The following is a 144,179-nucleotide window of genomic DNA, read 5'->3' as shown; positions in this document are numbered from 1 at the left end:
CAAAGGCTTAGCACCTCTGAAACACAGATTATTATTCAAATTTATTTATACTTATGAGTTATTTCTGTTAGGGACAATAACCAAGAATCTCTGCAAAGTATGAAAAAGGGAAATATTTCTCCTAAGTTGACATCTACTAGCAGGGAAACTGTACAAATCTAGTAAGAGACTGACAAAATTCATAAAGTAAAATCTGAAAACTGCACAATTCAGATTGACAAATGTATGTACATCAGTATAGGGAGAATAGAGGAAAACTATTGACCCCATGCTAGAGTGAGTCCCCCATTATGTCCCCCAGTACACACACAGAGCACACTGACCTATGCTAACAGGGTACCTCAAACTGCCTCATGATCTTAGCAAACCTCACAGATCAATTCTTGTTCATCAAGCATTATTTCTTCAGTAACCTATGGTTTCTTGAGCGACTCTGTCCTTGTCCTGCTCAGGGACTCTACAACCTCAGCTTCTTAACATTTTGAACCACCATTACATCACTGGGAAGAATTCAGTTTCATAAGCAGTGAAATGAGCTGAAGGTGTTCAAAAACATCTTGCAATTCCTTGCCCATCATTTTTCTCACTTTACTCCCAAGAAGATAGTTTATGATTCCTGAATTAGTAGGATCTCTTCTATATTATTTCAGATACTAAAAATTGGGCCAGTTTCTTCTGATGAGAAAAAGAGTTGAATAGGACTTCAAGAAAAATGGAAATAAGCAACCTTTGAGCTCTATTGAAATCCCACTCTGAGTTGCATGAACATTGCACGTGAAGTACAATGCTATCATTCTCAGAGCTATTTTTTTATTCTCACAATTTGCTGTCATTCTCAGAGCTATTTTTTTCAATCATCAATAGCTGAAAATAGTTACAATCAACCTTCTAGTGAAACAGAAATATATAAAACGGTTTATAATGATAGTGAAGACACTTCCCAGATGCTAGGAAAATGTTCAATTTAATAGGTGCTTGGTGTTATTTATTTTTGATTTTAAAAAATACCTCAAACCAAGCCAAAAGTAAGTTTCGCTTAATACATTCTGTGAACTAACTAACAAACAAGAAAGGATGAACCGCAACAATTTTTCTTCATTCAGTGAAATGAGTTTGACATGGTCTCTCTGCTATTTGTAGATAACTGCCAACAAAAAGTATTGTTTGAAAGTAAATTTGTGCTCACAATAAGAGCAATCCCACACAAAGCAGGCACCAAAACTAAAATACAGATGAGAGTTCACTGAAGTGAAGCCACCAGCAATTAAATGTCCAGAACACAAAACAAAAAACAGTTTAAAATCAGTAAGCTGCCCAGCTTAATGAATAAATCCCTTCCAAGAAGAGTTATCATAGAAAAATGTGAATGACTAAAAAGCAGTGAGGCATTCACCATTATTCTGATTGTAACAGTAAATTTCACAAATTTATGAACAGTCTCATGCAATTAAGTTTTCTAAAACAGCAAGATGATATTCATGAGGTAGTAGTTCTATATGTCATAGTTGAGCTATAAATATTAATATTTCTATAATAATTCTAATTCAAAATATGCAAATAGCTCTGTCTGTGAGAGCAGAAACTAAAACTGAAGTCTTTCACTCTGTATACTATACACTATACTTGGTCCAATACAAAAAGGCAAGGAGCAGGGAGAGAGGGAGAGGGAGAGATGGTCGTTAATGTACTGTGTACGAAGTTCAATTGCGTAGGTTTGCTTCAGATGGGTGAAAAACATGCATACTTGACCAGGTTCTACAGGAGATGCTGCCTAGGGAGAAAGGTGGTGGACACTGGAGGAGTTTTACTTTGAATACTGGATAAGTACTCAGGCATTGATCACCTCTGCACTAACAAGAGAAAAAACCTTTTTGGCACATCTCTAGGAACTAAAAACTTCACTGCCAAGAAACAAAAGGTATGTGTGGAATTCTGAATCAAACTTTTGGTTTTGATGCCTAGTTCTACTTATACGCCTTCACAGGTACTGAAGATCTTTCTGAGAAGGCCAACCAACAGAGGCCTTGAATCCAGGTGTGCCAAACAATTGTCAACCACTGGCTCAACTTTCCTGAATTTAGGAGGGCCAAAAATCCTATTTTAGCCATGACCCTATTTTAGTCCTAGATTAAGTAGTAGCAGAGAAATGGGGCACCTTCTGGAATTCTGAGTTTTATGCACACATTTAAGGAAGGAGCTTATTCAAGCCAGTGTGAAAAGCTCAGATTCAAATCCCATTTCTTTTCAGTAATTTCTTTTTGAAAGAACATAAAATGCTTCAACCTTAGTTTCTCCATTTTCAGAAGGAAGTTAGAAATCTCATTACAAACATAAGAATTACCATTATTTATAAAATAGTTGAAGGTCAAAGGAATCATTAAAAATGTTTTAGGGCTTTTTTAAAGTATCTTTGGAAAATGAAAATAGCTGTATTAAGTTTTGTAGTAAGTTTCCACGTAAGAGATATAAGCTCCTTATGAATACATAATTTACTTTTTGAACAGCAAGATTATATGTTTATTAACATACTTCTCTAACTATTCAATAATTTCCACAGAGATATGCTGGAAAATACCCCATGGGAATTTTTATTCTCTAAGATAGTATTATTTACCCTTGAGCAGTCAAGGGTCAGTGTAGCACATGTGAAAAGTTATTTTTCCTAAAGGAGTTTTCAAAGAAATAGATGGCTCTAATTGAGCAAAAAAAAAGCACAAGTATCACATCCTCTTCTGTCACCTCTGGAAGACCTGTACTGTCAATAAAACAAAGAATGAATTAATTAGATTTTTTGCTGGTGATTGGAAAATGTACCCATCTTTTGACTACACAAAAATTGTGCTGTCAAACAAGTGCTATGAACCTCCAGTTGTCTTCTTTACTCACTTATAGAGTGATTGAGATTGTACACTGGCATACTTGAGAATCACTTATCACAAATACAACATGTTACTGAGAACCAACTGTGCTTGTGACTCTGCCAGAATAATTTGCTTCTTGAAGTGCTCAGATGTCAGGTTGAGGTAATGAAACACTCAATGCTTGAGATAACTTTAGTCCAACAGAGAAAGTAGCAATGTCTTTTTATTTTTTTTAAACCATATAAAGTTTTTATTGGCAGATAAATTATTAATTTTCAAACCAAACTTTATGATGTAAAGGATGAGGGATATCCAGAATTCAGTTATTCTAAGGTCTTACAGAAAATGTCCACATAAACAGATGCCTATGCACTTTTAAATAATTCATCCTACACATCAACAGATTTGGTCTATCTGAAGCTTTTTATCAGAACTATATGCAGAATTTCACGCTCTCCTATATTAAAAGTGTAGTATCCACAATAAGGTCACCAGACATTCAGTTTTCTAGAATTTACAGATGAGTAATAGTCTGTGCTCTCACTTACCTGAAGGGTTGGGTTTTTGCAAAGACTATATCAAAATCAATGGCAGCAAGAATATCTCCTCAAGAGAGATTGCTTCTCCCCTCTTCTCTCTTTTCTCACATGAATATCACAAAATTACATAAAATCAATATAGTGAGATGCAGGATACCTATATTTACTTTGACATGCAGTCGCTGGTTTGTGCCCTAACTCTACAAATCACGAATATTGTGCCACTGCCCAAAAGATGGATGACAAAATGTCCTAATTTTATGACAATTTGGCAATGGGTGGCACAGTTAATTTAATTATAAAAACTCAATTGTAGAATACATCTATGAAAAAACTATATTTTGCATAATAATTACATTGCATCAAAAAAAAAAAAAGAGAAAAAAAGAGAAAAAAGAAAAAATAAATCCTTGCTTTTATTATTTAAAACTACATCTCTCAGTGGCCAAATCATTCAAGTTTGTATACCATGTGTCCCACCATGTCACTATTTACCTCTAAGAGAAACTGATGAAGAACCAGTTGACTGCTCCTCTCATCTCTCAGTTAGGCAATTTAGATTTTCATTTCAAATTATCAATTGCCAGAAAGCCTGGATGATCTGTTTAATGAAAACGTGAAATGGTGAGGGCCAGAATATTACCCCAGGATTGTTCACAGTCGTTCATAATCTCTTTTTCAAGTGCACATACAGTATGCAACAGCGTGGGAGAAATTTTAAGATTTAGAGCCTCAGCCTGACAACTTCGACACAGCATAACAGCCAAGTCTGAAATCATCACTTACTTGCACTTTTTGTGTTATTCCTAAAAGTTATTAAGGACAGAGCAAAAGGTAAGCTGAGAGGAGAAACAGAAGAGATTTATCAGCGGGAGGGATGAGCAAGAAAGTCCCGGTCTGATGCGTCAGTGGGTGATGGCAGCAGAGTTGGAACAAAGGAACCTGAAGCATGGGTCTGCAGCTGTGGCATGCTTCACAAGTCAGGAAGTTTGCCTGGCCTCTAACATGAGAAGAAAACTAACCTATTCTTGCCAATTGATTTGTCTGTAGAATGAAAATGTTCTTGGCAGGTGTGTTGTTAGAAAGAATCTTCAGAATGGGGCAATTTAGATCCCCACAGTTTGTTGCAGTCTGAATCCCAGTCCACTACTATCATCCTGCAGTGATTCCTACCCCATGTCCCATGCTCACCATGTAAAAAATCCTGTATTTCCAGACAACATGCTTCTTTTTATGAAAGCTGTTTATGAAACCCAGGTTCTCTGTTTTTCCTTGCCTTTTCTTTTATTCAAAGCAATTCTATTTGCTTTTCAGTACCTAGAGGTAAAAGCTTAATCCCCAGGGAAATACATGGTACACATTTCCAGTAAATGCAGTATATAGTTATTTGTGAAATAGTCAGGAGTTATTTTATAAATGTCTTTCAGAAACATAAGGCTTTTCAGCTGATCAGGATGTTTTCCTATTTAACATTGATTTAAAAGCCTTGCCAAGTATATCAGGAAGTTAAGAAACAAATTTCACAGTGCACAGCTAAAAAGCAGCTGTTTTTTCCCCCCCTCCCCCTGTCAAGTCCTGACAATTTAACCAAATGTTTCTTTCAACAACAAGTAACAACAATATCTTTGTTTCATTACAGTATAGTGCCAAATTAGCATTTGCGAAAGGTTTCCAGAAGACCATGCATGCACACTAAGTTGGTATTTTTTCCCTCTGAAGGGCATGAGGGGACATGTAAATTTAATCACACATTTCACTCAAAGACCATTTTAGCAGCTGCTCTAAGATTTGTAATGGATTCCCAAGCAAAACTTTTTGATCACTAACTAAAAGTCATTAAAAATACCACTGAAAAGCTTTGAACTTTGCCCTCTCAGATGAAAACTGGTTTAATGTAATGCCATTCTGTGAAATCTAAATCTAATATAAGTGCATTTAAAACAAAACAGATTTTTTTTCTTTTATAGAAAAGGCAAACAATTCATAACAGCATCTTCTGCTGTAGTCTTTACAGTAACTTCAGCTGAATATCATTCAGTAGTTTTTGCAACTATCTACTTTGGAATGAAGAACAACTCAATTTAGGCACATTTATTTTTATGTCAGATGTCTTTGCCCCTCTTTTATTTCCACAAACACCTGCAGTCAGTGTAACCATTTTCTCAATATGAGCAATGACACTTGTGCACCAAGAAAGCACTACATTCTACAAAGTTTTTTACTATTCTTCCATTTTAAAGTTTCACTGGCAAGGAAGCAGAAAAAGCAATGTAAGTCACAGTTCAGCAAATAGAAGCCACTGGGAGAAAAGACCATAATAATCCAGGGCTTCAGCACTAGCACTGATTATATGAGTTCAGTGACATTTTCATAATTCAGGTCTGATTAGCAACTCAGTAATGTACACTTATGCAAGTCTGACACTCTTTTGCAGCCAGAGAACCTCATCTAAAGGTACAGAGATAGGGGACCCATCTTTCATACCTCAGAAACTCACTTGTCTCAAGGTTTTCCTTTATCTATCCTCTATATGGGCAAACCTAGGCTAAAAACATACTGAAACGGTAACACTATTTGAAAGTCCTTTTAATAAAAAATGTACCCTTCCATAGGGTAGTTACTGGAAGGTTACCCTTCCGTAACCCTTTTAATACAGGTGATGTGCATGGGATATCAATAGCAAGCACTTCTGTCCAAGTGCCTTGAAATGTACAAGACCTGTAGAAGCCTAAAAAATATCTCAGTCTTCTCTGCTGATGGAGGCAGAGAAAATCAAGCATATGGATTTACAGGCCTAGCAATTTCTGAAAATCTTTTAGTTTAACTTGGGCCAACCAGACATTTTCCATTAGAAAAGGAAGGAATGTTTCCCAAAGGTAGCCACCAGCATGCTTGGTTTTTTGCATGTATGTGTACACATACATGCAAAAAACTAATTGCTCTCTAGAAAAAAGGAAAAAAAAAAAACAACTCCACTATTTTTTTTTTATTGGCCAATTTACATTTGTTGAAAGATGTACCTGTAGGTGTACTTAGGAAGGATTTGGAGCTGAGGGCTTGACAGTTCATTCAGCAGCTAGACTCTGGGAAAGAGCAGCAGTGCTTGAATCTCTGCCCATAAAGCAAATTCAGCATGCACAAATTTCACACACCATAACCAGCCTGTACCCTCATAAAAAGGAAGCAGTTCTTATGTTGGCCCCGTCTGTCCTGTGTGCTTAGAAGATGAGTGGAGGGGTGGTTAGCTCTGAGTCTTGGTGGGGTCGTGGTCTGCAGGCTCTGCCTGCACCCAGCCCTGTGAAACTGCCTAGTGAGCCACATGTCTTATTTACTCTTCCATTTGTACTTTTGCATCCAACAGTGAAAATACCTTTCCCTAAGTCCAAACAGAATTATGTATTGATGAAATCATTGCCTCTTCATTCCAAGACTGATGAGTGCCCTGACTGTGAGCGTGTGAGCAGGCTGTGCTCCCTACCACACCAGGACCAGTGCTGGCCCGAGGAGCACTGTGAAGCCAGAGCAGCCATCCTCTGAGCCTGGGAGTGTACTGCACAGCAAGGCTTCTAGCAAGACCACTAAACAGAGAGCTGGCGGGCCTCAAAGCCCTGGCTTTCATTCCCTGCTCCCAACTGCTACCACAGATGTCCAGACTTTATTGCAGAGATGGGTTTGGATGGCTGCAGGAACAGCTGGAAGTGGGAAGGAAAAGCCAGACATTGGCTCCAGTGCAGGACACGGCTATTATGAAAAAGGAAGCAAGAGAAAGAAAGAAAGAAGGAAGGAAAGAAGGAAAGAAGGAAAGAAGGAAAGAAGGAAAGAAGGAAAGAAGGAAAGAAGGAAAGAAGGAAAGAAAGAAAGAAAGAAAGAAAGAAAGAAAGAAAGAAAGAAAGAAAGAAAGAAAGAAAGAAAGAAAGAAAGAAAGAAAGAAAGAAAGAAAGAAAGAAAGAAAGAAAGAAAGAAAGAAAGAAAGAAAGAAAGAAAGAAAGAAAGAAAGAAAGAAAGAAAGAAAGAAAGAAAGAAAGAAAGAAAGAAAGAAAGAAAGAAAGAAAGAAAGAAAGAAAGAAAGAAAGAAAGAAAGAAAGAAAGCTGCCCTCAGAGGCTGCAGCCTCTAGTGAAACAGTTAAAATCGTTAAACACTTTCCCCCCCTTAGAAAACTGCAATAGATGCCACAAGACTGTGTCTGGAGGTTCTCTGTGACCAGAGCTAGGGAGGCCCAGCACACACTACACAAATCTGGTCTCTTCTTGAGGAAAAATGAGATGCCCTGGGTTAAAAGTTGCATCAGACATCAGTGCTCCCGGTTGGACAAATGCCCTGGTGAAGTTTCAATTCCAGCCAAGAGACAATCCACAAGATTATTTAGGAACATGCACTGTGTCTTATAGCATGCTGTGAACATGCAACTATAGGACAGTTTAGCAGATCTTTGAGGAAAACAAAACCCACAGCAGTATAGTAATATATATGCTCTCATATGTGTGCTTGTAGTACGGGCAAACCCAGCTACTTTAAAGTTATATCCAAATACAGTACTTGGAGTTAAAACATTTGATGAAAAGGCAGAAGTAGCTGACTGCTTAACATGAACAATCTGAAGACTCAGCTACTTAAAGATTGACCTCTGATCTGCCACACAGTACACAGACCCTTTTGCTGTTACCTAATAAAATCTTGTATGCAGAGCACTGTTACCTAAACAATCTAAAAATAAAGTAGCATAAGCTGTTGCCAAAATCTCAGTTGAATTAAGACTGCATGCAGCACTTGTGTGCACTTTCTAGTACCTAAGGCAGTGTGGTCCTAGGAAGAGTGCTAAGTGCACAGCACACATATTACCAAACCCCCTGTGAGAAAAACAAAAACAAAACAAAAAAACCAAACCAAAACAAACAAACAAACAAAACCAAAAAACACAACAAGCAAAAAAAAAAAAAAAAACCAAACTAAAAAACCAGGAGAAAGGACTGAGAAACAGCTATGGTACGACTTGAGGAGGTGTCTGGCTTGGTTGAACAGCAAAGAATACATCAGCTTGGCTGGAGATAGCCAACCAATGTATGATTTCTGCAAGGACAACCAACAGCTTATGAGGGAAAAAAGGACAAATAATGCTAAGCGTCAAGATTTGGAGCATATAAGTCACAACATAAGTATATCTAGGGTAAGAAAAAATAGTTTTGACCTATGCACGATACATTGCAAACTTACTGAACACCCATTTGAGACCAGAACTATCATAATTTCCTTGCAATTTACTGATAATTTACTTCCAATACAACAAATCCATTTTTCCTGCCTACTGCATTAAGTACTACAGCTCTACCATTCTCACATGTTTACCATATATCTCTTTTGAATGGGCTATTAAATACTGTTTTCTTCTCCAAAGTAAACAACCCCAATCTGTGATTATTTTACAAACTCATTAAATTTTGATAATTTTGTCAATATTTGTCTTCTGTGAGTTCTCACATTGATTGTAACTCCCTTCCCCTACACTTGCTTCCAAAAATTCCCGAGTCTCTTATATGTCACTTTCATTTTAATTAGACATTTAATGTCCAGGCAACATGCTAATATATCTTGTTTGCCATGACTAAAATTATAGTGTAGAAGCATATTGAATCAGCTAATCCTGTGGTATAATGCATTTTCATAATAGAAAAAACAACTTTAATTTATAAACAACCACTGTGTATCATAGCTCACAATTTTTCTAGCCTTCTAAGCAGACATTTTCAAAATAATTTCTGATGATTGAAACTAAAGGAATTATGGTCCCATATTTTAGTTAAGATAATTTTTATAGATATGAAAGTTTAAATTACGTATCTACTGTTTGTGAAACATTTTGCAGACTCTGACAGTCAGGTCTTGAAATTGCCTCCAGATTAAAACTATAATTTTCAACATAAAAAGTGAAGTCCAATATTTCTATGCCTTTACTGTTAAAGTAGTCACAAATCATTGCTCAGAATGCAAATTACAGATGCATCAGACCAGTATTGTCAGAAAACTGCATTCCTTTGACAACCTGTCAAAGCAGCACTTTGTTCTAGACTAGCATGCCTTGAGTAGGGGTTTCTCAACATAATTCTCTACCAAGTTCCTAACTAACTTTGTATAAGAAATTTCACTAATTTAAAAATGAAAATGTTATAGACTAGTAGTTAAAAGCAAGAAAAAAGAATGATGACAAATAAACAGCATTTTCAAAGACTGGAAGTAAATCAAGTAGATCTCATCAAACATTTCTACACCTTGCTACAATTTATGCTGATTTTTTCTTTGAAGAACCTGGATAACATGGAAGAGGAGTCCATTTTGAAAGAGTTAGTCTGTGAGTGTTAGTCTTACTACTATGAGAAGCAGAAGAATGAAGTAAGCAGGATAAGGTCAACACATTAACATTTACATGAGTTCAGATCCCATATAGCTTTAATCCTCTTCAGTGACAGGCAAACCATCAGAGAGGAGGAAATGAGACTTCAAAATTAATTCAAAATGCCTGGTTTAACCTTTAGAAAATAATTCAATTTTTTCTTTCTTTCTTTCCCTTTCCTGTTCCCCTTTCCATACACCACTTTTCTGTTTCTTCAAAATTAACTACATCTTTTTCAAGCTTTCATTTAAATTTGGAGAAACTGTCCATGCACACTTTATGAGACCAAAAGTACACATGTGGGACTTAAACTCCTTTCAAACTCTCTGTGCCTCATTCCTGTAGACCTAACTGAACTAACAAAGAAGATTGAGTCAGGATTAGCTTCTATTCACCCAAAATACCAGTGGACAAATGTTAGCAGGCACTGCCTGGGAGTTCCAGGTAAACTTTTCAGTAACAAATTACCCAAAAAAGAGACAAGCAGGCCTTAAGTTACAATGAAGGACACTCACCAATTATTTTAGACAGAGGAGTAAAGAATTGTGGTTACAATGTAAGAAAGCAAGGTGGGGGAGTAGAGAAGGGAGCAGTGTGTAAGAATCCCAAACCTTAAATAAATAGGACTTAATTATTTTTTTCAACATTGTGAAGACTAAAGCTTCAGAAAGTAGGGTTTTTTGTTATGGTTCCTTGGGGCTACATATTGTAAAATTGTTTTTTCTACTGAGATATCTCACATTTCCCCAGGCAGGTGAACTGCAGCTCACAGTGTCTAGAACATTGCAACTGGGAGAAGGACCAGTTGAAGCAAATGTGGCTGTTCTGGATTAGCAAAATCAAAATGAGATAACGTAATAACTTTGTCTCAGGCAGGACATTAAAGAGAGTAAAATATACTGCCCAAAGAACTGAACACACTCAGACCCAGACCCAAATGGATAGAAGCCAGCTCACCTTGCAGAGGGGCCTGTAAAGATCAAAATTTTCCTTATACAGTGATATCTTACTTCTAACCACATTAGCATAAGTTCTTCTTTCTGAAAGGTTTTCTGCTTACCTTCATGTAGGTTAGTGTGAAAGTGTGTATTCATCTGCATCACTCTCATAAACAAATCTTAATGGCTTCCAAACAGCTCGCCTTTTGTTAAAGACAAGCATCTTGTTATTTCTCTGTAAATCAGGAACTGCGCATGTACACTGTACATATACGCAAAAAAGAGGATAGTCAGTCCCTACATAGAATGAGACATAGGAATTTTACTGAAATTAAGCACTTGCAAGAGAAGTGCTCTTGTACCCCAGGTAATATCGAATGTCATGAAGCAGGAATAAAGAAATGTCTGTTGAACTCAAAGATGTATGCTGAAAAACAAAAACCAACCACAGATTCTATTTCTTGATGAATAAATAAAATATGGTTATTCCACTTTATTTCTACTAAGAAAATAAAAGAAAAAAAAAGGAAGGAAAAAAGCCTAAAGCAAAGCAATCATTCTTATTTTAATTTCTTCTCTCTTCACTAAGGTTGAAGAAGTTCCATCCTTTTTATTTCTTCACTTGGCACTTACTTCATTTTAAATACAACCCAGTAGAGTACTCAGTCGCCAAATTGCTGCATTTTTAAACATTCTAAATAGGACATTAGTTCTTAGCATGAATGTTTTGAAATCTGATCAACAAGCTGTTTCTCAATACATTAGGCAAAGCAAGCAAAATTAGGCTGTTTTATGTCAGGTACTTAGCACAAATCCCTTAATAATGTGTTTGAGTGCAGAAACCATTAATAAATGCATAATTCCCTAAGACAGGCTTGATTAATTAAGTCATATGTGTATCCTTCTAATTAAAAAAAGAACATTAGGCAGATGAGTGGAATTTCTGAGTACAAAATTCAAAGGCTGTTTTGCTTTTATTTGAACAACGAAAGAAAAGCTGCTCGTTAATATAGCTGCCAAAAATCAGCAAGAGTGCTGACACAAACCCCCCAAACTCTGACTTGTTCAAAACAGCTAAGTATTTACTCACTCATTTGTAGTCCAATTTTTAATCAGGTAGCTGCTTGATTAATCCAGGCAGTTCAAATTACAAAGGCAGCTGGTGCTAATATATACTTAAGTAGATGATATGTTGGTTGCATTTATTCCAGCAATTTGTTTAAAACCAAAAACTCACAGGTTTTTATGCTCTCAGGAGAAACAATTTTATGAAAAAATAATAATGGTGTGATAATAATAATAAAAGCCTAATGGTTGACCCTGACTCTTCTGAAGCATGCACTTTGCTGCTGTGGGGACTGCAAATTTTGGCATGATAACATAATTTACAGCAATATTGAAGCAATAGCTATTTTTAAATGCATAGCTTTTCTTGTAAAACAATTAGCTTTTTGAGGTTTCTTGCTAAAACCAGTAAACAAAACCAGGAAAAGCAGAAAACATCATGTTATGAGACATAACAGGAACATAAAAAATTCTGCTAAGCTAACAAATACTGTTAAGCATAACAATTTGGCCAAGGTGATTTTTGAGGATAAGTAGGATTGACAGCAGTCAGCAGAATTTGGTATAATAATGCTACTAAGCTAAATACAAGCCCAGTACTGTAAGGTTTAATCTGAGAAACTTGAACCTGTTGAAAATAAGTAGTAAAGTTAGTGGCTCATAAGTGGGCAAACCTGGTACCTGTCAGGCACAGACAACAGGTTGATCTGCAGGATTAATCCCAGTTGAAAAAAGAACACAATGAAAAAGAGCAAAATGTCCTGTGGCTCTCTAATTTACAGGGAAGTGTCTTGATTTTGGTAAGAAAATGACCAGGTGTGTAAAAGCAAGAGGTAAAACAGTAGGCAACAATGACTAAGGAGCAGAGACCGATAGACTTGATAGAGACTTAGGAAATACATTGCATCCATGGGACAGGATGGTGAGAGTAAAGCAGAAACAAGGGTGTAGACATGATTTGAGTAAGATTCATGAGCACCTCAAGAAATATTTGAGCCTAATAGAGCTGGCAAAGGGGTTTGAATCTCATGGCCTGAAAGAAGCTAAAAGTTATATCCAGTTGAAAAGCCACTGAATTGGTTTCTCCAAATGCAACCAGTGATCCAAAGGGATTAAGTATTTTAATTCTTCCACTGCTATATCCTAAACCATCAACATAAGCAACATTCTCAAATAAAAAGCAAAGCAACTCAGCATAAAACCAGAGAGAAGACTGCTGTATGCAGTCCCAATTGGTTGGTGCAGCTCAATTTCTAGTTCAGGCCTTATGTCTAGGCAATTACATAATTCCCAACAAGAGTGACAAGACTGAAATAAGGCCCACCATGACTGCTATTTTTTCCCCTGTGTCTTCCTCTAAAAGAGAGTTGGCTACAACGACTGAGAGCTGCAGCTTAGACAGGCTGAGTCTGCAGCTATGAAGACAATACATTTCTGCCACACAATGAGTGCAAGATGATTTGCTGTGTTGGACATTTCTAAGAGGTTACATATGGGCACAACTGTTGTGCAATCTGGAATGCGACTTTGAATTAAGCAGGAATGTACTTTATTAAACAAGTAAGAACTGCATACAGCTCATCATCTGAGTTCCAGCTCCCGGAATTGCAAGTCTGAGATCTCCACTCAGAGACAGATACTTGTGTACCTCTATCCAAAAAGACACACAACACTGCACTTGCTCTTGCCTACTTTTGCCATAACATATATTCAGGCATCTATCAGAGTTCTTCTTAGTAGACCGATACAAGGCTACCATCTTCAAAAAATCCAGTAAAGAAGACTTAAAACAACAAGACATTCATCATAAGACAACAAATCCTCTTATTAAGAGGTTGGAGAATTACAGAGAAATCTACAGAGACAAGATCCTGGAAATGAGCAAAAAGAATCTGTACAGTAAAAATTAGATTGGAAAATGCTTATATGAGGAGGGAATGTTGTTACAAGAATCTGACTTGAAAGCAGCTTGCCTGTTGATGTAGTCAATAAGTATGATAGGAATGACAGAGAAAACAAACACAATCAGTCTAGATTTAAGTGTTTAATAGTAACTTCTGTACAAAAAACAGGCTCCAGCTTGGCCTCAGTTGGAGACAAGGAAAAGAAAATAAATTTTCCATATCTAGAGGGGTTTGAGCTTAATGGAATTAATTTTTGGCATGGGAAGAAGTAATATCTATCCTAAAAATCAGCCACCTTTTCCACTAAATTTTCTATCTAACACAACTCAAACTTTCAGTGCCTTCCTGAACTATAATTAAATCCATGCACTAATTTCTTCCTGTGAGAAAACCATCTTCTTTCTAATGTTTACATGCAAGCTTAGTGTCTCCTGTTGTTCTAACCCTCCAGATCATTCCTGTGCTATATTCCATCTCCCATGCCCTATGTCTGCTGCCTTGCTGAAAGATTTGCCAAGCTTAGTGCACTGTCAGGAAGTTATAGCCTCTCTCACATCTCCCACACACCAAATTCTTACTTTCTGCTCCTTCTTTCTACTGTTCCATCCACAGCCTTGTCAAAAGCCTATGCATTTTGGTTGGGGTTGTGGTGTTTTAGTTTTGACTGTTTGTTTTGGTCTTTTGAGAAAAAACTCCAATGTAATTATCAGTTATGCTGCATTTTGTATGCATGAAAATGAGATCTAGAGTGGTCTGGAACCCAACAGCTTGACTGATGAGGCTGTTCCTGTTTTAGGTGATCTCAGAGTGTGAAGTCATGCTGATTTACAAACAGAAATCAAAATCAGACCTTACTCTGCAGACAGGCATTGAAAAAACTAAAGTAGGTGGATTTTTGTCAGTATTGACAGTTTTCCTTAAGTATTTGTTTTTTGCTATTCCATGTCCTTGCCTCCTGCCTAGCAACACATTGGAGTACAAGTCCATTCCCTGAATACCAGCATTGTACTATAGCTTATCTTTCCTTTGGACTCAGGTCAGATTAAGAGCCAGGTCCACATGATCCAGTCTTCTAAGGTCAAATATCACATCACACAAACAAAAAAATAATTAGAAAAAAATTATTGAGATACAGAAGTTATCCTCTCTGTCAAAAACCTTTTTCTCTTCACTGTTTCTCTTACTGTTGTCTGGACCAAAAAGCTAAGAAACTTAGGCAATTTGAGAACAAATTTTACAAGTAAGCATTCATATTTCCTTTCTGTGTTTTGGTGGTTTTAAAATTATTTTGGGGTTTTTTTTGGTTGTTTGTTCCTTTTTACAATATCTCTGTTTTGTAGAAAAAGCTTACAGTCCAAGTTTATACTCCAGGACACCAAAAGTACTCATTTTCACCTTCCTTATATACATAAAGCTTTCCTATATATGTAAACTAGCATTTAGACTGGGCGTGTTGACAAGCTTCAAAAATCAAGGGAAAAATATTTGCCCATTTTCAACTTAACTAAGAAGAGCATCTCTTTCCTTGCAAGACCTCATTCTTGAGGTGAACATCAGGGACAGACAATGCAGCGTGAACATCCAGAGACAAGTTTCCTCAACAATTACATTTTCTTCCCTTGTATACAATCCCAGTGTTATTAAATGTTTGCAGACCATTCACTGCAGGAGTCAAGGGCACAGCCAATTCAGACTGAAGCCTGGAACAGGGATAAACACTGAAATTCTGGAACTCACCTAACAGCCCAAGGTCTGGAGCCAGGGCCAGAATACAAGCCAAGGCTGAAGCCAAAGACAGGAACCAAACAAGCTGCCAAGAGGCAGGACATAGAGCCAGGATATGATCCAAGGGTTGTGAGCCAGAGCCAAGATACAGGTCAAAGGTCAGGAACAGATGCCAGGGACTTGGATCAACAACAGGCTTCAACCATTCAACAGCTGAAGAGAAAATACAGACACCACTTTAATGCCCAGCAACTAACTACATGGGATGGCCACACACGTGACTGTGCTGCTGAAAAGCATCAGTCTCACCCAACAATTTCTACCAGACTCCAGCTAGCACTGAGCTCAGGCCAAAGCCAGTAGTCCGGACTTAAATAAATTGCAAATGATTACATCACAGTTAAGTGATGGGTGCAAACTATTTTCTGGAAGTGGCATCACAGTTTACTTGCCCCCACAGTCCTGAATCAGCTTGATAACATAGTCCATTGCACATATCACATGGATGTAGTGCTGTATCCTTGTGTCTTTGGCAGGGTAAGTGAGAGCATCCACTACTGACAGGAAATGGGATCCCTAGATGACTGGAGACTGGAGCACAGAAAAGTTACAGGTACACAACTACTTTTGAGGATAGTTTTATCAAAAAACTTGCTGCTATAAAAACAGATATTCTGAAAAAGCCAGATGGTAATCTGGTCCCTTTTTCAATAATCAGACTGTCATTCTCGCTCAGACAAAATTTAGGAAAAAAGACAATGTGCAAATACATCCTTGTGTGCAGACATAGACAAATAGCCACAGCATCATAATTAATTCACTTTCTCCTATAAAGTCTGAAAAATCTTAAATGAGAATTAGAAGTTTTAGAAATCAAAGTAGGGGAACAGCGTGAACTACCTTATCACAATCTTTGGCTAACTGGAGGAAAAGAAAAACAGTAATTGCATGCAAGCTGTAGATGTAACAAGAGTGGCTTATCTTACCAGTCAGAAAATAAGCCCAAGTGGTGAAGGAATGAACTAAGACAGATAATCAGAGCCAATTGAACTGATATTTCCAAAGCTTACTCTATTACAATGAGAAGCATTGATAAAATAGTGTTGTCTAATTTGCCCTGATTAAATACCTGACATTTCCCCAGACTTCATCCTCTCTGTATCAGGTTTGAAATTAGTTTTAATGAGATACATATATTCCTTTAAATTAGCCTTCAATTTTTATTTTTCTAGACACAAAATTTTAGGCTTTGTAGCAAGAAACAAGTTATATACTATCAGCATACAAAATCATCAGGAGCCATGGTCTTCACACACTTCCATGTTTGCATTAAACATCCTGCTGCCCCAGGTGAGGTAAGTGACTGCTTATGAAAGCAGATGGTGATGTTTTTCACTCCATTTTCTTTACAAATAGTTTTTAAATACATGAAAAGGTGAAATAAGTTTGTTTTATAGATTATAGTAGTTTCTACAGTGGCTCCTTAGGCAGGAGGGTAAGAGATAGGGTTGTGCAAAATATTACTCTTAAATAGGTAGGATAAGGGAAAAAAAAAGTAGAATTATTCATGTTTTGAAATATGTTAGAAAATAAAATTGATCAGGCATATAAATGAAATAATGGCTGTTTCTCTTGTCTGCTAAAAAAACCCAAAACATACTTCTCAGACTTCAGAACATTTAAATGTTTAGGCTTTCATGTGGCTGCGCTCACTAGAAAATCAGTGCATACTCTAAGACAAGTTTCCTCAGTGAAAGAAGCTGTAAAATTATTGCAGAGAGGTTTCCAGCTAAAATGTGGGGGCTGAGGGGCAGAAGGGAAAGACATATCCCTTCTTTATTTTTTTTTTCTTTTTTTGTGAGACTATGCTGATGAGATGATTGTAATTCTTCTCACCAAAGAAGCAATACTGCTCAGATACCATTACTGAAGCCCCTTTCTTTCTTGTCCTTGGAGGTCTATATCTTTCTACTTAAATACTGAATAATATCTACTCTCAGTAGTGGGAATACTAAAAATGATCAAGCATTTGTTGCACGGGTGTCAAGCATCTCCTGAACAACTCTGTTAAAACTTTTTTGCAGACTAAAGAAATATCTACGTGTTGATAGGAACGAGTCCTGTGGAGTGCTAATACACTTTAGAACAGCTAGAAAGGATTTACTTAGGCCACCCATAAAGCAAAAAAGGGTAAAAGTAGCTTTTATCTTGTCATTTAGCCTGAGGTCTAAAAATGCTTCGTGACAAGGTTATGACACATGTCCTACAAGCAGAAGCTCACTTCTCTACAGGGGAAGTACCTGGCTGTTATTAAAGCTGGATGGATTGTTAACAACACAGGTGCCCCTGTAATTTCACAGCTGCCTGGAGGATTCATCGGGTATCTCTTCATTTAAACATCAGCAAGTGCCTGGAGGCAAAACAATATGGGATGAAAAGAGCTCTCCCAGTAAAGTAATTTCTTACTTGTAAATCCTACTAATTTATGACCCTGTGTTAATTCCTTGAGCTCTTTGAAGAACTATTACATAAATCTTTTTAACTGCATTATCATCTCTTGCACACAAATCATAATTTATTCTAAGGACTTCAAAGGTCATCAGTTATCCTGACTGCAGCTCCAGACTGACACAGCAATCCATTAAAAACAGAGACTTTTACCAACAAAGTTTTTCACTTTAAATTGCCAGATGACTGAAACTGTTAAGAGGTCACTTTCAGACAAATAGTCATCATATTTTTGTCATCTTTAAAAACCCCTGGTAAATTCTGCAGTCTATTAAGACACCAACCATCTTCCCCATGGCCTCTATTATTCAAGAATTATTCAACACCCTCATTATGATATGTAAATGTAGATTTGACCCTGATGAGTTCATCATCAGTATTATCCCAAACAAACTCTTAGACTGGAGCACACATCAAAGAATAAGCTCCTGCTTTGTAAATATATTTAGAAGAAAGGCACCCTTTTTAATGTATTTCAAGGAACATTTCTTTGGTGTTCAAAAAAAATCTTCCTGCTTCATATCTGTTTATACCCCTGGTTTGAATATGCTGTCTATATCAAAAGGGCAAAACGTCTGTTAAAATATTTTGAGTGTTTATCATAAAAAGTCCAAAACACACCTCCAGAGGAACTGGAAAAATGTAACAATAAAAAAACCCGCAACAACAACAACCACCAACCAGAAAAACCCCAAAATGAAAAAAATAAACCACCCAAAAAACCAACAACAAAAAACCACCAAACAAACAAAACCAATAAAACCTAAACAACAAAAAACCGTCCAACAAATTAAAAAGGCTTGAAAGCAAATCAAACAAAGAGGGATTTACCAAATGGAAAAGGCAGCTGTAATGGCTGAACTATTTTTATCAGTATTCTAACAAATAACACCTCCTGTGCTTTAAATATTTAATGTGAAATCCATGGATTTATATAGCTTACAAAATGCCAGAGGCTTATTATCTTTACAGATTGCATGACAGGAATATTCATATAATTTGATTCCACTTTTTAAGACAACAGGAATTCCTCCAGGTGCTAATAGTAGATAACTTGTGTGCTGCTTCAATAATCTACTAATTATAGAATCCCTCAGGTAGAACAATGTCATTAATCTGATTAAATTATTTATATTTCTGGAAAGCAAAATCTTATTAGGTCCTTGGCATTTGACTGTGTATATTATGCAGCTGTGTTTGCAGTTTATGGTGTGGAGGAAAAAGATCTATATTTTACCTAACCATCAATGTAGCTGGAAAAGGACCAGAGTCTTTTATATCCTAACTTACATTGCTGTTCTTAAATTCCAGAGCATACCCTTCACTGCATAGGTTGTCCATTTAGAGCACTATAACACTTCTGATAATGAAGGTTTGTTGTAGGCATTTATTAGGCACCTTGTCTTCTCAAGAGCAAAATAACAACAGACATGGATGGATTCTCATCCACCCACTACATGGTAAGCATGCTAACACTAGTGAAATTATCAGACACTCTAATGTAAGATCAGCATCAACCAACTGTCAGAATTAAAGTGAGGATTTTAGTTTTCTACTAAATATAGCAGGACCAACAAAAGCAACATATGTTTGCAGAAAGCACAGTCTGAACTCACTTCAGTAGCTTTGATTTTAAAACAGGAAGGAGCGTAGGGGATTGAGAGCTGGTATTAACTTGTTACTTAGCACATAATAATGACACTGAAACTAGATTAATTTTGAGTTAGGGAAAACAGAAATTTTGATTAGATCTTGCAGCAGATAAGATACTTTCTGCAGCAAGCATCATCACATCACATGGGATAGATAATGTGTTTTTTTATAGAGAAGAAAAAATTTCCACTGTCATCTCTGTACACCATTGTGCAATATATCTGACTTCTATTCTGCCACATGCCTCCATTTGAAACTTATCTTCCTAGATTTGCATGACAATTAGGCAAGTGTAACCAACATAAATATATTCCCATAGTAAAGCAATAAAAACAACAGTAGATTTTTGTAATTTAAATATTAATATATTTAGAGTTTTTTTCAGGATGTGGTTTGTTGTTGCACCTGTTTTAGCTGCTATATGAGACAACTTACATGTACAATAATTTACTGAATAATATAAAGCTGTCTCAGTAGGTCATTATTCTGCTAACATTTATTTACAGTCAACATAAATTCACATCCATTTACAGCTACAGACAGGCTTAAATGTTAGCCGTATCCCTTCAAGCAAAAGATTGCTGTGCTGCTTTTATGAAAAACATCAACTCATGATCATTTGTCTTCTTGCCCTTCTAAACTTCTAGAATATTTAAGTAAAAAATAAACTGTATAGAAGAAGTTGAGAACACCAGTGTCCCATTTGGTGCCTATTAAAATAGATGATCTAACAGTTCCTTCTTGCTTTAAAAATATATGAACTTTTACATTTCAGATTTTGCCAAGAATTCTAGTTTTGATATTGGAAATAACTTATACAGTACATACTGTATGTAGGCAGCCACTCTTAATATTATAAAGCATTATTATAAAACATTGCAAATCCTAACATTACCAAATAAAGTAGAGGGTTTTATTCCTTCATATCAATTACCAAGGATTCCTGCCAGTGCACTACTGTCCATCTATCAAATTTCTGAAAAGGGATTAGAAGAAGCATCTTCACATATTCAGCTGACTCTTCTAGCAAAAAATAGTTCCAGTTTGTGAGTCATCTCACTCTCTTGGCAATGATTACCCAAAAAAAAGTGTGATAACATATTTCACCTCTGTACCACGCAAATCTGGTCCTATAAAATGTAGGATGTTCATCACAGCAAAAGTGAGAAAGAGTCCTCTTCACCCTTCTATAGCAGCTCCTGCAATGTGTCATAGCAAAAAGTACCCTTGCATAAAACACAGTCTTTCTCTCAGTCCAAATTCACTCCTAGTTGATCTGGCACAGTGTAACTGAGATTAAATAACCATCAACCATTTGTACCATAAGAAAGTTCAGTGCTCTTTTTATCAACAAGTTTCTGACGTGCCTCTTTAGAACAGATTTTCCCAGGGGAAGGCAGTTTGTGTGGCCCAGATCTGAATGACAGCATGCTCCTGTTGATTATCACCATGTTGGTAGACTTCCTTAAAATCTCTTAAGTGACATAAATGCCCGTTTTTCAGACACGTCCACTTGAGTGATTGCCAGAGGAAATATACAAGCCATCCTGAAAATTGCAAAAGTGATGAGTCTTCCATCTGCCTTAAATCACAGGGGTATTGAGCATGTTCCCACAATCAGTTCACTGCTCAGTTGGACAACATTCTCAAGGTCTGATGCTTTCTTATGCTTAAGAAAGTCCTCTGCAAAGAATGAGATACGTAGATATAAGCACATTCTTTTTGTGACCATCCTCACCATTCCTCAGGCCAAGCATGTCTGATTCATGTTTGCTAGATAGACCATGCATCTGTTAAATAGCCAGGTTTATAGAGAAGAGAAAAAGCATGCAATATCTCAACTTCAAGTTTAAAGACCTCACTTTCTCCTCCTCTAACAGCTATTGTGGGATCACAAGGCATTGTCCAGCATACATAATGTTTCTGCAAAATCTACTACTACATGGAGTGATAAAAATCCAAATGGGTGGAAAAACAAGATTATTCAATGTTGAATGAGCAGTAAAGACCTGTTAAAAGCTCCCTGCTGAAGAATTTGAAAGTCTGCTCTAGCAGATACTCAGATATTTTCCTAGGTCCACTAGCCATCAAATCCCAAAGCAATGACTTTTTTTTCCACCTCTAAGACATTATATCACACATCAGAAGACAAATCTAGATTCAGAAGGCACTAAAACCAGCATTGGTTCCTATATCTGTTAGTGGGAAGGAGAAGATTATAAGAAATTACAGAATCACCTGTAGATAAAGCTGCTGCATTATTCATAGTTCTCAGTGCAAAAAAAGGTTTTTGGCTTAAGCTATCATGCCTCCTTATCTAATGTGAATGGCTCTCTTTCAGTCTTTTGTAGGAAAGATAATGAACTTCACCAGGAAGATAAGTACAAGAACCCTGTTATTTCAAAAAAATTTTAAGACTCCACTTACAAAATTAAATTTGCTTTTGCCCTACACGAAGGACTGTTTCTGCTTATCCTCAAAAAAAAAAAGAAAATTAATAATAGAAATTTTTAAATATTTAATTCATACATAATATTCTTTTTCTTTCACTACAATTTAAATAGGTCTTAAGTTCTCATGCATGTGTACTCCATTACTGAATTTTAAACTGCAAAAAGCAGAACAACAGTTCTTCTCACCTGAATGCAAACTGAAGGACTAACAGACCTCCTAGGGCACAAAAAAACTGAAGGAATGCAAGACAGAATAGCACAAGACAGGACTAACACATAATCTATTTAACCTGAAGAAACTTCTCTGGCTCCAGTACACTACAATGGCTTAAACAGCTGAGAGGTCTCCTGGGATGAGAGATGGGAAAGAGGGACTGGATAGAGCAAGGCATCACAATGCCATGTCAAAACTGGATTTCAGATTGTTAACCTTTAGTGAGAGATCTTTCATCCTCTGACTGTCCATGATGCTGCTTCAGTGGTGGTGACTACAAAGGTGCAAAGGTGAGCACTCAAAAACATCTGCCAGGCCAGAAATACCTACAGTATTAAACGTCTACTCACAATGGGTATTACAGTTGCATTGTTTGTAGGAGGATAAAGGTTACTATTTTGCTTTTTTTCTATATTGCTATATACTTGACTATGGTTTCATGGTTGCCATTATTTTTTAGCAGATTAAATAATTGTGTGTGTAAATAGAGGATATATAGAGTTGTGAATTTTTTAAAATAACTATTCTTGCAACATCAGCAACATGTACAAAATTCTTTTTCCTCCTATTCATTCAAAATTACAACCTCAGGTACAAAATCATTCACATTTTAGTCACTAAAAAAAAATCTAAAATCTGATTCTCAGAGTTTAAATATGCTCATGCAGGTCTGGTGCCTCCAGCACACCTGATGTCCTTTATAGGATTCAACAACAAATATCAGCAAGTGTGAATGAATGCATTAGATGTCTGACTGTCCTTTTTGCCTCCATCATTCTTAAGGTTTCTTTTCCATCCAGGTAAACAATGATATCAGCATCACTCAGATTCACTCTTGGTTTTATGCAGGTTTTTTAATCCATAATTAATATTGTCCTTCTGTCTACTTCATTCTCCTGATTAAACTGGTATGAAACTCAGTAAAACAACAAGTACTGGTAGCCCTAACTAAAGAAACCTGTCATCTCAGATACCTATAGCCCATTGCTTAAGAATCCACTGGATTATAAATTCAATTACCGTTTTCAATAAAAATCATTCTATCACAGAACTACAGAATTCATGTAATTCAGAGACAATGCATTACAATATAAATTGTAAGTGTACTTGTTTATGGTGGGTAAGATAGGGACACTTAATTTAGTTCTAAAAACTCATCTCAAATGCATATTTTTATTACCTGATTTAGTCTTCACATGCTAGCTGAATGCAATGTTTATTAGGTTTTGGGAAAAGAGGGGCTAGACAGCTATATCTGCCAAAGGAAAAAGAAAATTCTATAGCACTAGGAATGTGGACTATGTATATTCTTATTACTTTTTCTGTCTCTAGCTTTCATGGTTGTATGATCAGCTATTTATAAATATTGTCTTTTCTCACAATGCCTTCAGCAACATGTATACACCATTTCAATGTTACAATTAATTCTTGGTGCTTCAGATGATTGAGCAATACTCTAAGCCCCAACCCTTCTTGTGTTGCTCAGAAATATCCACCAGTACATGTATACAACATAGAATTATTCAGGTTAGAAAAACCTTTAAGATTGTCATGTTCAACTATTATGCCAGCACTACCAAGTTCACCACTAAACCAGGTTCCTAAGCACCATGTCTATTAGTCTTTCAAATACCTCTAGGGGTGGTGACTCAGCCACCTACCTGGGCAGCCTGTTCCCTTGCTTGACAATCCTTTCTGTGAAGGAATTTTTCCTGGTATCCAATTTAAAACTTCCCCGGGGCAACTTGGGTCCATTATCTCTCATCTAGTTGCTTCCTACTTGAGAGCAGAGACTGTCCCCACCTCACTACACTCTCCTTTCAGGTAGTTTTAGAGAGTGATAAGATCTCATGTCAGTCTCCTTTTCTCCAGACTCAACAATCCCAGCTCCCTCAGCCACTCCTCACGGGATTTGTGCTCCAGACCCTTCACCAGCTCAGTTGTTCTGCTCAGAACACACTTAATCACCTCAATGTCTTCCTTGTCATGAGAGGCTCCAAACTGGATTCAAGTGCTGGGTACAGAGTGACAATCACTTCCCTAGTCCTGCTAGCCACATAATTTTTAATACAGACCAGGATGCTGCTGACCTTTTTGGCCACCTGGGCAGACACTGAATCATGTACAAATCTGTCAACAAGCATCCCCAGGTCCTTTCCCCCTAGGCAGTTTTTCGGTCACTCTGCCCAAAATCAGTAGGGCTGCCTGGGGCTATTGTGATTCAAGTGCAGGACCCGGACACTTGCCTTGCTGAATCTCATACTGTTGCTCTCAGTGTCAGTCCATATCCCTCTGAAGGGCCTTCCTATACTGCAGCAGATCAACACTCCCACCCAACTTCAATGTCATCTGCAAGCTGACTGAAGGAGCACTCATCCAGGTTGTTGATAAAGATGTTAAACAGAACTGGCCCCAACACTGAGCTCTCAGAAACCCCACTGGTAACTGGCCACCCAGAGGATGCAGCACCATTCACCAACCCTCTCTGGGCCAGGGAGTTTTTCACTCAGTGAAGAGTGCACTGGTCTAAGCCATGAGCAGCCTGTTTCTCCAGGACAGTGCTGTGGGAAACTGTATCAATGACTTAAATGCAGTCCATGTAGACACAACCATATGAACATGGCTCAGTGAGTCCTTTCACTAGCTCCCTTAGTAACCTCAGGTAGATCTATTCTGGCCCCATAAATTTAGGAGTGTGGGTAAGCAGGTTGCTGAGCATTTCCTCCTGGATGTGGGGCCTTCATTTTACTCCCCATCCCTGTCCTCCAGCTTGGGGGTACTCTAACTGGGCAAAGAAAGCTTTGCAAGCCTTAGCCTTTTTTCCATCTTTATTTGCTGGCATGGTATTGGCATGGTCTTCCTACATGGCATCCTGTAAAAGCTGATCACCCTGTGCTACAACCAAACATGAAGGCTACACCTCACCACATGACTTAATTTCTAGTACTTCAATTGAAGTGAAGAAGCATAAATAAGGATAGTAAACAAAGTTTAGATAAGAAGTGACGTTTAATTCTCTGACATTACTGTCTCCAATGGCGCATTATTACCACTTAAAATAATTAAGTGTAATTAATTCTAATTCTAATTGTGCTCAGAATTTGCATATTAGGGAGAGGCCTAAATCTTCTCTAAAACAATGTAACATGCCATATATCTTTACATTGGTATTCATCACATTAATGTGCATTATTCTTCAGGAATATCTGCACTGTTTGGGATAACTTCTGAATGAAGACTGTATGGTAAGTCTAGTTCAGAAGTTTCCTGACAAATTTTTTGCTCAATAAACCACCACAAGATCTAAAAGTTTTCTTGCCACTTATTAAAACTGATGGCCATTTCTGAACGCTTCTCAATATCCAGCCAAAGGATTAGTGAATGGAGCTCCCAACCTTAAGACTCCCCTTAATTCTCATTGAATGTCCTGACAAAAAACTTCCTTCCTGGAATGGAAAAATATGACCCTCTTCCCTCCGAATTACTAAAACTTTTAAATTACAGGGTTTTCAGGCAAAGAGATAGGAAAAGAAATACCAGTTCTTTGTTACTGTGTGTGTACTAGTGTGTGTCTGTATAACCAGGCAAGCAAACAGCGGCACTGCTGGCACAACCAGCGGGAGCAGAAATCCCAGGGAAGTCTCTTCCCGCTCTCTGAGCGCTTTGGTGCGGTTCCGGTGGCGGCCGGCAGGGGGCGCTGCTGGCTCCCGGCGGGCCGGGCGGGTGCGGTGATTCCCCCGCGCCTGCAGGGGGCGCTGTGCGCAGCCTGGCCAAGGCTCCCTCACGCCGTCATGGCGGCTCAGGCAAGGGGCTCCTCTTGTGAAACTCATGGGGAGCCGCCAGTCTCAGTGCAGAAACCTGGGAGCAATGGGCTGGAACAGCAGAGGCGAACAGATCCAAGGGCAGCAAATCAAAGTGTAGCAACAACCCCGGCTCAGTGTCAGGAACAGCAGCGGCGTAGACCCTGGGAGGCAGGGGTGGAACTAAAGTGTAGCAAAAACCTCAGTGCAGCAGGAGGAAACCGTGGGGGCCAGATGTGGGGGCAAGTCTAGCCAAGTGTAGCAAACTACCCCAGAGCAGTGGCAGGAAACAGCACGGGTAAGCAGGTCCAATTGGGCAGCAGTGGACCTTGGTGTCACTCGCTGCCAACTATGGTGAAGGCGGGCAGGCCCAAGCAAGCAGCAATTGATGTTGGCAGCCAGTAAAAACAGAAAAAAGAAATAGACAGACCCCAGGATCAAACCACAGCTCAGTGGCAGGAACAGCAGCGGTGTAGACCCTGGGAGGCAGGGGTGGAACTAAAGTGTAGCAAAAACCTCAGTGCAGCAGGAGGAAACCGTGGGGGCCAGATGTGGGGGGAAGTCTAGCCAAGTGTGGCAAGGGAAGGACAGGCTCCCCACACCACAAATGGCCGCTCTCCCATCTGAATGCGGAGAAGAGAAAGGACTGAGCCCAGCCCCTGACCCCCAGACAAGTCTTGGTTAGACCCTGGCATCTCATGATATCACTTCCCAAGAGAAACCCCCCAGGCAGAGAGCTACTCCCCAGCTAAGAGACTGCTGCAACCATACCCCTTCCCCCCTCCTCCCCCAGGACCATCTCAGTGGAATTTGAAGATGCCCAGCCATGTTTTTGTCTCTTAATACTCTCTGTTCATCATCTCCAGGGCAACAAATAGGAAAAATTCCCTGAGAGAAAGAAAAAAAAAGAAAAAGCTTAACCCTCAGCACAAAGATATTTACTTTTCCTTTCTGTAGGAAAGTTTAGAATTTCTACTTCTTGTTTCAGAAATTTAGAATTTTGACTTTTGGACCAGCTTTACCACCTTATGTCTGAAAGTAGACAAATCATTATCATAAGAAAATGAACACCACAGAAGAGTATTTTCTGTGCACTTCACCTTCCTGTAGTCTCCCGTGGGCCCATTTGGTGTCCTTACCATTACAATTTTAAGATAGTGTTAGACCACACCCGTCTAAAGGTGCCTGAATGGTGAAGGCAGCTAAGATGTGAGTAGGCACCTGATGCAAAGGACAACTAGGACCTGTTGACCTGTCACCCTGAGTGCAAATGCAGAGGCAGGTTTTGCCCAGGCAAGTTGGCTCAAGCAAGGCCAGCAGCAGCACCAGCTGCAGCTCAGGCAGCCAGCACTGAGTCTGCCAGCAGCACCATCATGACCAGGGGAGACTTGAAGAAGATTTGCACAGCTCAGATCTCAGAAGAAGGAAATATCTAGCTCATCTGGCTGTACTACTGATTCCCCCTTGGCAAAAAGAGAGCACCCTTCCTCAAGGCTTTCCACAGCTGCTTACAAAAATCCAATTAAATCAGTACACTAACCTTGAGAAGGGGTGTTTTTGGCAGCATGGGGTCCTCATGCATGGGGTCACCATGGCAGAGACACCCAGTTACACACTCTGGTCCCAGTTTATTTTCTGCAAAAGAAAAGCATTATGCTGCTCCACTGTTGCTTGTCCATTGTGCATCCAAGAGGGGACAAGACTGGCAGCTGGCACTAAGCTGATTTACATCCTGTGGTGGACATGAGTGGGGAGATGAGAAGATTCAGGGCTAACTAGATTCAGTCATAAAATAATTTTGGTGTTTATGATCATATGTCTGTGATGGGCATTACTCAGAGGTCCAAGATATGCCAAAAGGAGAGAGATCAAGATTATTGCAAAGCCCCAAACAATAAAAATAAATCCATGTTTGAGGAGGGAGATGCACACATTTCATCCTTGCCTAAGCATGACTCATCAGTACTCCTCACTCCATGCAGCCTGAGGAGCTACCCCAGAACTTCCCTCCCTCTCCCTCACTTATAAACCATGTTGGCAATGGATTTACAGCTATATCACTTTCCCTGCACACAGACAGGCATATTGTGCATAGAAATTCAAGGACTACTGTTTAATAACTTTTTGTCAGCAAATAGGGGTGCAACTGGATTAGCTTTCACTGCCTGACCTTACAGCCACACTACCCACCACTTAGAAACATTGCTTCATTTTCATCATAACATTGATGCAATAAGGAATTATTATAACCATTTTATAGAGACACAGAGTGATTAAGCTGTTTGCTCACAGTCAGCAGCAGATTCCACAGCCAAAGTCATAAAACTTAAAATCCCACAACTTGAAAAGTACAGAGTCACTCATCATCTGTCTCCTTGATTACTCTAATGGTATATGAGAGAGTTTCCATGGACAGTCGTGTCCCACTGCTTTCTGAACTCAGTGACCATTTCCCAGATTTGCAAATAATGGAATAAGAGAAGGAAGACATTATAGAACAGGTTTATCTTTAAGCTTAAAAACAACATGCAAATTAATTGCACAATAAAACCTCAGGAGATTATGCAAACAAGTACCACATCATATACATTAAAGCAGAAAGGAAAACAGCCTAGTACAAAGAAAAAATACTTCAAAACTACAACTATGGTCAAAGAACTACAAATACATTTATTTAGAAGTTTCTACTGGAAATCTTAATGAGAGATTTTGGTCACACTGGACAGAGCCTCCTAGGGGGAGTCTTCATGCTCCTTTAGCCTTTAAAAGCAGCTGTATTACCATTGTTTCAAATTCCGCCACCTTTCACTCCTGCCCTTGACAGTACATGTAGTTCTATAAGACATTTCCCAGATCAGAAGAACAAGATGCCAACTCACTGTCTAATTTCCCTCTTAAAAGAGCTAATTTAAGTACTAAGATGTCTAGCTTCCAAACAGAATCTTAGCCCTGAAGAAGGTATTTCCTAAAGACAAAGGGGTAAAAATTAAGCCAGAAAATTTCTTTTCCAGATATACAGCACTTAACTTGAAGACTTCTGCTGTTATACCACATCAAAGGAAAAACAGTTCCTCCTGTTCAGTTTACAATTAGAAACTATGTGAAATGAGAAGGAGCTACACATGAGTTACATAATTTCAAAGTAAGTGTAAGGTAAGAAAAAGAGTTTCAATGCTCTTTTCCTGCCTTATACTGCATACAGGTTCTTAAATCCAAATAATTTTCCTTTTATTTTTAAGGGGCTAAACTTCTGCTTTGCTTCAATGTAACAAGTGCTTTGGAATATTATTAAAAGTTTGCACCATTTTTAATTGTTACATAGCTACCTGATAGAAAAATAGTCTTTTGACCATTTATAAATTCTTCCCGCCCCTCTACTCTACTCTGGTGAGATCCCACCTGAAGTGCTACATCAGCTCTGGGGTCCCCAGCAAAGGAATGACATTGGAATGAGTCCAGAGGAGGCCACCAAGATGACTGGAGGGATGGAGCATCTCTCCTATGAGGAAAGGTTGAGACAATTGAGATTGTTCATCCTTGAGAAAAGAAGACTTTACTGTGAATTAATTGTGGCCTTCCAGTGCCAAGGAAGCTGGACAGGGGCTTTTTGCAAGAGTATGTAGTGAGCAGATAAGGATAAGGAGGAATGGCTCCACACTGAAAGTAAATAGGTTTAGATCAGATATAAGGAAAAAAAATTTTACTGTAAGGGTGGTGAGGCAGTGGAACAGATTGCCCAAAGAAGCTATGGATGTCTCACCCCTGGAAATATTTGAAGCCAGGCTGGATGGAGCTTTGAACAACGTGGTCTGGTGCAAGGTGTCTGTACCCATAACAGGAGGGGTTGGAACTAGATGATCTTTAAGGTCTCTTCCAAACTAAGGTATTCTATGATAAAAATAAGTGAATTATACTGGTAGATCTGTCATTTTTACATACTTACTATTGCACTTGGTTTGTATAATAAGGAGATATTTTATTTAAACATTGGGTTACAGTGAATAGTGTTGGGTGAACTTTAATGCAGAGAGTTTAGCCTGGCTGATCTCTAGTGATTCATGAAGATAAGCTCATTATAACTTCAATAAAGAAACCATATCTCACACAAAGGAACAAAAACCAAAGGAAGATGTAGTGGAGTGTCAGGGAAAATGCTGTAAGTATGCAGAATAACTGCATTCTATGCTTCAGAGGAAAAAAAATCAAAGAAAAAATACTTTTCTCTATTAAAAAACCCACCATTTTTAGGATATTTTCAGGGATTAAGAGCTGGAGGGGGAAAAAAAGAGAAAAAGATAGATAGAAATAAAAGGGATAGAGATACATCATCTATTTCAAGGCTAAGTGAAATTTTTAGCTAATAGGCTAAAGATTAATTATATCTCTCCCTGCTTCTTTGTAGTTATTCTCTACACAGACAGCTTTTAATTGTTTGTGATCTAGAACCCAGAAACCTTTTTTCTGTGTCTAAATATCTACAGAGAACAGCAGTTTCTGGAAATATATTTCACAACAGAATAACCTAATAAGAACAGTGGAAAACATACCATAATTATTGTCCTTTTAGTGAAGCTTCTTATATTGCTCTTGCTGGGAGATGAAAAGTATCAGTGTATGAGATATATGATGGGAAGGGAATCCCTCTTCCACTGTTCCAAATGAGACCCACATAGTAAAATATACACATCCCCATTATAAGCTTCATTCTTTTGCTGTATGAAGGAGCTTTCTCTGTACTCTTTCTAGCAGTTATGCACAAACCATGTTTTAACCTCCAACCCCAACATAATTTAGCTGAGATCCTGCCTTGTGGTTTGCAGACTGCTCACACACCTCTTGTCTTTTTTTTTGTCCACCATCCTGTCCTTGTTCTGCAGCTGCACGATATTACCACAAGCCCAAGAACCTTTTACTGTCGTACAAGGGCCTTTCACCTTCTTGGAGTCACTAGCACTAGCAAGGTGCTTGTTTGTTCAGTGATTCCTCAGGACGTGGTTGATATCTTGCACTTTCTTCTAATTAGACATCAGGCTTTTCATTATTTTAACACCTTCCACATGGAAATCCCATAGGTAAAAGTCATTTGAAGATAATGTAGTTTCACTTTTTCTGTCTCTCTCATTTTTAAATGAAGATTTACAAATCCCTGCAATTGTTATTTCTTTCCCTGTATACTGATGGGGCCACCTTTCAGCACTATTGTGTACAGAACTTCCCACTCAAACCAAAAAAGGACATAATTCTAATAACATGTCATCTGAAGAACAGTTATGTCTTCCTCCCCCAGACTAGCTTCCTCTTCACATCAGGATCTTTTGTGCCCATGACACAGACTTGTCAGAAAAATCTCATTAAGAGGGACACTCACAAATGAAGTTGTGCTAATGCATAGGTCTTGGTGCTTGGGTATTACCTTTTTTCTTTTCCCATGGGGCAATCCATCTATTCTTACCCCACAGTTTCCTTCTCTTTGTCTGGAGAATAAGAAATGTTTGCAGATTTCAAACACATGCATAACATTTTTGCCCTAACCTCTTTTAAAACAAGCATTCATCATTCAATCTTGAATCATTAATGTAACATTTTAATTTTTCAGGTAAAAGCAGCCTGAGATGCTCAGGTAAAAGCAGACTGAGATGTTGTAACCATAGACCTCAGATGTCCTTAGGAAATTCAAAGTGCTTTACTAAGCTGTTCTCAGTTTCAGGATTGTGGGTGTCTGGAATTAGCACTTGTCACATTTATCTTATGTTAGAGTTGTTACAAATGCATCACCATGACATTTTAACAAGCTGCCACTATAGATTAGCACTGCCTAGCTTTTACATGGCATTTTAGATGTGAATCTCAAGCACAATACAGAAGATGGTAAGCAATGTTTCTGTCATTAAGCAGACAAATAAGAGTGGGAGACAGTGTGGTTAAAAAGCTCCAAGAGGCTGCTCAGGAAAGCCATTCCTGACAATTTACACGGGGTCAGTAACATCCTGAGCCAGAATGATCTCTCCCTGCCTGCCAGAAATACTTCAGAAACAACTTGGAGATAGGGGTTCAAAGCATAAGGTTTCCATGCCATGCTATGGATCTTGAACCCTTGATGCTGCAAAAGAGTAAGGACAAGGCACAAGGCAAGACTTGCAAGACTTTACTTCCACAGGCTGGCCTTCTCCTAAAATGTATTCTCTGTTGCTTTTTCACCAGGAGTGCTTTTTCTGTTCTAGCATGCTCCAGTGCCATATTTTCAGACTCTATTCAAACCAGATTCTACTGCTGAAACCATTTGAAACCTTCCCAATTTATACGTGAAAAGCAAAGAAAGACACTAATCAAAACATGCTTCCATATGAAAATGTCAGTAACCATCTAAAACTGCAATGTATTTCTTTAGCAGATGATTAAAAACAAGCTGGCTCTTAGCCAGCTACTCTACTCTACTGTGCTGTACTGTATCTTCCTTCACTAAAGAACATTAAAGCTTTTTTTACTAATCTCTAACATTAATAAAAAGCAAGTTAAGCAGCAGACAGAAAAAAGAAAAAACACATTGAAGCACCCTTTTGATAGAATAAAACAAAGGTAGTTTATGCCAGTTTAGAAACCAGGTGGCAAAAATAGCAAACTCCTAGTTTTTAAAAGCCGAAAGTTTTTAAAATATTTATTTTAAAATATCCATGAGAGAAGTCTTGGGCTTGAATAAACAAAATTCCAACTACATGGTTCAAGAAAGAGAAATCTGTGAAGCAGAGTTCGATATCCAATGCTGAATTTCTTGGTTACTTGCAGAAGGAAGCAGATGTGTAAGATGCATAGAGGACCATACTTAAGCGTCTCTGAACCTCTTTATGTCTGACATGTTTTAAGACTACTCAGAAGACATCTCAGAGAGGACTGCAGCACTAAAACTGTTTACACCTGTGTGTGCCTCAGCACCACATATTCTGTCTCAGTGACAACTAAACATTTGCCAGTGTTGGCAAAGGGATCGGTGTGACACACCATAAGTTTTCTGCTGTTTATCCTCTCTTTGTGGATCTTTTTCAACACTTTGAAGAGTGGATTCATGCTACTTCAGCTATATTATATGGTTTAAAAGCAACCAGAATGAGAATAAATTGTAATTTGTGTACCTTGAGTGCAGCACTCAAAACAGAATGAAAAGCACTTTGAGACCTACTTTTGAATTGTTGGACTTGCATGGCAACTTCAACCTTCAAAAGAGGACTTATGTTTCCCATTTGAAATTATCCAAAGTATTATGAAGAAAGGGGCAAGATGGAGATAAACTTTCAAGGGACAAAAGCAAAGTTCAAAAAATTTATTTTATAATCATATTACACGGGGCTTCTAATTTGAAGATATCATGTCCATATTCTTCTTGTACCTAAATCTGCCCAGTTAACCCATGTTTTCTTGGGATGCATTAGTTGTATTCAGAGTGGTTGTATTTCCTCCAGAATTCCCACAATGAAACCTGGTCAGGAATTTTAAGCACTAGGAGAAAGAGGAACCTGAGGACAAAGAAGACTGCAACGTCTGACAACAGAAGGAATTATATTTTCAACAACAAAAATAGATTTTCTATGGAAAAGATAACATGATTCTTGAAAAGAAATCCAATTTTCAATTAGCCTTCATTACAAACAGCAACCCCCTTTTGATTGGTAGAAGGGCTGCAGATATTTTAACTGAATTTCTGTAGTTAGTCATTACAACAACAAATAAATAATCTCATTAGATAGTGATATAGAAATAATACACACTTCTAAAGGAATTACTTCTCAAATGAGCTGATTAATATTTTTCTTGTACTACAATTTTGAATTTGCTGGCCTCACAAATACTTCACACTGAGAGAAAATGATGAATTTTAATGTCCAAGCAATTCTGTCACAACCTTGATATTTAGTGTATATACACACAAGGGTATGGATGAAATGGAGTCATTCACTAAATCACACTTATATTTGTAGACAGTGTATTATATTAACCAGTAGTTGTAAAAATAGTAAAGATACCTATTCATATTTCTATCTGTGCATTGGTAAGTTTATTCATTTGTTCCTGGATGAAGGGCTTTTTGTTTTGATTTAATAATGTAATTTATTTTTTTCAAAATGAAGAAACTGGCAATAATACTATAGTTTTTGGTTAAGAAAGGAACTCTGTATTGTTTACAGGAAGAGCTGAAAATAAACTAAAGATAAAAGCAAGAATGTGATATTTGAAACCTTTTATGGTAGTTAAGGGGGTACTCAAACCATCCCACTAACTTTATTTTTTTTTTTTTTTTAAGGGAATGGAAAAAACAACAAAAGTATTCACAAGGACAGTGTAGGATTATTTATGTCAGCAAACATGGGCATTCACAGCCATCTTATTCCCTGAGCCATATTTGGAAAACACTGTATTCTAGAAGCAGTTTCTAAAGCCCCCTGCATCTCAGCAACACAGAAGAGGGTAAGGAAATTTCAGTCAGTATTATGACCTATATAAAAGAAACACAGTAAGTAAAATTACTAAAATGATATCCCAGGGATTACTATACTGAATAGATGTTAGATTTTTTTCTCTTAGAGGATGATGGTTAAGAAAAAGTGGATTCAAGCTCACAAGTTAGCATTCATGCTACTGTCTGTTACAAGCTCCATTTTTGTTTCTGTGCCCTAAATCTTGTTCTATAGATATGCTCAATTTCTCATTCCTACTTTCTTCTTTGTAATGTCTGAGCTGCTTCCTTCCTTCTCAATTTTTTTTACCTATCAGGTTCTTCAGATCTTATTAGAGATCATCAGAAAGAAATTATTTTTCTGCTGAACTGAAAGTTGGAAATATTGTTCCATAGAGAAATGACAAATTTACTCTTCAACACAAAATTTAAAAAATTAAATTAAAACATAATTATATGCATTTTGGTTGACACAATTAGCTTTTTTCCTCTGCTTTCTTTAAAAAAAAATTAGTGCATGCTTTCCATTGATGTCTAACCTTTCAAAAAATTCAAAAATTTTCTACCAGTCCTAAAATTTCTCAATGCAGAGGAGACTAAAAAGTTTCAATGCACAAAAGACTAAAAAAAGAGGATAACACAAATCCCACCAAAAAACCCACATGAATCAAAAACTTGTCTTCATGACAACATAACCATCTACAAGAGCAAAGTGGCCAACATCACTCTCCTTCAGTTTCTCCCCACTGCCTGCATAAAGAAACCTAGTCCTCTGCCTAGTGTCTTTCTTCTGCTCTGGCTCTCTTCCCATAGTCTTTCTTGTCCAATGCCATTCAGTTCTAGTTCAACCTGTTTAACCAAAGCTTGGGGCAGGCTGCAGGGAGTCACATCAGGGGTTCACTGCCTCCAGAAACGTAGATAGAATAAGGCAACCCTCTTTCATCTTCAAAATTATTTTCAATATTGTAACTTTTAGATGGAAGTGAGGATGGCTGGCAACAATAGGGTGACCCTTTATTCATATTTTCTCCCTTTTTAAGCCCTTACCCAGCCTTGGGAAAGGATGCATATGGGTAAGGAAGCACTGTGGCATTTGCAACACGCCTATGCTCTCTGTGTAGGCAGTGGCTCAAAACCAACACAATCACCAAAGGTAGAAGATTGGTATTTTGGTTTCCTGGCCTCTGGGAAAGGGTGCTTGGCAGGACTCTGGTAATTTCCGTGTCACCTACTCCTTGGTCATTTTCAGGCAAGGAGTAGGGGACATGGAAATGTCCCATTTTCCTGTTTGCAGAAGAGCACTTTCTAGATCTGGGAACTCCCTCCTGTTCCTTCATCTCCCACTGTAGCAGTAGTTACAGATTGAGTACATTAAAAACAATTTTCAGATTAGGAAGAGTTAATCAAAGTATTTACACAGTCCACGCTCCTGTTGATGTGGCACCCTCCTAACTGGCTTTCACATATTACTAAATACAACCCACCAGGTCATTTCTTCATTTGTTGTACCAATGAAATTTTAACATGCATTCTCATTATCTAAAAAGCTTATGTATTTCTGGTGTTGCTTAGCCTTGGTTTTGTCAAATGCACCTAAAATAACATACACAATCCCTATCACATCCTTGTTCCCTAATTATCACACATTTAATTCACAATAACAGTTCTTGCCTTTTGCCTTATGTTATCTTCAAAGAGCAGTAGAGTTGCAATTAGCAAAATCTTGTGAAAGCAGAGCCATAGCCATTCAGCTTTGGAAAAACAGTGCTAAAGTTGTACTGATGTGATTCAGCTTCCATTCTGGAAGCTGACAGCTGTGTAGATGTCTTTCAGCACAAGGATTTCCCCTCCTCACTTGTACTGGGTAACCTGGAGATGTAATTTATGATGAATTCACACACAAAATGGTCAGTGGTTCAGTACAAATCAAACATAAGCAGACACATTTCTAAACCCATCCATCATACTGCTTACACAATCTGTTGATCCATTGAACAAATATATGTTGAAAGATTAGGCGGGAGTTGACTGCCATTCAGTAAAATAAATGTGGACTGGACTAATTTTCTGCCTGACTTGACACTTAAGGATTTGTATTAAAGGGGAGGGGGAGGGAATTCCAGCCACCTAGATTTTTGGAATGAGATTACCCTTCCAAGAACCTCACACAGAGGTCCCTACCAGCCCTCTTTCACATACTAAATCGTCTGGTTTTTTTGATTAAAATTGCTAGGCAAGCAATGAAGTGGTACTAAAGGAGCACTAATTCTGGCTATTCAGGTTTTTTTCCTTGGCAGAAGAGAAAAAAAGCAGAAGGATGAAGTTGTATGGTGTACAGCTGTAAGTTAAAAGCACTAGCTGTGCTGTCATGGTCTTTGTTATACTGTTGTTTCACAATAGAATTGCAGAAAACTGAAGATCAGTAACTGAGGAAAAGCACTCATGCTGCCTAGGGCCATCCCCTACCATGCACTAAACCTAGTACTTACTCAGCTTCTTTTTGGTGACAGTTCCTCTAAAAGAAGCAGCTTTCCTAGAGGAGGATTCACTGGGTTTTGTCAGAAAAATCCATCACCAAAAGACATACTGATTTTTGGAAATTGTGTGCAAAAACTGCATTTAAATCATGATTTGTTGAGATTAGAAGTAGTGCCTAGAGGGAAATAAGCTTGTTTTATGATTCAGGTATCCCAGGAAATACTGGCATCCCCAGCAAAAAGGGCTACTGAAAGTTTAGGTGGGTGAGCTGACAAGAGCTCCAACAGGCATAAACCACCTCAGGTAATTCATCATCACAAAGCATTATCTTTTTAAAAAACAAACAAACAAACAAAAAGAAATCCAATAAAAGAAGGAAGTTTCTCATGTGTTTTTATATCACTCTGAAATGCAATTACGAATATTTCCACTAGGTCTTCAACAGACCCCTGAAGAAATATTGAAAATAAAATAGATATAGCTGTTTTGTCAGGCAGACCAGGCTTTTAGAAACATGGCACAGAAAAATGTGATAAAATTCCAGATTCACTGCAATGACAGCATTTCTACAAGCTTAAATGACTGTATATTTTCAAAAGCTTACCCAAAAACCCCTCCATCTTTCCATTGTGAGCCCAAAGTTTGAATCCCACATGCTTCTCAGAATATGTCTTACTGTAATGATTCCAGTAACTTGTACTAGCTGTCTGTCTTGTGGTTCTAAGTCTCCTTGTAGCATCTCAGAATCTTCTATCCCATGATACCTGAGATGCATTTGTAAAGATTTTGGAATGGGTGACAATTTTCTAAGCATCTTGATTCCACCTCTAACTCTTTCTGCATTCTCGCACAAGACAAAATTTGCCAGGCTGGATATGAATATCATTGCACAACGCCTTGTTGTGCACTACTGTCTTGGACCAACACTGGCATGTTCCCTTGAATATTTTGCTACTTCACAAATAAAAACACCTTGCAAGCATCAGTGCTTGTTTCTCTTGTGTTATAAAAAAGCTACCCCTTCCATTTATTTCTTTTGTTTTCCAGTAAAAAACTTCAAAACCTTACAGTGCTTAACCTGGTCTACCACTCCACTTTTCTGCCAGTTTGTTTAATTTACTCTAAAGCAGACCCTATAATCTTTAGCACAAGATGCCTTTTTTGGTTTGCTTGTTTCAATGAGTGGAACCTAATGAAATGCTGATTTTGACTGGGCAATACTTCAATACTGAAAGCAGCATTTCAGCAAAATAAGTAAGCCCCTTGTTCCAGGTACAGCAAACACTGTCCAAACATTACTATGGTTGATTGCATCTCACTGGCTCATGTGCAAGCACTGGTCTCTGAATATTAAAGTTCAAGTTCACTGCAGGGATGGAAGCATCTTAGAAAACAGAAGAGGCTTCACTTGAAAATTACCTAATACATATGATGAAAACCCCAGGCATACTCATTCATTGGTGCTAGTAGTTTGGTATTTTCTTGGGGTCTTTTATTCAGATGGAATTTTTTCCCTCCTCTAGTAACAGGTATTAGAGTGTCTTTAAAGATTTAATTCTACCAGAATCAATTCACATAAAAACATTTTATTTAGTTTCTCAGAATTACTTCAGCTTTAGCCTTCTTTAATTAACCAAGATTAAATAGGATTAAATTTAAATTGAATTATTAAATAAGAGCCTCTGTCCCAAATTTTGGTTATTTTTGGGAAATCTTTGAAATAAGTAAAGAAGGAAATCCAAAATAACAAAAAAATATAGGAAGAGGAGTCTGGAAGCATGGGTAAAGACATCTATCTTATTTAGGACCAATGAGTCTTATTCCATAAACTGATCCAGACATAGGTAGGAACAAGGCAGAAGCATTGGCTGAATACATTACAATTACCGCTCCACAGTATTCAAACATCTACATTAATCCCAGACAAAACACAATGTATTAGCTATCTCTAGATACCCTAAGTCAATAATTCAGTGTTGTACCCTGGTGTACTTAAAAAAAAAAAAAAAAAGAAAAGGGAAAGAAAAACTAGATGAGAAAAAGTGGGGGCGGGGGGGGGGGGAAGAGGGGGAAAGAAAAAGATTAGTTGAATAGTTTAAATCCTTCAAAAATAAAATAATTGGGCACTTGAGATTAGTTTGGCAGACCAAGGCTTTTTAACCTAGCTGCTAAAATTATACTAGAAAAGAAAGCTACAATATGGTTCTAATGAATTCACTGGAGACAGTTTGCATTTTAAAGAAAACATAAACTTGACCATCTGGATTAAGTTATGGCAGATTGCTGAGTATTTTTCTTCCTCCAGTCCCACGTATATGACTAGCAACATCATATTTGGCACAGCAGTAATCTTTGATAGGCTCCATGGCTCTTTTGAAAGCCTGCTGGTACCTGCTCCAAAATTATGTAATTGAATAGGAATCATCATGACAAATGACAAATAAGGAAAACCTCATTTGATAGCTTCTTTTCCTTCAGACAGCCACTATTATTGCTCTTCCTTTTCAGCAAGTACTATCTACAGACACCCAAGTCAATGTATGAGGCCATTAGTGTCTAAAATGAATATTTTGCACACACATGAACACACACACACAAGATTAGCACCTGCCCATAAGATATATGTTATTTATGAGCTCCTAGGAGAGTGCAAAATGTGTCTAGTTCAGAATAACTTCTTTGAATTTATCACTCTTTCTCCATTCTCCTCAAGATAGATGGATGTTCCACTTTTTCTTCCTACTCACCTGAAAGGAGGAACACACAAGCTTTACTTGTTATATTAGGGTTAGCAAACAACAATGCAGAAACCAACAATTAAAGTACACAGACAGCACATATGAAATCCTGAACTAGGACAAAGTGTTCAACAGCTACTGAAGCAGCCCAGTTCTCCATTTAGCACAATATACTTGCCCTTCACAAAGCACAACAAAATTATATACAACTGATACCCAGGTCATGCTCATCTCTAAAAACTTTTAAACTTTCTTCCCTGGAGATGAATTTGCTGGCTGCTAAAACCAAGAATTTTACAACCATTTTCTTAAAAAAGACTGAAGTTTCAAACACACTTAAATTAAAATTTGCAAGGATAACAAAATGAAATCCTGTTTAAAAGACAGGAATTTAAGCCTTGGAGTTTTTCTCAAAGAGAAAACTCCCATAGCGTATTAAAATACCTGACCCAGCAAAAGGTAAGCAGTGGCAAGAAGGATGTATTTACTATGTCTTGAGAACACAGAACAGGTCGCCCCTGATTTCTCTTTGCACTGCAGTGTACCTTGAATCTCCTGGAGCAATTTTTTCACCTGTGTCTGCAAGCTACATTATTCACTGTGTTTCATCTTGTAGGGCACATTTTGCATTAGCACCAATATCCTCACACAGTTTTTGTTCTGTGCTTATTACACTGGAAAAACAGTATTTCTGCATCACAGGAACTTTAACTTACATTTGGCAACTAGCAAACACAATCTGTACAGCTCAATGCCATTGTAGAGTACATAGTGTCTAAGTGGACAAGAACACAATGGATTTTAGAAAAGCTGAAGCTACAAAAGCTGAATAAGGAACAGGAAAGATCTCTTAGTATCTCCTCTGGTCCATCATACTGTGTCCTGGATACATGTGCATATCTGAGCTGAGCACCAAGAGGAGTGCTGAGTACTCCCAGCCCATCTCCATTAAGCATGCCCAGAGGAAGATCACCATGAAAAGACTGCTGTCCTTTTGAATCCACAGCTTGCATTAGTATCACTAGCCAAACTCATTCCAGTGTTCCAAGTTAATTTTAATGTTCCTGTGACTGCTCAAGTTATACAAAGATCTTTTGTGACAAATTGAGCACAATAAGAGCTTTCTAGTGCTTTTGCAGTTCACCTGCAAAAGAATAAGTCTTTCTCCATAAAGTCAATGCCGCATAAAAGTGCTGCATTTGAAGTTAAGGTAGAGTCATCTCAGCTGCTTCATGGGAGGGACTGATTTAGAAACAGAAGAGTTTTAACAGTTCTCAAGGATGGAAACCACAATGGCATTTTTAAGATAAAAATTCCTTCTTCATATAACGAAAGGGGAAAAAAACACGACATAATTTTACAGCCCACTCAAGATTGAATCATAACCATGGAGGAGTTAAAAATTACCATTTTTTTCCCCTACTCAAGAGAAAGAATGGTCCACAAATCATTTTTCCCATCAAGCTATTTCTGCCGGACAGGGTAAGGCACATCTCTTTGATCTGCACAGCAAATGGAAAAGAGGCAGCGGTCCTTACTCCCAATAGCATTTTGAAAAAATCCGAAAAAAAAACCCAAGCAAAAAATCCTCCCCAAAAAGCAGAGAAGCCATAATGTGAATATGTAGGCACTGAAACACGTTGTCCAGAAAACATTTGGTATCTCTATTCTCAGAATTAAGCAAAACCCAACTGGACAAGTCTTAAGCATCTCAGCTTTGAAAAGGAGCTGGCAGAAGGTGAGAAGTCTTTAAGATAGACATCAGCATAAGAATTATCTTTCCTCCTTAGTTTTATTCAAGTAATGAATAGATACTAGGGAGCAAGAAAAATATATGGAGATAGGGGCCTACACTAAGTAAATGAAGTTGTTTTATGGGACAAAAACAAGAGAATTGGCTGAAAAATAACTACATTTTAGCGAAGACTGGCATTGATGTATAATATAGGAGACCTACAGTGGCTGTGAAATGTGTCATCCTTCCCTTGGTGGAGCAAGTAGGTCTAGGGAGAAAGGCTTTTTTTCGAGTCAGTTGTTTGGTTTGGCTGTGGTGGTTTTGTTGTGGTTTTTTCCCAACAAATTTCCTGCTGGATGCCTGAATTGTTAGTTATGAGACAACCTCCCTCCACCCACAGCAGGAAATAAACCACATATTGATTGCGCAAAATGACATTCATTGCAAAGCGAGCAGAAATGACAAGAAAGCTCATTCTGCCTGTACAAGCAGATACTACCCACTGTTGCCTCCCAAGTTGCCAACATCCAGCAGACTGAGATTTAAAACCATTTTTAACTAGTTTCATCTAAAGAGGTTAGTCCTAATTTACCCATTCATGCAGAATAGTCCAGCAGCCCAACCCAACACACTCACCACATGTATTCCTCAGAACTGGATATTTTGCTTATGTGCAACTCCAAGGCAAACAAACACCGAGGAGAAAAAAAGAGTAGAAGAGTTACAGATGTTAGAGAGATCCTTCAAATCTCCAATTAGAGACACTGGAAAAAGGAAACACTTCCTTTTAAAAGCTCAAAACTGAAGCAGAAAATAAATCAGTGAAAGTAAGATCAAATTAAAGCTGTTCTTCTAGAAGGGAAAAGTCAGAGAATTGCTCAGAGCTGAAGCTGCTCTTATTGTTTAATTTCTGTTTTCTTTCATTTTGCTTTTGTAATATGAATTTCTTCACAATGGTGTAGCAGCAAACTACCTCCCAAGGAGCTGGACAGACAGTCAAATAGCTGGCAATGTTTTCCTTTTGATTTAATGTCTTGCTCAAGGCATATTTTCAGACTTTGGATGAAAGCATGGGAAATTGCTATTATAAGTCTTTGACCTCTAAAAGCAGTGTAGTGGGGAAGACACTGCTATAGTACATATTGTGAAACGTTTCAAAGCAACATGGCAGAACAGTATTCTGTCAGTACACATGAGCATAACAACTCACATAAATATAAAACCCACTTTCAAGGATTTCTATGGTAGCAGATCTAGAAAAGCTACAATAATTTTGAACAATACCTGTGGTTTTCTGTAGTATTTGCCAGACTTCAAAAAATTAAAGAGTAAAGAATTTTCAGTAAGATTACCAAAGGATTTTTTTTTTATTCTTGGAGGTAAATGGCATACAATGTTCAGCACCTGGTGACATGGGCCTGTATTACATCAAAACAGGAGCTTGTAATGTCATACTATAGTTATGTCATGCTAAAAAAGGCAGAGCCTTCATCTCGGCAAATACCTGATCTGTTTCTCACTGTATATATCCAGGTTTTACAGTCTCCAGCTTGACTGATCAAGAGTTAATAATCAACATACTTGTGCTGGGTGTTTTCAGTCTTTTTTGGATACTGTGCTCCTGAACAGGAAGGTGAAATTCCTTACAAGTAAGATGCTTTCCTGGTAACAGAGAGGACCTCTGATGGTACTTACCTACAGCTTGTTTTAATTAGAACAATTGCAAGCAAGCTGTCTCAACCAAGAATGCTGAAATCTCTGCCAAAAGCACACTATACTTTAACCCGGTTGGTAGCCAGTACCTGGTCGGATAAGACCATTCCTCAGGAACTTATCAAACACACAGACAAACATTTGCTTGATTATTTGCTCTTCCACTGCCTTCTTTCCTGAGGGTACTAAGAAAACCAATAGTGTGTTCCAGCTTTCCCGTACTTGGTTAAATGCAAACATAATAATCCACCTGAATATCTTTAATCAAGTAAAAAGTCTTGGCTTACCTTTTTGATGTTGCATCTTCATTGCTGCTCAAGTGTGCTATTTCTAATGTATCTCCATTTCTTCTGTTAATGGAAGTTTTCCCTGCTGGCAGAAGAACAATTTTCTTTTCCAATCCAGTCCACAGTTACCTTCTTTTCCAGTAAACAAGGCCCAGATAAAGGCCTTTGCCCTGGCTGGAGAAATGCAGCAGAGCCAGGGTGTGCAATTCCTTCCCCTGAGGTGCTTCAAATCTACTGCACAGCAGCTTGCAGCAGGGAGGTGAGGGAGATGAGAAGTTCACAATTAAATTAGTGGACATGCCCCAGGTGGAAGTTGCCATGACCAACCAAAGACGGTGTCACCGCACAAACCCCTTCACTCCTGGGTTTTTTCTTCACTTGTCCCTGGATCATCTAGGACAAGCCCAGACCCCCCAAAATTCTTGATGATGGGACTGTAAATTATTTATTTAGACATTTTGGGGCTTATCCTCATCCAAGAGATTTATGCACAGTCTTTTTATCCCAATTTCCCACTGCTGACAGTCTCCTCCCTTTTTTCTCCCAGCAGCCCTTCTCCCAGAGGTCCTCAACCATTGGTTCCTCTCCAGCGCCGCCCGATTCCTCAGCTTCTTGCCCAGCATTTCAGCCCCAGCCCTATCTCTAACAGCACTGGGGCTGCCTGAGCAAAACTGAGGCCAAAATACAGATTCCACTCTGCATGCACACTGTTGTTTACATTTCTCTGTGACCAACTTTATGAGGGGTCCACCAGAACATGGCACCTCTGCTCCTCCAAACCTTTGCTAGCTCTATCTTGGAGGCCACTGGTATCTCCCAGCTTATGGTCCAGTTGATTCAAAAGGGGGGCTTTGCTCTTCATCTTCATTGCCTCCACCCTATTTCAACTACCCCCACACCATCCCAGCATGAAAAGCCTTTAGAAGGGCTGTAGTTATGCTATATGCTTTCTTAGTGCCTTTTTATAGCAGAAAATTTAATCTTTGACAGAATATAAAATAAAAATGTTGGGAGAGTTCAAAGAAATAAAAGCTTTTTTGCTAAATGGACCAAGCAATTTTGGATTTTTTTTCACAGTGTCAGATTCTTCAGAGAAAATGGTAGGGACTTGGTTTACTTTCAGCTAGAGTATCAGAAAGGTGTGGTGCAGGAGAAAGGATACTATCACAGAGTTCAGGAATATTCAATTTTTTCATAAAAATTAAATACCCAATAAATGCCATTGATAAAGAACTTGAAAAAAAATCTGAATTGTTTCAATGAATAACCATGAATATGATGTCTTGGTACAATGAAAAGTTGAAAAACAAACAGGTAAAAATTTCTGCTGAGGCGAGGAAAAAATGACACTAGCAAAAAAAGAAAAAAAATGTTCACCAGCATACAGCAGTAAATTAGGACCATTTCATGGTTCTGCACTTGGAATATTGGAAATTTGAACAGAGATGGTTAAGAAAAAGCTACATTTCCATGCTGTAGCAAGTGAGAAGCATTATGTAGGAAGGCATAATTTAAAAAGTAAAATCAGACTAATTAAAGAACTTGGATTTTGTTTTTCTGATGTGTTATTGGTTGTAATAATGCATTCTGAAAAACACGGTCTGACAAAAGTTGGACTGATCAGAACTTAGACTGGCAACAAACTCTCTTTGAACTAAGTTTAGTGTGCTGTCTTTTGCTGGAGCTCATCAACTGTTACAGGATAAAGGGTGCTATTTATGGTTTGCACATCTTTTCCAGTCATTAAGTGTTGGCCAAGAACTGGTTTGTCAGGAGCTGGTTTTTCCCCTCTGCCAGTCCTCTTTTATACCAACCAAGTGTCCAGAGCGGCTTTTGGTGCGCTCCAAATTCCTCACAGCCCAGTCTCATTTTGGTTCTTTCCATAGGAAAGTAAGAGCTTGCAGCTTTGAATTTATGGAAAGAAAGCTTCTGCCTTTCATACAGAATGATTAGTTCCCTTTGCTCTGTGTAGAATAGCATGCTTGGCCTCAGAGTATGCATGCAGGTAACAGTGTGCATAGTGCCATCAGCCAGAAGAAATGAAATCCTGAATACTGTATCACCCAATTTATTTTGTCTGCTTGTTACAAGAAAAGGCAAGTTCAGTGATTAGCCAGGGAAGATTTTCTGTGTCCTTGAAATGTTCTTTGCTCATCCAATATATGTATTGAACTATACAAAAAACCCAGTTTGTTACTAAATGGCAAGGTTTATTTTGAGAATGCAATTAATATGTAATACCTTGGAAGATGAACAGCTATTGTAAATACAGAATAAAGGCTCAAGCACCACAGCTCTTCTGTTTCTGTATTTGTGTTTTACAAGAAAAGACACACAGCACTAAACTGCATAACTTCCATAAAAGGTGCTATAACTAATTTAGAAAATCAATGTCTCAACAAATTAGCATTTCAGACTGACATATGTGTGCATTCATGATCATAAGAATTCAAAACAGCAGTCCAGAGAGCCCCATGACATGAAGTTCTCTTGATCCCCTTCAGCTGTGCTTTGAACTATGTGCAATACCTTTTTTACCCTGCTGCCTCTGCCTCAGCTCCATAAGGCAGGCCACTAATTTTCTCTAATCAGCAGTGTGAGTGTTTGTAAGCCCTGCTAGCTCATTTACAACAGTGGACACTAATACAACAGGAAATGAACCCACTGGTTTCACTTAGATCCCTGGGCAGCTGCCAGTTACCAAGAGATCTCGTCTGAATTTGAAAACAGCAATGCTCTTGATTGCAAAATGATTTTTTCCCTGCTGCTGCCACCCTCCTCATATTCGCTTCTGATCAATACACCATTCTGATTCACAACCACATCTTCCTCAGGAGGCTTTGAATCAACTAAGTACAATTGCAAGCTCAAAGAAAATACTGACATTTATTATTATGTTGCAAAAAAACCTAACTGTACATACCCCTTCTCTCAGAATTCACAGAAAAGTTGAGTCTTTTATTGAAAGGCCCTATAAAACTGAGGTAAAGTACAAAATTAGAAAGGTAGCTGTAGTAGAAATGACAGAGGATGAAACTCATTGTATATTACACCATAAAGAACACATGGGAATTGGTTTAAACATAACAGAAGTGAGCTTCCTAGCAGCAAGGAATTTAATGCTAAAATCTGTGATAAGTAATGTGTATTCCATGGCTTTTTACAGTTCACAGTTACAGAACAAATCAGTTCCTTTTCATTGTAACTGCTCCAAAATCAAATGTATATTATGTATATACAAATAGAATTAAATAGCCAAAAAATTGTTCCTAGTCTGACCAAGACCTGAGCAGAGATACCTATTAATATTTTTGCAATTAGCTTCATAAATTACCTTTCAGCTTTGTCACTAAACCTTTGAATTTGATATGTACTAACATAATTTAAATACATAATGTGTTTTTTGCCCATCTGTACAATGAAATTTGTGTATAAGGCTGCAAAATGTCCTCTTCCACCTTCCAATGGGAATGAGAGGCAGCAGAACCTGCTGCTCATACTTAAGCTTCCTGGAACAGGCTGACTACAAGCATAGCTCGGATAATAATTCCTTCCCTCCTTCAACCACACATAATACAGTCTTTATTCAGCAAAGTCGTTTCACGCCATGCCAAAGGTCAGCTTTTGCTGTATTAATAGCTGCTCTGGGAGGATCAGTGTTGTGCTATCCTACATTTTTTCCCAGGTCTGGAGATGCAATTTCCTACAATCTGCAGGCAATTTCCCACCAATTTTCTTGGGGAGCTAATAGGCTGTGACAGGAGATGGAGCTAGCTAGCAGCAGGCGGCTTCACAAAAGACAAATTGCATCTCTGCCACCTAACTGGGCAATCTAGAAAGACAGAGTTTATAGCTTTGTAGTGTTATTGGGCCCCATGCTAACAGTAAATTGTTCAAGCTGCTATCTGAATTTCATATTCTTTTCCTTCCGAGTTGTTACCACCACATATCACTTTGTAGCACTTTTTCCACAAATGACAGTTAGACACAGATCATGTGTGATTACTATTTTAACTGCCTTTTAACTAGACAGGCCTTGCTAAACAATATCCACATCAGAAACAGAGAAATAAACAGGCTCTCTATCAAATAGTGATATTTTGATTATTTTTATATTTGTTAAGGTTCAAAGCAGACACCTATGGAAAGGGATTAATTTTTAAGCTAAATTCAAAGGAAACAGATGGAGCAAACTATGGCAACATTAAAACTGAGCACACCTACAGTGGTAAGAAAGTCCCACTGATATATATATATATATAGTACAAAATGAAAGCAATAAAAAACCCCCAAATATAACTGGCAATTTCTCCCTCTACTCTAGCAGGTTTTGAAACCTAAGAAGTTAACCTGAACAGTCAAATCAGTTCAAAACCATCCATACATTTACCGTCCAGATTTAAATTTAAGTAAGACTAGTAAAGCTCTAAGAATGTATTGTCATATCCACTTTGATAGAAATGAAACAGATTTAAAAGATTGTAATCTTAGGTGCTCACCTCACCTAAGATTACAAGAAAATTTAATAATTAAAGAAACTGATTCAAAGGCACATTGCACTAGCAACTATTGCAAGTGGTATCTGTTACTGTACTTCCCCTTACTGTTATAGCTAACCCAGGGGATAAATACTGTAAACACATTCTATTACAGAACCCTGTATATCTGTATGTTTTCTTCAAAATATAGAAGAATAAATTTCTGAAGGCATGGAGGTTATTAAAAACAATTAACAATAGCAATGGAATTATTATAATTAGCAAAATTTGCAAGGTTAATATTTTTCCCCTTCCCCCCTGCCCAAGAATAAATTAGGTAGAGTAAAAACAATCCGATCTAAATTATTGCTGTCCACTGGGAGACAAAATTAGTACTGAGATGTATAAAATTTTACTATAATTCAACCCTAAGGATTTTTTTTAATTACTTAAGTAATGAAAAAATGTAAAATTACAGTGAACAAAGTGTTGAAATATTCTAACATGCATTTTGAAACTCTCACATTTAAACCACTTGTCATTAATATCCCCATTTCATATTTGTGGTTTTTAATAAGTTACAGCTAGATAAGATACTGAAGAACCAGGAAGAATTATAAATAGAATACCAGGTCAATAACTTGTACTCAACAAAGAAGAGTATCTACATAAACAAATTAAAAAAGCAATGAAAACCATTCAAAATCCAGAAGTATTTCCTTTAACAGATTCACTGATAAAAATACAAGAGTATCAGGACTTGAAAATCTTGAATTTGACAAATGAAAATCAATGATTTATCTATACAAGTCTATAAATTTCTTGAAGTACACATTCAAAAATTCAATTATATCATATATTTGTGAATATTCACTCAACTGCTGTCAGAAATACACATCTCACATATCTAACAATCAGAAAGACAAAAATTAGAAGCATTATGTATGTATAACTCATTAAAACATCTCTAGAGATCTAATGTGTATCCAGGAGGAAACACAAAGGAGCATGGTAGTAAACTGATTTCTGTATGAAAAAGGAAACTTATTCCAGTAAGTAAATTTAATGTGGCCACAAAAGTTGAATCACTCCAAAGTTTTGTTGCATGCATGGCATGCTAAGCAAAAACCAGGCTGACATTAAGAACATTTACATACTTAACAGCAGTGTTTGGCTGATTCATCAACAAATAGAAAATATTTTGAATTTGCAAAACCATTAGATTGTATATTTATTTGAAATCCAATTTTAAAAAAATCATTTCCAACTGCAGAAAAACCCCAATAGCTGATTATGTTTTAAGAATAAAGGGCATCTTCACTGGTTTGCAAAACTTTTTGCTACAGCAAACCACAAAATAAGAGTTATTAGCTTATCATAATTGCAGACAGGTTTTAAAGTAAGGGGGTAATCCACTGTGGATCGCTGAAGGAAGTGTGACAAAGACTGTGAAATGAGCAGATGGATTTTATTTTAAACAAATTAGGCTCACTACCAGGAAAGTAACAAGGATTTCTCAGTTTCCAACTGCTGTGGGTTAACTTTCATTTATGACCCCTTCATTCTGCTTGTTAACTTTTTTAAACTGCCATTAAAATCAGTGCTCAAAGGAAAAACAGCATTTATTGTTTGCAGTTACAGGCTATCATCTCCATTTTCTATGTTAATGACAGAGTATACAAAAGGGATAATGATAACAGAATGTTTGATTGCTTAGTCTCCAGACTATGTGTTATTTCACCTCAAACTCATTTTTGGCAGAAAACAGGGTTTTGAAACAGGGTTTGAGAGATACCTTTGCTGTGAATATAGCAAAGGCAATCCTTGCCAAGCTGTACACAATAGAAATGTTGAGTTCCTTGCAGCATCTCTTCTATAAATCAACATAACCTTAAAAATATGGGCAAAATCACATGTGAAATTATAGGACAGGAAAAATCTCATAAGTCTATGTTTTACCTCAGAAGCCATCACAGAATTTTTTCTATGAAGAGTCAACTATACCAAACCAGGAATTCATAAACAATGAAAGTATGAGTATAGAATAATGTAGCTATCCTATATCTGAGTGCTTGCTTTAGTAAGGGAAATCATTACAGCTGACACTGCCCAATATAATTATGCAGCTATCCACTAAAATATTCAGATTTTCCTGTATACTGTATATCATTAACAGGCAACTAAATTCTTACTAATGCATAGTAGAGCATAGAGCCAGAAAGAACATGGACTGTTGTTCAGCTTCTCAGAGGGAACTGTGAGACCCAGATCCCCAGATCTAAGAAATATAAGGGGGAGGGGGGGCAAACCCCCAAACCCCACAGAAAACCCTGCTCAGATTTAAAAATGATAACTAGCATTTGTCCCCACAACAGACATTTTTTGGTATTCAGTTTTCTGAGCAGCACTTTTAGCCTCAAGGAAATAGAAATCCAGCTCTCCCAAGAATTAATGTACCATAGAAGCAGTAAGTTCTTGCATCTTCAACAACATTCTGCCCTCTGAAGACTATTATTCATTCTTCTGATTTCCCTTCATGTTTTCTTGTTATATTCAATTCATACTTTTTAAAGTAATGTCAGAAGAAAAAAAAAAAATCAATCAACAGAAAATAGTGAAAACCACAAACCAAACAAAAAAAACCCCAAGCCCACCCATGTGCTTATATATGTTCAAAACACACTTTTCACTGATTTAGAAAATGTTTCAGTGAGTGTTTGAGCTCTCCTATAGCTAAGCAGAAATCCTGGGTAAATTTCTCAGAAATGTCAGTAAGATAGACCCATAGGACAGATTTTTCAAGCACCCAGTTCTCACATGTCTGATTTCCCTAGCAAAATCTACCACACAGCACTAAGCACTTAAGTTGCAGTGGGACATTTGGGAGCATGTTGCTGAAAATGGGATTATCAAGTGCTTGGAAGCAGATCTTGAGCTACAGAAATAAAAGGTAATGGTAAATTTTGAGAACTGGCTGTGAGTTAATTCTCTTTCCCTCTTAGGATGAGATGAGTAGCTGTTTATGGACATCAAAGAAATGTCCACTTCCAGTTCAAACACACAACTGAAGGGTCCTTGAATAACTGCAGAAATATTTGAACTTTACAGAGAAACAGATGTCAGTGAACTCTCTGACTGAAATCTCATTCTAGGTGAATTGCGTAGATTGCATGTTAGATTACACCTAAAATTATGTGCTTCTATGTTCTCATTTCCCCTTGTCCTGCAGTGTGACTAGGTGTCCAAGGTGACTAATGGTGTCCTCGTTTGTATCAGCAATAGTGTGGCTAGCAAGACTAGGGCTGGGATTTTCCCTGTCCCTGGAAGGGCTTCACCTCAAATCCCGTGTTCTGTTTTAGGCCACTCACGACAATGACATGGAGGTGTATTCAGAGAAGGGCAAAGAAACTGGTGAAGGCTCTGGAGCACAAGTCTTTTAAGGAGTGGCTTAGGGAGCTGGGATTGTTTAGACTGGAGAAAAGGCTCAGGAGAGACTTCATCACTCTACAGCTCTCTGAAATGAAGTTGTAGCATGTTGGGTGTCACTTGGTCTCTCCTCTCAGCCACAGGACAAGAGGACACAGCTTCAAGCTGAGCCAGGGGAGGTTCAGGTTGGACTTCAGGAAGAATTTTCTCATGGATGAAGTTGTCAAGCATTGGAGCAGGCTGCCCAGGGAGGTGGTAGAGTCATCCATCCCAGAGGTATTCAAGAAATGACTGGATGCAGCACACAATGCTATGGTTTAGTTTACACATTATGTTCAGTCAGAGGTTGGACTAGATCATCTTGGAGGGCTTTTTTAACTGAAGTGGTTCTGTCCATGAATTTCTGTGCCATAACTCACCTGCATTCTGGTGTTTGTCAGGTTTAACTCTGAGTTACTTCACCTTCCCCATTATGTAATGAAGTATGTCTGTCTGGCCAGATAGAATGAATTGGCTGGAGTCTTACATGAACCTACATTCTCAAATTCTTTCTGTGTGCTTGTGGTAAGAGAAAACCAAAATCCTTCAAAGAGACAGCAGAGTTGGAGTCAGTCCACATTATCCAGTGAAGTGATTTAAGGAGTAAACACTTTATCAGTAGTGTGAAGTCAGAAGTCTGTACTCCTCCTTAGCCAAAAAACTTCAAAATCCACCTTTCTTAATTAATAGAATGGTGGAATTTCCCCATCAACTCAAAATTGCACCAATATAATAGAAAATATGAAAGACTATTTTAACTAGACTACATAATCCCATGGGATCCTAAGTGGGCCAGCCATTCCACAAAATTACAAACAAACAAAAAACTTTATCAGGAATTAAACACTAAACAAAAAATCAGTTTGTCAATCTGAGTTAAAGCTACTTGAGTAACTTAGAAGCTTCTGAAATTCTACTTGCATCACCAATGCAAAAATGTGACCCAAAAATTATGGTCAATCATTCATACATAGATTCTACATTGATGTTTACATTAAAAAATTACACTTGTTTTAACAGTCTGTGAAAATGATGTTCATTTAGTGGTCTCTCTTTCCTTTAAAAGAACAAAGGCCTTTGAAATGCCAAATGAGTTAGAAGGAATTAATGTAGATGAAAATTCTCTCTCAAGACACCAGTAGCATGTAGGCTAACATGGGGAACTACCATTGCTTGGATTTATAATCAAAAAGAAAATCTGACACACTGACAAATACATTGTGTGGAATGATATCATGACTTTCTGCGCAATTGATTTATGAAGGGTTATACCAAGTGCACATATACAAAATATACATATTAAAGCTGACAAAGGATTTTGTTCAGTTGAATTGGTATTACCACAAATCCCCTCTTCATCAGTTATTGTTTGCACTGACATCCAAAATGTCTTTTGTAAGGACTCCCTGCTTCTATCCAGAACTGGCATTTGCCAGAGTGCCATTGAGACATCTCTGAATACTGAAGGCCACCCAGCACACAAAGACTGTCCCAAAAGGCGCTAACCAAAGGAATCTTTTAGGACTGTATTTAGGTTGACCCCCCACAAAAAAAAGGAATTACCTATACAATAGTTACTGGTGCACTTCTCTTCCCCACATGGTTTCCCCAGTGCCTTTTCTGTTACTGCTGATCTTGGTTAGACTGTTTCTTCATTCAATGAGCAATTATTTCCACCCACTATTTTACACAGGGCTACAAGAACTTACAGAAGTTTTAAGCTTCACAAGTTTTACATCTTTTAGGTGATTGCGTAGACAGATATGCTAGAAGTTCAGCAAATCTATCTTTTCATTAAAAATTACATCTGCAAGTAGAATATGCTTTACTCTCTGACAAATGAAAAGGCTCACAATTTTATAAACATTAAGTGAAATCTGAAACAACAAATGGAGAGAGCTATTCATCCACAAGTATGGATGATGCATCCAGAAGCTTTCAGATGTATCCACTAATTTTCAGACCCAAGGCTTATGATGGGGGAAAAAAAGGAATTAATTTCTTAATTACAATCAAGAAATACATGTTACAAATATGATTAAATTCATGTACATAAATTTCTTATTCCATAACTGCTCTGACACACTGTACATTCTAGAAGCCAAGAAAACAAGGTATTTTATGATTATCCTGACACTATGATTTTGAACCTCCTGATTGACAAGTGTGATGTTGCCAGCAAGCCCTATGCCACAACATATAGCAGACCAATTACACTTGTGGGGTCTTTTTTAATTGATAGAGATGCATAAGAATACTTGCATTCTTGGCTCCTCTGATGTTGACCTCAGAGAACAGCAAAAGGATACCTATAAAGTAAAAGCTAAGGTGACAGCAGTTTGGCAAAAATCCGAAAGATTCTAATTAAAGCAATTTGCCAGAGCTGCTAAAGTCAATGATCACTGCCAGAACCAGATGTTCAGAGAAATTTCAATATGAAAAGTGTAAAAATCAAGTAATCTTGTAAATACTCTTGTTTTAAAACTTTTCCTTTTAAAATGGCATAGCACTTCCCAGTATTTCAGCGTAGCAAATACAGTTAATTTCTGAAAAGCCTGATGATTCTGCTTTTTGCCCCACCATGTCTGAAAGCAACATGACCAGCATCTAAACTTGTCTGTCATTTTCATACAGATACAAATTAACAACTAAGCAATCAACAAAGAAATATATGGATACATATCGATACAATGCTAATTTTAAATTTCTAGGAGACAGGATTATCCTGAATGGGTAATATTTTACATTCTGGATGGAATGTTAATACATTAAGGCTATTACAGTTTTAGATGCTATAATTTGGTTTCAATAGAATGGTCATGTAGATCAAAAAGAAAACCTGTGTCTCTTCAGACTAGAAACTTAGATAAAATTTGCCCCCAGATGAAAAATTCTTTATCCAATCAACACATCTGTCAGTCAAGCTTGTTTCTTCCTAGCTACATGTCTTTGAAAGAGCAGGGACATAGGCCATTGTCAAATGCTAGCAAAATGAGAAAGCAGCTCTTCTTCTGTCTGCCGGTTTGTGTAATCTAAATTAACTGTTTAAAGATATCCTTCTGTTCATCTGTACTCTCCATTAGCAACAGAAATTATAAACAAATTACAGAATGTAGGAAATATATGGCTCCCACCAGTGCAACAGCAAAGTTTGTTGTCTAGCACACAGTGGTAGAACACATTAGACTGAAAAAATAATAGTTAAATAAAGTGAACACATTCTGTCCTCATCCACTGCTCTTGAGTACACCAAGAAAACTTGAAGATGCATAGCTTTGGTAACTGGCTGCTTATCATGGCTCTTCACAGATGTCGCACAGTGATGCAACAATGGAAAGGACTCACTGATTGCTCAGCATGAATACATAGAGCCTACAGGCCTGCATAACATGGGACACTCAGGAAAATTAATTCTAATTAATTTGTAGAGTGGATTAGTTAAAAATCAAAATATTCCTTTGTCAATATTCGCACAAGAAATTAAGAAGCGATTTTAACTTAGTTTAGGTTAATTCACTTCACTTGCAACCCTGCAAGTATTTAACATCTTTAAGCAATCCCCTGTAAACTCACACTTTTGGTAATTTAGTTAAATTTACCTGAGTATCTAAGTATAGACAAGACTTTAAAAAGGAAATGGTCATTAACTACCACTTCTCTGTAACGCATGAAGGATGCAACTTCTCTAATCACAGACATCCTCATATAACAAATAGAGGCTCTGATGTACTTAGTTGAAATGTAGTCTCACATGAATTCTGTTCAGCTGGGGGGAAAAAAGGACAGGGAAGTCACTCCTCTTCTAGAGAAATGACCAAATGTATTATGATCAGGCACATATTACTGTATCTGCCAAAGAACATATATATGGGACATCAGAATAAACTGCACAGCTTTATGAAATGTTCAATTTTTATATTTACACTATAATTAGTACAAAACTGCCTTTAAGTTTTCTGTAGAACAAGACAATATCTACTGGACTTGATATCCTAGTATGTCAAATCAACTACTTTGAAGTATGATAAAGGAATCTAAGAACAGTTATAAAGAATAAGACACCATTTTCAAACTATACATAGTGTTTGCTCTTGCTTCTAAAAAGGTACTTATATCCCCAAAAGGTTTTTAATTTTAAATAAGCAGGGCAAGCAGGGAGGGGGCAAGGGGGAAGACTGGTTGTTGGTACTAAAGCCTTTACTGTAGTAAACTAAATATATTTACAATTTATACAAATGTTTGACCTTCAACAAAAATACAAAAACATATCACAAGATGCAAAACCAGGAAACAAGTTCATCTGAGACACTGCTGCTCTACCCAGGACAGAATGCAACTTGAACTGCAAGGAACAGAAAGGTATTTATCCCCCATATTCAGGCAATGAGAAAAAATTGCATGAGGTCACACAAAGAAAAAAATAAAAGGCTCCAACGTTCTTCAGTAGACTTGGCTTTTAAAAATTATGTCAAAAACCTAGGCTACATTTGTCCATCTTGCCTCTGTGTTCCATCTGGTCCACGTAGTCAATACTTAGTTGCTGGACGTTGCCTTCTATTTTGAAAAATCGGAGTAGTTTCATGGCAAGGTCTGGAACCTCAACACTTTTGTTCCTTTCAAAAATTCAAAACCTTTCTACTTCTACAAACAATTTTGGCCCAGTTCAACCTCTAAAAGAATATCCCCATCATATTTTTCAGTAGATAACTTCATAGACTGTAGCTTTTTTGTCTCCAGAGCCAGTGACTATGTACTTATCATCCACAGAGATGTCACAGCTAAGCACTGATGAAGATTCTTTGGACTAGAAGAAAAATAGAAATATATTACATGATTAAAAAAAAGTCTGTGTACCCTTATTCCATCATCTCATTTTAGGTAGATCACATATGTGAAGATAACTGAATCCATTCCTGGAACTCTGCATGTTTTTTTGTTTGTTTTTTTTTTTTTTTTTTTAATTAAAAGCAACATCATCCTCACCTGGAAGATACTGGCTCCATATGGAGTTCTCCATGCATTAAGAAGGTTATCTTTCCCAGTACTCACAAACCATTTACCTAGAATATAAACCAGAAGGATTACAGAAACATGAAAGAGACATGTGACAAAATTTTGGGTTTTCAATTCACATCAATGAAATCTGTTAACTAATTGCCCTTATAAAAGCTCTTACTACAAATCGACACAGTACTTTCGGTTACAATCAGTGTGGATGCTCAGCACGTTTGCAGTGTGTTACATACTAGGAAATCCCTAAACTTCACAACAGAAATAGCTTTTTACACATGAATCAATCCTCACAGCAGCCTCTAGACAAACAGATGGCTGTTTGTAGATAAGTGCATTTGAATTCATAGAGCAGAGCTATTTATGCATTACTTAAGAAACTGAGATGTAATAACTAATGACTATGAAATAACTAATCAGCAAAACATGAATTAAGTGCCCTGACCTCCAGTTCTATGTTCAGGGCAACTTACCACAGTAAGCAAACTTGAGTGACAATACACAGCTCTCATGAAGGTGCAGTTGATACTTGTCTGGTTTATTTACATGTAGCACTTCGACATTGCTGCTCTCCATTCCCACAGCTAGCCATTCACCAGTAGGACAATAACCAAGGGAAAATATCTGAAAATTATATCATATTTACACCTTTTAATTATTTTCCTAGGGATAATTTTTTCTGCAGTTAAAATTATGTGGGAAAGGGGGGTGGGGAAGAGAGAGTGAGAGAGATAAGGTTAAATTTACATAGTTCAATATTAAAAGTGCAGTTCAAAATTCAAGTAACTAAATAACCGATTTTTACATATTAACTTAGAAAAATAGGGAAAGAGTAGCGTCAGTCTATCATTTTCTTCTGTAATCTAAGCACATAAAAAAGCTTCAAAATATTGTGTTGAGTGCAGCCAAAAGGAAGCGAGGGAGTAATCTGCTAGTTCTACTGGGCTCAGTCTTACCTTTGATCCTATGGGTTTCCTTCCCACCCCACATATTGCCACAAGCTGTAGGAAAATCCAGTTACCTGTGATGTGAAGTCGTGCTGTTGTAGCTGTCTCCCTTCTCGCAAGTCCCAGGATCTGACAGTGTTATCCAAACCCCCTGTCCAGAGCTTGGTACCATCATTAGAAATGTCAATACAGCTGGCTCCATCTGTGTGGCCCTGGAATTGCCTGATAAAACAAACCAGATTGAATAATGATTTCCTGCCAGAGCTCAAGGTAAACAATGTTGTGGTGTTAGTTTTGGACTCTGTACATGTGTTATCTGTTCTGTGTCTGATGATGAGCAAGAAACAGCCTCTCACTGAGCATTAAATACCAGTATTTAAAAAAACATTTTCCATGTGCTAGAGAAATGATCTGCATCATAGCTAGCTGAATAAAGTAAAATATTTCCTATCAAGTTGTGAAAAAAGAAAACACAACAACAAAACCCCCAAAAAGCCCATACCCACTTGTAAGAATATTAAAGCCCAGTAACTACAGTTAAAAACCATTTAGGATAACTCAGATAAAATTGAAGCAGTCAGACAATTAAACCTCCAATTTCAGAAAACAGCTTCTGTATTTTTCTTTGGCTGCAAGTCAAGAAGATAAATAACAAGCAGATATACTAATAGAAATGGATCCAGATAGAGATTCAGATAGTTAAACACAAGCATTGCTGAGTCACAAAGTTGCATTCTCTGTGGCAGGAGATTAAAAAAATCTAAATGGAGCAGTTTTATAACCTTCTCATTAGCAAATCTCAGCTTTCAGCAACCAGAAGGTCATCTCAACTTTTTCTTAATCCTTTGGCAAAAGCATTCTGAAGCTCCTGCATTTTTCATCAGCAATTAGCTTTAGCAAAGTCCTGTGCCTCAGTGTGAAAGGTGGAGGGCGGGTGGGGAAAAGACAACTAGCTTCGTGAAGGAAGGGTATGAATCACCGAGAGCTGCCACAGAAAGGTCACACGGCATGTTTTGTTTAGTAGCTCTGGTCTCAAAATTCCATGTGCTATCAACCAGCAAGATCAGCGTGCAAGTGGTGGGAACACATACAGCAAACATTTAAAAAGCAAGACATTCACAGATGTGTATAGATGTTGCACAGTGCAACCTTACAGGCACTAAGCATGCACATGATAAAGTGAAAACTTTATGTAACTAAAATTGTATTCATTGACCTAAAGTTTAACAGAAAGTAAAATTTACATGCACATTAACATGACTCTCTGTATGTCATTTTCAGCTAATTATGGATATACAGGAAGTTTAACTGAAACACAGCGGTCTAAGCATATGCTTTAGTTTTTGTGTTCAGAGCTTTCAAGGTATCATGACCTTTCCAAATTACTCACTCTTCTCAAAATATTGTAAGCCATCACTACTTTGATAAGCCTAAACTAAATTTATCTTATAATAAGCCCCTCTGCTTTCCTAAAGAACTGAGAGGATCCACCCTTTCAACCACTTTCGTAAGATTAATTTTACTACTTATCCTTGCTAAATAGGAATTGAAAATACTCTTTTTCTACTTAACATGGCTTAAGACAAAGGAAAAGAGCAAACCTCAAACCTTCCCTAGAAGGCATGCTCAGTCCATACCAGTAACAAACCAGCAAGAACGCTGCTTGTAGAAACCTGCAGACCAATCCCAAATAATAGAGACCTGCAGGAGCTTTTACATTGACTACAGCAGGTTATGGACAAACCCTAAAAGATATCTTCCGAGACTAGGCTGAAACTACCAAAACTAGTTTCTGCCTGACTTGGGTGTAAACCACTCCCCTGAATAAGAGACACTATTTACTTTGCTGTTATAAACTCTATTTAGGGAGATAAATATTTATGTAGCTGTCCAAAGAGTAACTTCTATTAAAATTTTCTGTAAACAACAACTCACCTGACCAATGTCTGGTTATGCAGATCCCACACTGCAATGTTCCCATCACTGCAGCAGGAAAAGCACACCTTGGAGTCGGGGCTGATAGCCAGAGCATAGCAGGCAGGTGCTGAGGATGTCAGCTCTGCTTTTATACGAGGAGTTGGAGCTGCCAGGTCCCATATGGATAATGTGCTGGCTTCCCCGCCAACGATGAGGGTGCATCCATCGGGCAGCAATTTACAGGAGCGGATGTAGTTATCTCTGTTCTGTACAACACAAATCACCTCAGTTATGTGCCTGCCAGTAATGACCACTAATATAATTCTGACTGCATCAAAGTTTCAAGCAGTGTGGTACTTTTTCCATTACCAAAGCACTGAAGAGGAGCCAGCAGATCTTAAAAGGTTGGAAACACCTACTTCTCATCACTAATTAGAAACTGCAGCTGCAGAAATTAAAACTGCAGACTCCTGTTGCCACAGTCTACTCTCTTTCAAACGTGACAAATGGCAAGTTTTCTATCTCATTACGCAAAAATAGAGCCAAAGTAAGCTTGCTTTTCTGCAAATGTACTCCATCAGTGAAGGTACCAACAATAGAAATATTAAAGCAAATGACCTTTCATTTGGCATTTAACAGCCCTATATGAAAATGTCATTCTAGTCTCATGTGCTTCAGGTTTTTGAATTTTTCTTTCAAATACTATTTTTCATTCACAGTATTAAAGTTGAAAGATTAAGGATTCCTGTATTGGTCCTGTATTTATGTTGGTCCTTTGTTGTTCAACATTATTCTTATTGTACATATTGATCTCTCCTTCATGTTATTGTTGATGTTATTGTTGATTTGAGAGGTACTGTGGGGGAGTTAGTGACAGAACACCTTTCTACCTTTCCTTATTACAGCCTTGCTTGACTGGCAACAGTTTTTTTACAAAATTGATGATAAAGATCTGTAACTCAAGACAGAAAAAAACACTGCAAGAATTAGTTAACAGAATTCCTACTACGATATATTGTTTTAATTTGCAGCAAAGGAGCAGGAAGTAGGGAAGTGAAAATGTTGACTTAATCAGTCATTACTGCTTCCCGACTTAAATGAAGGCTCTTCATCCAGACAGATATACATGCCACAGAACAGAATACCTATTCAACTTCACTATTACTACTCAGCAATTACAAAATGATAGCAGTAAAGAAAGGATAAAAGGTAAAAAGCCCCACCACATTTAATTAGATCTACACTGAAGCTAGAATTTTCATTCACAATACATATTGCTGTGCTTGACAACATTGTCTTCTCAGTTAACACTGCACAGACCTCTATGCTGCTTCTAGTGAGAAGCATCTCTTATTGAGCCATTACTTTTTTTAAGTTACCTTTTCAGCTACCTATACTATTGCACCCAGTCCCTTTTGTACCCTGCACATGTGAAAATAACCACTCTATATATATAACTAGTGGATCATGAACAAAAATCATAGCAAAACTTTAAGTGACCTTTGGTACTGTGTCACATTATTCCAGTATGTGGCTGCTGTCATCTTACAGAAATGAGGTTTTCGCTCCTTGCATGCGTGAAAGACCTAGGAAGGTTCTCTGCAGCCCTGCATAAGACAAGCTATATTCCTTTTAAACTCACGCACAAAAGTCATCAGTATAACTAGAAAGGGAAAAAATACTGTGTTTTATTCAAAACATGACATACACATTCTATTCAGAAATCTGATCTAATCTTTTATTTGACCCTTAGTGATAATTATCACTAAATAAACCAGCACTATTCTCCATAACACTGTTATGTATTGAAAAAAAAAAAGGACACCAGGAAACAGATCTGCTATTTCCTTCTAATATGAACAAAATCCTAACAAGGACTTTTTTTGAGTCTCTGAGGAGCAGCTACCCTTGTGCATACATTCCTGTTCACCTACCAGGCAGTCCAGCTGAGAGACAGGGCTCTTGTTGCCAGGCTGACTGATGTCCCAAACCTTGACACACCCCTTCCCACCCGTGTACACGTGTCTCGTGGGGTTGCTGATGGTAACTGCACACACAACTTCCCCGTGGTTCAGGGTGTTGATCTGACGGGCATGGCGAGGGATTCCTGGACCGATGAGGGCATCAGGAGGGAAAGGAACTGGCTGCATCTGACCGTCTGCAGTAACGTGAAAGGAGTAGGCTCTTTTGGGGAAGGGAAAGAGAGAAGACAAAACAATTTTAAAAATCAGCCATTACAGAACTACAATGCAAGAAAAACACAGTATTTTTAATTTTAGTTCTTTGCCAATCATCTCGCAAAAATCAGAGCTACAGTGCCAAGTAATACAGGCAGGTGAAACCTTAGATGGAGACAAAGATTCACAATAGAAATTTTCAGCTTGACTCAGCTGAAATATTTGTGTAACGGGAAAGCAGGGTAAATTCCACCCTTAACTCTACAGACCAAGGTCATGGTTGCTATCCCTCAGCCCCTGGTTTCTAGCTAGCAGTTGCAAGTCTCATCACCACAAATACTACAGCAGCAGGCAGTAGTACCAGGCAGTACTCATCCTTCCATGAGGCTTGCACCTGTTGCCTTGTGGTACCACAAGACAAAGTTTTGCTTGATTCCTGCACCTCATTTGTAACATCACCACTGCCTGTGCTTATATACCCCTCTTTCCAGCTGGTAAGTAGTGCTTTAGAAAATAGAAACACCGAAAATAGAAACACAGAGTGGTTGCACACAGATTTCATCAGAAAGCTGGTATCATCTTCTCATAATTATGTTTTCTTAAATACGTACATTGAAAAACCTGAAAGGCTCAGTTTTCCAGATACTTTTGGCACTTCAGAAATACCTTTTATTTGTAGTCATTACATGATTTCCAGTTTGTGGAAACTGAGGGTTGAGGACGTGACATTCTAGCACTGAATAAAAACACTCCTCACGGAAAGTACATGAAATTATTTTTTCATGGTCACTGAAACATAAATCAGCTCTGCTCAAGGGCAAGGACACAAATCCCAAGTAATAAAGGTTTCAGGTGCGGGGGGGTTTTCTTTGTTTGCTTATTTTAACTACTAATGAAAATGCTACTGTAAAAGTCTGGCTTTTGCTATACTAGTGAGTTCCTTTTCTGTTACTTTTGTTGTAAGTGCATCCATAGTGCATGCTTTTGATGCTGTTGTTACATCAACAACATCCTTCAAGAGGCCAAAGTGGATAAAAAACACTGAGAGATGAGTACTCTTTTTTTGGTTTTTCCACTAATAAGATGCCATCTCCCTACTGAAACATTTATTTTTCTAATATATTCTTTTGTTTAGAACTTCCTTTTATTTTCCAAATCTTCTTTCTTCCTTGGAAATCTTCAATCACTGTAATTCAACTATTAATACTCCATCCATCTTCCAAGAACCCAACAATAGATATTTCTATTAAATATTCTCTCTTGAATAATAAGCTAGTATTTTCAAGGTATTTTATTACATGTTCCCAAGTATCACATAGTTTGAAATGAAGGATCAAGGAAGAGGCCTGGTTCTGGAACAGACATCACAAAGCAACTGAATCTGCTCTGCTCCTGGGCATAAGATATTCCTTTGAAAAACCATGAGGAGAGATGAAAGAACTCCATAGCTCTTTCATACAGAAACTAAGACTGGAAACAGTCAATCTATGCAATATCCCAGTCTTTTCTTAAGTGAAGGGCAAAAAATGGTTAACAGTAAATGCTCTTTAACAGAAGAGAAATGAATAGTACATATGTATGCAATTCCTGTACTCATTCATGTTTCATGGTTGGGCATATAAGCAGAAAGCTTACTCAGAGAGTACACAGAAATAGAGAACGGGCAAGTGCAAAAGATGACATCTTTTTTGGCACAGAAATGACAGGAATGGGAAATGTAAGGTAAGACAGGAAGTACAATGTTCACTCCCTTACATGTACACAAAGCGTACAGTATATAAAATGCATTTTGTCCCATAGGGACCTTTTTGTCTTTTTCTATGAAGAATTACAGTAATTATAAAGGCTTAACTGGAGACCCATTCCTTTCTGCAAAGAAGAAGAGAGACAAGATTGCAGGTAGGTCCTACAATAGGTCCTACAAATCCCTCCTTTGAATCCCAAAGTAGGTATTCACTAAACAGATCAGACACGGGACAGGAGAGAAAGCAGAACAGGAGTGGCAACAAGGCTGCTTGAGGCTGAACTGTGCAGGTTCATCTACAGAATCCAACAAAAGAGTCACAGCATTAAAACACTGAAAAGCTTTACCCCATCCTGGGCTCCAGATCAAAGTCAGTTGCAGAGTATTTGTTAGCAGTAAGAGTACACAGAACCATATAACTTTGAAGTTTCAGCCCACCGTTGCTTTTATCATGGACTGAAGCAAAACAATAAAGCACGTATTAGGCAATTTTTTCCAGCATGTCCAAGATTAATAATCTACTTGTCCATGACTTTTTTTTTAATTTGAAGGTCACAGCTTAAATGTTCTGTTCAATTCAAAATACCTAAATAATTAGTGTTTTGAAACGCTTAGGTGCACACACAGAGCTCCTCAGTTCTTGCTGAGATGGTGTGTGAGGAAGACAATAGAAACATTTTTCAAGTACTTCCTGTTTACTGTAGAACTGTAGTGATTCTTATGCTTTGAAACATCAGAGGCCTACCTACTGTATTTTTTAATCATGTAGAATTTTACCACTATGTCTATGTTTAAAGAGGGGCTATACTAATCATAGAAGCAGTCCTTCTTTTTTAGCATTTGCTTAGTTTGATGGCCTAACAACCAGAACATTTCTTACAAGCCAAGACAGCTTTTTCTACTGTGCAACTTATCTGCAAGCCACTGTAGAAAGAAATGGCTACACTTTGCCAAATCCCTCTGCCAAGACAAGCACAAAAAACAGTAAATGTTCCTGTTTGCTTTGAAATATGTCGCATGTAATGCTGACATCACCACTGCCAGCATACTTATGGTATGGTAGTCTTGTGACTCATCTCTGCTAGGTATTATGGTATAACTTTTGTTACACAATACCTTTTAACCTTGAAAAGGCTTGCATGGTTTGCCAGACTGACACTCCAGACACTCCTGGACAAGGAAAAGTGTCTGTCTCCAGAAGAATACAGGACCGGAGACAGCAGGAGTGCAAATGATTATTTGCAGCTCGAACACTGCAGTCTTTGGCTTCCTCTTCATCATGAAAGAGATCCTGCTACTTCTGGGGAGACTGTACTTACAGGTCCACACCTACTGAAGATTCAATTTTTAGTGCGCGAGACATATTCATAGGCCTCAATTCCCAAGATTACAAGAATTTTCATTATCTAACCTCATAGGAGTCAGCAACTAGCAAAATCTGGCAAATTCTTGAGTTCCCTAAATCTCAGGACTTAACAGGCATGACTCAACCACCCATTTTTCTTTTAGAACTGACCATGTAAGCCAGAAACTGCTGTTTAGTCTCAAGACTAGCACAGTTTTCTGTCTCACCCAGAGCATTCTGTCTGTATGAAAGATGGCTATCCTATCATTTATTCCATGATTATCCCTCTTTGGTCAAAGGAGAGTCCTTCCTTGTGTTGGGCTAACAACAAAAAAAGAAAATTATCTTCTAAAAATGCACTTAAAATATGCAATATAAAAATAAACTAAGTACATATCAACTAATACATATTAACAGAATATTACGACAAGAACAATTATAGGACAAACATCTGTGCCTTTTGCTTCGAAGAGTTCTGAGAAATAGTATACTTATATTATTCCTGAATAATGGAAATAGTCTTCTGAATTACTGCATCCAGGGACTTCTCTCACGTGTGGCAAAGCAGTACTGAGAACCCTCAGAATTCCTATGCACAGCAACATGGTTAAGTGATACTAATACAAACCAGTTTCTCAGCTTAACTTTCAAATTTCCAAATAAGTATACAGCAAGTAAGTATCATCTGACATACTGAGGTAGTCAGTATGTCAGATGATACTTACTTGCTGTATACTTGAGTAGTAGTGAATAATTAATTCACTACCCAAGAATATAGGAAATTTACTAAACCACCTGCCGGCTACTCTAAGTATTCAGATTGATGTACAAATGCACACAATTCCTGCCTACTAAAGTAAGGTCTTAAAAAAAAAAACCCTCAAAAACTTCCACTTCATCCGTTCAATTCAAGCAGACTTCTTTTACTAGCAGAACAGTACCCCCCACAGCAAAACACAAAAACAAAAAGTTCCTTCCATTCACAACTGCATTTTGCTTTCAGCTTTTCTTTGTACTCCAGCTAATTTTTAATTGTAGTTATTACAAAAAAACATGAATATCTGAGTGTGTTGTTTCATCATATAGAACAAAATGCCAAGAAACAAGGATAGACATGTTTGTACAGAAATGACTGAATTTTCATCTTCAAACATGTCACCAAATGATTCTATTTAGAGATAAATGGCAGGGATGCACACAGCCCTTAATCTCCTATAATACAGTAAAATTAGCCGTCCTTTACAATATCTGTCATGGTACATTCACTGTAAAAGTATGAAGATCTGAAGAACAGAAGAGAACTGAAATCATGCAATTCCAAAAGAGTATAGTATACCTCTCCACAAACACAGTGAAAAGTCAACTTATAAGTAGAAGGAGGAAGACTTAACATTTACGATGTAAAGTTTTCCTTTCCTACTAAAATTAGAAACATATATTTTCAGCTGCTTTCACTGCCCGGGAAAACATGCTGAGAAATACATTTGTTCTCAATACTAACATTAATTCAGAATTTTATACACCAAGGAACCAGTACTGTGGACATAAATCTGACCATGAATCTTGAAACTCTGTATTTAGTCCAAAATCCAGCTATTAGAAGGCATGGTTCACATAGACCAGAAATCCATAAGAATGTTATTTCAGCAGCTATAGAATACTAAAAGCCTAGTATTTGTTAGAAAGACTATGCAAAGGAAAAAAAAAAAAATTAGAACAACGCACCAAAAACTTACAGTCCAGGGCAAATTTAAAAGCATCAAAACAAAAGCACTCAGGACTCAGACACCACACGTTCATGTCCAAGTGGGTTTTTAACAGGCTACACATTTTTCTAACAAGAAGGTCATTAACAGACCTCAGAATATACAAGGCTTAAAAAACCTGGGTGCTATCAGAAGTGATTGTCCTTTAGAAAGAAGGGAGCATAATTTTCTCTTGGGTGAAAAAACAGTATAATCATAACCATTGATAAAAAATGTGCAGCCTAAAGCATACACATGAGTGGGGATTCAATAGTTCAATTCAAAAATTCTCTGTAGCACTTGCAACAAGACTCACTATAACTTCATATCTAATAAAACAAATCCAATGTGTCAGCATATTGGCAATCAAGAAAAAGGCTGACTTTGAAAATAAACAAAGCATACTCCACCAGTTTGCATGATTATATCTGCTCTCTACAGAAACTACAGGAGAAAAACCTGAAGTAGGTGAGATACTTGCAAATGCTGCAGGTAGCAGACAGCATCTAGGCAATCAAGACTAGAACATGAGATTGTTTTATAGCTGTCAATGGAAAGACAATTCCACAAGTTTATAGAAATTTTAGACTTGCTTCACTAAGATAAGCAAAGAAGTAATTTTAGAAGAAATGTACAAGTAACATGACCACAAAAACCCCCAAACATTGCAGAACAGATTAAATGAAGTGGTGACTAGGGAGTATGTATCGAAGTAGGCAATATATGAAGCAGTGTGAATAAAGTGGTAAAAACATTTAAAAAACCCAAGCAACCCCCACAGTTTCCCCCCACTCCTGATTAATTCAGCTAAATTACCAGGATACAAAGTAGAGCAGTATACATAGTGTTTTGAAATGGAAGTGCAATGTTCACTCCCTTACATGTACACAAAGCACACAGTATATCAAATGTATTTTGTCCCATGGGAACCTTTTTGTCTTTTTCTATGAAGAATTACAGTAATGATAAAGGCTTAACTAGAAACATTGCAGAACATATTAAATGAAGTGGTGACTAGGGAGTATGTATCAAAGTAGGCAATATATGAAGCAGTGTGAATAAAGTGGTAAAAACATTAATGTTTTTAACATGCTGTCCTTGAACAGTGTAACAAGTAGAACTCAGCCACAGAAAACTTCTGTGAACAAAATTTCTGAACAAAAATAGGTTTCACTAGATTACAATATAAAATATTGCTAAGCAATGAAATATGTTATTGAAAGCTTATTAACACACTTGTTTAGAAGAAAAACATAGAGCCACTCAATTATGTGATTTTCAAAAGCATTTAAGTATGCCAAATTGTATGACAGTCAGCAAGACTATGTCTGAGTTTTAAATACAAAGCCTGATCCTTACTGCATTAAATTTAAATACACCACATTTGATACACAACACCAACTCATTGAGCCCTCACTTCACTAATCTTGTCAACACACCACCAACTCTAAGTACAACCAAGATTTAACAGGTTTCTCACACTGTCAAAAGATAGCTAAGCCTGTTCCCAGAAGCATGGTGGATAAGCACAAAAACACATTCAGGATGGCTTTCCAAACTAAGTCTGCTGCTTCCCTATTGTTATAGGAAAAAATCAGAAGAAAACATACTTTTGTTTTGGCCTGTTATCTGGTATTCTGTCAAGGATGTTTGCAAGACTGACATTAGAAGGTATCACTAGTCCAAAATCAAAGCAAACAGAAATGCGTGAGTATATAATTTTCACCACAGCCTGTCTGACAACTTAGCATCCTAAAAGTAATAGTTTCTAAATGTTTCCTGAAACTGCAAAAGGAAAAATTAAATATAGATTGGTAAATAGACATTATGAAACATGAACATCCTGCACAGAAAGTCCAATGTGTTAAATAAGTTTCAAAATTATGTAAGTAGCTAGGTAGAGAAAAACTACTCTAATTGCAAGCTCCTGTTGAATGAGAAGTCAGGACTGACTGCCAAGTGTGAACAAAGAACAGGTTCTAAAAGAGTGTTGAAAAAACTGTTAGGAGTTCTCTCTGCCTCATTCTCTCCAGAAAAACAGCTGAGTCAAATTTGCTCTTTTAGTACCTACATAGACTACTTGTTCAGAAATATGTAAACATTAATTGTGTATTTTCAGAGGTCATACATGCTCATGAGTCTACTGCACTGGTTAAGTTCAGGGCCAATGGTCTACCAAAGCCAAATTACTGAAACATTTCATGTATGCTGCTGAACTTATTTTATTGAGACACTAATAAGTCACAGCATCACAGAACCATTTAATTTAATAACTGCTTCACCAATAACCAAAACTTTTAAATAAAAATACTTATTGTGGAACCTCTTCTACATCTATGCACCACCTGCTCCACAACTGCTTCATCATCCCTTTGCTCTCCAGCTGCACTCACACAAAAGTTCTAAATAGCTTGCTCCATTATGCAAAGTGTGTGTAATCTGTTGCTAAAGTAACTGCTCCAGATACCTCCTGTCATCAGTTGCAGACTCCCATGCCTGATAAAACAAGTGCCAGACAAGGAGTCTGCAAGTTTGCAATACACATTTATCCTGATGTAGTGCAAATTTTAGTTTCAACATATTTTTATCTAACACATTTTACCACTATTTACCGTTTAGTTTGTCATCCCCTTAACTTCCCCCGGAGAGAATGAAATAAAAAAAACCTTAACATATACCTTCAACAACTTGGAAATAGGTATATACATACCTGTTTTGGGGTATGACAACTACCATTTGAGAACTTTTATGCTGCAGGTTTTACCTAGAGAAGTCTAAAACATCCTCTTAAAAACAACCAGACAGCATCCCCTTTGAAAACCCTGTTCACTGACAAATATAACATTCCCTCTAAATATTGCAGAAGTTACCAAAATGTTAAAAGTTACTTACGGTTTTCCCCCAGGAATCCCTGCTAGATTTGGAGGGATTCCAGGTACTCTCATGTGAGGAGGAGGATCAAACCCAACCTGACAACAAAAAGTGAATTAATCTTACACTTGGAATTTCTCATCCATTTCTCAGCAAGTCTCTTTTCTCCACTCCCAAGATACTATGCATTTAACCAAAAGGTGGCTTTTACCCACAGTATCAGATAACTGCATGACCCTCAACTGGGGGGCAAAACCCTGACCTTTTCCCTGAGCATTCTTTTGATAGAAGCACTCATACGAAAGCAGAAAATAATTTATCATGCATTCACACACTGAGCATTACCCAGCAGTCCGGGTTAGCAGGGAGAGTCCTGTGTTAGCCCTGGAATCAGAGTCCATGTCAGCAACAAGCTATGCCAGTGCTTTTCACTCCTGAGAGAGCCAGCACGTACTCAGGCTGGCACAGTGTGGTGCTGGAAAGTAGCTCTGGGCCCCAGCTACAATCTCAATGCCTCCACAGCATTCTGTGTGGGCACAGCAGCTGAGAGATCTCTCAGACACATTGTGGGGTGCAAACAAGCTCATCCACAGCTTAAAAAAAAACAACATTCTCTTTATATACTGCAATTTCACTGAATTTTTATATCTTGACTATGTTTATCAAATAATCCAAGCAGAAAAAGTTGACCAAAAAGACTTAGTTTTTCTTCTGAACATTATACTCGAATAAACATTGTTATTGCTTTAAAAGGAGGGTGTAAGCTATTTAGAATTTGTACATTTTCACACAAAAGCCCTGTTTACCAGTTTGAAAAAAGTGGTCATAGAAACAGTAATGAGAAGTTGACAAGCATAAATCCAACTTTGCAAATTTACAAGTAGGTAAGTTTATGGCAACTTTCTGCATAGACAAAGCTCATGTTTACAGAGTCAGGACCCTAGGTTATTCTGTGTGACAGCCACTAGAACTAGCTACCAGGTTCCATTTACTTACTACACCCACAACTGCAACTATTCTAAACACACCTGATCTCAGAGCTCCAAAATAGGTACTGACCAATTTCTCAGGTTGATTTCCACAAAAAACCCCAAAAAACAGGTACAGAGACCCAGATAAAAAAAACTTTTACATGCTTCAAGATTAATTTGTTATGTCTATATGGAATACAAATGTGGTTCAGCAACCAAAAAGCAGATGTTCCCAGCTACAGTGAAATACTTTGTGTGTACCAAAACTCCTTTTCCATTTACAGCAGCGCAAAATAATTTTTTGGCCTTTATTCATCAGTTAAAGCCCTGATGAAGGTGAAGGACAAAGAAAACATACATTAATACATTGAAATTCTTTGTTTTCAAGGTGCAAATTTGTTTCTTCAGCCACACAGCAAAGTGAAGCATGCAGTGAAGCTGTCAAGCCTCTGGCACTGTTATGAGTTGGGAATTCTGCAGTGCTAAATGAAGCATGCAGCTTTTCTTAGTGAACCACAACTCACAGGACTGAGATTGCATGCAACGTATGGCCTACCATAGGAGATCTTCCATAGGCAACCACGGCAGCTGCAGCAGCAGCAGCACTCATCTGGGGTGACATATTGTGCAGACTGGCATAGGCTGCCCCTGGACTGGTTAACTCTCCATTCATGCCAGCGTGAGGTACCATTCCAAATGGAGCAGGGTACGGTCCTGGTACTGCCAATGGTGTCCGCAAACCTGCAGCTACAGAATCATGAAATTAAGTGGGTTTATTTATGTATTCCTGCATACAGGAAAGAAGCCCCTTTTTTTTCTCCCCTAAAATACTTTACCTTCCTCCCTCACACGCTGTCAAGAAACATTGCCATAATTTGTCAGTACCACCAGCTCTTTTCAGTGTAAATAAGATCTACTGAAGTCTGAACTTGCTGATTACTTCTAGCAATCTCTTCTAGCATTACCTATTTCCATTTCTGTAATATTCCCCTGTTTACATTAATCTCTTCTTTGCCAAATTAAGCAGTAAAGCTGACAGACATGGTTTACACAGCTCATGTCTGAAGCAACTGTGTGTACCAGCCTGAATAACAAAAGTAAACTTCCCCCGGCATTTGTCAAGCTGTGCACTGCAGCAAATATTAGTAGATTCAGACAAAGACTATAGAAGAGATTGCATGCAGAATAAGTACCAGAAACTTCTGAGAAGTCTTTTTATATTACACTCAGTCTCTGGATTATTTGTAAAAAAAGATAAAGACAAAAGTAAACAAAGAAGACTAAGAGACAGAAAGATATTCAAACTCCTGATAATCCAAACATCTGCTTCTCATCAAGCCCTCTCTTGATATCAAGAACAAAGCAATATATTTAGTTAGCAGTCACATGTGTAAAAAAAAGATTAATTCTGGAACCATAAAAAACCATGAGGTAATGCATTTACCAGCTTGGTTAACCAGAGGGTCCATTGTTGGAGGTTTGCCAAGGCCTGGACGGAGTCCTGGAGTTGCACTAGTGCCTGGGGTTGGCACATCACCTCGAGGAGTTGGTGTGCTGGATTTCAGAACAGGCGTGCTGGCTTTTTCATGCTGGTATCATTAAACAAATTAAATGAGTATTATTTTTAATCCAGGCCATATTATACAATTTATCACAACAGCAGCTGGGATGCTGGGCACCTACTACCTAGTCCCTCAGCCAATTTTCATAAATCCACACAATGCTGACAACATTAACTCGTGAGAGAGAAATGTTGACCTTTTTCATTGCTGCCAAAATTAAAATAAGAAACGTAGAAAGTTATTTTCCCTCTTCTACTGACATATAAAAAGGAATGCCTGAGCTAATTTTTTTCTTCAGGAAAATACAGTATGCATTACCAAACCACTTTAGTTTGAAATCATTAATATCTCAATTATTATTTGACACAGAAAATCTAACTGCAAAAACCAAAATACCACCATAGTTGAGTATAAAAAAAAAAAACATGACACAGAGAATCAGATCAAATTATTAGGGATACTACAAGAAAAAGTCTCCAAGGAATAGCAGCCTATTTAGAAGAGTTTAACAAAAAAGTCTGAAGAATTCTTAGTGATTTTTACATGCCATGGTGGTTTTACATGCCATGTAAAACCATAAGTTATTGCTTTCAAAAAAACCACCAAGCCAATGCTTAAGCAACTCTTGCTTCTTGTAATAAATTTGCAACTCATTTGACAGAAATGTAGGAAATGGAAGAAATCAAAACAAGGCAGAAAACACTGCTGAGGAAGAAAGCTCAATAATACTTTAAAGATCTGGAAAAACAGAAGGCAATTGCAGCCTCAAATGTTTAATGAGGGGTAATTTGTGCCACAAGTAGTTGCAGAAAAGTGGAGAGTCAGATTTTACAAGAAAGACTAGCTGGACCACTGACTGCTACCTACCAGACCCATTTCCTTGGATTTGAGGGAAGTGGAACTTCCTGAAGAAGCTGTAGATGCTGGGCTGCTGGAGGCATCCTTCTTCAGCAGGCGGGCTTTATCGATACCGTTTTCACGTGGTGAATGAGTGGGACTTGCCCTTGGGGAAGAAGGATCCTAGAAACAATGGGAAGGGAAGAACAGCATAGAACTGTGTCATAAACTGGTACACCAACACCACTAAGGAGTCTATGGGAGAAAAAAACAAAAAAAACCCCACCAAACTAGAAGAATTTAAACAGTAAGTGCAAATGACAAGACGTTTTGTTATCTTTGTAGAAAAAAAAACTGAAATCCTTTCATCAACCTAGAGAAGTACATGAAGTCATATAATAAGCAATCTGTTTTTATTGTACGCTACATGTAATCATAAATTGTTTTCAAGCACAGAGCTTGCAAAGCGTACCTGTGAACAAACTAAAGCAAGTGCAGCAAATGTGGTAAGAGTAAGGAAGACCAACATAAACTGCAGGAACTTGGCACAGGTTTTATCATGTACGTTCTCCATGCTCTGCTAGTTGCAATAAACATTTCAAAAATCTCTTAGAGGTCATAAAGACCTTGCTTATCTCTACCTTCAGAAGAAGAGGCAGACTCATGCCTTCAGAGATTTCACAGAGTATTTTGAGTTGGAAGAGACCCACAAGGATCATTGAGTCCAGCTCTTAAGTGGAATGGCTCATACAAGGATCTTTATATGCCATAATAGCTGCCACATTTTTGCTAAACACCATCTGTAATTGCCTTGCCACTTACATCAACAGAAAAAACTGAAATCACCTCTCAGGTGATTATTTTTCTCTGTTCCAGAGGCACTCTCTGCATTTACTTAAACTTGAAATAGCCAGCCCCATGAGTTACAATGCTATCAGAGCTCTGCAGGTTCTCCACGCTCCTCTGGCTCATAAGAATAGCACCAGGGAGAAATCACACCTCACAAAAGGGCAATAAGTCTGCTGACTGATTATTAAGCAGTTTCATTGTAAGCCAACCTTCTGAAAGAATTACTAAAATCACTAGTTGGACACCCATTTTTCTACTTGCCTGACATTGTTTGGGCACCTTGGGCTACTGAGGGCACTTCTCTCCCTACCAGCTTCTCTCCATTTCGTAGACCTGAAGAACCTCACTACCATATTCAGGCTTTCTAAATCTGTGTGTTATATGAAATAAAAGATGAAGAAAAGGGAGCACCCAGACCTTTACCTTGATGCCATTACCAAATCTCAGCCCTGGATTAAAAAAAAAAGTGTCTATAATCTTGTAAAAACATCTACAATCTTGTAAAATAACTTCATTCTAGAAAAACTGCATTTCTGGAAAATGTCTTTAACATAGGAGATTAAAATACAAGCAATTTTTAAGGTAATCTTTTAAATAACAACCCTACTATGAAATACAACATTAGATAATGTCTTCCTTTTTCATTCAAAGACAGGAGTTTGAAAACCTCAGCCTTCCACATGCAGCTCACCACAACCCTCTACACTACAGGGCAGCTGTGAAGTGTCAGATTGTTAACTGCAGAGAGAATAGACCTGGACAAAGCAGCAGAAGAAAAAACTGAGAAGGCAACCAGATAAATCTCAGAGGAAGACATAGTACTAATAAAAAGGAGAAGTTGTGAATATTTCAACATATCCACAGAGGATTATTTTTCTTTTAACAACTAAATGTACTTTTCCTTTCAGCTTTGGGCAAACATCAAAACTACAAAAATGAAAAAAGTTACCTCATTGGATACATCTACAACCAAGTTATCGTCACTCTTGTCCCCATCACTGTCCTATTAAAAATAAATAAATATAGTGTTCATTTCAATTAGTACAATAAGAGTCCAGACAGAAACATTATGTATCTACTCAGACATTTTTTGTTTTTCCTAAACAAAAAACAAACAGCCTTTCATTAAGTTATTAGCAGTAGGGACAATAATTAAAAAAGAAACACAACACCTTATTTCTGCTATAATAGTAAAACCCAAGTAAGGTAGAACTAGTTGAAGAATGGGGATCTCATCATCAGTCAGCAAGATGGTCCAAAACCCCTCCTTTAATACCACCATAAAGAGTGTTATTACTTCTAAAAGAGAAAGGTACTCTGTTCATACACTAAACTTGTGTTAATTTAGAGAAAGTACTGTTTGTGCATGCCTGGAAAAACACCAAAAAAGCCAGATCTCAGGAAAATAGAGCTTTTTGCCATGTTTGATGAATCCTCTTCCTTAAAGTGATAGTACCATTTTCCCCCTTTTTTCAGAAAGGCAAGTTTTGAAATCAAAAGTTCTGGGAAGAAAAAACTTCAGAAATTATAAGGAATTTCAACATTTCTGCCCAAGAAAAGCAAAATACTTGGATGTTCCTAAACAGATATGTTCTACTGCAGCTTGTCAAACTGCATTTTGACTGTTTCACTTAGACTGATGTTCACCTGAGCTGCTCTACTAATGATTGCTGTTACTGCAGTGCTTCCTGGTCCCTCTCTCCAACAGAGGCCAGGATGCCCCAGTAGGCACATTCAGATACCGAGGTCTAATGATTTCCACAGCACCCCAGAGTGTTTCAATCAGAAGGCAAGTCTTGACTCAAAATCAAACAAAGAAATGAATTGAATGTCAAAACTTCAAATTTTTGTGGGAAGAAGTTTGACATTTCCAATAAAAGTACTTTTAGTTAAAAAGCTTCTACACAAACAAATCAGACATACAAGATTGCTCAACTGTCCTCCATCTCTTGCTTTCAAAGTGTCTGAGCTTTCACACATAAAACTAAATACTTTCTCTCACTTCACGCCACAATGCTTTAAAAAAACAAAACCAAGCCACCCAAAACCAACCAACCAACCCAAAGAAACACCCACAAAAACTGAACTGAAAAATGCTCCCTAATCAACAAGTAGTTTCAATCCTTCCCTTCTGTTAACAGCTGAATCTTGCTCCAAGAAATAACATATGAGGGATATTAGGGATCCAAAAGCTACAGGTCCTACAACTCATTTATGTCCCTTTTGACAAAAGCAGTATTTCCTTGTTGCTACAAGGGATTAATCTAAAATGAGCTCAAAATCAGCAGATCTGTATTTGCTTAATTGGTGGACCTTCAAAAAACACGTATCTTCAATATTAGAATAAATCTGGAACTTTCCAATATCCTTGGATATTTTTTAACTTGATGCTGCCTTTAGCTGTAAAAATCCATTTCAAACGAACAGAGGGCAGAAACATTTAAAATGTGGATTAAAAACTGCTTCTACTGTGCAATAGCACCCTTCACATATCTTTATGGTAGAAACACAAGAAAAACAAGTAAGTTAAGCTTTTTCTTCCTTTTTATATCAAGCATAGCTTAAGAATGCTTAGTCTCCAAATATTAAAAATGAAAAATGCCAATAGAGTATCAAACCCCTAAAGTTGAGGGAGTAAGATGGGGAAGTTTGCCAAACCCTTCTGTAATCAAAACATTGTTATTAGAAAGGAAATACAACTTGTAAAGCCATTAGCAGCACTAAAATATCTAATAGCTGCTCAAAGACATTATCCAAGTGGAGAGAAATTAAAATTGCCCTACCAAATACTGAGAAAATAAAATGGCACCTAATTTTCTCTTGGGTTTCAGTAACCAAGAACTAATTAGTGATCTGAATCACATAAACCAGACAATTTGCCACATTATTGCTGTATCAAAGTGCAGTATGTTCTAATAGATTTGAATTTTGCATTTCAGTACTCTCTCACACCAGTCCTAGTTTCTTAGGCCTGTTTAAGTACCATTCTGTGTTTTGGCTGAGAATTTAGACTTCAAGTCAAAAGCCTATGTGAACCTTCTGATGTTCACTCACATTGTTGCACTGAAGTGTCTCTTTAAAACCAAGCAACAAGCAAGCTAGTTAAAAATGCAGAACACAAAACTCTGAACTTTCAACATTTCCATTTGCTTTCTGCTGAAATTGCCTTATCAGCCAGAAGTAAAATTCAGTAAGTTGGTACAACTTGACAGCACATGCAATTTGTAATGGTAATTATAACTCAGCATGGTAATAACTACTTATCATTAAAATTTACCAACTCCTCTCAATAACAAAATTCTCCATTTCTTACAAACCTGAAGTTTCTAGTGGAGTCCAGAAAGAATGTCACTCAACCTCTGAAAAATGCCCCAGAGCACAGTGAATCCCAAACAGCTACTCCCATTGAGGACTATTACTTCACAATATCCTAAACCACTGAGTCACTACTCTTCCCAAGATTTGAATCTGTGCCTCTCTGGCACATATATTCATGTACTATTTCATCTATAGGAAAGTTGCCTTGGTCTTCACAGCTCTTTTTCTCCTCATACAAGGACAGTATGTGCAAATAAATTAATCATTTCCTTGACACAGATTTGCTTACATAGTGGCTGGAATCCTTATCATCCACCTTTCTCTTTTTGATGTCATTGGCATATTCAGGGCCATTCCTGCGTTTATCTGTGCTTCGTAGACTGTCAGGGACCAACAGAGAATTACTCTGTAAAGACAAAAAAACAAGGTCAATCAAAGATTCCTTTTAGGATTCCTCCATATATTCCTAAAAATTCAAATTGATGTGATAGAAGTTTTAGAAACATGATACCTTCTTAAGTCTTTTAATTCAATTTAATTCAAAACAGAGTTTTAAATTAACAGGCAAACATATACAGCTCCACACATTCTAAGAAACTTGGCTTGTCATTGTTCAACTTATCAAAAGTTTAGTTCACTTGTCAGTCACTATCTATTTAACTAATTAATTCAACTGAATTTATTGTTTAGGAGAAGAAGGCTTGCAGTTTATTCACGAGCAAGTAACAACAATTTTATTATATTTTTAATGTTCAGATTACATATAATAAAAGAGATTTACTACACAATCTGATTGATCAGTCACTTTTAGAACATCATAAATAGATGAGGCTTTGATACCTACACCTGCAGGTATGGACAGATAAACAGCAGCTTGCCTTTAATGCCTGAAATAACAAGTATGTGCTGAATACGGTTATGCAGTAATCAATTGTTAGCTGGAGTTAACTCCAATTTGATTCCTTCAACAAATGGATTGCAAACAAAGATCAAATATTTTTACTTCCAGCATAACATTCACTACTAGTGTGAAATTAAGGCTAAAGTGTTGCTTAATCAGACTTGATCTGAAAAACTGAGGCCAACACAGGCACACAAAAGACAAAAGCAAAGACTAATCTTTTCCTCAAACTACATAGACTGCTTTCATTCATGCTAAGTTATGCTAAGTACAAACTGTTGACCCAAAGAGCATTTTAGACATTTTTCAGTCACATGACAATTTGATATGCCTGTGATTCCCGATTCCCATCTCCATCTCAGTTCCAGCTAAAGCATTAAAATGTGTTACAATGAGTTCTTTTAAGTGCAGGATTAGCATATGCAAGAGGGCAATTTGTTCACTGATGTGTTAATGCTGTGAACAATACTGAATGGGTTGAGAAAAAAATCTCCTTTCACAAAGACCTGGTAAGCCTAGATCCTAAAAGCCAAGTACATGCTTAGATAAATAAATATAGGCTCACATAAATATATAAGTAAACAGGAGTTTACATCCATACACGTATCTCTCTCAAGAGAGAAGTCTAATACCAACATGAACTTCGGTGTAAGCCCTCAAAGGACATATTTAGATCTACCCAAGAGACAGAGATATTTACTTTAATATATCATCAACTTATACAAATAGCCAGTGAACTGTGCACTGAATAGCTTCCCCTTTAAAACTTGAAGACATCAAGATAGTTTTGCTCAGACACAAATGTTTAGCCCCAAGAAGAAGGACAAGGAAACAGGGTACATAAGGCAATCTGAATCCTCTTTTTCCTAATTCAGAAGCTGCACTTTAAAGCCAACTCTAAGCTCTTTTATTCATGACTATTCAAGCTAAACAAATGCCAAAGGGCTTACATAAAGCATATAGGAGGGTCTATTGAAATTCAGTATAAAGAAGCTCAAAATAATGTCTTTACCGAAATGTTTTGTGGCTAAAAGGTGGGCTTGTTGGATCATTGAACTAATTGCCTTGACAAATACATTCGGAATTTAACCCCTTATCTCCTCCCAGATGCACACAAACTCAGGGATTCACTAGTCTGAAAATCATTAAAACTAATTTTCAACATTTAATGTTAAATCCATCATGCTTGTGGCAGTAGAAACATCTCAAGAAGCAGCAGAAATACCTTAAGAAGTAAAAACACCTTAAGAAGTTAAAATTTGACCAGAGGTACTTTCCTCTTAAGGAAGAAAGTCTTTTGGTTAAGAGATACTTTCCTTAATAAAAATAAAAAAAATACCTATTTTTCTACTGAAGAATTTAGATTAAAACAATTAAAGCAAATGCAGTAAAGAGAAAAAAGTCAGCTCCTCACTTTAATTTTAAAAAAATGTGTGAATAGCAGAAAGGTGGCAAAGAGGCAACACTTGGAAAAAATTTAGCAAACCTGCCATTTGGAGTTACAGCTTGCAAAATGTGACAACCCATAGGGATTACTACTATAGCTGATTTTTTTTCTTTTTTAATTTAGACTACCTAGACAATGCTGACAATATTTTATACTGTTTGTCTTGTAGAAATTCAAAATTGTGAAATATAACATAGGAAATCCCAGTTCCCACTGGGTCCTAAACACCAAACAAAGATTATTAGATTTGTTTTTTCTCCAAAAGACTGGTTTCTCACGCTAACATACAATTATATCACAAGCTTATTCTGCAAAACATATCCCCTAGGATCATAGTTACACCACTTTTCTATAACTTACCACATTAATTTAAACCACAGTTCTCTGTGATCAGAGCATCCATGATAGGAAGCTGTTGTAGAGCAGCTCATTTCCCAACAGCTACATCAGAAAATGCAAATAAGATTGTGCTCTTTTTATGGCAAAATCTATGAGTAAACTCAAAAATTAAAAAGTTCCTGCTTTTTTTCCCATAGAAGTTCAAGAAAGTTCTAACAACTGTGACTAAAACCAGGTAAAGAAAAAACAGTTTGCTACTGTAAACTACCACTATAATTCAAACTACCAAATAGATAAGATTTCATTCAACAATGTGAAAATATGAATATTTTACAATAGTGTAAATAGTAAATCCAGAACACTGAAGAACAAATTAAATAAATGAGAATACAGGAACTGGTAAAGAGATGATCATATATGCCTTGGGCTATTAATATCTCTTACCTTTGTAATGATAAGGTTCAGAGAACAGTGAGAACATACTAAAAGCCACCTTTCCTCATTTTAGCTCTGGTAGAGTTTATACTTGCTGTACATCCACTGTCAAACAGGGCCAGCAGAAGGCAGCAGCAACAGCCTCACAACATTAGAGTTTCCTTATTTTCTCTTTTGAAGAGTGATCTGTTTAGTTCTCCTAACTAGTTGTCTACTAACTTAGTTGTCTACTAACAACTGAATTATTTTCAAAAGTGGGACAAGAATTTTTAATTTGGTTGTAATTTTTTTAAAATAACTCTACAGAAATTTTCAGCTGGGATAGCTCTTCAATAATGATTCAGCTTATGCAAAAAGGGCAATAATGTGTGTGTGTGTATATATATATATATATATATATATATATATATATATATACACACACATGCAGTTTATATCCTAAAGAGAAACTGCATAGCATCAAATTTTATTTTGTCTTAATTTCAACAGATTAGATACATGACTGAGGATACTCCTTTCATACTTAAGAGTTCAGTTCATTAAGGATTACCAATGCAACATTTACAAATCATGAAGCTCAGATCAGAGGAAGTGGTCAAAATCAATTTAATGTGTTTTCCTATCAGAATTACCAGACTGTATAAATGCTGTACAACAGGCAACTTGTGATCTGGAAGCAACTCTGCTGCCAGCAAAAGTTAAATACTGAAACCACCAGAAGGCAAATGCGAAACAAAAACCTAGTCCTGATGCACAGTAAGAATGTAGGTTCCCTACAAGGAATATAATGCACATTATTCAAATGCACCTCTTTGACTGCCACACTGCTCCCCACAGGAACCACTTCCCAACCTCAACTATGTGTGCCAGAGGTACAGGCAGAGAGTACCTCATTTATCCCATTATCCCACTTATAATACAGCACAGACAATTCATACAGAATAGCACATACAGAACTGACAACTGACTTTATGCTGATCATTACATCAATTAAATAACAGTATTTACATTACATCTGTGCACATGGTTCAACTGCACCTGATCCCAATTAAGATGTTCTCTAGTGCTGGGCTCCTAAGTCCTCTGGCTTCCCTTTTCCCCAAAGATGTTGATGGCTTGCTCTGTGCTTGGCGATTCCCTGACTCGCTGTACATCCATCAGCCATCACAGCCAGTTACCACAGCTAACAACTTGGCTTGCCTGCTGTGCTCACTAGAGCCTCTGTGTTTATTTTATTTAACCATGCATGGGACCTCTGCCCTGCCACTGCACCACACACGAGTGCTATCTACAGATATGCACAAATGGACAGGAACAGGTACAATTCCTTGCTGAGCAGGCAAAACAGGATCAAGTCTAACAACTACACCCAAAACACCAATTGCTCCTTGTTAGGACTTACTGACAGGAATAGAGTAGATGCTGGAAGATGGACTTTAATATCCCCCAGACAGGCAAAAGAAGATTGCACTCAAAGCTATTCTGTTCCAGAATTATTAACTTCAATTTGTTCAATATGCTTACTGCAAACACGCATGTCAAAAACCCAAAAGCTGACTTATGAAGTCCGTAAGTTTTGTGTCAAATTACTCCTGACGGAAAGCTACTTGACCTCTCCTTTTTTTCAAATACCATTTTAATTTATATTGAGTTCACAATCAGAAGACATTAACAAGGAATAAGTTGATTTCAGTATTTTCAAGCTATTGTTTGTCAAAATCAAGGTATCCATAAAAATTTTTACCAGATCATCTCAACCCCATTGCCCTTTGTCATCTACCTTATGCTCCCTTCTATCAGCTACAAACTAAACTGCAACATAGCAACCCAGAGCTCTTATATATGAGCAATCTCTGGAGCCATTCTTTCTTCAAAAAGTCCAAGAAACATACTTGTGGTATGCTGATCAGTATGATAGACTTCCATATAACAACTTTTATGAATTTCTTTCCCCCATTAAAAGAATTAAAACACTAAACAAAACCAGCTTGCACATAATATCTTCAATAAAGGAGCACTCAGTTCTTCATGCCCAAGTTCTCCAAGACTGGGAGATGAAGAATAGGATACAGAGCTCAGGGCACAGAATATTTTCCAACTGTAGGAAAAGAGCATTTGCTTTACAAAACAATAGCAATATTTAGGCTTAACAATGAAGGCAAAAAAAATGCCTGGGAAAATTTATGAATATGTCCTAGGCTTAGAAAATAAGCTCAGTATTTTTCATGAGGACAAAAGATAAATACCAACTAATGTAAATCCTAAGCACACAATGAAGTAAGATTTCACTGTCTGAAAATTACTACTGTTACAACAGAGTGCATCAAAACATTTGCATTTCTGTGCTGTCCAAACAGGATACTAGAATAGCAGGAAGACAAGTGATAAATGAAAATGTGCAACGAGTTTGAAAACTGCTGCAAGCACATTTCCTAAAGAAAAAATGTGGATATCAAAGTTCTTTTATATTGATATCTCCCAAAGCCTCCAGATTCAGCTGCAAAACTTGCTTCCTTTGTCTGGCTTCACTACCTGTAGCCAGAATTTGCCACATTAGAAGGGATGCCTGCATTTGCACAATAACACGACCCAGTTTGGGACAGTTAAGAGACAAATCAGCCAAAACCCACCAGCCACTACCCACCAAGGCACACAATTTAAACCTGACAACACAGTTTTAGCATTCATGTAGGAAGTATACTATTATTACTAACTTACATGTTACTCATTACACAAATGAGTGTAATTTACAAAAAAACTTTTCTTCATTTTACTTTCTGGAACTTGAGCTAATATATAAAAGAAAAATGTCTTGCTAATTTAGATATAACAAAAGTAGTTAAAATGGTCAAAATAAAAAATAATGAAACCATGTTTGAATATTAATTTATAAATACAAGAATTTCACTCATTTTGGTGTATTTTTACACATACAATACATAAAAGCTCATTATTGCTTATCTAAGGAGACTTTAAAATAATAAATCCACATCTAATTTAAAAATTAATATGCTCCAATCTGTCACAGTACACTTTAACCCAAAGTTATGTCACAAAACCTCAATTTAAAACCCCATAGACAGGACCTAAATTTTAACTTTTTGAACTGACATTTCAAGCTTTTAGCTTTTACTGATAGTGCTTGAAGGTCATGCTAGACATATTTGATGGAAATCATACTGTAGAACTGCACAGTAATACCAAACATCATGGTGGATTCAGGTAACTTACAAACTGCCTGGGGTTTGGTGTCTTGGATGATGAAATCATGCCTGTCAGGATTTTTAGCAGCACCATTACTTTTAAAATGCTGTTCTGAAAATCAAATTGATTTTATCTTGATGATCCAGATGTTATAAAGTGATTTCAACCACACATAACAACCAAACAAACCTGTTGCTATGCCTTGTGTGCTTGGGACCCATATTCTATTATCCTTAAAACTGTATTGTACATTAAAAGAAAATTCCATTAAAAATATAAGAGAATTAGAGAAGTTTGAAGAGCCCATAATTCCCAGCTGATCATTTTAGTCATAGAGTTGAACTTAACTATCTCTTGAGTTATTCTTTCTTTGAAGGTGTCCTTTACTGTTAAGATTTTGATGTAACAATGTATTTAAGCAATTTTAAGCTCAAGTTCACCTGTATCCAGCTACTAAAGTTTAAGTTAGCTATGCAGTATTATCCTTACTGAGGACAAAAAGAAACCAGAATGACCATAGTGTATTATCCAAAACTCAGTGTATCCACATGGCAAAATTCCTTTATGATATAAAGACTCAGATTATTTAAAAGTTAATTACTGATAAAACCAGCATAAAAACACTCTGCTTCAGGTAATAAGCAAGCAATCAATCATCAGTTAGACATATGGATACAGAAGCAACTGCAGCAACAATTTTACATAGTTTAAGTAAAATTTACATCTATAGTAAACTAAGCAAGTGATCCTGCCACTTTCCCATAACCCAAAAGTGAGGTTTAATTTTTGACAGTTTTCCTTCCCTAGGCAAAAACTATTCTCAGCTACAAGATTAAGTCAGAGTCCAAATTTCACAATGCTAAGAACTTGATTTTAAATTCAAACCCTCGATCAAGATTACTTAAAATTAAAATTAATTAAACCAAACTACATGACGGACAGGGCAGGAAGCTGGGACTAGGGCAAGGACATGAAACATAACAATAAAATCAAAAACATAGAGCCACCACTAGCTGGGGATTCCTGCAGTCAACTAACAGCACTCAAAGAAGTATGTCCCACATTGAGCAAAAAGCCCTGAATAAGTCAGAGACTTAATAAAAACCCAGCTTAAAATTATTTCTGCAGATACACTGTCATTAATAACATTAAGAAAGCTGAAATGAATGGTTCTTGCTTAGTAATCTAAAACTAAAAGACTGCTGCAAAAAGATATGCAGATAGTTTTCAGTAAATAATTGTCAAGGAAGCCTTTTATATATATTAAATAAGCAGCAATAAAAGTCAGAAGTTTAGTACTGTACAACTATCTGTCAAATAATTTTTCCTTGTTCTTGTCCTTTGTAATTGAGAAAAGGAACAAAATAGAGCCCAAATTCACCTCTGTTTGTTCTGACATGAACAAACAGAATGAGCTCTGTCACTTGAATTAAGTTGCACTTGAATTAAGTTGCACCATCTCTAACAGATTAATACAGCAATATCACTTAAAACAAAACAGCATGAAAAGCAGCAAGTAGTTCTTTAGAGGGATTTTCAGAGAAGGCCAAATCTATTACAGCTTCTGTCTATAGGGAAAAAAGTATTACTGTAGGAGTTATACCTGAAGCATAAATTAAACATCAGTGACATTAGTAGGGCTTCAACAGATGCAGTTAAAAAAACCTCCTAGGGCCAAACACCATCATGACACATTTAAAATTCTCACAATTAATTTCTCACCTGTTCTCCAACTCTAACTCCTGAAAATCCTAGAGACTAAAAATGCTCTATTTGCAACGTCCTTTTTGATTTGCAGCTTTGTGCCCCCTTTCTGCCTTCAACAAGCAAACTAAAGTTCAAGTTTACCTAAAAGCATTCTGCTCAGAAACAAGACTCCTTCATACAGTCCATCAAACAGATGATCTGGTGTTCCACAAAACCAAGACATATCTTAACAGAAAACACATACACCTTGTATCATGAAAATAACTAAAAGGAAGACAAAACAGACAAACAGCACATGATCCGATTATCACATTATTGGAAATGGAAACATTAGCAGGAATGTTGGTACTTACTGTGCCTGGCTCTCTGTCTGCTCCCGCAGTAACCAAGAAATGGACAGACATGCCCGTTCAGACACAGAGGCAAGAACAGAAATAAAAAAGGGGGGAAAAAAATTAGAACACAAGCCACAAACAGTTTTAAAATGGCTTTTATTTATATAAGTCATTGCACATTCCTAATACAGTGATTTCCTGAAAATTACAGTATTTTGTAAACATGATTTACAGTTTAACCATACACAAAGCCTAGTTTTATTTCATGACAGAATAAATTATTTTCTTTTCAAAAATTAGTCAAGTGCAATTTTGCCCAATATTTAACTGAGTACTAGAATTTAAGCTTATGAAACTAAAGTAACAGATGCAATTATGTAAATCTTTTGTTTGAACACATTCACTTCAAAATTTAACTTCTTGTTCCCCCTACCTTCCCACCCACCCATTTAACAACATTACTTTGTTTGAAAAAAATCACCATTATGCAGTTTAACAATTTTCCACAATATGGTGCAGGCCACTGCTATTACAACTAAGCATTTACCAGGATGTCAAAAGGCCCTGCAAAGTATAGAGCAGGTGACACCTAGCGATCCCCTTTAAAATACTGAAAAATTCCAAGTTGAATTTTTCTTCAGTGGTTTATATGCAGACATTTTAAAGTTTGCCAACAGTTTTTTTTTCATTCTATGTAACTTGAATTCTTTAGAGATGCATATAATTTGCAGCAATGTGCAAATTTGACAATGTCCTAATCAGGCCTGCCATGCCTCTCACCTCTGTGGTGGTCTGCATCGTGATGCTTCTTGTCATCTTTTATTGCCAAGTGAGACTGCCCACCCAAAGCACTGGAGAGGGCAAGAAGGCCAGCACTGCTTCCAAGTGGAGGGATTCCTGGAGGCTGAAGTCCTGATGGATGCGGTGTTAGAGGCACTGGAGGTCCATGGCCATGGGAGAGATGCTGAGCCTGCAACTGCTGCTGCTGTTCCCAGTGGTATCATCATCCCCAGAAGAACAACGTACAGCAGACAGTTTGGGAAGGATAAGGCAGAAGTTTGGTTAATTATTGAGAATCTATAGTGAATTTTGACATTTATCTGTTTCGTCTTAATCTAGCCCCTCCCCTTTAACCCACTGCATTGTATCATGCTGTCTGAGGACAACTCTGCTCATAGCCCAGAAAAACTTATTTTGCAGCCTGACGCATAAGTTCAGCAATTATAAGTTGTTTTGGGCAGCTGCTGCCCACCACAGCCTCTCTGACAACAAAGAACAGCAGCAGAAGAATCAAACACCTTTCCCTTGCTAGAGAAAGCCCTATCAGTGCTCTGAAAAAAAAAATGTTCCAGCAGCAAGATTGGTTTAAACTCACATCCCTCTCTTTCCCCAGTTTGGAAACAGCAAGTATCTTTCTATCCTAAATATTAAAGAATGTAAAAAATACGATGAATTCCATATTTAGTAAAGTTTAATTTGTATTTTATTCTAGCCAAGGTTTTTAAGGGAAAGAAGGGAAATTATTCATGACTTAACGCTCTGTTTAGGAGCCAGCTTTGATCTGAAAATCCAGGTACTTTAGATAGCATGGAATTCTCAACAAGAAACATGGTATTAATGAATACATCCACCTCTTTTAAAAGGAGCTTGCAAGATCAAAATCATAATGAGTGGACACACAACCCTGTAACCAATCTGCTAAAATAATCCGTAAGTAATTTTAGAAACAGAGTTTTTACATTAGAATGTCTTCCCCATAGTTTAAATATTAAGATATTTTCTAGTTAAAGCTTCCATGGTTTTATTAATGTTTACCAAGTTCAGCTATCCATTTAATTTGCCTAAAATGCTTAGCACAGAGTTTTTTTTAGAAAATGAAGCTTCAAAAACACCTTTAGCTTAGTCATAGCTCCCATAATCTGCTCCAGATTAACAGGTATTCTGCCTCTCTCTCCTGCTTCCTTCTCAGTTTGTTTAGAAACAAGGTAAAAGAGAACTTATTATTCTTCTTCTTCTAATTTAATGTGTTTACAAAAGACAACATTTTGAAGGAAGCATTAGGAATCATTTTGATTTTAAAGTAGTTAACACAGTAGACCACTTTCTACAATATGAAACAGTTTTTGCTAGAGAAGCTTCACTTAACTGAAGAACTATCAGTAAGGAGCACTGTAAGGTCTGACAGGTCTGTAGAGGTTTGGTTTGGAGGTTTTGCCTGTTTTTTGAATACAGCCTCTAAAGAGCAATATGACATCCCTCTCCACACTGACTTTAACAAGACTTCAGTAGTTTCTAGCATATTTCCTCAAAACAGGTGATAACCTGATATTTTGGCTGTCTCTCTCAGAGATGGTAACTTAGTCACCTCCTTCCTCACTGACCACTTCAGCCAGGTCATTCATCTGCACTCTAGCTCTGAGGCAACTTCAATGAGCAGTACTGTGCAGCATTGTTGGCATCAGTCTAACTTGTCCCCAGCTGCACTATCACCCCACATTACCTAGTTTTATGCGCAACTGCCTAGGAATAAAAATTGATTTATTCCTTCCAAACTCATTTCATGGCAAAAAGGCTCCTCCCTTCTCCAGCAATAAATCCAAACTAGCTTCTTTTGCAGAGTGACTACAGGAAGGTTGAAACTGGGAGCAGGAGTTAAATTGTTTCCATTCTTGCCCCTACGATTTGGGAAGTGTAGGAGGATAACCCTTATTCATCTCTATCCTGCTTGGGTTTAATTAGCAAACAAGTTAACACACTTGATTTCAACAAGCACAAGTTAACATTTTAAGAAATGTCAGGGGCATGTTACCTACCATTTCTCTGGCTCTGGTTTGTAGCCTACATACCACACATTATGAAAGTCTGAGAAATGAGGAACAGATAAATGCTCTATAAAAGGTTCTTAAGCTGAGAGTGGAAGGGTTGGGTCCTGTGCTCTCTGGTGGTGTTGCACACAGATAGGGGGGAGCAATGGGCAAGGTGTGGTGTGAGAGCTGCAAGTGCATTGCAGAGCTGCCCTGCACATTTTTGTAGCTTTGCAAATGTTTAGTTACAGGCACGGTACACAAAGATCTGTAAATATGGCACTATATGAAACTGACTTAAAACTGAAATCCTGATCATGGTCTTTTAAGCCACCAAAGTTATGATCTGATTTCATGTTTATTATCTGATGTTCATTGCTGTTCAGGCCTTTAATATACTGATTTATTGCTTATGTGTTATTTATTCATAACAGGTTTGAAGTTCTCCCTAAGAGATGAAGGATCATTCATAAAGATGATCCTTTCCAGAAATTCATATTATTTTTATTTAAAAACCTTAATTTTTAAAAGCATATTGTATTATCCTTGTAGAAGGGATAAAAGGAATATGTGCTGCACACAAAGGAAGAAAATAAAGAATAGGGAGAGGGATAACAGCAATGTTCACCAGATGCATTTAGTAACTAAACATTTGCCATAGTAGATCCTACAAATAATTATGTTATGCATATAATCACTTTCCCATCACTTCAAAGACACTAATGCCTGCTCTGTAACCTTTTAAAGCTTAGCAGCAGTAAGATATAAAACGGAGTAGGCTGGCAGCAGTATCATGGTCTACTAGGCATGTTCATTAGCAGTTAATTAAAAACTAGACATCTGCCATAAGAAATGTGCTCAAAAAAGGATGAGTAACAGGTCTGTCTTAGTACCAATTATTATCATTACTTGCAGAGCAAAGGCTGTGTCCACTTTCAGAGGAAAGTGGGAAGGTAGAGAAGAGTGCAATGATGCATACTTAAGTGACTGCACTTAAGATAATTAGCCACAGCAGTGATTTTAAAAATATCTGTAGTTCACCCCCCATTTTGTTACAAATCCAGAAGTTCTTCATATTTGCAAAGGGAGAAAAGGAATTACAAACTCATATTACTGTACTGTTTAGATGTAGGTTCTATCACCTCAGTTTTTTATTTCCCAGTGTCTCCATAACTAAATGGTAAAGACCCAAAACTCGGCATATAAAAACAGCATTTTTGTCTCTGAGCAAGCACCTCCTAACAATTTTAAAGGTAGTACAGCTTTTTATCTCCCACATTTTAGGCAAAGTCCAGCTATGAAGAGATCTTTAATCAAGACTTAAAATGTGGAATTAGATTTTCAATCTCCGACAAAGACTTCCAAAGACAGAGTTAGTATGTCTCTGTGAAACAGAGCTCCTATAATTAAACAGTGATAGGTCTCCCTTAGGCTCCTTGCTCATAAAGACAGAGAACAAGCTCTTACAATCCCACTCCTCACTTTAAAGCAGCTCTGGTGAGGTCTCAAACACCTGATTTTACTTTGACACCTTTTTCACTTAAATATATGGTTTTTAATCCTTATCATTAAGCACTTAGAGCATTCTTCTGTTCTTAAACAGATGTATAATGTACTCTTCTGTATCTCTTGAAAAGCATTGAATTAAAAATTCAGATGTTACTGTAAATGAATGGTGGAAAAAAGGCTATGCTTTGTCCCAGACTACAAGAGCTGTCTTCTCTTGTGCTTTTTCTAAATAAACACTTGAAAAATAAACACAGAAAAATTTTTCCAAAATCTTATCAGCACTAGCATCAGTAATACTATCAACAGTTGCCTCCAATTTCCATAGAGGTGTTCTGAAAAAATATCTGGAAAACACAAGACATTTAGAGACCTAAAGTGTAAAGGATGCTATTTCATGTCAGCTTTTGTAAAATGGAAGAAATGTGATTTTGTTCAACTCAAGCAGACAAAAAGACATGAGAGAAAAACACATATTACTGGGTTCAGTTTCATTATCATATTCACTTCTTTTCCAAAGGAACATCTTCCAGTCTTTCATTTGCTTCCTTGAATTTCTTAGGGAAATGAGTGCCTGCATCAAATATCTGCAGCCACTAAACACAAGAGGGACACTGTCTGAGCACGTACAGGTAGTTGATCAAGGAATAACCTTTTCCCTCACTGTTTAGAAATATTCTTAAAACCAATATTTCAAATAAGGAAGTAACTCAAGACTATGCTCCTTTCACATCCCATCCCTCATCCTAAAAAAGCCAAAAGCTCTGTATGTACAATCCACTGTATGAGCAGTCAAATTTGGCAGGAGGAAACTCAACAGAGTTTCCAACTCTAAGCTGTTAAATAATCCTTACATTTAAATTTCTGTAAGGACTTTCTAAAGAGTATTTCAGCTATAGGGAAGAACATGTTTCAGGACAACAAACAAGCACTTGGAAGAATATATTCACATTCTTCTACAGAAGTGGACATGGGAAGAGTAAAAGATACCATCTACTTAAGGCTTCTGGCATGTCTTTGATATGGCCCCTCACAAAATTCTTGCCACTCAAAGAAGTTGTGCATTGAGGGATGGATTATTACATGGATGAGGAACTGGATGGATGACTGCATCTGAAGAGTCAACGAAACTTAACCCAAAGAGTCAATGGCTTCACACCTCTGTGGAAAATAGTAATGAGCTGAGTCCCTCAGGAGCCAAAAATGTGACCAACACTACTCAATACCTTCATCAATAACACAGGAAATGGGACTGAAAAAACTGTGCCTTCTGCAAGTTTGCAGATGACACCAAGCCATGCAGTGCAATTGATTCACTTAAGGGAAGGGGTGACATCAGGAAGGACTTTGACAGGCCCAAGAAGTGGGACCATCTTATGAGGTTCTCAAAAGGTTCCACAAGGCCAAATACAATGTCTGGCACTGACCTGTGACAATTCCTAGACTGGGGGAATGAAGGGCTTGGGAATGGCCCTGCTGAAAAGGACTGGCAGGGGCTAGAAGATAAATCATTGGATTACTGCATCTACAGCCCAGAAAGCAAACTGTATCCTGGGCTGCATAAAAAGAATTTGGCCAGCAGGTCAAAGGAAGTGGTTCTGTTCCTCTTCTTCCTTCTACATCATGAGATGCTTACTGGAGTACCATGCCCTGCTCTGGGGTCTATAGTGCAAGAAAGACATTAACGGGCTACAGCAGGTTCAAAGAAGGCCCACAAAAATGATCTGAGAGGGCTGGAACACCTTTCCTAAGAAAAAAATACAAAGTTGGGCTTGTTCAGCCTGAAGGCTCCAGGAACACCTTACTGATATCTTTAGATACAAAGTGTGTCTGTAAGAAAACGGAAAGAGACTTTTTTCCAGAGCCTGTAGCTACAGAACAAGAGGCTGTGGTTTTACACTGAAAGGTGGTAAGTTTTCATTGGACACAATCACAAACCTTTATGTTGTGGGTGGTGAGCCACTGGATGCCCCATCCCTGGAAGTGCTCATAGTCAAGTTTAGATGGGATTTTGAGCAACCTGTCTTGTGAAAGGTGTTCCTGTCCCAATGGCAGAGGGGTTTGGTTTGATCCTTGAATGTTTCTTCCAATCCAAACCTTTCTATCATAGGTAAACAGATTTATTTATGAAACACCAAATATGCATCGCTTACTGCTCCATTTCTCAATTTTGCTTTGGCAGCAGCTGTCATGTTTCCTTCTTGATGCTTCTACATGTTTATTTTTCCTTGATAATATCACAAACAAAGTGTGTTAATAGTCCCCACAAGACACTTCCTTCTGACCTATTTCAGCCCTAATCTTCAGTACCACTGCAGCAATTTACAAAACGAAGGTCTGAGTTTGCTTTCTTTTGCTGACTGTACACAACTGTGAAGAGTGGCTGATACACCAGACAGCTGAGATCACATTCACAGACAACTCAACAGGCTGGAAAAATGGACTCACAGGAATCTCACAGTATTCAACAAGGGCAAGTGCAATATCCTACATCAGGAGGAACAATACCATAAATTCACTTATGTTGGGATCCACACAGCTAGAAAGCAGCTTTGCAGAAAAGGTCCTTCCATACCAAATTGTGCATGAGTCAGCAGCAATGTTCCCTTGTGGAAAAGCAGGTGAATCTTGGGCTGCATCAGACAAAGCATTGGAGCAGGTCTAGAGAGGGGATCCTTCTTTACTTTTCACTGTGGAAACTACAGCTGGATTACCATGTCCTGTTCTGGGTTTCTCCTTACATGAGATATGAACAAAACAGAGAGCATCCAACAATCTAAGTGGTCTCAGGTCTCTCAGCCCCTCCTCATATGACATACCCCAGTCCCTTACCTTTATAGCCCATCACCAATGATGACCTGATGAAAGGCAAGAGGCAAGACTAACACATGGGAGTTCTTCTTGAACATTAGAACACACTCATTTTTGACTGAGCCCTTGCACAGGCTACCCAGGGAGCTTTGGAGTTTCCATCTTTGAACACATTCAAAAGCTGTATGGACATGGTCCTGCATAACTGGTCCTCGGTGGTCCTGTTTGAGCAGGGGCAAGTAGGTCAGATGACTTCCAGTGGTCTCTTCCAACCTTACCAATTTTATGATTTGCAGACTGCAGAATCACAGAACACCTGAGGCTTCAAGGGACCACAGGGGGACATCTGGTCCAGCCTCCCTACTCAAGCCAGGTCATCCCAGAACATGTGGCAAAGGATTGTGTCCATGTAGTCCATGTAGCTCTCCAGTGAGAGAGACTCCAAAACCTCTCTGGACAATCTGTTCCAGCACTAGGTCACCCACAAAGTAAAAAAGTTCTTCCTCATATTCAAATTGAACTTCCATGGCATCAGTTTGTGACAGTGGCCTCTTGTCCTATTGCTCAGCACCACCGAGCAGGGCCTGGATCCATCCACAGACACTCTCCCTTCAGATAGGAATAGACTGTGATAAGGACATCACAGTCATCTCAGTCATCTCTTCCCAAGGCCGAACAGGCCCAAGTTTGTAAGCCTTTCTTCATAAGTGAGATGGTTCAGTTCCTTAATCAACTTTGTAGCCCCCTGCTAGTGACAGGCCTGCCACTAGACCATGTGCCAATTCTCACTGCTTACTGTTGTCTCCCTGTTTAAACAAGTTTTATAAAAGTGAATCAGATACTACTATAATTTCTTAATTTTCCAACTACTTCCTTTGAAATATTTGTTTATTTTGGTCCATCTGGTTTCCTTGCTTCCTTGTCTTCTAAATCCTTTATTCTGACAGGAAGAAAACCACACTCTGCAACAGTAAACAAACTCTAAAGTGCCCACCATTGCATGTCTAGCTCATGAACCAAGAATGTGAGTTAGTAGAAGTTGTTTGAAAACTATCCTTATGTGTACAAGCCACAGTGCCTAATGTGGGAAGAGAATGTCCCTTCAGAAACAAAGAACAGTGTCTTCAGCAAGTCTCTTCCATCTATAAACCACATGAAATGTCATTGTGCTACAGAAATTTAAGTCCATAAAAGGACAACATTGGCAAAAGCTAGTCAAAGCCGTATATTTCACACATATAGAATTTGTGTGTCAGTGGCATGATTATTTAAAGGCCCAACTATCTCATGGGTAAAATCCTGTCCATTTTTCATGCTTTATTAAAGGAAATGTACAGGTTAGTATCTTAGGGTCTTCACACTGATTTTCCACTCCCACAGAAAAGCCAAATGACACCCACAATTTAGTGGGAAGAGAATTTATGTCAGAAAGCAAATATCCAAGTCAGAAAGAAGATGTAAGTTAACTCAAGTCTTAAATTTCTGAACAGAAAACTCTTCAAAATTTTTCCTATTTCCTGTTTTCACTTGTTCAGACAATGCAAACCACACTAATAAATATCAATTCCACAACAACATTTTTAAGCAGTAAAGGGTTGCATAAATTGCCTCTCATAAAACCGAAAAGTGATGTTATACAGGGATAAAGGCAGCTTGCACATACATTCCCCAAACAGCCATTTTCCCACAAATAATTTCAGTTCTAAGGTAAGAAATAAGACAGATAAGCTGTATTTCAGTGCTCCACTGTAAGTACAGTAAGCTCTTGTGTCACTTTAACTATTAAAATAAAAAAATAAGATCTAGAAGGTCCAGCAAAACGCTCAAAGTAGTCCATGAACCGACTTCAAAACAACATGAAGCCTGACTGGAAGCATGTACCCCAAGGTTCAAAATGACTCCACTATTGTTTAACTTGCTTATCAGTGACTCAGACAAAGGGACAGATGCCTCCTCAGCAAATGTGTCACTGATGACACAGAGCTGGAGCAGTGGCCATACCCCAGAGTAGAGTCTTTCAGAAGGGCCTCAAAAGGGTGGAGACACGGGCAGAGAGGAATCTTCTGAAACTCAACAAGGGCAAACACAGGGTTCTGCACTGGGGAGGAATCACCCCAAGCACCAGCACAGTGCTGGAAAGCAGCTCTGTGGAGAAGGACCTGGGGGGGTCTGCTGTCCATGAGCCAGCAGTGTGTCCTGGTAGCCAAGAAGGCCAATGGTGTCCTGGGGTGCTTTGGGAAGAGCAGTGCCAGCAGGACAAGGGAAGTAATCCAGCCCCTCTATTCAGCCCTAGTGAAGCCTTCACCTGGCGAAGTTATTAAGGTGATTAGGGAAATGGAACACTTCTCATATAAGGAAAGGCTGAGAGAGGCCTCAAGAAGAGGTGACAGATGGGTAGTTATGTGTCTGGCAGTATCTCACGGGAGGGTGTCAATGGATGGGTCCAGGCTCTGCTCAGAGGTGCTGAGCAATAGGACAAAAGGCAATGGGCACAAACTGATGCACATGAAGCTCCACTTGAACACAAGGAAGAACTTCTTTACTGTGCAGGTGACCGAGCACTGGCACAGATTGCCAAGAAAGGTTTTGGAGTCTCCCTCAAGGGAGAGATTCAAGAACCATCTGGACACAGTACTGTGCCATGTGCTCTAGGATGACCTGGCTTGAGTAGGGAGGTTGGACCAGATGTCTCCCTGTGGTCCCTTCCAACCTTACCCATTCTTGGATTCTGATTCTGTATATATGTATTCTTTGGCTTGCATTCTGAAATATTTTCTACTTTTATGAGAAATTTTGAGTTTTTTCAACATAAAGAGAATAAAATTCTTTCAACACCAGAAAGGCTTGGGCTGCTCTTAATTACATGGCCAGTACCAGTATATACACAGTACTTTTGCTGAATCACAGGATCCCACTCTTAAATTTAAAGTATGTAGTTAGTTTTACACCTACAGAACTAGGAAACAGGTCCTCAACGCTTCCCAATGTAATTCAAAAAGCATTTTGAAATTAATATTCAAGGGTAATTTATTTATCATTGATTCTTTTCCACATTACCACTATATATCGCAAGGGAGAAATGACTCTTATCTTTCCCTTTGTTGCTCAAATCTGAGCCGCAGCTCTTATCATCTCTGGGCCTTCCTGTCTTACTGTAAACAGCTAGGTTTCACTGCCTTTCCTCCTGGCATCTTCAAGGGCAAGCCCAGGCACCAGAATTAGAAAGATAAGAGATAATACACTTCAGATCACTTTTGTAAACAGTAAATGACAGGTGTGGGTGGCCTCACCCAAATGATTCTCCACCACACCCACTGAATAAGCCCATCGGCTATTCTTCCACTAAAGTGACCAGCAATGAACTATTTAACAGATTTTTAGTGATAATTCTTAAATGGCAGGATTTCCCATTATCATAGAGGGAATAATCATATAGCACTGCCAGCAGGACTGGCGTTTTCACCTGAGTAGGTCTGCACTAGCAGCCTCTCTAGGCTGGGGAGCCTCTGTGGATCATCCCACTGCATACAGGGAGAGCCCTGCAGCAAGGATGCAGGGCATTGCCAGCAGATGGAATTCTTCCAGTCCAGTGACATCTTCTCCCCAAGGTGCATTAACACTGCCCCTACCATAGCTGCACCCACACAAAGGCTTTTGCCGATAGAAAAGGGTTTTCTTCCTTCCCCTGGGCTTTTAGGCAATGCAAGTCCACCTAAAACTGTAGGTTGTACCACGGGCAGTGCAGACCCACTGAAGCATGAGTAGAGCAATACAACAAGCAGCCCACAAACTAAAGAAGCCCTTTTTTTATGTATGTACAAACACACCATACTTTATATGACATATACACAATATTTTACATCTTAATGTATCACTAACATATTGCTACATACATCTTTTATTATATATTACATGTACTGTTCTGTGTATGTTACATACATATATTGAGTGTTTATGCTTCTATGTAAAAATGTAGCTCTTCAGTGCGTTTGAACATATAAAAAAATGTGTATTGCAGGGCTCATTTAAGATTAATACCTGTCTCAAATACTTCATAGCAAAAGAAACCTCAAAAAACCAAACAGAACTGAATCAGAAGACCATGTTTTTAAGGCTCCTTGTATTAATTATGTTATTTACCTTGTTTTTAACTTAGTTAAAATCTTGTTGTTGGTTTTTTTTCATTTCTTTGGCTGAATTCTGAAGAAATAAGGGATAAACAGCTAAGCCAAAGGCAACGAGGAGAGAAGGACTGCCACAATGGAAGAGCCAGACAAGCCTTTGTAAAAAACAGATGCCACAGGACAGGAAGGGTAGAGTCAGAGTCACCACAGAAAAAAATGATCCTTGCTTGGGAAAACATGTCTCCACCAAAGGACTTCCCAGACTCTAAGAGAAAGAAATAAATTCAGAACCGCAGTCTAAAAGTGGCAGAAATGACCTTAAAATCTCCTGGTCCAGACAAGACAAAGGCTGGTTTTCTGAAAACATTCATGTTCCTGTATCACTGTCAGTGTAAGTCAGTTCAAGAACAAAGCTCTTCTTTAATTTTAGACAAGTACACGTTGCCTTCTCTGAAGGCTCAGATGCAAGCCTGAAGTCTCTAGAATGAAGCTGTCAGCACCACTGCTTCTGCTCTGCAGAAACTGCCAGCACATTTCATTTCTGCGGCAATCATAAATTCCTCCTATTACTCACCTTCTAACCTCAAATCTAGTATTTGCCTTTTTAGCTACTGTTAGCATACCACCACCATCCAACAACACTTCAAAAGCATGCTCCTACTGCACAGTTGCCAAAAACAACTAGTTCAAGCATGCACCAATTTGGAAATTACTTACAGATATTGCTCTAGAGGGTTTTATTACTGACGTATGATTATCTTAAAAAGTATTTATTTTCCTTTCAGGCACTTTTAGTCTCCAGAAATTTAACTCTTCCTGAACATGACAGAAATTATTAAGTAGCAAGGCTTTTTGTAAATTAAAATCCACAAGGTAAATAGAGGATTTGAAATTATACTTACTATCCTTTTGTCCCAGCTACTACTAACTACAAAAACAGAGACAATAACAAATTAAAAATATGACAGTCATGAGAAAAGTAGCACACCAATCTTTATTTAGTGTTCCAAGCCAAGACCAGAAACTTGTATGTTTTCTCTTCATTCCACAACAACTTTGACACACAAAACAATTACTTCTGAACAGGCATCTAAGCACTTTTGCTAATTCTTGCTTTTACTTACTAACTATTGCTGCTTGTAAGTACTCAGTCTGAAAAGCCAGTTAGCCAGCACCTTTATAAATAGTATGAGGTACTGTTTCAGGCAGTTGAGTATTAATTTCAGGCAATTAACTGTTATACAAGATAATGACCTTGGTAGTTCAGCAAGTACTCTGAAAATTCCAAAATAATGCAGTTACTAGATAGCAGAAATTCTGGAATTGAAACAAACTCTTATGCATATTGAAGAGTTACTGTGGAAAAATCATATCTTTGTCATGCCTTTACTATCTCCTAAAGTTATCCTAACTGCCTATTCTAGCCTCTCTGTAATCAAGAATAAGGAAAGCAAGCTTCTTGTCTAGTCCTCCCACAGCCCCTATCTCAAGTCTGTCTTGCTCTTCTTCCATGAAAAACACAGCAAGCAGGTTGCTATTTTCTTGTACAAGTCCAATGTCTAACATTTACAGTACTTGTGTCCTTCCTCCACCTGCATCTTTGTCTGCACCTTCCTGCTCTCAAGTGACCCCACTGTTGACACTGACACTTAGTCAGAGGTGCATTTTGCCTGTGCAGTCCACATCACTCCCATCCACGCAGTGGCAATTAGTTCACCTCAGTTTATCAGTGTTTTCTTCTCAAAAATCTGTATGTTTCATTCTTAGCACCACTTTTACTGCAAAGCAGGTCAACCTGCAGCTCTACATTGTTCAACATACTAAGTCCCAACAACTTTCTCTACTCCTACTCACGCTGGGATGGGCCAGCTCCATGAACAGAACCATCCTTTGTCCTTACTCAACTAACTTCTTTACATTTCATTTCTCCTCACGCACAGTCCAAGCTGAATTTTTCTTTTGTCTGCACCAACCAGAGTTCAGCTCTCCCACCCAACTCCTTCCTCCTCCCAACCTATCACATTTCCAACTACTTTCCAGACAAGTACTAAATGTTACATCATATTTTATCTCAGCCTACTGACTCTTTATCTACTCCAATTCCCCCACATATCTCACTAAGTATGAAAGCAAAGCAGACATTTTTAAGAGAGAAAAATTATGTACATCTCTTAATTTTGTCTCCTTTTACTTAAAAACTTCATTTTTATGAATATTATCCACTTTAACACTATTTTCAAAGCATGTAAGCTATTCTGCTTATACACTTGAATCAAGAGAGGTTAGTTAAATCACTTTCTAGAGGAAGTAATACTTTCCTCTAGGATTATATAACTTACCCCCTGTGCCAATTACATTTATGAATACATACGCATAGTGCTCCAACCACATTCTGCAAATTCTTTCAACTGCACTATTCCAGCACTTGTATACAACTTCAGTCCCTTATATTTCACCAAAACCATTCTTTCTAAACCAGCCTAAACAGAATCATTTGGAGCCAAGTACACAAAATGAATCAATCAACTCTCCAATATCAAATCCTTCTATCTAACCCTTCCTGAAACCACATGTTCCAATTAGACTTTCTTTTTTTCACTATTATCACACACACATTTTACCACCAAAATTACTTCACCTCTGCTGAGAAACAGACCAGTTTTGAGATCTACAGCATTCAAAGTGTACACAACACCCACTCAATAAGAAGGAATCTAGCAAGTGGTACCAACACACATTTGGTACCCCCTATGTTATCCCATAAGAATCTGCCCTCTCTCAGCATTCACATTTGCAGCTGCATATCTTCAGGTCTTAGCACTAGTTAACAATATTTTTGTTCAACTGTCACACTTTCACTCTTTTTCTGAAAGCCCTTAGGCTTCACAAATTTGCAACTGTATATTTGGTCCCACCTTTGACTTGCAGTTTTAGATACTAGATCTTATGAGAGCCACCTGAAGTTCTTTTGTTTTTGGGCAAGAACCAAGGTGAAGCTTTTTCCATCCAACCCACATGAAGCCTTACAAGACAAGGGAGGTCTGGCCTGCAACTCAATTCCATTTGACTTTTGGATGAAATTTTGCTCTCTCCAGAATGACTGAGAATACCTTCTTCTGCAGAAAATTGTCCTGTTTAGATACTACCTTCTTCTATATTGCTCCTCCAAGATTCTTCATTTCCCATCTGTCCACAGAGAGTGGGTGTGTGGGGGTGAGGTGCCAAGAGGAAACTGAGTTTGATTAATACTATTCTTTCATATTTTACACACCTTCTACCAGATTTTTTCTTTTGAGTAGGTAAAGCTACCAATATATATCAATACCACTTCCATATTTTTCCTCCAAGCTTAGTGGCACCATCAGTAAAAATCTGACCATTGTTTGGGGACTGATATTCTGAGAACACTCATTATCATGCTGACAGGTACCTTCCTCCTGTGTTTTCTACTTTATACTGGTAAACTAAGTTGGGTAGTTACTAAAAGTACCATGAATCCTAGGATTAAATTAAGGTTTCTATGTGTTCTCAAGTATGAAGAATAACCCAGGATGTTGCTACACAATAGAGCTCCTATTGCCAGAGTTCAGTAATTTAGACTTGCGGTTATGGAGTTTAAGTTAAAAGTGAGGAGAGTGTCTTGTGCTCACTAGATCTCATTTTATTTAATTTAAAAGAACTAGGCAATTTCCCCTCCCTCAGCACATAATGCAGATCATGCCTGAGAAGGATCTAAAGTAATGCTACAGCTGCTTAGCTCTTCCCTTGCACTAAATTCTGCATTCATTTCTGCTCTAGTCTGTATTTCTATTTTATAATGAAACATACAGCCTAGTTATTTATAGGCTTTCTAAGGATTAACTACACACTCATAAGAATAAACCCTCAAGAGGTTAACCTCATCCTCTTAAGCTTCACACACTACAATCCCAGAGATAGCTGGCAACCACAGCCAAGAGAGAAAAAATAATCCCACATCTTGCTAATCCTTTAGCCAATCACCTCATGCAACAGTGGAGAGGCCTCTCGGAGGCCAACAACTCAATCTGTCTCAGGAGAACTGTCAGTCCAAATGATACATATTTCACTAAATCATCAGCAACACACCTCAACAGGAAAAATAAGACATACCTGGCTTCTCAGTGGTATGCTGAAATCATGCATCAAAAACACTGCGCTGAAGAAAGTTTCCTGTTTGCTGCTTGTATTTCTCATTCAGATATTTGCATATTTGACTCATAAAACTAGTTTATTGATTGGAAAGTAAATCTAATCCTCCATTGTTCACACCTAGACATACCAATTTAACCGTCACTTATACTCCCTAACATGAACCTGTTATTTTCTAGACATATCTCACAAAAACAACCCCACAAAAAACCAAGCAGACAGTGAAACAAAACACAAAAAAACCCCAAACTACCCACAAAAAAGCCAAAACAAGCCTTCAAGTTACACCATAACAGTCTACCTAATTCTTTCATACCATGATCTACAGTCTTCCTTAACTGCAGAAGTGGACACTGCTGGCAGCTGCAGCAAGGCCAAGGAGTTAATGGGGGCACTTATCCTTTTAGTTAGGGTTTCTGCTTTGTTCATTATTTATCTAGCAAAATTGCTACTTCATTCTACTCTAATGTAATAAATATTAAATGGTTCTATCTTTAAAAAAAATTGAAAGGACATTGTTTAGCCACACTGCTAACCCATGGCTGACAGTAAAAGCCTTCAAGAACATGTAGGATAAGTGTAAGGCCAGAAGTATGACTGTTAATAACCAAACATCATCCAGGATTTTTTCCTGAAGTAAGAATTTTTAATCAACACAGAGGATTAGCACTGCTTGCAAGCTCACTGAGTCCAACTATATTACTTTCTTTAAAAAATGTGTCAATTTATTCATTCTGTTTTGTACGTGCTTAATATACACCTATTCCAAAGCCTTGCTTTTGATTTTGTAGTCAAATTCTCTGAAAAATCCTGGTCCTGTGAGACTATAAGTCTCTATCCTCATAGTCTGTCCTCTAATAGGCTTCCATCTTTTCAATTGGAAATAAAAAGTATAAAATAAATATAGTTCAAAATAATTTTGTATTTCAAAACATTTTTCCCAGTAATTTAAAAGCCTTTGTTCCCTTCCAGAATTCATACATTGCACAGGAGTAACATGAACTTCTCTATCTGAAGGAAGTCAACTGGGAAACCCTTGAATCATCTGGTGTCAGGAAACAATGGCCCTTAAGGACATAAAGGAAGAGAGGAAAAAAGGCAAATCCTAGCAGAAATGCAGAATTGTATTTAGTAAAGAGAAACCAGGCAAGTTAGTACCAGCTAGCAAAATAAACTTCCCTCCTATCCTCAAGAATTATCATATGCATCTATTTTAGGTAGTGTGACACCAGAAGCCCCTCGATTGCATCTTCTACTGTTACAGATTGGCCCAGCCTATTTGCACCCTGAAAAGAAGTCTGATGATCTTTCATGCCCATAATAGGTGTCTAAACCGTTAAATTACTATATCTTTTCTTATCTTGAAAGACACTGCACTTCAGCAGCATGGCCCTTCCATTGTTCTTTACACTAAGTCGGGCCCCTGAACAATACTGACAGCTGCTATCAAACTGTGCCGCGCTCACCCTCGGTGCAGCTGCCGCTTGTAGGAACAGACAGGCTTCTGATGTGTCCTCCCCTCTGGGGAAAGGCCTTGACACCCTGAGTGCTCAGTGAGGGGGAGCAAAGGTCCACTGAATTGTCAGCCTGATTTTATGCTACTCAGATTTTCCAGGACGTACACCGTCCCTTTCAAACAAAACCAAGCATATGTCAGAGCATGAAACTTATTGTGCAGCACAAGATAACTATTGATTAATAAGACTGTAAAAGATCACTGGGACATACATCTAATTTTGGCATTATGTAAATGCATGCACCTACGTGGTCAAATGAGTTTTGTGCCCAGCATGTTAATTTCCTCACTCACAGTTTTGGATTTGTATGGCATCATTCAGGAGTCTTTCAAAAGACACAGGAACAGTATTTCTTCAGGTGAATCTTAGATGATTATAAAACCAAAATGTTTTGAGAGCCTACTATTCATGCTCCTAAAGAGCTTCCCTTCCTGCTCCCCAAAAACCCCAAAGTTCTTAATTGCATGTGGTGCTTGTAGATCCTATGGCTTTTAAGACTTTTGTGCAGACTGCACAAAAAAGCAAAAAACTGCTTTTTAAAAAAAGCAGTTGACATGCTTGAGATAGCAAAATTTGGTTTGTCTAAGTAGCACTATTTTAAGGCAAAAAAGAATCTTTAAAAGTATGTTTTAATATGTTTCCTTTTACTGCATAAACTCTTCTTTAAAACTAGTTCATAACAAACGGTTTTCCATTCTGTTTTCATCCTTAAGAAGCGATTTGTTTTAAAAATTTAAGAAAGTACAGTTCTCTAATCTTTGCTAATCGAATACCACAAATGGACATGTGGCGTATTTCAAAGACGAAATCAGGTATTCATAAACTAATTCATTACACAAGCAAAGCATAGAGGAGATTCTGACAAATACAGATGTAATTGTGTGGGTTTCTAAGATGTGATTAGCAAATCAACTAAGTAACAGTCAAAATTTGATACGAAGGAAAAACAGCACAGATTTGAAGGGGGGGTATGTTTATGCAAAGCTAATCTGTCAAGTGTAATAAAGCAGCTTGAATAAAATTTAAGCTGAAAATCCACTGAAGCTCCCCATTTCAGGGAGGAAAAGCTATTAAAAGGAAATGAAGGTCACCCTCCCAGTTTATTTCACCTAATTGACTGCCAATAGCTTACCACAGGCAAACTGACTGCAGATCTGCAATTGAGAAACTGATGAAAGGAGCATTTTCAAGCTGAGGCTCATTCTTTTAATCCTCCCTCTCTCCTATTTTTTTTTTTCCATCTCCAGTTGGGATGTAATTTTAAGCACAGATGGATTAACTGGTTCCATTGTCTGTAGACGTCATTGGACTATGGCACTGTTAATCCGTACAGCAGCATGTCTAATTATCATTACAAAGTGTCTGAGGGAACTATAAAGACCAGCAGGGCATCTTCTCACAAGCAATTAACATAAATTGATAAATGAGTAATTTGAATCCGCTCAAGGCGCTCACATATGAATAAAATCAGAAAGGACAGGTTCTTGTTTCGGCTACTTCTTTCACTTAGTCGGAAGGGCAGAAAACATGAGAAATATTCCAGACTTAGTGGCAGGGGAAATGAACTCATACAGTGTAAGGAATGTATGGTTCAAAAAGTTCATTAATACAAAGCAAATGACTTGTGATTGACAACCAGTCACAAGCAAGTAGTATTAACTTTTTTAGCATATTTAAAAGCACATTCTTGGTGAAAGGCTATTAGAACACTGTGTCAGACAATTAATACTACTTCAAAAGGAAGTGAAGTTTCTATTCAGTAGCTTGCTAATTTAAAATTCATGAAAGATTCACAAGAAAGGGAAAGAAAGAAGAATGAATAGTTGTATGAGCTCCAAGAACTGAAGTGTCACAAAAAGCATGAGGAAAAAGTATCTAGCTCAACTGACATACAATACCCATAAATAAACAAGCAACTCTCCTAAAACTCTTATTTCTTGCAGGAAAAGTTTTGGCCAGCACCGCTGGCCAAAATTATGTTCTGACAAAGTAAATTACTACCTTTATCTCTGCTAAAATCTGTGTAAAGCAAAAACACTTCAGCAACACTGGGCATCAAAACAATGTCAGAAATCAAAACATTATGTTTGTTTTAAAAAAATAGCAAAGCAGTAAGATATGAAAGCAAGTTATACACACTGTAGGAGGTAGACCTGGAAGGCCACGTACCCCGATGATGGCATTCAATTCAGCCATGGTCACTTGTTTGGCACGTTCTACAGCTTGGGCCACTTGTTGCTGATGCTGTTGAAAGAAGAAGAGGTATAAGGAAGAATTTGTGTTAAGGTATTACCATACCATATCAAACCAGGATCACAAATACTTGAATAACCAGTTTGTCTGCAGAAGCCCACAATACCCATTGCAAGACATCTCATGCAGGTAAAAGGTAACAATGCCCTATTTTTGACCTGCTCAAAAGGAAAGAAGAGACCTGAAGGCAGCCAGCTTATCTCTTCCCCTAAGTCCCTTCATTATTTGCTGTCTGGCAGATGAATAATCATTTTTAATTGAGCCAACAGGACAATGTCAACTTTACATTAGTTTCAATTTTAACATTTATAGACTCTGTGCCTACATAGCAAAACCAACTGAAATTTCAAACAAGGAAAAGCTGCCCTAGCTAAAATCATAGTCATTCAGACTAAATGCAGGTATAAAAATTTATATAGTGTTTTGCATAGTAGCTAAACACTCACCTTTGATATAAATTATGTAGAGAACATAAGCATGCTTATTTCACTAGATCTACACTTGACAGCTGAATATCTAATAAACAATCACCATGATTAGAAACAAAAGCATTTTCTTGTATTGCTACTATTTTACAGACTCCCACTCTCCTCAGGCAATGAATGAGGCTGAGCCATTGTCACTAGTTTGAACTCAGATTTGTTAGATCAAATTAGCAGGGGGTTTGCACACTTCAGCTATAACAGATGTTCCTTACACTTGTGTATTGTGATAAAATTAACATCTTAAAACTAGCTAATTTGCAAACAGAAAAACAACATAATCGCACTTTAACAGCTGAACAGTTTTACTTACTTCCTGAGACAAAAATGGGATGACTTGTGCACAAATTGTATTCAATCTCTTCGCAATTTCTGTCTACAGAGTAAAAGTATTTTGATTAAAAATTGCATTTTACGGGTTTGACATATTAACTTGTATAAAGGATTATATTAAGTTCAGACAGTGAAGAAAGTAACAAAATATTACCCATTTTTCATACTACTGCAAATATAAATACTTAACATACAAGCCCAGATATAGAAAGAGATTTTGTTAGCTACTCTAGGACATCTGCCACGTCTAAAGCACCTAATCTGTACACACATTTAGGCACGAATCAGGTCCTTGCATATAGTTCATTAATAAGCAGAGCATTTTTGAAATCCATTAACTCCAAGATAAAGCCTTTTAAAAGGTAGATTTATTATTACTCAAATTATCAAGCAGCATAATATGCAGGCAGCAGGAGTAGAAGAAAAATGCTTCTTTACTGATCAATTTTATCTGCCTATTAGAAGGTAAAACGACAGAAATGCACCATTGGGAATACAAAAGAAATACTAAAACAGAAGTGAATAAGAATGGAGACAAAAAGTACAGACTTCTAAAATACATATTGAAAGAGAATTAAAATAATGCAAACAAAGAAAAAAGAAATAGATCAGAAAATGTGATCTTGTGAGCAGCGAATTTGTGAAACCATGAACAGCAGGAGAACAAGGTTAGGAACCAGTATAGAACAGAACAATCCTTCAGGGAAATCAACAGAGATTACAGCAGGACAAAGAGTTTGAGTCCCACTTTCAACAACCTCATATATCTTGTACTTCTGTATGTCCCATTTTGTCATGTCAACCTAAACCCTGGATTCCTGGTGGGGTAAAGGGATCTTTTTCTCTCATTACTCAGTGTTATCTGTGTTTACAGCCTTTCAGACCCATACATCTGCCCATAATTCAGAACCACTATTATAATTAACTCTCAAGCTACTTATACAATTTCCTCAGTCTTCCTTAGAAACAGCAATTGCAGTCACTGTAGCACAGTTGCACAAAACCAAAATCAGCACCTAGACAAGAACACAGCTTATGTGTAAGAGACAATGAAAAGCTCCTGTCCATCCCTGTCATATAATCAACCCATAAAGACATTTCTTGGTTAGTTGGGTTTTTTTCAATGTTTCAAGACAGAAGAAACAAGCAGTCACTACTATGAAAGCAGGCCTTCTATGAAATCACATGTATTAAAGCTGAGCAAAGATAAACTCAGTTAAGTCAGACTAAAACTGTTAACTCTCTGCCAACCTTTTCCTGAACCTTTCTATAAACCTGAGGTTTTTAAGAAGATGTTGTGATATGTTGTTCTTTATAAATCAGTCACATCCTAATTGGGATATAAAATCAACCCTCTAGCTTTATGTCTCAGGAGACAGGTGATTTGGGACCTAAGCATAATTAGCAACTTTATCACCTCCTTCCAAACCTCTGACAGACACAGGGAAAATACATGATGGCATCCAGACCTGTAAAACACCTCATCTCTCTTGACATGAAGCACTCCACCTGACCAAAACCTGATATTTGACACACCCAAACTAAATAGTTTTGCAGAAGCTTCCAAAGAAGTTCTGCGATGGCTTCTTCCTAGGATCAAAAGGTTTCCCTTAACTGAGGGCAATGAAGTGACAGTTGCTTTACAGGAAATCTTTGCCCCCTGCAAGAAGGTGAACATATCTCTATTCTCAACTGAAACAGCTATCATTTCACAGAGTACCACAGCGGTCTTCTCCATTCTGTCTGGGCCATAACCATAAAACATCTATAATTTCATATTCAGCCTTTAGTACTCAGACTACATACATAATAGCAAAGTCAACACTTGGAAGTTACCAGCTTATCTATTACTGGTTATCAGACTTAACTGTTAACAAATCTGTTGGCATTTCTATGTTAAAGAAAAAAAAGAAACCAAACACATGTACTAATGGGCATTTTTCCACATACCTAGTATATCTCTCCAGAAAGCAGGGTACATCAGCTGTGGAAAGGTAGTCTGTTGCATAGCAATCTGTTTGGCTGATGTTTAGCTAAGATGTTTAGGATCCAAGGACTTAATTGCCCTAGACCAATGGGATTAATTTTGTTTTTCAGGCAGGAACAAGTATGAATCATAGCAGGTGACAAGAGGGGATAGAGAAGGAATAAAGTAAGAAACTCACTTGGTGTCTACTGCAAAGTTATTTGGCCTGTAAGGGCCACACAAATGGCCTATATATTTACCCTATTCTAAGGTAAATGTCCTTATTGTTGCTATAAGGAAAAAAATGCAATCCTATTTTTAGTAGAGTCTGTAAAACATGCAAGTTGTCCATATTATTGGATTTTTCTGCTCCGAATCCCAAACATCTGAGCTACACTGTAATAACATATTATACATAACATCAAACAGTAAGACTAAAATGCAGTATCATGTGCATCAGGTTATAATTGCCTCCCAATGAAGGTCAGTTAGATATTTAATTTATTTTCTAAAAATGAAGGCATAATCAACTTTCCCACTTTCCACACCAATCTTCTGTTAAAGTATTATCACACCTGATTTAGTGTCAGAACAGGAAAAAAAAAAAGTGTATTCTTCTTAGTTTGTCTTTACTAAACCTGGGCATCATTGATGACCATATGTGAACAGCAACCTTACTTCAACAACAGTGCTAGATAAACTTAAATGTACATGCCTAAAATAAACTATTTTGAGATTTCTTGCTGTTGTTACAAGTGCCAGTTAAGAGACACCTACACTGAAAATTGAAATGACTGTTCTATTAATCATAAAAAGTCTGCTTGCCTTTAAAAGGCAGTTTGTCTAAGAGTTTTCACATGTTTTAAGTACTTAAAACTATTTATCTACTATGCAATTTCATGCAGCTCCTGTTTGCTGCCCTCTAATATTAAGTAAAAAAAGTCATCCACAAACACGTTAAAAAAAATTTTTGTTGTCTAGCAATTTGTCAAAGTTAAGTTTTAATCCACAATTTATGTAATTTTGCTGATCAAGAGTTGCAAGAGGTTGTCTTCAGAATTGAGAAATAATGAACATTTGTAACTTTAAATGTAAATGCAACAGTTCAATAGACAATGCACGTTTGCTTTTTAAGATGAAACACCCTTGAGTATGCATGCACGCGTGCCTGTACGTGTGTACACATTCATTCTGGAAAGCAAAACCCCTTTCTGAAAGAGTCAAGGACAGTTTCCTTAACCAAGACTAGACATCAGTAACTGGTGTCATTAGAATAAGCCCCCAGACTGGTGCTCAGAATTTGAAAGTCTTAAAATAAAGGTACTTATCTCCTGTTTCTAGAGGCCTTCGAATATAACGTAACTATTACCTAACTGCTCATCTTGAGACATATAAAGAGGTCCTAAGGATGAATAAACAAAGGAAACTTTGCAGAAAGCTGCTCAAACATAGACAAACATGACTAATTGCTCATGTTCAGTGGCTCCTTGGTAAAGCAGGACACAGAAGTCTGCATCTCTCATGAAAGTCCTCTGAGCTCTACAGCAGCTCTTAGCAAAGCATCTGAAGTGCCCCTAATTGTTTGTGTTCTTAATGCAGAGCCTCTTGAATACATTCATTTTTAATAGAGAACTTGAGTGTGAGGCCCATCAAAGAATAAGAAAACTACATCATTCACTGGTTCTTGCTGCTGTAATGATTGTCTTTTGATTTATTTGCAAATGACTAGCTTGTCAGACCCCTGACTGAAGTGCTACCCTCCTTTCTGAAGTATCATTAAAAATTAACATGAAGGAATTCAGCTGCATTTTGTAAAATTAACTTTAGCTGATGGATTTTTTTCTCTTCACTTGTATAATTTTTTTTTGCCTCTGTTCCATTTAGTTAAGGACTTGCATGTTTTGACCTAACCATTGCCAAACTCAAGTGTTTGTACTTAAGTTTGTCTTGCACACTTGTTAAGTGAATTCTTAACATAATGACAAAGAACAAAGCAGCCAGGCTAGTTACTAAATACAACAATCATTTAAATAAGGCTTTTTACTATGGACTTAAGCTTGTTTGTAGAATTGAATTTTGTTTTCCTTCTGTATTGTTAGAAAAAAGTATTGACCTGTTTTCCTTTACAGTGGTCTGTTCCGGATAATTTTGCACTTTGATAGCCTGTACTTTCCAAAGCTCCACATAAGGTATCATACCCAAATCACCACAATTTCTTGAAAAGGACAGATTTTTGCAATGAAATTAAAAGGAAGTATAATGCAAGCATTCAAGTTCTATTTCATGGCATAACAAACACCCATGTGTATTTTAGCTCTGTGTAAGAAGCCCTAGCTTATGGGAACCAGCAGTTTAACTTCTGAGTGAAGAACACAGACTTTCTCTGAGGAGAATTAGTTAATCCCCTTTCAGCTTCAGAGGTTTCAAGGGGAGTAATTGTGGGTTTGCTCCAATCAGTGTCTACCAATGCATATCCCAGTACTAACTTCAGCTATAGGATCCGTGGTGATTTAAGACAAAAATTAAATCTTACAACATTTCAGTTTTAGCAATCACTTGCCCTGCAACAGCTGCTCCATTATTATGGCTTAGGCTCATCAAAGCTGCCCAGATTCTATTTTACAAAGCAAAGCTTAGCTAAAAATGTCCATTTTATGTCAGAAGATTGTTATTAATTCCTGCACTGAACTTCCAGTATCACAAAGTTAGAGCAGTGCTTTTAGATCTGATCTATCACCAGTTCTGAAGTATTCTTATTTTTTACATTTTTATATATGACATTATTTTGATCCAATTTTGCAAGTAAAATTTGTAATAAATTCAGAAAAATACAGTTTAGGAACAACAATTAAAACTAAAGCAAAAACCATCAATGTTCTGATAATACCAAAGAAGCATGTCCTAATTTATTCCCTTCAAGCAAAAGAATCAGAGAATCGGCTTTTAATGCACACAAAGGAATAAACTGTTAAAACACATTCACAAAAGCTTTATAAGGTAATTCTTAAGCATTCTGCCTCTGCTTACACTTTAAGGAATTAGAAAGCCAAGTACAACACTGAACTCCTCCTGGAAGGACAAAATGGACTTCCTGCCATTTACAGCATGTAACACAGTAATCCACTGGGGAGGAAAGGTCAACGTTGCACTTTTGGTCATTACTGAATCATTTGAGATTATCTGTGGTGGGGATGAGAAGAAAATCGAAGCCTATGAGAATGCTGGAAATGGCTTGACCTCAGCCCAGTTTTCTTCTCCATCTGTCTATAAGGCATGTGAATAAAACTCCTCTTTCTGGGACATGCTTGACCATTTTTTTTTAATTCCTGCTGCAAGGCAGAACTCATTCAAATGCCCAAAGACATGTGAAATGCAGTAAGAAACTGTATATTTTAGTCTTGTGTTAAAGTTTAATATCTATTTAGTGTTTTAATTTTTCCAACAGAATCATTGAAACAAGCAGTGCACTTAAATAACAAAGCCTTTATTCTTTTTGTGATCAAAATCTTCAAAGACAAGAGGAAGCAGACACATTCAGAGAGCAATTACAGAAAAAAAAAGTATTTCACTGTGCTTAGCTTTCTGTATTTCACTGTACTTAGCTTTCTGCATGCTTTGTTAGTACTTGCTATAGCAAGACTCCAGCATCTCCAAAAATTAGTTGCTAAGAATTCAGGGGATGAGGGGATGTTGGAATTATAATTAAATCTCAAAACCTAAACACTCAAAAGTTTCAAATTATTAAGGCTAGCATTCTGTGAACTTTGCTGTTCATGTTATTGAATCCAGGTTGAGCACAGAGATATGCATATATTATGAATGCCCTTTTATTTAAAATTAATACACTACATTCCATTTTGGCGACGGCTGCAAAAGAAAAAAATAAAAATAAAGGCAACATGCCATTTAAAAGTTTAGGCCCCACAGTATATCAATGTCAAACAACAGCGTGTCAAGCTAAGATTCAATTCAGGTAAGTGCCACTGCCAAATTTTCTTGTTCCCAGACGTGCTTTAAGATTATTTTATTGCTTAAAATTTAATTTGTTCCAACTTGCGTTTCCATGACAACGTTGGCTAACCCTGCAAATCATTTGGGTAATTGGATATCTTATCTTTCTATTGCTCTCAAATCCAATGATTCTGGAAGAACTGCAGCAGCCAATCAAATTTACAGGCCTCCTGAGTAATAGACTTGCACAAGTAGCCACATCCATCTCCCCTTTTACTGCTGTATTAACCAACCTGTGACAAATTGCGGAAGTCGGCCTTCCAACTGTATTTAAAATTATAAACACTGTCATCACTAATACTCTCACCAATAGGAGGGAGTGAGAAGGTTTACTCTCAACAGATACTTGATATTCAATCTGACAAGAAGCAATGGGTAGCATTCATTTCAGCAACAAAAATAATCTCTGTATTTTGGGCATAAACTTCAGTTTAGCATGACATGTAATTAATAAATACATTTTCCTTCTGCCCCATATTAGTACTACTCATTTTAGTTGTGAGATCAGTCACCCACAAAATGATATTAAAATCCCAGAAGACTGGGATGAAAAATCTTTAGCAATAAAAAAACCAAACGACCACTTTTGTAGTAGTCTTTGCAAGTAGGAACAGGGAAAAGAAGTAGCAGAAATATTAACAGAATAAAAATTCAAAATTATAAAGATACTGAATGCTACATAGTTTCCAAAATGAAATTAGAGAGCTTTAATTCAGTACCTAAACTACTTTTATCTGAATCCTCTTAGATGTTCATTTAAATTACAGAAAGGTCACAATAATTTAAACATAAGCTACATATGATGCATAAGACAACAGCTACACTTGCCAAATATCTACTACAGATTTGGATCCCATTCAAGTGTAAAGTGACTGGATATATTTCAGATGTCTAATTTCAATGCTTTATAAAAATAGAGAGAGGCTGAGTGTAACTCAATGAACCACTGTACACAACTGCCCATCCCATTTACAGCTGTAAGTCCTGTTGAAACAGAGCCAACGGGCAACAAAGAGTCTGTTGTCAGGATGTCGAAGTGCTCCTTTCACATATCTTCACTATGTCAAGACTCTTCTTAAACTTGGCTGAAGAGGGCAGTTACCACATTTCTCCTTTAATCTAACTTCAACCCATCTTGCTTAAGCACTCGCAACTACAAAGGGTGTGTTTATCTAAATTTAAGTTCCATTGTTTAGCTTCCAAGCCTAAGCTAACCTTAAATACACACAGAAGTATTTAAATCTCTTAAGTGAGCACACAGCTTTGTTTTACTTTCAAGCTGTTTTCCAGGACACAGAGTTCCCACTTTTATTTAGATTACAAGAGATGCTGAGAGAATCAATGGCTGACTCCAATCCAGAAGAGGTCTTGGCCACCTTTGCCTCCTGGGACACAATTTCTTTGAACCATACTGCAGACATCTAGAGACCTGCCAAACATCTCAACAACTAATCAGGCAGAAAACATTGCTATAATACAAACTGGGAAAGGACCAGCTTGGTAGACCACTTTATCAGGTAGCTAAATAAACTCACAGGAGACATCCATTCAGTAGGAGAATAGCCCAAAGTATCAGGAGAACCAAGAGGTTTTTGGGAGAAACATAAGCTATCAATGAGTTCCCCTCTTCTCATCTAACAAGTTGTTATGGTGCTCTGTAAGCAGCATGGTCTCCAAAATTATCCAGCACACTTTGCAGTATTACTTTTAAGGTCACTAAGAACTTGATTTACTCTGGACAACTGAGCAACACAGTAACAAGGAGGAGACAAAGAGCACAGAAAGATAAAAGAACATAAAAAGTATAACCCTAACTGCTACCCTCTTACCAGGTAAGAGCACCAGCAGCTCTTAATTTAGTTTAGGATGCTATTTTAAAACTACTTCCTATTTCTGCAAATATCTTTTCAGTACTTGTTACACTGAGCCACTTGATTGGGATGGCAGTAGAAAGTCAAACCTCTTACACAGCTGGAGAAGTACCTGGAATCAGTTTCTAAAAAATCAGAGTATAAAGTTCCTCAAACCAAGCACATACATTTACAGTATGCAAGTCAATAACAAAGCTGTAGTCAGGATTCTGTCCTTATCAATATTCAAGTAAGACTGTAACAGCAGTAAGACAAGAATTTATTTACTAGAACAATAAGTATGCCATCCAACAAAAGAGAAATATTAAGACAAGGGTCTGAATTATTGGTGGGGGGGAATCTAATAATTATGCAACAATCAGACCTTAGAAATAACTACCAAAGTAAGCATATCAACTAAGTCACATGTACTACTCTAAATGTAGTTTCACCATTTTAAAATACTAAAATACTTAGTACAGTCACAGTTCAGTTTCAAAAATCTATCAAGTCAGAAAAACAATTTAAACACTTATTCATATCAATGCTTGAGGTGCCATCAGGTGACTCACTAATGAATAACAAGTTAAAAGGATTGACAACTCCTTTGATAGTAACTAGTGGAACTACCCACCACATAGGATTTGCAAAAAAGATGAACATAATGGATATTTTCACTGCATAGGGAAAAAGGTTCACAAATCTTTCAGCAAAACTTTGGGCACATGACACTAAATTCCTTACCCATTTTATTATTTTTATATATATTCTGTTACTTACAGAATAGAAACAATAGTAAAAAGACTATCTAAATTGCATTCTAATAGACAAGAGTGCCATAAAAAAATCACAGGTCCGAAATATTTTTCAGCAAAAAACATCAGAATTATGCAAAGTCCAAAAATGTAAAGTAATTACAGATAAGAGAGAAGATGATGTTAACATCTTTGCTAAGAATATGACAGCCATAGCACAATTAGGAACACTAGCAGCATACCAAAAATTTCATGGGAACAAGGACAAAACTGCTTGATTACTAAACCAGGTATGGATAAAATAATTTGGGGTTTTTTGAAACTAAGAAGTCCTGCAATTCATGATAAGTCCAGTATTTTTTAGTGTTTCCCACTAACAAGCATAAAGATCTCTTCATTTACCCTAATCCTCAATTTGCAAAGAGTTTCAAGCTGAGAAAGACAGAATATGCTAGAGAATAGCTTCAGAACTCACTTTACAGTGAATGGAAAAATGGACTGAAAAGTAAAAAGGACAGGGATAAAGGCCCATAGCATGCCTAGACAGGAACATAAAAGAAAAGGAAATAATGGGCCTTAGGAATGAAACTCTCGGTCACAGAGGATCAGAAGTTGAACATAAGTCAATAGCAGGCTGTTGCAGAAAAGGCTGCCACCTCAGTAAGCCGTATTCTGAGTAAGCCTTCTGTGCCACTCAGCAAGGCATTTCCTCCCCTGGAGTACTGTACTTCAGCTGGGCAACACCATTCAGAGAATGAACACTCGACTTTAGAGGTATGCAGCACGGTTCTGGAAGGCAGGCGAATGATTTGCTCTCCTTATCCAGGGTGAAGAAAATGCATGGTAAAGAGCTGAAGTTACAACAGAAAAGACGAAACTGTAACTCAAGAAGCACTTCAACAGCAAGGACATAAAAGCAAGCTGTTACCTGAAGAGCTTGAGGGTTGCCACTACTGTTGAAGTCTTTGCTAACAGATGGAACAAGCATCCTATCAGTAATGACATTGGTATAGCTGATCCTGCTAGGAGGACACAGGGAGGCACTAGGTCCCTGCTAATGACGTGATTCTAGAGTTCATATTTCAGTTTGAATAAACAACCCAAAAGCTTTCTATGGGTATTGTTGAAAATTTTGCTTTGGTTTAACTGACAATTTATAGTCACCATTTGAGGCCACAGACAGCTAGACTAGTTTACTGTCTGAAAAGTAATGGCTGGAAATCTTATAACCAGCCATTTTACAACAATAGAAATTTTACAACAATATTTTACAACAATAGAAATTCAGAATGACCTTACATCCTTGCACCTTAAAGAAAGATGAATGTTTTACCTTTTTTTTAGTGAAATGAAAAACTTTTTTGTAAATAGGAACTGATGGAGCAAAATAATGATCTTTTTGTAAGTAATTTTTTCCAAGAAAGTGTAGGGTTTTCATCCTTTCTCCCCAGCTTAATTCAAATTTCTGTACTTGAAGTTGAGATAATCATGTCTTGAAGCAGAGAGCATGGCATCTCAAGGGGTTTAGAACGCTTAAAAAAAAATTCATAAATAGGCAGATTTCCACAGATCATAAAAACCACCCAGTTTCAGACATCCTTTCTTTTTCTTGAGCTAACAAAAGCAGGTTCTCATAGACTTAATGTCTTATCAAGATGCAGGTCAGCAAGCATACCCATTCCTGTTCCCATTCTCCAAAATGAAAGCTATCCTTTGTTTTTGCTTGCTAATCCATAGAAGACTTTAAAATGGCACAAGTAGAGATGGCAGCATTTTGTTCTCTAAATCAATTTTATCCTCAGCCATCAACTAGATGTTTCAGCACACAGAAAGATCAGTCCTTCCCTTCTAATTCAAAAATCTATACTACCATTGCCCTTGCAAACTGCTAAACAAGCAGTATCGGCAATGCACTTGTGTTCTGTAATATATTTACTGCAAATCCCAACGGCTTGCCTCCTAATGCAGTTTTCTATTGTGTCTGTTCTTGTGTCAATACAGTGACTGGTCACCTTACAAGTAAGTTGCTTGGACCAACTGTTTACACAAACATCAAAAAGCTTCAAGACAAAGAAAAAAAAAAAAAGACCAAACAGAAAAAAGAGAACATCCATGTTGCTGAGGGAGGGGGACAAAAAAATCCAAAAACCTAAACAAACTAAGAAGTCTTTAATCAAAACACGATTTAACCTCAGTCTTCTGTTTTATTATCATATAGCCAAAAAGGCTAGTTAGCTGTTCAGATCATGTATGAAGTACCAAATACTTTCAGACAGACAGCCCTGACACAAAGTTTACCTAACACCCCTCACAGAACTTAAATCTGTAATTTAATCATCAGTGCTACTTTGTTCACAAAGAACAAATGTTCTGAAGAACATAAAGAAAAGGCGGGAGCAACTTCGCCAATCTCCACTTAGTGACTAGACACTTCTAATACACTCTGCAATTTCTCATTAGACAGAGTATTATCATTATAAAAAAATTCAGGGACACTCACCAAACAATTTCCTGAACTGATTTCCCCATACTAGAAAGTGTATTTTATAAGTAGGCTTGCTAACAACTGAAATAAGACTCAACACTCAAAACAAAAGAAACCCAAACAGCCCACCTGGATGCTGTCAAGATTCATATAAACCTATGGAAACAATATTAAAATCTCCAACTTGAAAATACAATCAAAATACTTTCAAGGGAAATTGGAATCAAAAAAGGCTTACAGCATTATTTCACAAGGTTGTAGCATTTAAAATTTTTGTTTTGTTGGAGGTTTTCGTTTGTTTGTGCAGCACTAGGGCTTCTTTCTTAAAAGAGACAACCTCAGGAAATAACCGATTTTTAAGTCTAACCTGATTTAACTAGAGTTCGGTTAAGATTAAACTCAATTTCAGCAAGCTCTAATCCACTTTTCAATCACCTCCAGCACTATGCCAGAAACAGTTCTCTAGTGGAGTTTCGCAGGGGCCTTTGCTGCAATCTGTTTTACTAATATGATCAGCAGCACAGCGTGGAAAAGACAGCAAGTGGCGAGTAAGAAAACTTGCTCCATAAAAAGAATTGCTCCATAAAAGAATTAGAAAAAAAGTAAACACAAAGGCTTCAAGGAAATAGAAATGCATTATTTTTTCCATAAGAAAGTAAAAGCAATGGGTAAAGAATTGCAAAGAGACCTTGTAAGAGTAAATGGGCAATGAAACAATTGTACATAAACAAGTTTTACATACACTAGGAGTGGACATCCCTAGCCATGTAAAATGATGGTCCCTGAGCTTACAATTATCATTCACGAGCAAGAACTCAAATGTGAAACAAGTCTCCAGCAATTAAGCATTTCATGGCAGTGAAAAGGAAAAACTTGGAAATTTAACTGAAAAAGAAATAAAAATTAAAATAAAACCCAAACAAAAACCATCCAGAAAACAGAAAAAGGTGATAATACAAATCTCTCATTCACCAGCATCCTGAGAGCTGCATATAGCTCTAGTTCCCCTTTTCAAAAGTCTAAGTTAAAAATTCAAAAAGGTTGAGTGAAAAATAAGTGATCAAAAAAGCTTCACAACTGTTTAAGCTGAGACTGCCCAACCTTAAAAGGAGTCAACACAGATGGGCTGCAAGAGATACAACACTTTGGCTCCATTGAAAACACAGCTAGGCATCAACAGCTTCTGTCCTGAAAAGCAGTGACCATCTAATAAAGTGGAAACCAGGTTCAAAGCAAACAAAGGTGGGGGGGTTGTCCTAAATCTGGAACAACTTTCTCCCCACAACAGCTCAGCAATAGTGTAAACACACTAGAAAGCGGTTTTGCAGAGAAGGGCACTGGAGAACAAGTTGAATATGCATCAGCCCCACACTCATGTGCTGATGGAGGCTACACCTCATGTGAGGACACAGGAGAATGACTGTAACCAACTGGCTGATTGAAACAATTCTCCTTTCTGTCCCCCTTGTTTGGCAAGAAGGAAGATGCTGGTAAACTGGAGCAAGTCTCTAAGTGCCACCAGTAAGATGATCAGGCAATCAGAACACACATCATACTAGGAAGAAAATATATTTGATCAGCTTCAGGAAGAAGGGGATTAATGGGTAGACAAGACCTCATTGCTGAAAAAGAAGTGATTATGGAGAGGACTATGTCAGCTCCTTCTCATGGGTGCACAATAGAAGAACAAAAGGCACACAATGGTTAGCAGTGCGGAAAGGTAAACTCCCCGTTGGTGGAGGACAAAATTCTCCACAATAAGGGCAGGTCAAACACTAGAAAGTGTTGCCCTGACATGTCATGCAATATTACCTCCAAAAAACTGTTTAGGTAGAAATTTGATACTTACAAGAACACAGGTTGCAAATTCAGCTTGACTATGGGATCAACTTGCAAGAACTTCAAAAGTCGTAGCTTCCAAGTAATCATAAGGACTAATCTGTTAAACTAGTTGTTTTGACAATTAAATGCGGACAAAACTATGAATTCTCCCTGCCTTTGTTTTCCCCCTTTCTGGGAGGAACTATGTAAGCAACTATTGTTCAAATAACTACACTTAAGAATCCAACTAAGTGTGATGCTGAAAGTAACAATAGTAATGTTTGACATAATTGCCATTAGATGTCCCTAAATCTTACCCCAAGTTGAAAATTTCATTAGTTCCATTCAAAGCTGTTATAATGTTTAAAGTAGGTACTGTGCAGTCTTCTGGTAAGTGCCAGTTGATCCAAAATTGGTTTTAAAGGCTTTTACTGTATGCCAGTGGTGATCTATCAAGTGTAAAGGATCCTAATTTTCCATTTTGCATAGGAGATGCTGCAATTTTAGCATTTTGCTGCAAACACTCAGGTAGAGAGGGACAAGATGCTCAGCTTGATTTTGTATAACAACCAGCAGAAGGAGGAAAACCATTAAGCTTTCCCCACATAATCTGTTGTGACAAAAGGATATTGCACGTTCAGAAAGCATTTCCCCTCCTACTCTTCCCCCAACCCCGAAAGTTACCAGCACTTTTTTTCCTTCCCTCCAACTGAACAGACACACAAACTACAGCAACAGACGTTGCAATGCAAGCTCCAGCAATGCAAGGGAAATGTAACAATATAGCTGGTAGGAATAGTGTTCCCCACTCTGGCTCCGTGAAGAACCTGAAGTCTGGTAGACTAAGTCTAAAATGAGAGATGATCAGGCCCTATTTAACATATGTACAGTGTTTACACTCTGACATGCTTTCAAATTAAGTTCTATATGGAGCTGACATAATAGATGGTATCTGACAATATGGTTATGTGAAAGCCACATGCAGATGTACTTCACAGTGCCCTGAATCTGTCAGATAACTCCTGCACAATAATGTTGGCCTCAAGCTTGAAACATGGTTCAAAAGTCACAAAAGTTGAGGTAATTACTTGAGTCTTTTCTCCTCTTTAAAACTGGCAACTCTATTTGTGGTTGAAATAGCTAGGCTGCTGACACAACTGTACTCATTTAGAAACCAAATATTTGTAGAATAAGTACAATTTTTTCAGAGAAAAATACTGTCACAATCAAGCCTACCATTTTCTCTTTTAAATAAAAACAGTTTTTGCAAGTCTTTTGTGGCTGTGCCAACTGTAAAATGTTCTTGAAACATTCATTGCACACCACCAAAACCTTAAGGAGTTTTTCGTTCCAATAATTAAAATGTAGGAAAAAAAGAGGAAAATTAATTTATCTTTAAATCCCTTTCAACAGCAAAGCCATCCTACTCAAGAGCTGCAGAGAGCTAACTAAGCTCCTTAATTCCCTCCTGTTTAACCCTCTCCTGAAGACTGATGTTCTAATGAGATATCATTAGAAGACTTTGTCCTTTGCCATGAAGCATTAGAAATGATTCCACAGAACAGTCCAGGATAAAACAGACATGTAACTCCTCTACAACTGGTTAACACAATGCAGCTTTGGAGTTTGTGTACTTTTCTACAACAGGCAAGCTACTGAATGACAGGTCTGCCTCCAGGCAGGTCACAGAAATCAAAAAGACCCACCCAAAGAGAAGGAAACCTCGCTGTAACTGTTGGGATAGCAGAAACCCAGACACTGCAGTAGTTTATAAGTCTAGCACTCGGTTCAGCACTGCTGAATTTTTTTTTTTCCTGTGGCTGCCTGCCAATGAACAAAAGATAATCTTGCACCTAACCAATCCAGACATTAAATGCACAGGAAACCTTATCTTCTGACTTATGACAGAAGATGACAAGCAGAGCTGGCGAAAATAAAGACACAGTGCCCTAGGAGCCAAGGGCAGCAACTCTAAGTACAGCAGGATTTTTAACACCCAACCAACTATTCATCTTGGCACTAGCAGTTGATTCATCTGCTTTGCCAGCCACAGATGTCACATTGGGGAAAATCTCACTTGGACAGCATAACACAGAAAAGAAACTGAAGACCACACAATGTTCTTATTCATTCTATCGTGACACATATGAACACAACATCTAAATCAAACCACATCCTACCTAAACAAATCCTCAGGTGGTTGTTTCTGTTTCAGATATGCAAAACTTATCAGTAGTAGGTCAGTAACTATTCACCTTAAAATAATTTCTACAAACACAGTGTAGGTGTGTACATAAAACATGCTCTTAATTAAAAAAAAAATCTCTGGAATTCTTAAATTAAAGTTTAAAAACCTATGCAGAAAAAGAAGGAAACAAACAAAACCAAATCTAAACCAGATACAAATGTGGCAAAAAGATTATTTCCTGACCACTTTTCAGCCACCAGGTTGAAACACAGCAGCACCTTGATTTAAGCACACATCACGCAGTTAAGCACTGCAAAGGGCCAAAGCTAGATTTGAGTGGGAAGCCCTTCTGTGGCCATTTCTGGATTTAAATACAACATATTCAAGTGAAAAGCTCTGCTGTTTGTGTATGCAAAGTTCACATCAGTTAAGTCCATTTATAACAACATTCAAGTCTTGATTAACTTTAGTTTAGTTAAATTATAACAGATTATTAAATTAAACAAAAACAGAACTGCTGACACATATCCATCAGTACAAGAACTCAAACTCATTTACATGCAGGCTAACTGCAAGTCCTTCATTTTATCTAAGTGACTGTACTTTAACAGTGATGTACACACCACACTCCATAAATAAGCTCGGCTGCAGTGTAATTTTGTTTTTCAAACAGCAGCCCAAGCAGTCTGAAGAGCTTCACACAGAGCAAGTACAGCATCCAAACAGGAGGAAGACCTTAAAAATGTAAAAGCTTGTTCACTGGAAAGTTTCCCCATCACTGCATTTTCCAGTAACAAAGATGTTGTCAGAAATGACAATTTTTCGTGTCCCCTGATGATGCCTTGCTAGCATTTGGTTATAAGCCATAAAGCAGGAATAATTTCAGCCTGTCAGGAGTCTAGCTAATGCCCAGTTTCCCCCTAGAGAGAATTCCTGTCAAACGTAATGAGAGCTCCAAAGGCCCTTTCTACAACATAATGAGCACTTAGGCCATGCTGGTGATCAGCCAGCAAAAAGCATCAATTTGAGCCTGGCTACACCCTTGGGGGTAGACGTCACCATTTAATAAGAATTATGATTACTATCTGTCAAAAGCCTCCTCAGAACTTATCGTTAGCAGTGGAAATTCAGAGAAGAATGTCATTGTTAGTTTTTTGGTTTTTTTTTGTTTTTGGTTTTTTGTTTGGTTTTTTTTGTTTTTTTTTGGGGTGCTTTTTTTTTGTTTTGTTTTGGGTTTTTTTGGTTTTTTTTCTTCCTGTAATCTAAGGCCACCTACATACTGAACTGCAACACCATTTGGCATCCTCACTGCAGGAATCTAAATCAATAGCCTTTAACATGAGGGTGCTACTTTTACCAGAAATTAGAATTACTTAACATGTAAAAGCATAGTATCTGAGACTCACATCCAAAGAAATGTATTTATATCTTCAAAAGCCTATTATTTTCTTAACAGCATGCACAGAGTAAGTGTGCACTACTCTCCCCAGCTACAACTAACATAGATATAATGCTCTGTCGTAAATCTTAAAAGCTTCCGAAGTATCACCGCCTACTGGGTACATAATTCTAATTGCCGTACATATAGGACATTAAACCTTTATACATATGTTAAGGTCAAAGTGGGAACCTTAGTTCTCACCCACTTTAATCCTGTGGGTTTAATTGATTTTACCTAAAGTTAATTCCTAGTACACTAACTGAAATCACACATTCTCTTCAAAGAGCTCCTGAAAATGACATCCATTTTGCAGCAAATGATCTTCCTATAAAGATACTGGCTTCCTCATAGGTTACAATATGCCAAGAAATTGTTGAAGAGAAAAAATGCAAAAAAAAAAATCTCAAAATCACAAAGCTATGAAAAGTCACCTCACAGAAAAACCAACATTCTTCTAAAAGAAAATTTGTTAGGCTACAGTACAGAACCAAGTCAAATACTAAGCTTGCTGTTCCATCTGGTTATTTGATTCATTATTAAAAAAAAAAAAAAGGTTGTCATAATACGACTTCTTTAATGGCATTTTGAATTGAAACAAGCAAACACCCTCCAAAACCCTAAAGAATACCTACCCAGATTTGCAGATAGAAAGCTATCATGGAATTACAATGCCACCCTACCAAATATGGCATTTTCAGGGGAAAACAAAACAAACAACAAAAAAAAATTCAAAGAGTTCAGAGTTACAAAAGCTAAACTCAACTCCGTAATTCACTTGCTTAATGAATGTCTTTGAATATACTGAAGATCTGAAGCCTGAACTAATCAATTTCTTCGCTGCGCCCTAGCCGGTCAGCCATGCTCTTTAATTTAATGAAACAAGAGTTTTAGATGAAATAGCACATACACATCAAGAAAGAATTGTATTGTTGCACTTTGAAATGTGTCCAACTGTGCAACTTCATCTAATGATAATTTTTTTAAGAGGCCATCGATTTCTGAAAGACTTATTGTACTAGCATCTTGATGAAAAAGTGAATGTCAGCATATCTACAGAATACTTACACCCTGCCATTAATGCTTTATTTGGCAGACAATGACTACTCAATTGAGGGTCCTCTGGGCTGTGCAATCATTTAGCTTTTCTTCTCTTATGAGGTCCTTAGTGTCTTGTTCCAGTTCAATACTCTTTTTATTCACCATTATAGTGGCCATAAGTGTGAATTTTATGGGAACTTGCAAACTCAGTCATAACTAGAGCTTTCCAAGTCACTAATCTCTTCATACCTTTACAAGGCAGGGATTTGAGTAACTATGACTACATATGCTACACAGACACAGGATCAGTTCTACATGTCAGCACCTCTACCAGAAACAAAACAAACAAACAAAAAAAACCCAACCCAAAAAACCCTCAAATTTATAAAGTACTGAACTGCTTTTTTACAACCAAAGATACAACACCTTTCCTATTTATGCCAAAGTTTTTCAGAACCAATACCAAAAAAGGTATTGCTGCTCAACCTAATCTACACCTCATCTGACAGGAGGTAGGCAAAGGTCTACTAATCAGGCTATTGATTCAGATGATACCGTCATCTGAGCACAAACAGCACAGCTACACTTAAATGCACCAGACAGACTCCAGATTTTGCAGCTTAGAAAACAAAATGTCTTACCTGTTTGTGCATTTCAATGTTTAATCCATACGACATTTCATAGTACTGCAAATAAATGAACATACATTATTTTCTTATACTGACTTACATTGTATTAGGAGATATTTTCTGAAACAGAGATAAAAACAAATATACTTACCATCACATAATGCCTCTGCATTTCCGTCTTTTCGCTTGCCAGTTTCTCACATTCCAATTTAAGGCTACAAAATAGATCACGCTTTAATGTAACACGTTGTTTTTTTGGCATCTACCCTCCCTATTTGTATTTTGACAGAAGCTGCTAATTAAAAAAAAACCTCATAAACTGACTTTCAACATAGAAAGACTTAATCATACTTGAAATAAAAAGGCCAAAGAAGAAATTTAAAGAACATTTCATGGGTGCTGTATGAGGCCTGAACTGTCTACAGAACCTAAACATATCCACTCTTCATACTTTGACAAAGAGCTGCTATGAAGTGCTGCAACTTACAAGTTAGAATAGGGTCTGAATTTCCCATAAGTACTTCTCAGGAGTAAAAAGATAAAAATAGAGGCATTTTTTTCTATACAGCATTTAGTAAATGACTGTCAAGTAACACCACTCACATTTACAATTATAACTTCAGTATAATTCTTACCTTAAATACATTCTAGCAAATGTTACCTTGCCCAGTTCTTGAAAACTGGTAAGTCTGACTATCATTTACTAGCAAGTTTCTTTTCCATTTTTGTTTTCATAAACAAAAGTTAAGTTGCATTTGCATGTCTCATCACAAACTGTGATATGATTCTGACTACTTTCACTGAGCCTCAACGTTTCCTTTTCTATCAAACTGATTTTTTTTTAATGATACTTGCGAGCATCCTGTGGAACAATTAGCGTGCAAGCAGTACGTTTCACTCACAAGTACAAAGCCAGATGCTTAGAGTTTACATTGTATTTCTTAAGCAATAAATGGCTTAAGCAAGTTAAGACTACAGTATCATAGGTAAAGGAAGAGGAAGCATAACTAAAACCAAGCAATTTCTGACTGGAAAACCTGTAAAGCTTTTACTTCTCTCCAAATGTTCCAGGTGCACGTAAGTACAAAATCAGCGAAGATTAATGATCCTTGACACCAGATGACCAGGATCAAAAAGAACCTGTACCCTAAATCTCTGAAAGGACCTCAGCGGCAAGCACACACCCACAAAGAATTTCGGAAGGGAAGAGCAGCAACGAGGAGTGCATGCCGCAACTTCCATGGGTTATGGTAAACTTTGTGTTACTACTCTGAGTACTTGTGTATTTTAACCGTCCTCCCAGGCTCTTAACCACAGGACGCTGGCATTTTATTAATATTTGCATTAACACCACACACAAATGAACAAACATGAGAAGTAACCGCCTTAACGCGCTGTGCCACAGAACTGGCGCAGGTCTTCCCGGGATACACCGAAGTGACCCCTCCACATACGGGTTCCCATGACACACTGCATTTTTTCAACGCGCAGAGGTGCCGCACGCTCCAGTTTCGACAGTTCAGCTTCCGCAGCTGCCCGGGGAGCACGGGCCCGTCCAGGGCAGGGCTGTCTCCCCGTTGGCGCCCCGTGCACCCGGAAGCCCGCGGGCCGGGGCTGCCCGCGCTCCCTCCCGGCCCGCCGGGGTCCCTCGGCGGGGCTCTGCCGCGACGCCGCACGCCACCGCCTGGACGCGCCCGTTCGCTGCAGCCCCCCGCGCCCGGCCGGGGCTACTCCGGGTCCCGCAGTCCCTGGTCCCGGGGCGGCCCGCCGGCACTCACCTGTGGTACTGCGCCTGGAGGAACTGGAACTCTTCTTTGATGCGGTCCAGCGACTCCGGGATGGTGAATTTGAAAGGCTGGCCCGCAGCCTGGTGCGGGGTCTGGCGCCGTGGCGGCACGGGAGAAAGATGCACTTCAGACACTGCGCGGACGCCCCGCGGGCAAGAGGAGGCGGCGCTGTCCATCGCGGCCGGGCCAGAGGGATGGAGAGAGCGCCCGGCCCGGCCCGCCCCCGCCCCCGCCCCGGGCGCTGCGCACTTGTTACCCACCTTCCCGTCCCTCATCTGCGGTGGGGCCGAGGTTAACCGCGCTCCGGCTCCGACCCACCCGCTCCTGCCGCCGCCGTCTACACGAAAGCGGGAAGTGCCGGCTCCTCCCCGCCGACCCCCGCCGCGGAGGCACAGCCAGCCCCATTCCGGGCGCTGTGTTCGGCAGATGCTGCCTGGCCCGGCGGCGACTCCCCGCCGTCCTGCCCAAGGCGAGTAAGTTGCCCACGCAATAAAAGTATTGGGGGCCGCTCCGGCAGGCAGGATGAGCCTGCCGACCCCGGAGAGAATTAACTTGTGAGGGCGCCTTCCTCTCCCTCCCCCCGTCACGCCCCAGCTCCAGCCGAGCAAGCGAGCTGGAGGTGCGCTCCGGACCGCCCGGCCCTCGCCCCGCGCCCCGGACCCGCGGAGCGGCCGTCCAAGCCGTACTTACGGGGTGCCGGCTCTGGGGGAACATGGCTCCGGCCGCGGCGGGTCTCCCTCACAGCGCGGCTCTCTCAGCGAGACTCCCTGCCCTGCCCCGGCTTCACACCCGGTGCGCCAAGGGGACAGGAGCGGCGACACCCGCCGACCGCCTTCCCTCCGCCGCCGCGGGCAGCAGCGGGGCGAGGCGCGACTTAGTGCCCCCGCTGCGGGGACATTCCCCAGCCGCGGCGTCCTTTGTTGCTGTTGTTCCAAGGAGGGCTGAAGGTGGCCGGGAAAGGCGTACGGGCCGCGCTTGGGACGGTCACCAGCGCCGGGCGCTCTTTCGGCCGCGCTTCGACCGGCGGGCGGCGCCCGCAACGCCCGGGTGCGGCGGGACGCGACTCGACGGGGCGCAGGGGCAGGCTACAGCCGCCCCTCAGAGGTGGCGAATAATCCCCTTCACGGGCTCGCAAGTGGTCGATGCGATTGTAAGGCCGGAAATCCCAGGCGGAGGCGACTCCTCTCTCCTCTTCTGCCCCTTGTCAAAAGGGGAAAATACAGCTGGAGGGAGCGGATCGCAGTGTCCGCGGCGGGACCGTCGCAAGCCGAGGAGGGCGAAAGAAAGTCTCCAGGCAGGGACGCGTTGCTCGCAGGCGTCGGCGCAGGGGACAAACCACCGGCAAGACAGAGCGATGAACAAGAGAGGAAGGCAGGAGAAGGAGGAAGGAGGCGGGCGGGGGTTTCTTGCACAGCCGTCGCCGATCGGAGCAGCTCCAATAGCACATGCACGAAACGCTGGAGGGCAGAGGAAGGGGTACCACACACGCAGCGCAGACTCTTCCGTTAGTTGCAGAGAAGTCCCTAGGACAAAAGGAAAGCAAACCCCTCAAGATGCTCGCTGGCCTTAGCGTCCAGGCAACCAGCCCCGTTGGGGAAGATTGAAAAAAAAAAATAAAATAGAGATGAAAGCGTCCGTTTGAGGTTTAAAGCAGACGGGAAGCTCCTTCGTGCAACAGCACCACTACAGCCTCTTACAGGCGGGCGCGGATCTGGGAGCTGCGCGTCTCACCAGAGCCCTCCAAGAGCGATACATCGCGGCGACATCAGCAGCATCATCCTCATCCTCGCTCTCCTCCGCGGTGGCCCGCCGCTCCTCGTCGACCCGGGATATAAAGTTCCCCCTAGCTGAAAAATCCGAACCCGACCGTACGGGAACACCACCGGCTTCCTTTGCCCCGTCCCCTCCGTGCCGGCCAAGGGCAAGGGGAAGCCGAGGCGGCGGCCTGGCGGGCGGCGCTCGGCGGGACCTGAGCGCGGCTGCGGCCGAGCTGGACACGCCGCGCTCGCCCGCGCCGCTTACATTAGCACGCGGTTTCACACTCCGCCGGCTAACCAGCCGCGCGGCCCCGCCCACGCCGCCGCGAGGGGGGGCGGCCGCCCAATCACCGGCCCCGCCGCCAACGTGGGCCCGTGACGCGCCGCGGCCCCGCGGCCCAATGGCGCACGGCGGAATCGCGCCGCCTCTCGGCTTTGGCTGGGAAGCGTTTGTGTGGCGGAGCGGCGCGAGCGCTCGGAGCCGGCCAATGGGAGCGCGCGGGGCGCGCGGCGCCGCGGGGGGGCGGGGAAGGTCGGCGGGAAGGAGAGCGGGCGGCCGAGCTGTCCATCAAAGTAACGTGGGGTCCGCGCGGGCGGGCGGGCGGGGCTGCGGCGGCGGGCGCGCGGCGCCTGCGCGCGGCGCCTCCGCCGGAGCCGCCGGGCGGCCCCGGCCGGCGCAGGCAGCGCCCGCACACCGCACAGGGCACACCGCACAGGGCACACCGGACACCGCACAGGGCACACCGCACAGGGCACACCGCACACCGGACAGGGCACACCGGACACCGCACAGGGCACACCGCACAGTACACACCGCACCGGGCACACCGCACAGGGCACACCGCACAGGGCACACCGCACACCGGACAGGGCACACCGCACAGGGCACACCGCACACCGCACAGGGCACACCGGACAGGGCACACCGGACACCGCACAGGGCACACCGCACCGGGCACACCGCACAGGGCACACCGCACACCGGACAGGGCACACTGCACAGGGCACACCGCACACCGCACACCGGACAGGGCACACTGCACACTGCACCGGGCACACCGCACAGGGCACACCGCACAGCGCACTACACACTACACCGCACACCGCACAGGGCACACCGCACACTGCACAGGGCACACCGCACACTGCACCGGGCACACCGCACAGGGCACACCGCACACTGCACCGGGCACACCGCACACCGCACCAGGCACACCGCACAGGGCACACCGCACACCGCACCGGGCACACCGCACACTGCACCGCACACCGCACAGGGCACACCGCACACCGCCCGCCCCGCGCACTGTCCGCAGCGCTCCCCGGCCCCGCACGGCACGGTGACGCGCGCTCAAAGTGCGGCGGGCGGGTCGGGCGCACGGTCCCGCCTCGTTCGCCAGACGGCGGTGGCGGGGCCATGGCACCTGCTAACAGTGCGCCACGGACACGCCGAGGTTCGGAAAGATAAGCCCTCCCACGTGCTTGTGCGGCTCAGGGCACGCCAATCGCTGAGCTGGTTGGAATGACCCTCTGATAAGACGGAAGTTGTCCTTTGGAGAAAACTGGCTTCTTTTTAAGAGGGGCTTGATAGAGGAAAACTGTCAATAACTTTAGTTTATAGGCCCACTTGAGATAGATGAGGGTCAAACAAATTCCACAGACTGTGTGTGCTTGCTGAGGAGATGACAAATGGTGACATAGCTTGCAGTGGGAAGTACACTTCAAAACATATCCTCTATTAACAAGCACCTTATTCATAGCAGAATTCCACAATGAAGTGTGAAATACCTTTTGACTTAAAACAGTCCGTTAATACACACTTTTGCTGTTGGTAAATACTTGTGTGCTACCTAATAAAAGAGGTCTTAGAATGTTGAACCGCATCATTTAAACATGGTAAGGGTAATGTTACAGTTTGCATTTTCTTATAATTCCTCACTAGTCTTTACTAGATACAGATTACTTCCTTAGAATTGTATTGCACTTCATCTTGTATCCTAAAGAAAGAGCAGTCTTTGTTTTATATTTGATAGGAAATTTAATGTTTTGCAATATCAAAGCTTTACTCATTCAGAGTGATAATTTTCCATTATTATTCCCAAAATATTCTGTATTTTTTACTTTAAAACATCCAACACAAAAGGGAGTGAAACTCTCTCTGTCTTCTGCAGTGAAAAGTTTGGACTTCATTCCAGCACTGCAGAGTTTTGTCAATGAGCAATGATACATCTGTGTCTCTGTGCACATCTGCATATGTGTATATGTCTGTGTGTAATGGGGTCTGTACCTATAGGTGTACATAGACACCTATAGGTACACATAGGTGTATAGAAACACGTGTATTTCTGTTTATGTGCATATGTGCGTGCATCCTGGTGAACATATAAATAAATGTGGGCTTTTACTGGTTTCTAAGAGATGACACAAAATACCCTTGGTAGTGAGCTTTGATAGATTGTGGTTCCCAGGACAGGAATGTAAACTTGTCTGGTGTTCCACCTGCATAAGCAAACCTTAAAATCTTGCATTCTGTTTCCCATCTCTTCCCTTGTTGTCTTGGACTAGCCAACTTGTGCTCTGTTCATGGCAATGGAAAGCTTAATTACTTAATGCTTATTAAAGTACTTAGATCTTCAGATGAAAGGTGCCATAAAAATGAAAACCATGATTATATACTTTGTGTGTGTACCTAGTAGCTATGGAGTCTATATAATGTAACACTTACCTAACTTTTGTTGTACTTTGCCTAACCTGCTGGCACAAGTTGTTCATGAGATATTGACAGATATGACATTAAAACAACACTGTGTTTTGGAACATAAACAAAAGGGGTTTGGTTTTTTCTTAATTGCTCACCTACATGAAACTTGAAATGTCTCGTTACCTGTATTTGTCAACACTAAAACGTCAAAGGCATGTTTTAACAGAGAGAGAAAAGCTCTGTTTTCCTGGTTCTTATTAGTAAGTGCTTTTAACCTGCTTTGATTCTGGAATCAGACACTTAAGGGCATTTTGGATCTTACTCATTGTATTTGAGATAGAAGAGCTGTACAAGCAGAAGTAGAATCAAATGCGCTGGGTTTTTTTTCAAATGAGAGCTACTGACATTACATAGCAGGAATAACAACCAACATGATCTGATGTTTAACTAATTATAATGCATCATCACTAGCTCATTAATGCATAAAAATATTATTTTTGTTGGATGGGTATAAATCTGGATGAATACCAGGAAACTGAACATTCTCATTCCATAGCAATATTCACTATTTACACCATAGAAAGACAGCGAAATATGGCTAGGCATGTTGTATTCAAGTAGGTAGCATTTTATACCAGATCATTCTGCCACAATGCTTTATATACTCTACACAATTCTCCAACTGGATTAAAAATACTTGTTTTAAGTGTCTGTCTCATGTTTCAAAAATAAAAATATCTCCTTCAGTATTAACCCCCCCCAACCAATCTGTCCAGTCATCCATTTTACTCTGTTGCTTGAAATCAGTTGTTTTTTACTGTAAAAATTTTAGTGTTATCTTCTTACCTCATAAAGCAAAGGGCCTAATCCTAAACTGACTACTGAAAATTCACACTGGAAGCAGTTGGAGCTTTGGGTGAAAAAAAGCACACTTGGATCCAAAATGTAGGTTAAATGTACTGAAAAGGTTTCAGAGGTAGCATCCATTCTTTAGTGAAACCATAATGTTCTGTTTAATGCACTGTTTATTATTTTTTTCTTCACTGTTCACAGTACTTTTTATGAGCAATATTTTTTAACTTTGTGCAAACTGGCACATAAAACAAAGATGTTGATGATGTTAATCACTAGGTGCTAGCTGCAGGTGGGCAGTAAACAATTTAGTGTGATTTGTCCCACTCTTCTACTCTCTATGTCATGAGAGCAAGCCAATAGAGGAAGCAATTCTAGAATTCAGTGGAGTTTATACTTTCGAAGTTTTAGATAGATCACTGGATTTTCAACTGAAAGAGAAACATGCATGTGTTAATGAGCATGGGGATTGTTCTATTTGGTTTGCATGTTTCAGGGTTTGGTTTGGTTTTTTGGGGGTTTGGTTTGTTTGTTTTTTAATGTGGTGCAGGTGAAATAGAAAAAAACCCTGAATCATACAGTACATGTGGTATAGTAGTGACTTTCTATACAGTTGAAAGAATAGTAATTATTATAAGGACATGAAAAACAGTATCACTTTTTAAATATTCATTTATTTGTGAAGTGCAAATGATGTGAACAGGGTAAAGCAATTACATTTCTAATTATTTGCTGTCTTTTGGCTAATAGCCATTGCATACCCTCTTGGTAATTTGATTTCTTTTTAATTAGTAGCTTTCCTTGTAGGCAAGAATGTTCAAAAAGTTGCACTAGGTCATTTTACCATTATGACTGTATTCACTTCCCCCATTCCTTCACCCTTAAAAAAATCCCTGAGCTGAATTAAAAAAAAAAACAAGTCAGTAGCAGATCATGCAGCAGTAAAACCTCAAATAGAATCAGATCCAAAGAATCCCTTTTGGCTTCACACAATATGGTAAAATTAGAGATTGCAGGAAACCAAAAAAATTAAACTGGGAACATTTGAAAAGAAATGACCGGGCTTTATGAAAATGACACATTGACTGGCCAGTGTGTTTTTTTTATCGACAGTTTCTTTGTTGAGGCATAGATCAAAGAAACCTGCATATGTTTTCATTTTGTTCTAAGTCTAACTAGAAAATTGCATCCAGATGTTTAATAGGCATTCTGTTGGTTTTCTGCATTGATTAGATATGTTGGTACTGTTTGCTTACAAGTGTAGCCGGATCATTAGCTAATGCAAAGAAATGTTTGTAGCGAGTTGCTAATTAGGTCTTTTGGAAACTCTCCATACTAAGGAACAATTTGTACAGTGGCCAGAAAAACTTGCGGTACTTGAGAAGTCGCTTTCCCTTCTGTGTCTGGGAAAAAACAGTCAGTCGCTTTCCCTAATCTTCTTTTGCCTACAGGGATTGCAGCTTGATCCCAGTGGGTTGAAGTGCAAATAAATTAGGAAGAGACCACACACACACACACACACGCGCGCGCGCGCACATGCACACACACACACACACATGCACACACACGCACTCACCCCCCCACACGCTCCCCCCTCCACCCCCAATCTGCTCCTTTAGTCAAAAGTCAGTTGTACAATCTTACAAAAAGCTAGCCAAAATGGAGTGTTTAAAACTAAAATGTGTTAAATTCTCAACATTCATGTTATCAAATACACAGCATTTTTGAGCATACTTTAGAGACAGATGGGGAAGCCCTTTATGATAAATGAGTGCACTTGAATTCATTACTGTGGTACTTATAATTAAAGTAGCTCTTTCTCAACTTCACTACTTCTGCAGGGTACTTCAAGACAAAGCTTGGGGAAAGTGTATACATGGATGACAGAGTGGTGAAAGAGGAGCAGAAGAACTTTAATCATCTGTGTTTTGTTAAGTATGAAAAGAGGTCAGATGTATTACCTGTTTACAATATTGACAGAGAAATTGTTGTAGACTTCATGACTCTGGCCTGATAACCTTCTAGGTGCAATGTCACCTTTCAAAGGCTGCTTGACAGTGTCAATGACCTTTCTAATAAAGACCATTTGCCAGTGTACCACACTTCAGTCCATAGCAGAATGGGGCCTTCATTGCAGGAGGTGACAACTAAAGGAGCAAGTTGTGTCTATTTTGTACAGTAAATAAGAGTGCATGATCATACCAGCTCCCTGATCCTGTCATCACACACGGACAACGTTTTACTCCTGGAAGTAGTCCCTTTGAACTCCATGACAATACTTGCTTGAATAAAGATGTCTTTGTGTCAGACTTTACCAGATCAGGGCCATGCATACAGAATAGAAGGTTGGGTGTGACATACATATGCAAAACACATGTGTTTTTACCAATGCCGCCATGCAAGTGTGGAAGTTTTATCACCCTTTTCAGGAGCTACCTAAAAGGGAAGGTTGCCACAGAAGTACAGTTAATCATTGCACTACAGTGGATTAGTTGTGGTATACTATTTTTCCTTGCCTGGCAAAATATGAAAACTTTTTCATCCTGTTTTGGTTCCATATACATAGTCTTTTGACAGGATTAATAGGAGGTTTTTCCCCCTAAGCTGTCAATAACATTAGTAAAAGTCTACAGATCACCAAAGACTCTTAGACTTAAAACCACAGGGGAAATAGCGTTGAGGCAAATGGTCTTGTGGAAATGATGCTTTCAAAACATTTGTGGAAATGGCTGATGGAACTTTCATTGTACAAAGAAAGGGATTGTCTGAGAGGGGGAGATGGCTCCAAGTGCACTGGCATTTCAGGATTAGGAACAGCAGCTAGCTTGCCACTGCTAAGGTATATGAAGGTACTATCCTCCTACCTAGTACTACCCTAGTATCTGTTCTCTACCTATAAAAACAGCAGCCTTTAGGAATCTTTAAAGAACAGATGTAGTACAGAAATATTGTGTGGAATCATGGGTCTCTGTCAGCCAATAGGAAGCAGATTCAGCTGAAAGTTGGCTAGAGTTTGGCAGCTGTTTCCTATTATACCTCTGCCTCTCAGTCCTTCAGAAGAGGTTCTTGCCTACTGAGGTTATAAATGCTGTATGAGCTGCCCTTATACCAAGCTTCTAGTCCAGACCTCAGATTTCAGTCTGGTAGAGTCTAGATGAGAGCAGATTGTCCTGTCCTGCTGTCTCTTCATAATGCAGATGCTGTAATTGGCTGGCGTGCTGCAGTTGCAACATCTGTGGAAATGCTCTTCCAGTACTGGTGGCAAAAAGACATTAAGTTTGTTTCCAGCATCTCCCACCCCTCAAAAGCTCTGGGCTCCCATATTCTTGTTGGAATGGAATTAACAAAAGTATTTTTTAGGACTCAATGAAAAGTGGAGAAATTATGTGAAAGAAGTATCCTTGCTGCACAAGTGTTGTGATGGTAGTGATAGGGAGGAGAACTGTGGAGAGGAATTAAATCAGGAGGGAACATATCAGTACCAGTGTGATGCAGTTCTTAACAAATATGGAAATTTCCTTAGTAAAACGCCATTGAACTTCAGGCAAAATTGTAAACAGTAACAGTTGCTCACAGTAGAAAAGGGAATAATTAACTGTCTGAGTCATCCAGCACTATCCACCTCTCTGTTTTTCTACTTACACTGTCCTTCCACTACCTTCAGTGCAGGAGTCTCAGTTTATATCCTGAGGGGCCAACATGTAATGACAACTGTGATTATTAATAGAGTATATCCATTTTCCAAAATGCAAAATGATAAATTCCACCATTTGACATACACATAGAATTGTCACTAATATGTATCATCTACTCAGTTATCAAGTGAATGTCTACATGAAGCATCCAATCAAAAAGGCATGTCTTGCAACTATCCATCTGTTCTGATACTCTGGTATGCTCATAATCATTGGCATCACCCAATAAGAAGTTCGTATGAAGGTAAGGAAAAATAGACATATCCCATTCAATTCCACTTACATATTACTGCCTCTAAAATATTGATACACCTTCTGTTGCAGAAAACCACATCATGATTACACAGACAATAGAATAATCATGGTTAGCAGTGCAAATATATGAATATTTATCAGTAAGAAAGCATGATGAAGAGTTAATACTGCTTGTTGAGGAGAGAGCAGCCAAAGTCACTGACAGGATAACTTTTGAAAACAAAAGAGCAATGAGTACAGTATAGGTGAGGTGCTGAACATTGCTTGGGTGTGGAGGGAATGGTGGGGGCAAGGAGGGGTTGTGTTTCATTGTTTTGGGTCTCTGTTGGCCTTTTTGTTTGTTTGTTTGTTTGTTTGGATGGGTTTGTGTGTGTGTCTTTTGAAAAAGAAGGATTTTCCATCTATCTGCCTGAGTTCAAAAGCAATGAAAAGTATGCATATATTCGTAATTTACTATTATAAATTCAATAGTTGGTAGTAAGACATTTTCTACCCAGCCTCTCACATTTTCTGCTGTAGTTTTACTGTCTGTTAATGTGCTTACGCATGCTCAGGTGCTCAGCTGTCCAAGTTAAGAAGCATCCATGACGAAGAAAATCTCAATGCAACATGACCATAGAGCATAACTCAGGAGAATGTCTATGCCCTAAAACTGGCAGGAGATTCTACTTTGGGAACAGACTGAGTCTCATAAGTGAAACCATTATATCTTCATTAGTTTTGCAATAACATAGTTTGCAAATCTCACCCATGTAAACCCCGAAAAGCAGAGAGTAAGCAGCACAAGGGATACAGGAATAGAGGCGCACATGAAGCATTTAGCATTATTATACATTGAAGTAAGTATTTTTATATTGCCCATATTTTGGTTTTGAATAAGGTGTTTCACTTGATACATTATTAGTCCTCTGAAGGTGGGACAATACAGGAGAACTTTTATCAATTCTTTTTACATCTGCAAGTGAAATCTCTCCTCTCCTCTCCTCTCCTCTCCTCTCCTCTCCTCTCCTCTCCTCTCCTCTCCTCTCCTCTCCTCTCCTCTCCTCTCCTCTCCTCTCCTCTCCTCTCCTCTCCTCTCCTCTCCTCTCCTCTCCTCTCCTCTCCTCTCCTCTCCTCTCCTCTCCTCTCCTCTCCTCTCCTCTCCTCTCCTCTCCTCTCCTCTCCTCTCCTCTCCTCTCCTCTCCTCTCCTCTCCTCTCCTCTCCTCTCCTCTCCTCTCCTCTCCTCTCCTCTCCTCTCCTCTCCTCTCCTCTCTTTCACTAGGAGGAAAAAGAAAGCAAATAAATGTAGGGAGGAAAAAACATCACAGATTGCTGAACTTTGGTCAGTCTTAGTCTGAGATGTAATGGGAAATGAAGAGACTGTGTTCTAAAGGATTTTTCTTTAAGTGGTTCACATAGGACTCCTGCTGAACTGGTCAGATGGTGCAGACAAGGTCCCACATGTCTTTAAATAAGTTTTGAGTATTGGTTGTTTCTCTTTGAACTAGTCAGCCAAACCGCAAGACAACTTCTGAATTCTCAGTTGAGTGAAATTCCCCACAAGCAAATTGCTCAACAAAGTCTGGTGTATTTTGCCCCTGTGTTTGAAAACAATAGGGGCTAGAGAGAAGTATGTTTACTTCTGTCCCAATTTACTTCTATCCCAGGGTGTCGGACATTTCACAGAAGGTCCTAGGAGTGCAACAGGTCATTTATGGAATATTGCACCGGGATGGTTGTCTTCTAATGATTTCCCTTGAATGTGGGCAGCCAGCAATAAACCTCATCACCTTAAACCTAACCCTAACCCTAGCCCTAACCTCTGCCTCACACATTATCCTACCTTGTTTAATAGCATAAGTCAAGCTGATGTGTGTCCCCATCCCCTGAGTCATAAAGCATGAAAGACTTTCAATGAATGAGGTACAGGCCTAACTGTAGGGCTCTATGCATTTAACAGGTCCCATTCATTTCAGACGAGGTAGGATTTCATCCTAGGTGTCTGACATGTTTAGTAAAATACATTGAACGCCCTAAGATATACTGAGAATTTTCCTTTCTCTCAGAGAAAAAAGCGACTGTCCAGAATTACCTATGTTGATGTAATTGTCCAGCACTGCTTTCTTTTCAAGGAACCTGGGCAATTGCAGAAATATTGCTGGGTGCAGAATTGTACCGTGGGGAGTACTTGTCTCTCTTTGTCCACTCTTTCTTATCTCAAGGTCTTTCATAATTTTGCTGCTCTGCATTAAGATCTTCTTCTTTTGTCTATGAAGAACATCTGGGATTAGTTTACTTACTTGCACAAAGAAGTACTAGAATATGGTTTATCTGGAATACAGTACTAAAAATATTTATAAGCAGCTCTTGAGTTCACAAAGAACTAATTCTTTCTCGAGGTATCCTGTCACTTGCTTTTGCTTGGATGGGGTTTTTTGGTTTTTTTTGGGAGGTTTTGGTTTGTTGTTTTTGGAGGAATTTTGGGGGGGTGGTATGGGGTTTTTTGTTTGGTTTGGTTTGGTTTGGTTTCTCAATCATTTATTTGGATTTTTTATTTAACAGAGCTTTCTAATAGGAATGTAACAGAACTTTAAAAATAGAAATCTTCAAATCAATGAGTTGATTATATTGATAATGCCCTGAACTTTTTTATATCATTGCAAGATATCTACAGTAAATCTCCAGTAAAAATGAAGAAAACATTTATTGGCCTAGTAAGTATTTGAAAAGCATGAGAGAGTAGAAAATAGAGTTTAATTGAGATGCTGCTTTAGATATTTGCTTTGTTGAATTTTTTTCCATTGAAAACATTTGAGAAACCATTTCATGATGTCTTGGGCCTAGTTAGATATTTCCTCACTGAGTGAGAGATTATTACAGGAAACAGGGCTACTAGCATCTGGCCCAATCCAGGAAGATTTTTCCTTTATAGAATGCAGAATGTACTACCTTGAGCCTCTGATTGAACTCCATCTTCCATCTAGTATGTGACAATTAGTTTCCCACATAGGAATAAGATATATCACTTGAATGAAAAAGTGAATATTGATGCTTTCCCAAATTTTCTGGAAAAGTATATTTTATAAATATCCTGAACATATGAAATAATAGAAAAATGTTTAAATACTATTCCCAGCTTTATCTTGCATTAGCTGAGCAAGAAGCTCAACTCACAGGTACTGTTTAGGGCACTAAGTGTCGTATATATAAAATTATGGCTAAGACATAAAATATTATATGATACAGGGTATAATTTTGTTTCTTGATTGTTTTGAAAAAGAAATTTACTGTTCTTCAGTAAATAAGAAAATTGTTTATGTTTATATATATATATATACACGTAATTACATCCATGTAGACATAGACATGTACATGAGATAAGAAATACTGATCTGTTTAATTCCCAGGGAAGGCATTCAGTGAACCTGAAGGGTTGGGAAGAAAACCTGATCCAGATCCAGAGGTGTTAAACTTTCAGTTTATGCCATGAAGTCAAACCAAAGTAACCTCTTTTTTTTTTTTTTTTCCCTTTCTTTTCCCATTCCAAATGATTATTCAAAATGCATGTTAACATTCTGGTTAAAACATTCCTTTTAAGAACATCAGATGCTAGGAAATGTTGTTGTCTTCTGTTTTCAGCATTTTAGATCTTCTGTTCCTTAGTATAAATGGCAAACTGAATTGGCACCTGAAAAATAGTGTTAAAATGCATTGAAAGTATTGGCATGACATCGATAAATGCAAACAGCCTGCTGGAAGGCATATCACCTTCATTTAGATCATCTGTTTGAAAACGTGTGTATCTGGGAAAACAGACATATTAATGTAGCTTTTACTACAAAATAAATACATGGACTATAATTTAAATTAAATCAAATATATATCTGTGGATACCTTGAGAGGAAAAAAGCTCCTGGAGATAGTTCTGTAATTAAGAGTCCAAAAGACCTTAACATAAGGAAATGGTGGAATATTCTTGCAGATTGAGTTCCTGTTTCTTTTTTTTTTTTTTCAAAGTTTTATACAAAAATAAGGCAACATATATTGCTTCTTTTTATTAAACAATTTGATTTTATTAAATGCAAAATCAGTGGTAAAAGTGACACCATATTAACCAATTCAAAGTTGTGCTTTAGACATTTTGTGGATTTTTTTCTTACAAGTCACTCTGTCCATTTCTGGGGCTATATGATTCAGTCAGATGGGTTTTGACACCCATGTTTTTAAATATGAGACTCTGTTGTTCCACCTTTTCTCTTCCTTTGTTTACACAAGTCTGTACACTCACTTGTATTCTCACAAACAAATACATCAAAAATCAAAAGATGCTTAATGAGTATGGAGATGCAAAGCCACTGGGATTTGTGATTAATTTATGCAGAATAAAAGAAATGACAAAAATATTTTGGTAATATTTTGGTGAAAAGGATGTTCTAGTCAATATATATACTTTGTCCTTTAGCTTATTAGATGAGAGGCTGACATGATGTTTTACTTTTATAGGTAGGAAGCAAACAAGCTGTGAACTTACCTTCATCCTTGAGTCTGGTTAAAGGAGAGTATAAGAATAGATTGTCCCTTTGTCTAGGTACAAAGGACAAACTGTGACACCATGTAGAAATCCTACATGGGGCTCACACTGGGTCTGGTCACCAAGAAAAAAGCTGTATTCAGTACCAGACAAATATTTTTGTACCGTGAAGATTTTGTATATACCAGACTAAGATTTTTGAAGAGTGTTGGTGCTCATATAGAATTGTGATATGTCTGTATTTTATGTTTTAATTAAATAAAAATAAAGCTCTCCATTACTGTTTTTAGAATATATTATATGCTTTTCCACACACCATTCTCTCTTTTTCCATTTGAATTATCCCTGCTGCCTACTTACTGGTGAGAGGGGGAAAAGATGTGTCATTCAAGGATGCAGAAAATCCTGTAAGGACACATTCAGAAATTACATCTTGCTCTGCAGCTGATATACAGCAAAATGAAAGAGTCAGTGGTTTACGAGGGGAATCCAAAAACTTCCGCTGTGATGTAGTCCTCAGGTTTTATGAAAGAACATTGTAGCCAATAAATTCAGACATTCCTACACCACTTTGCGTGTATAGTGATGTTGGTTTGGTCCCACAAAATAATCACTGGTTGGCTTCTTTTTTTAACATACCAAGTAACACCCTCAGGTTTCAGGGTAAAAACAACCACAAATATGAAACCCTGTTTCATCCAGTCTTGTAATTCCAGATTGGAAAAAATAAAAGTCTGGCTTGATGTCTATCCCATTTACTTTAAAGGGAAGTCAGAATGTTTCCGTAAAGCAAAGAATAAATTAGTCAAATAACATTTTTTGTTATATTAAAAATATTCAAATTCAAAATTTTGTTTTAATCAGTCTAGATCAAAGTGTCTGTTGTTTTGTTGCCACTTTAAACTAATCTTTTACATAAATCAGCTGAATATTCATGCGTTAGAAGTATTTCAAGAAAAAGGGTTTAGTCAAGTGGAGTTGTTATTTTGTTGCAAGTAGATTGGGCTCAGACGTTTCTCTGCTATTTGTAAACCCAACCTTTTATCCATGGGTATCTGAAGGACATGGTGGGGGGTTCTGTCGCTGAGGATATGGCTGGTTATGTGTCCAGTGATTCTTTCCAGTTTAGTAACAACTTAAAGATCCAGCTACAGCTTCCTGCTAAAAGACCTCTCCTTTTAGTTCAAAAATAAGCTTGTAGGTTGTAAATTAAGTATCAGGATTCCACAGGTGTTGAAGGTTATCAGAGGGAAGCAGTTACAATAAAAAGGTTGGGGTTTATCCCTTTTGTTTTTTTTTTTTTTCCCTAAAAGGAACCTCATAGAATTTTATTCTAGGGCTGTATCTCTTTTAACTAGAATGCAATAAAAATTTTGGCTAAAAAACCCTGAGTACTTTTAAATAATTGCTTTGGAGCAGTTTGCTAATTGCCTAGGTTTTAGCTTCAATTACCTGATTGTGTGTGATCTTTGTAGGGACATATTTATATTTTTTTTCATGTCATCAAAGATGTGCTTTTAAGGGGCAGAAACAAATATTCATTTGACCAAACTATTCTCCACAATTTAAGATTCTTCTCCAAAATATGTGGGTCTATGCCCACATATTGGTTGTGGAAAAGATTTAAGATGGGACTGGAAGCATGCCAAAATACAGTAAAGATACATAAACCTGCTCTTCAATTAGTGGTCACAGCTAGGTCACTTCCAGTGTCCATGCTATCTCATTTAGAGCTTGTTATCAACCATGTGCTGGGTATTTTGATGGAAACTGGTCCCTGAAGCACTTCTTCAAGGAAAAAATATTCTGTAATTTCTTGTAGTTTTGCAGTACACTGACTTCATTTCTGGAGTAAGGGTGAAGTAGTCCAACCCATTGCAATGGGGAACTTGCTGTAATAACCACAAAACAACCTTGAAGAACTGAAGAAATATAATTGGGTGCTAATGATATATTAATATAACTTTCAAAGAGCACACTCAGACCTCCACTGGAAAAAAGCAACTGTCAAAACATTGAATTTTTCATGTAGTCAAATTTTTTATTTGGCATTTACAAGTGCTGAAATACAGGATTAGCAACCATACTTTATTGATCAATGCAAACTGCTGAAATGGCACTAACACAACGAGATAAAGTGCCAACATGAGAGAGGACCAACACCAGCCATTGGGAACACTGTCTTCGCTTTCCACAAAATATAGGGATAGGAAATAGGTACACCAAGAGGAGAAGCTTACTCTTTCAGAAGAGAGTGGTGTTGACATTCCTTGTAAAGGAGCACTGCAAGTAGTTCCCTTCTCTTTGTGTCAGGGGGGATGCTATTATCAGATACTTTCACCTGGTAACTGCATAACAGTGCTTTTGACATGGAGCAGTTCTGTGCAGGTTCCTCTGTACTGCCCCAATTTCATCTTCATGAAGAAATTGGGGTGTGTAGTCAGATGTAACCACAAAGATACTTTTTGTTTTGGTTTTTTTTTTTTTTTTTGGTCAAATGTTAAGGTTTTAGTTAAAAATTCATGACAGAAAAGAGGTGCAACTGAAAGAATTGTAAGAGGCATCTAGAGTACCCAAAGACTTAGCAACTAAGCCAATATGGGAAGAAAGAACTCCAAGCAACATAAATCACAGCTTAGTGTTCTTAAACATCTAAATCTAATAGAGCTGCAGTAACTCTAAAGGGAAGGAGCTACATCCACAGACAGATGGATTTCGTGCTAGCCACCACATGCTACATTGATAATGTGTGGTCATAAGGCATGTCTTCTTTCTGGTAGAATTTCTCCTAACCTTTGGCCAAAAACAACTTTAAAACAACCTTTTGCTGGAAGTCAGACATTTCTATACAGATTGTGTGGTTTGGTTTATGTAATAATAAAAAGCTCTGTTTCATCTATACTTAAGTGATAAAAACTGTGGAAAGTATGAAAAAATCAATCAACTTACATTTCAAATCAAATGTATGTTCAGCTTTCTCATAGGCAGAAAGTCAGACATTTCTACATTTTTATATGTATGTTTGAAATAATAAAACTCATTTAATGTACTTCTCTTCATGCTGTAGTTCAGGTCCTACATTATTTACAAAAGTAATTTCTGTGATTTTTTTTCATATTAGCCATTTTATAAATCTTTACTCAGTTTTCTTAGACCTGTGATGTACCTTAGTGAGAATTTATAAGCCTTTCTTAAATAAGAAAAAAACCAAGTGAGTTGATGTTATGTGGTAGAAGTCAGACTAAATTTTCTTTCATTTTGACAGTATCTACCATGGACACTCTTTTGAACCTCTACCAGGTGTCCTTCTTCATCTAGCTTCTAATGTCTGAAATGTATATACTGAGAAAAAGCAAAGACCTAGTCTGCTCCCAAGAAAGTCTGATTCTTTTTGGTGGGCAAAAAAAAACCCCTCTGTCAATCACATATGATATTTCCTTAGGACTCAGACTTTTTATAGTAGTCTTGACTGGAACTAGTAGGTTGGTCAACAAATGGTCACAGCTTTCAGTATTCAACAATCTTGATTGTGTTTCCTGCTATATTATTGCTGCTACCTTAATTTACTTCCTGATCTTTCAGAAGTCAACTACTTTCACTGTCTTTATTAAAAAAAAGAAAAAAAACACAAACAAAAAACCGAACAAAACCTCAACCAACCAATCAAACCAAAAACAAACATAAAACCCCACCAGAACACAACACAGAAGCTTGTCAAAGAAGGGCAAGTTCATCCAAATTGGAAAGAGACATTGAAGGTCTGCATCTTTGTAATGTCATTGCTTTTTTATAATCTGCCCCCATGATACCTACCAGCAGATATGCACATTATGAAGTTGAAAGCACTTACAAATGAAAAATTGTTTTAAAAATATCTCTTTTCCTAAAGGACAATGTTTTTTTATATTAAAGTGGTCTGGTTAACTTCTCTGAAATTTTTATATTCCCTTGAGTTATCATTGCATGTGAGAACCATTGATGCACATTGATATCAGGAACTACCTGGGAATGACTTAGTAGCACAGAAAAGTTGCAATGTCTGCTATGCAGTAGCCCAAGAAGGACATTAACTTTTGAAAGATCTACAGCATTTCATGGGCTAAATCTTCTGGAAATAAATACTGTGATTGGAAACACAGGCTACTTCTATGTCTTCCATACATTCTTGAAGATTTTTATGCCATTGTTCAAGGTTTCCAGTTGAAAAGATTCACATGCTGTAAACTTGAAAAAAAAAAAAGGTCTCTCTCTCTTTTTTATTTTCTTCTATTATGAGAGGAAGGAAGTATTAAAAAGCAACAAAAGAACAAGTAAGGTTTTTCTGAGAAAGCACACCATGCTTCTTTTGTAGCACACCATATTCCTGCCTAGTAAATGAGGGAAAGGCTGTGGCTGTGGTCTACCTGGACTTCAGTAAAGCCTTCAGTTCTGTGACCCACAGTATTCTCCTGGAGAACAGGCAGCCCATGTCTTGGATGAGTGCACCCTTTGCTGGTTAAAAACCAACTGGATGGCCCACACTGGGCCCAGAGTGTTGTGAATGGAGTTACATCCAGCTGACAGCCAGTCACTAGTGGGGCTCCCCAGGGCTCAGTGTTGAAGCCAATTCTGTTTAATATCTTTATTGATGATCTGAGCAAGGGGATCAAGGGCACCCTCAGTCAGTGTGCAGATGACACCAAATGGGAGGAGAGTGTTGGTCTGCCAGAGGGTCAGAAGGCTCTGCAGAGGATCTGCACAGGCTAGATCAATGGGCCAGGGCCATCCAACAAAGCCAAGTGCCCAGTTCTTCACTTTGTTCACAAGCATGCCTCCCAATTCCAGTCCCCTGGGGGACAGATCTCTGAAAATTTCAAAGCAGCAGCTGTCAAGAAAGAAGGTCATAAAAATATGGCCTTATAAAAATTAAAAGCATTCCCAAAATCCACAGATAGCTGGCAGCAGAATAGGCAAGGTGAGCCATGTGCCTGTAGGCCTTGCCTATTAGGTGGAAACATCTCTTAGGGAGACTTAGAAGGGTTTATACAGAGAGGGCAGATAAGTTCTAAAAAGAAACTGGAGACTGTGTAGGCAGGTCTCAAAAAGTAGAAATACAACAGGAAAATGTCAGGTCCTTCATCTAAATAAAAAATAATCCATACATTTCTCAGAGTGCTGGAGAATATTTAGGAGCAGTATATACTCAGGCACAGAGCTGGCAGAAAAACAGCCTTGGTTTCTCATGCAAGATCTGTCAGAGTGCAACTACTGACCAAGGTGATGAAGTGGCCTCTCATTCAGTTTGCAGATGACTCCAAGTCAGGCAGAGCGTGTTGATCTGCTGGAGAAAGAAAAGCTCTAGGCCAGAATAGATGTATGGACTGAGGCCAAAGATACGAGGTTCCTAGCTA

The 144,179-nt window shown here is 38.4% G+C and overlaps 1 protein-coding gene across 3 annotated transcripts; it reads right to left on the bottom strand.

Annotated features, from left to right (window-relative positions):
* Positions 1 to 45,632: 45,632 nt before the first annotated feature.
* Positions 45,633 to 125,849, bottom strand: LOC129132510 (transducin-like enhancer protein 1). Of its 3 annotated transcripts, none has more exons than XM_054651701.2 (20): positions 125,709 to 125,849; positions 125,010 to 125,110; positions 123,383 to 123,446; positions 123,244 to 123,288; positions 105,028 to 105,090; positions 104,119 to 104,223; positions 85,828 to 86,032; positions 85,066 to 85,082; positions 76,969 to 77,085; positions 74,311 to 74,364; positions 72,543 to 72,695; positions 71,558 to 71,702; positions 70,670 to 70,860; positions 69,164 to 69,240; positions 61,195 to 61,444; positions 59,279 to 59,526; positions 57,418 to 57,565; positions 56,870 to 57,020; positions 56,370 to 56,446; positions 45,633 to 56,190 (listed from the first exon to the last, which is right to left on the bottom strand). In XM_054651701.2, exons 1-20 carry the CDS (start codon positions 125,730 to 125,732, stop codon positions 56,083 to 56,085), a joined length of 2,343 nt encoding a protein of 780 aa, XP_054507676.1. In that variant the 5' UTR covers positions 125,733 to 125,849; the 3' UTR covers positions 45,633 to 56,082. The 3 variants fall into 3 exon arrangements, with proteins under 3 accessions (XP_054507676.1, XP_054507677.1, XP_077027340.1); XM_054651702.2 differs by having other exon boundaries at positions 104,149 to 104,223; XM_077171225.1 differs by lacking the exon at positions 125,709 to 125,849 and adding an exon at positions 125,279 to 125,564.
* Between the last annotated feature and the right edge of the window lie 18,330 nt (positions 125,850 to 144,179).

This window comes from Agelaius phoeniceus, chromosome Z (assembly GCF_051311805.1).
Source record: "Agelaius phoeniceus isolate bAgePho1 chromosome Z, bAgePho1.hap1, whole genome shotgun sequence".
NCBI classification, from domain to species: Eukaryota; Metazoa; Chordata; class Aves; order Passeriformes; family Icteridae; genus Agelaius; species Agelaius phoeniceus.
Note: the sequence above shows the minus strand (reverse complement) of the source record. Positions and strands in the feature narration are given on the sequence as shown.

Bases quoted from the DNA above. Each gene is read 5' to 3' on its own strand.
- LOC129132510 (XM_054651701.2), bottom strand. From the start codon at position 125,732: ATGTTCCCCCAGAGCCGGCACCCC. The intron at 61,445-69,163 runs GTAAGTAACTTT...CTTCCCCAAAAG, and splicing joins GGGATTCCTGGGGGAAAACC to AGCCTACTCCTTTCACGTTA. The intron at 56,191-56,369 runs GTGAGGATGATG...TTTTTCTTCTAG, and splicing joins ATGGAGCCAGTATCTTCCAG to TCCAAAGAATCTTCATCAGT.